Genomic DNA, 124,261 nt, shown 5'->3' with positions numbered 1-124,261 from the left:
TTCAGTGTTCGCAAATTCAGATCCAACAATTCAAGTTAAAACAATTTGAATGGTCAAATTCAGATCCCCGCCAGATACTTGACATTCAAGAACTAGGAGACAGCAAGCCATCTCGGCTTATGGAGAAAATGCTAAATCTGCTAGGGGGGGAAGATCCCCGGATTTTATTCACGGAGATTTTCCTGCGTCACTTACCTTCCCGGGTCCAGACGGCGCTGGCCAACACGCCTGTCACGGAGCCCCGTGCCTTGGCTGATGAAGCGGATAGTTTTTTCCTGGCTACACAACAGCCCGGGGCAGAGACGTTAGCTGCGATGCTCAGTGGCCCATCTGCACGCAAGAGAGCATGGCGGGGGCCGGACACGGCAGTTTCGAGCCGGCGTGGAGACACCGGAGAGTACTTTTACCACGTACGTTTCGGGACAATGGCTAATAAATGCATCGCTCCGTGCAGCTACAAACCCCCGGGAAACGGAGGGGCCGGCGCTCAGTAGTGGCCCTGAGCGTTGGCGGCAAGGGCAGGCTCCTCTTCGTCAGCGACAGCGTTTCGGGGGGCCTGTTTCTGTGTGACACGGGCGCTCAACGGAGCGTGGTTCCCGCGTTGAGTGAAGACATCACCCGTGGTGGGCACGGACCGCGGTGTTTGTGCATCGGAGGAGAGTATTTCAGCTGGGATTTTGTGACAGCGGACATTTCTTTTCCCCTCCTCGGAGCGGATTTTTTGTGTGCTCATGGACTCTTAGTGGACGTTAAGAATAGGCGTTTGGTTGATGCCTTAACGTTTTCTTCCCTTGTGTGCACACTTGGCAGCGCAGCGTACGACGGGCTGTCGGGCTCGCTGTCGGGGGCAGACACGTTTCTCAGACTGTTGGCCGCCCACCTTCTCTGCGCTTACCACTAAGCATGGCGTGGAGCACCACGTCACTACCGAGGGGCCTCCTGTCTACGCCAGGGCCCGGCGGTTGAACCCTTCTAAGCTGGCTGTGGCGAGGGCGGAGTTCGCAACCATGGAGCGCCTGGGCATTGTCCGCCGCTCCGACAGTCCTTGAGCTTCCCCCCTGCACGTCGTCCCCAAACTGAACGACGGGTTCCGCCCGTGCGGGGATTACCGTCAACTCAACGACGCCACTACGCCTGACCGCTATCCAGTGCCGCACATTCAGGACTTTTCGGCGCATCTGGCCGGTACGGGGGTGTTCTCCAAGGTGGACCTGGTGCGTGGATACCACGAGGTGCCCACGCACCCCCTGGACATTCCCAAGACAGCAGTGATAGCACCTTTTGGACTTTTTGAGTTCCTGCGGATGCCTTTTGGGCTCAAGAATGCCGCTCAGACGTTCCAGCGCCTGATGGATTCGGTGCTGCGGGACCTGTCGTTTGTGTTTGTCTACCTCAACGACATACTCGTCGCCAGCGCTTCAGTGCAGGAGCACCTGTCCCACCTCCGAGCCCTTTTCACGCGGCTCAACGAACACGGATTAATCATCAATCCTGCAAAGTGCCAGTTCGGGGTGTCTGACATTGATTTCCTGGGGCACAGCATCACCAAGGGCGGTGCGACACCTCTGCCAGCGAAGGTGGAGGCTGTTGCGGCTTTTCCTTGCCCGATCACAGCCCGGTCGCTCCGTGAGTTTCTGGGGATGGTGACCTTCTACCACCGTTTTATCGCCTGGGGCGCACACATCATGCGGCCGCTATATGAAGCGTTGAAAGGCAAGATCCCCGTCCAGGTGATCGACTGGACAGCAGAGGCGGACGTCGCTTTTGCTGAGGTCAAGACCGCGTTGGCTCAGGTGGCTTTGCTGGCACACCCATCATCTACGGCTCCCATCTCCATCACCACGGACGTGTCAGACTACGCGGTCGGCACAGTGCACGAGCAGTGGGTGGAGGGCGCTTGGCAGCCGTTCACCTTTTTCAGCCGCCAGCTGACGCCCAGAAAACGCAGGTACAGCGCATTTGACCGAGAGCTCCTCTGACTTTATTTGGCCGTGCGACACTTCCGTTTCATGCTGGAAGCTTGGTGGCCGCGAAGTTCATCTGGCATGGGCTGAAAAAGGACGTGAGGACTTGGGCTGGTGAGTGCGTGGCTTGTCAGCGCGCCAAGGTGCACCGCCACACGAAGGCCCCTTTGGAGCGTTTCCTGGTGCCTGAGAGGAGGTTTGACCACGTTAACATCGACCTGGTTGGTCCATTGCCCTCCTCTCAGGGTTTTTCCTACCTCCTCACCATGGTGGACAGGACGACCCGTTGGCCGGATGCGGTCCCGCTCGTTTCGACGTCGGCCGCAGACGTTGCCCGGGCCTTCATTGCAACGTGGGTGTGTCGTTTTGGCACCCCGTCGGACATTTCCTCAGACAGGGGCTCTCAGTTCACTTCCGAACTCTGGAACGCCGCGGCAGGCGGTTTGGGGGTTAAGCTGCACAGGACTACCGCTTACCACCCTCAGGCTAACGGCCTCTGCGAGCGCTTCCATCGCTCCATGAAGGCGGCCCTCAAGGCGGCCCTCAAGGCCGGACTTACGGACAGTAACTGGCTCGACAAGCTACCCTGGGTGATGCTGGGCCTGAGGACCGCACCTAAGGAAGATCTGCAGTGCTCTACAGTAGGGCTGGGCGATATGGTCTCTAAATGATATCGCGATATTTACTGACTATATCGCGATTTACGATATATATATATTTTTTAATTTAACCCCCTGATGTTTACAGTCACGCCAGTATGATGATTCTAGTAGTCCCTGCAACATATGTCTGCATTAAAAAAAATCGACTAATAATGAAGAAAATTAACACATTTGTTGCAATAGTAATTTATGCACTAACTACATTACTACTTGTACTACAACATTTGAATCATCAGTTCTTCCTCATTTTCTTCAATTGTTCATATTTGGTTTATGAAAATAATGATATTGTGGTCATTGTTCAAAAATGTCTGCTATTATTATGAGTAGTATTATTATTATTAGTAGTATAATGCGCTTTCTGTCTTCCTGTCATTATCAGGAATTAGACATGTAATGGCTATGTATTAGATTAGATTATAACCTTCATTCTCCTAAACTGCTGGGACATTTCCCTAAAGCCAATACCTTTTATATTTTGTACTCTTCACTTACTTGTCAGCATAGGTCGGCATTGATGTACAGAGCCGACAGAAGACATTGTTTATATTGGCATCATATTGAGAGGTGCAGTGACGCGTCCTAAACCAGGAAGGAAGCTGCTGGTTCCCTCGACAAAAAAGCAATGGAATTTCTCCACAGGGTTTTGGAAAATAGCTGGAAATAAGGTCTGTGGAAAACAAACCTGTTTGATAAATGCACGTTTTTTTCAGCCGGATAATCTCCACATGTCTACCCTACTTTTATAATTTTCGAATCATAAATCTAATCGATAGATTATAAAAGGGTTTTAGGACGCGTCGCTGCACCACTAGAAGCCAACTCCATCGATCAAGCTGGCTGAAACTTTCTCTCCCTCTTCTTCTCATGCTCCCTGTCACTCTCCTTTAACTCCTCCGGTGACTTTATTTTATTTGAAGATAGTTTTTTGCCCGGCGCTCATGGGCAAACGGGAGCCTGCTCGCGTTGGCTCTGCAGCAGCTGCTGCGGAGCCAGCGCGAGCAGGCTCCCGTTTGCTTTTCACCCAACAACGACAACCGCCTCACGAAACGCTATGTTGTAGCGTTAATAAACGAAACAATTTAACAAAATTGCTTGTCAAAGTACCTATACCACTGGACAATTTTATTTTTTTTAAGCAATATTTTTAGTGGCCCGAGCGGGCAAGTGGAAAGTACGTTATGCTGGCCCGGGGTGTCTAAATAGTGCTTCCGAGCCAGCGGGCCATTTATAATGTCGAGCCCTGCTCTCTGTCACTGTGCATGTGTGTAATGTTTGTGTGCAAGTTAGACGGGGCCTGCGTGTGTGCCTGCGTGTGTGACTGTGTCTATGAGGGAGAAAGGAAAGCTCATTTTGGCCGCGGCGGGAAATTGATTTGACAACATAATACTCGATGTTCACGATGTGGTCATTTACGACATCGCATGGAGTGCAATCCACGATGTATCGTGTAAACTCGATATATCGCCCAGCCCTACTCTACAGTGGAGATGGTCTACGGGCAGCCGCTGAGAGTTCCAGGGGATTTCCTCCCGAATGCATCAGCTCCCTGATCTGCCACGGCCCAGCGGGTTTTCCTGAGAGACGCAGCGGAGGCTTTCGCTCCGGTTACGACTTCGCAGCACGGTGCGCCAGGGTCCCAAGTTCCCGCGGAGCTACGCTCGGCTGGGCAAGTCTTCATACGGCACGACGCACACAGAGGCCCCCTGCAGCCCCCTTACGATGGACCTTTCCGGGTCTTGGAGCACGGTGACAAGCACCTGGTGGTCGACATGGGCGGCAAGGCTGAGCACGTCTCGATTGACCGGGTGAAGGCTTCTCATTTGGACGTGGACCGGCCGGTGGTGCTGGCTCGACCGCCGAGACGGGGCCGCCCTCCAGCTTTGATTCCTGTTAGGGGGTGTGGACCTGTTGTTCCGATCCTTCCTCTGATGGGGGCCGCACAGGCGGAAGTCGCTGTGCCGGCTCCGGTGCGCAGGACTCGTGGGGGTAGGCGTGTGGTTCCTCCCCGCCATACAGATTTTGTTTACTTGTGAAATCTGGGGGGGCTTGTGTGTGGTGACACCATATTGTGGACCATAATTCACCTTGCTTGTTGTGTTGCTACACGGACCCTTTAGTGGGAACACCTGTAGCATTAGCTATTCAGTCCTGCTAGCTTGTCATGCAGAGCAGACGTGTATTACCTTCTGGATGTTAACCTATAATAAAGAGTGGAACTCCATTCTAAACACACCGCCTCTGACTCCCTTTCCTCCGCACCACAATACCAAAAGGCTTCTGTGTGAGGTTGGTAAAATAAGGTCATCCTCGTACGTTAGATAGTTAGTTTGCTAGTTAGGTTACTGTATGCATTGTTAAGGTTAATTTAAATTCACTATATGCACTAAATATAGCAATAGCATAAAATAGACTAGCTAACGTCAACGTATTGTTGAAGAGAGGCTTTGTGTATATTAAATTAACCTCACAATAAAATGTGTGTATATTTAAAATAGGGATGTCACATTTCAAGATGGTCCAGAAATAACGCTCACTTAGATATTATAATATGGTTTGTTGAACTGGAGTTATTTATTGCAGCCTATCTGACGAATGAACTTAGACATTGTTGTTTTTATTAATATTATTACCAATGCTTACTTTTCATTTTATTATCATCACACTTGAGAAACAGACTAATTGTGGCTGTAGAACGGTACATGTAACTTAATGCCTGCATTTAAGGACGATGAAAAGCGTAGTCTATGCTTCAGTGACAAGGAAATTATTTGTTTAAATATTAGATATGACGTTATCTGTGACTTCAGTGAAAATTAAGCTTATCCATTGCATTGCATTTGTTAAATAGGTGTGTGTCTTACCCTTACCTGTTTGATACATATGAATATGGCATATGAAAACAAATTAATTTGACTGACTCATGAAAACTCTTCCAAAGTAACAGTAAAATAAAAAAGGACCTACACAATAATACACACTCAAACGCAAATTTGCATTTTGCCCTCCAAATATTTTGTATGGGGTTGAGATCTGGAGACTGGCTAGGCCACTCCAGGACCTTGAAATGCTTCTTACGAAGCCACTCCTTCGTTGCCCGGGCGGTGTGTTTGGGATCATTGTCATGCTGAAAGACCCAGCCACGTTTCTTCTTCAATGCCCTTGCTGATGGAAGGAGGTTGTCTCACGATACATGACCCCATTCATTCTTTCCTTTACACGGATCAGTCGTCCTGGTCCCTTTGCAGAAAAACAACCCCAAAGCATGATGTTTCCACCCCCATGTTTCACAGTAGGTATGGTGTTCTTTGGATGCAACTCGGCATTCTTTCTCCTCCAAACACGTCTAGTTGAGTTTTTACCAAAAAGTTATATTTTGGTTTCATCTGACCATATGACATTCTCCCAATCCTCTTCTGGATCATCTAAATGCTCTCTAGCAAACTTCACGTCTGGCACTGCAGGATTTGAGTCCCTGGCGGCGTAGTGTGTTATTGATGGTAGCCTTTGTTACTTTGGTCCCAGCTCTCTGCAGGTCATTGACTAGGTCCCCCCGTGTGGTTCTGGGATTTTTGCTCACCGTTCTTGTGATCATTTTGACCCCACGGGGTGAGATCTTGCGTGGAGCCCCAGATCGAGGGAGATTATCAGTGGTCTTGTATGTCTTCCATTTTCTAATAATTGCTCCCACAGTTGATTTCTTCACAACAAGCTGCTTAACTATTGCAGATTCAGTCTTCCCAGCCTGGTGCAGGTCTACAATTTTGTTTCTGGTGTCATTTGACAGCTCTTTGGTCTTGGCCATAGTGGAGTTTGGAGTGTGACTGTTTGAGGTTTTGGACAGGTGTCTTTTATACTGATAACGAGTTCAAACAGGTGCCATTAATACAGTTAACAAGTGGAGGACAGAGGAGGCTTTTAAAGAAGAAGTTACAGGTCTGTGAGAGCCAGAAATCTTGTTTGTTTGTAGGTGACCAAATAATTATTTCCACCATCATTTGCAAATAAATTCTTTAAAAATCAGACAATGTGATTTTCTGGAGTTTTTTTCCCCCTCATTTTGTCTCTTATAGTTGAGGTATACCTAGGATGAAAATTAAAGGCCTCTCTCATCTTTTTAAGTGGGAGAACTTGCACAATTGGTCCATCCATCCATCAATCTTCTCCCGCTTATCCGTGGTCGGGTCACGGAGGTAGCAGTTCGAGCAGAGAGCCCCGAACTTTCTTTTCCCTGGCCACATCAACCAGCTCTGACTGGGGGATCCCAAGGCGCTCCCAGGCCAGCGAAGAGATATAATCCCTCCACCTGGTCCTAGGTCTACCCCTTGGTGTCTTCCCAGCTGGATGTGCCTGGAACACCTCCCTAGGGAGGCGCCCAGGTGGCATCCTAACTAGGTGCCCGAACCACCTCAACTGGCTCCTTTCGACGCGAAGGAGGAGCGGTTCAACTCCGAGTCCCTCCCGGATGACCAAACTTCTCACCTTATCCCTAAGGGAGACACCAGCCACCCTGCGGAGAAAACCCATCTCGGCCGCTTGTACCCGCGATCTCGTTCTTTCGGTCATGATCCATCCTTCATGACCATAGGTGAGGGTAGGAACGAAAATGGCCCGGTAGACAGAGAGCTTTGCCTTCTGGCTCAGTGCCCTTTTCGTCACAACGGTGCGGTAAATCGACTGCAGTACCGCTCCCGCTGCTCCGATTCTCCGACCCATCTCACGCTCCATTGCTCCCTCACTCCAGAACAAGACCCCGAGATACTTGAACTCCTTCACTTGGGGTAAGGACTCATTCTCTATTTGGAGTGGACAGTCCATCGGTTTCATGCTGAGAACCATGGCCTCAGATTTGGAGGTGCTGATCCTCATCCCAGCCGCTTCACACTCGGTTGCGAACCGATCCAGTGAGTGCTGAAGGTCACAGACCGATGAAGCCATCAGAACCACATCATCTGCAAAAAGCAGTGGTGCAATCCTTAGTCAACCGAACTGCAGAACCCCTCCCCCACAACTACGCCTCGAAATCCGATCCATGTATATTACAAACAGGATTGGTGACAAAGCGCAGCCTTGGCGGAGGCCAACCCTCACCTGAAATGGGTCCGACTTACTGCCGAGGACCCGGACACAGTTCCCGCTTTTGGAGTACAGAGATTGGATGGCCCTGAGTAGAGACCCCCTCACCCCATACTCCCGCAGCACCTCCCACAGTGACTCCCTGGGAACCCGGTCATACGACTTCTCCAAGTCTACAAAACACATGTAGACTGGATAAGCGTACTCCCAGGCCCCCTCCAGGATCCTTGCAAGAGTAAAAAGCTGATCCGTCGTTCCACGACCAGGACGGAATCCGCATTGTTCCTCCTCAATCTGAGGTTCGACAATCGGCCTGACCCTCCTTTCTAGTACCTTAGAGTAAACTTTCCCGGGGAGGCTGAGTAGTGTGATGCCTCTGTAATTGGCACAAACCATCTGATCCCCCCTTTTTTGCACAATTGGTGGCTGACTAAATAGTTGTTGGCCCGACTGTATATAAGGCATATTTATACTTCTTATTTTTCAAAATACCAAACAGATCATGCATTTTAGCCATTCCTCATTTCGCTCAATTTAACACTGTCTTTGCATGGGCTGATTCTGTGAGAACAGCACCATCTACAGGCCTGGCATATGTACTACAGCGTCTCCAGCGCTTTCGAAAGGCAATGTCCGTGGCTGTCTCCTCCTGATTGGTGGAGTTGGCCCAATAGCCGTAGCGCCACTTCTGTGACGTCACAGAAGTGTTCAAATCTGGATCAGTCTGCATCAGATCCGTTGCAGCCCCTTTTTAAGAGATTTGGGTATGGAGGAAAATAGAGAGGGTTGTGTTTTCTGACACTTGGTGAGTTCCCTGGAAAACCGGGGACACATGTTCATGTATAAAAGATGCATTTTGCATGATAGGTCACCTTTAAAGTAATTATTACTCACAAATCACTGCAGTGGAGCAACAATGTTTTTACATCGCATGGCTTTTTTATAATTCATAAAACAGAGCATCAGTACACATGTGTTCAAAGTTCTGTCTTTATTTTGTCTTATAGTATTTGTTTAATATAAAGATCTGTTTATGTTGAAAAGCCTAAGGAAAGTAAAGTATATATTAAAAACATAGTTCTCAAATATTAAGTCAATGCTTAAGCAGAGAATGAACATTCATACGGAACATTTTCATGTTGTCCAATACACATTTTTTTCTGAGGAGATACTCAATAGCCCATCTAGTGGCTGACTTTGGACTTCCCTGAACTTATCATATTGTGTGGATGTTTGTATACTTGTTTTGTGGTATTATAACTCCCTGTCCTATGTTTGCAACATGTATCAAATGCTGAGAGCGGGACAGTGTACATTTGGAAATGTGCTGCAATGGTGTGGCTAATACACCAAGCTCATTTGTTTTACTAAGTACCTGTGTTCACAACTAAATCCATTAATAAGGATAGATAGAGCCCATATTACAGCTGACAATATCCTGTATTTTGCCAGTATTCTGACTTTGACTGTATTCCAATGCGAATAACTATATGGGTTTAAAGAATGTGAAAGACAAAGTAATCACATTTAATTGATCAGTGATAATGTTTATTGTTCTTTTGTGAAAAAAGATCAAGCTCAATACTATGATGTATGCTCTTATTTTGGTAATCTGCTTTATCCACTGCAGATTTTCAAATGTGCACTACAGAAAATGAAGAAAATGTAATCAGTAAATGACTGTTTTGTTATCAGTAATACCTCCCCTCTATCCTATTTTGATACACAATTATCCTGTTCAAAGTCATAAGGAGTTGTGTTATGTCTCAGCTCACATTGGTCGAGAGGCAGAGACCACCCATGACATCTTACAACCTAACATAGGGCTAACACATGCAGACAACCTGCTTTTCTGGACTGTTTGAGTTGTATCCGTAATAAAAATAACCTTTTATAGAAAGAGAAGAATAACAAAGGGAATTAACAGGAAAAAAACAAATCGGTATATATAATATAACACAGGAAGTATAAAGCATTACCCAAAAACGAAAATGTATCATGCCTTTCACCAGTACTAAATCAATCAACCCTGAAACACTGATGTGAAATTAACATATTTCTCACACTATACTGACCTCCATTCGCACATTTACAGACACTCCTGTGGCAGTGTCTTACCATCTGCTCTGGAGAGACAAAGCTGTGATTGATGGACAAGAATCAGCTCTTAAGAAATCACTACTTCACAATTCTAAACAAGATGCACATTTTAATTTGCATTGATCTGTAAATTAGACAATGTTCACATACACACATACAACAATCAAAATGGTTGTTTGCATTCTGTCATCAGTATCTGGGATGACAGTGCTGTCATTTATACTTGCACAGAACCAGCACCGGAAGGCAGAATTAGCTGGTCGGACTCCACTGGTGCTGCTGCTGCCTTGTGCTTTGCGTCATACTGACCCGAAGCAAAGAGACAAGGTGAGAAGTACTTGTCAAGTGCAGCCCCAAAAACGAGTACGATACACATTTTAGAATCAGTCACATCTTCTTCCTCTCACATGGACATTCATCTTCTTCCCCTCACCTGAACATGTGAGAGAAGGACGATGAAGGGCTCAATAGATAGATGAAGGAGTTTACAGATCGATATATGATTTGATGGAGATGGATAGACCTGTTGATGGGGTCATTTGAATCAGCAAACTCTGATTGAAACTGGCCCTCAAGAGGGTAAAAAAATCAACCAGATGGCGTGAACCGAAAATGTAAGTGTTTCAAGTGCCACTGAAAATAAGCCAAAGGTCACAGGAAATCCTCACTTATACTATCAGCGACCCAGAATCCGAATACTTGGATTGATAAGACCCAGAAAAATCGGAAGAACATGTGTCAGACACGTGTGACACTAGGCTCAGTCTTAGTTGTAATCAAAAGATATATGAAAAGGACAGATGAATGATAATAAAACTACATTTTAAAGTGCCGAAATTGCTTCAAAATAAAATAAATGCAATAATGGCACGTGTTTTTCTAAACGACGCACATGTCACTAGCACAGGTCATTAGCATTCCTTCTCCACGTCTACAGTTTATTTACTTATTTATCAGCGGACCTGTAATTCTCTAAAGTCAGTGTACAGGATATTTACCTGTGCAGTTGTATCTGATAATGATTGGTAAAGAGTTATTATGCTCAGTGGCAAGTAAAAACCATTGACTGTAACTAATAAATCATCGTTGATGCTGTAGGTTAGATGGTGTCTGCCTGAAAGACAAAACATAATGACTATCACATGTTCCCCACCTGCTACTCCTCGATTTAAAAGGGCTTTTTATCTGGATTCATGACAATCTTAAAGCGTGTCTCAGATATATAAGGTAGTGCCACAACATGCCAGGGTGAAAACCGGATTTTCGTTATTTGGTTTCATTTTGTCCGTGGGATTTAGTGCACCAGAGGGGTTGATGCATGCCAATACAGCTGCCTACAGTATTGCCATCTTACACATTAAACTATACTGTAATGTAGTACGTGAGGGAATATATTCATTGCCTTATTCAGATGTTTTTAGCCACTTTCAGAGCGAAGTGGGACATAAGATATTGGAACAAACAACACAATATCAAACCAAGTATTGTGTTCAGTACTTCAAACCTGACCTCTGGATGGAGTCATTTATTTCATAATCAGCAAAGTCAGATTGAACTGGCCTTGATGGCAATGGAAGGAAATTGTATGTGTTTTAAGTGACACTGTAAAGAAGCCACAGGTCAACACAGCTCAGCCTCTCTTCACAGTCAGTGAAGCAGAATCAATACGTCTCTGGACTAGGATTGATAATATGAAAGAAAACTATTGTAGGCTCAAAGATGTGAGGAGGGCATGTTGAAACTTAAGTTTGCCTTTTTGACGTCTGAGAGTTAAAGTGTCAGAGAGACGGAATCAGCTCAGTCCTTGGCATTATCAATGCCTCTTTGAGAAGAAAGGCATCCCCGGTATTAGGGTGAGGAACGAGACAGCTACCATATCGTCGCTAACACTACTAGTATCAAATCAAATGAAGTTTTATTTATATAGCATATTTAGTATGACTCAAACAGCATCCTGAAGGCATCAACCAGTGAGTCAAGCAGGATCATCTTGCAAGTTGTTATCAGTGAATACTGATGTGATTGTGTGGTTAAAAAATGAAAAACAGACTTAACAATGATTCCAGTGGTTGATGGTTGGTGACTTGCTTTAAGAGACACAACCGCAGCTTTAACCCATAAGAACCTGGACCAATTTCTGGCTCAATAAAAATTAGTGGGAGCATAACACAGGTTGAATAGAGCACATAGAACACATGTCTAAAAAAAAAATCTAAATTCCACCACCAGATGACAGAGATCTGAAAAGTGACATCAGTGTCACTGCAGTCTTATTTGATTGTTAAATTAAATTATTAAATGTACAGTGTTTTCTGACATTTCTGACATTCCTGAGCACATTCCATTAACTCTGAAGCTTCCAAAGATGTTACCATAGGCATATTATGTATGGTTGGAAAGCTGAGAAGGAATGGAATCCATTTCAGATGACTTAGTCATGGTCAAACCATCTCAGAAAGAGCACAGAGAGAGAAAGGAGTATTTGCATTTCCGATTGCCCCCAAAAGGGCCCGCATGCCATTATTGGCCCCAAAAGTGCCCCCACCAAACATCTCTACACCTAGGCATGCCATATGTTTTTTAACATCTACATTTCCCAAGGAACAATTATATCAAGTCCATTCCCCAAGGTCCATAAGACCTTCCCAGAAGGAGTTATCATCAAATAAAGGTCAAGTGTTGTCGCCAGAGCACCACACCTGCAGCAAGGGACTGATCATTAGTGCTCACCTGACTCACCTGTGTTGATAACGCAATTGCACTCTATTCAAAGACCATGTCCATGTCCCACACTGTCCTCAAGAGACAATACAATATGTATTATATCTATTATATGTAATATGCCATGTATTACTAGTGTAGAACAAGTGCCATTCATTCATTTTTCACACCAGGTGTCTGACATTTCAAACTGGACCAGGTGAGAGGTGGATCTTTGTCTGTTAGGTCAATGTCAATCTTCATTTGTCTAAAATTAATCAGACTGAGAATGTAGCTGACTTTTTATTTTTATCAACATCCAATGCCACTTGAATAATAAAAAAAACAATGTCCGGCTAGAAATTATTTCAGATCAACAGCAGGAAAAGTACAATCTGAACAATAGAAAACATGTTGCCTGGTAGATTTGGAACCATTTGGAACACGTGAAACAGAGTGTCAATAATCACCAGGAATATTTTTAATTCCACAACACCTACATCTCAACAACTTCCCGTTCCTCTTCTCCTCCCAGTCATCCTACACTATCCTTTCCAAGCCTACTGCTGGCTGTTTAGAAATGGTAGCCTTTGAAGCAGTTTCTCTCTTCTGTGAAGCAGAGATGCACGTCGCATTTCTCACACAGGGTGGTGGTTGCATTTGTTTTGCAGACTGTGCAGCGGCCACGCTCGGTAGATTTCACGGGCCAGTGTCCAAAGTGGTCCTTACGGACATCATCAGGAACTCCAACACGGACTCTCTTTCTCGTGGGAGGTGCTGAAGGAGATGGAGTGTTCATGTCAAGTGATGGGCGCCCCCTTCTTGCCTGGATGAGGATGAGGCAAGTTGCCACCTCTGCCTGGAATCTTCTTAGATTCAGTGCTCTCTCACCGATCAGCTTGCAGTCGTTCTTGTAGATCAGCCACGCGTTGACCAGGGCTACCATGAGGGTGTGCCAGAAGAGGTAGATGTACCATCTCCGTGATCTCATGTGGTATTTGTACCGGAGAAGGCATCTATCCATGAGATCCACCCCCCCCATGAAGGTGTTGTACTCTTTGACGACATTAGGCCGGATGACGTCAAGGAATGCCTTCTGGGGTTTGCTCCAGCGCCTAGCTTTGTCTTGTGGTTCCACTGCTGTTTGAGAGGAGATCAAGGTGACAGGTCTGTTGTCATGCCACTTTACTATGGCCATGGACCCCTCTTTCTCCACCCGGCAATCGAAAGATCCTCTGCCTCTCTTGGCAAGACTCTTGTCATCCTCAAGCTGACATCCAGCCAGGCGACTGCTGCGGACTGTTCCTGTAATACATAAAGAATAAGACAAGATGAGTCAAAACTAGAAACAAAGGAGAATGAGACCATAGGTATGTTGTTATTACCTGTGTGTGTGTGTGTGTGTGTGTGTGTGTTTGTGTGTGTGTGCGTGTATGTATGTGTGTGTGTGTGTGTGTTACCTGTGTAGAAGATCTGCCGCTGACGAAGCTCTCGCACCAGTGCGGCTGAAGAGAAGAGGTTGTCGGCGAACACTTTGTAGTTCTGGCCTGATGGAAGAGTTTCACACAACTTGACGACCACATCTCCTCCCATTCCAAGTGTGGTTCTTTTCCCAGTGCCACCTTCATAGACCTGGAAATCACATAGGATTCCGTCGGATGAGCAACGGGCCCAGATCTTGAATCCCCAGGGGTGGGGTTTGCCCTTCACATATTGCCTGATGGGGCAGCGCGTTCCTCTGAACGAGACCATCTGTTCATCGATGGAGTTGTGCTCCATCGGGGTGATCTGGAGACATTGTTTGCGGAACATGTCAAGCCATGGACGGATCTTCCAGCACTTATCCCCTTTTTGCCTGTTGGATGGAGCCTCGTTGTCGGTGAAGTGGAGAGATGTGAGGAGGGTCTGGAAACGGTCGCGTGACATGTTGTCAGCGACCATGCCAATCCTTGTGTCGTTTTCCCAGTAGACACGGTTTCCTGGAAGCTGGCAAAGTCCCATGCGCAGGTACATGCCGATTAGGATTTCCAGCTCCTTTACTGTGGTCTGCACGTTCTTGTGGGTGGCAGAGGTTTGAATGCTGTAGAGGTTGGTTTGCTCCATCATTGCCACAAGCATCTCATCTGTAATGAACCTCCTGAAGTACTGCAGGGGAGTGGGGAGCTCATCTGGAGGTTGGACCCTCTCTCCTTTGAAGGTGTGGTCTGGTGTTTCAAAAGCTTTTTTTCGCCATAAGAATCTTTCTTGGCCAGTAGAACGGTGGGATGCTGCAGTCGGAGGTTCTTCATTAGGAGGTTCTTCTCCCTCTGGTTGAGGTGGTTCCTCTTCCCCTATGTCGCTTTCCGACTCATATGGCTCCTCCTGATAATCAGGATCTAAGACAGGATCATCAAATTCATCCTCATCTTCATCCTCACCACCTAATCCCTCCACCTCACTTTCGTTTCCATCCAGGATTATTTCCAGGATCTTCTGGATGTCCTTGTCTCCATCCCACCTATTTTTCCTGTTCATCTAGAGAAGAAAATATGGAAAATAATCATGACTTTCAGCTGATGTCATCATGTAACGTTGGTAGCACTTTACCCTACAGCACGGTAATTATCATTTCCAGCTGTGAGGTAAAGTGCCACATGACGTTAGTCCTAAACCTGCCATGTTGTAGGTAGCTAGCTAGATAGTAGTATAAGTAACTAGTTATTACTAGTTATAGCTAGCTATATATATATAATATAATAACAATATATTACTGAGTATAATTGAATTAAGTAAACTGATCAGATAATGACAAGTTTTCTAATTGTGACATATAGGTCACAACACTTATTTTTTTTACCAGTTTAGTCTAAATGCCTGCAGTGACGTCTATGTCACACACATATTTACTTGCTCTTTTACCACAGAATAAAAAGTCTAAACAATGATTTATATTCGACAAACAACATGTTATCCAATATTTCAACCATAGGATTTGATGGATCTTACCTTTTATCCTCAGGATGGGCAGAGGGGCAAATTAGCTGGCAGACTGAAGTTAGCTTGTGGAGAAAACAGTCAGGAAAGGTGGCTGCTAATTGAACATGAGGTCATCCCAATGGTCACATGACCTTTCAGAAATGTGACTTGGGTGTCGCTTCAGGACTATATGAGTTGAAATTAAGGGTATACTTGAAGTGACACCCCTGCTACACCCTAAAATTGTGTGTGACATGCGCGTCACCTCAGGTTCTTATGGGTTAAAGGTAATGCCATGTATGTGAGCATGTGCAGGATGCCAGGAGTTTATGTTGTAGAAAATATTGAAGTGTTAGTTCAACAACAATCCTGTAATGTGATTGCTAGTTAATTGTCAAAAAAAGCACAGATGAAGCAATAAAAACACTCAGAGCAGGCAAATATATATCGAGTCTATTGTTTCCGATGAACGTAAAGGAAATCCGTTTTTGTAGGCCCTGTTAACATACAAAAAAGTAAAAACTATTTTTATGAAGTTACAGTACTTTCACGATACAAGTGCTATTTCCAAAGTAACACTCCGTCACTAGTAGTAGGTATTTAAAGACTGCTTCAAGATGATGTTGGATTTTTTATTTTATTTTAACTCAATGTCCATACATGTCTTTTGCTCAAAATAAAAAAATATTTCTTTACAGGCAACATAAGTAAAACCAAACAAAGACACATTACTTTGTATGCCGTGAATCTTAAAGCTTTTGTATTTTTTTAACATGAGAGAAAAGAAGAAGGAACACATCTATAATTTGTTTAGGATATTTGTGACTTATTCATACAACTAGACACACGAGGACCACAATGATGAAAAACAAACCTTAATCCAGGTCTGAGCATCAATACACTCATACCTGGATAATCTGTTAAAGTGAGATAAGGATTAGAAGAAGCTATATTGCCAGGTAATGTTTTTTACTTTCCATTTTAATAAAGGCCAACAGAGAGGTCTTATGCGTTTTGCGCATGTATTACTTTTCATCCGTTACTTGCATGTTTAACAACGTGGTATCTCTTTATAGCACTTGGAGCCTGCCTAGTTTTTCTGTGAAAACGTTCGCCCCCACGTGCAGTTTATAAATGACATGTAGGCTGGTGTCAGTACATGTTTATGATATATTGGAAGGGTTTAGTGCCAAAGTCTCGTGGCATATTAAATATTTCATCTGCCAGAGTGTGGCAAATGAAATACAGATACAGAATGATATAATGGCCAGAAGTTCATAAAAGTATTTCTCAAAATGAAATTGATACTGTGACAGGATGATGAAAAAATAAAAAACATTTGTTGGAAGTGCCACTTCACTTCAGTTTTAAATTAAATGGAGTGAGTTAAGGTAATCCATATTGTTAAACAAAGCACAATTTGTTTTAGTTAGTATTGAACAATTATTGATGAAAAGACAGAAACAGACACTGTTCATTACATTTATCTTAAAGTTAAAGCATATTTGGCACCTTCAAAATCGTACTGAAAGGGAAACTATGATTATAATGATTAGGATATATAAAAAAGTAGTTCACCCCCAAATTTAATTCTATAAAATCATTTCAAACTAATGGTCCATCTTTAATCCAATGTTCAATTACATGATCCCTGTGTTACAAAACACAGGCCCTAGCAGAGGACCAACACTGTATTGCTATCCAAAAGAGTTCCATCCAAAAAAGATACTCAATACTCCACTATATCTTAGGTGCTCATGCTTCCCGTCTCGACTGTCAACGTGGTAAATATTTATGGTACTTGGAGACCATTCTGTCTCCATCTGTGAACACACTCCATCCCACATGCACGTTGTCAGTGACGTGCATGCAGGTGTCAGTTATTGTAGTTGCCAACGCGTGGATTTTTTTACTAACCAACGTGATATGCTACAGATGGTTTCAGCTCTCAACCAGCAGGTAGTCTCGCCATCGCCCACCACCCACTTCCAATGCCAAATGATATACTGCGTAATTCAGGATAGTTGTCATTGCATTATAAGTAATGCAACTCTCCAGATGAGGGGTTGCTACATTTGTCAAATGACAAACCAGATGAATTATGCTGATAATATGTCCATGTGCATAGGTCTTCTACCTTATATAACTAAAAACAGGAGACATTTTGTTTAGTATTCAAGACATTCCCCTTTATGACATGGTTGAACACCTGTTTGGAGAATGCACATGCTCGCCGAATACTGGCCTACTCCACTCTAATTCCTAAATACCGTGCCCTTGGAAATGTTTAGATCGTCTGTGTGCTCAGTGAAAATGTCAGGTTTGCATTGTCTCAATTATTTTTAGAAAGAATGGAAAAGCCCTGAGTATTAACAGGATCATTTAGATCTTTTGAGGTGGGGTTGTGTGAGCTACTTATCCATAGTCAGTGTATTACAAATGGTAGATTGAAGTAGGCACGCAACATGTTTGGAAAATCAAACGGGAGGACAAAAAAAAGCAAAACCCATTAGAATTTGTCCCTCGCCATCAAACAGCCCTTTCCAGCGGGATACTGAAGCCGTCATGTATGTTCCCACCAAAGCCAGAAAATTACTCTGACAAAATGAACAATTTTTACATGCACACACAGCTGGTCTAGCACAGTCTCTTTAGAAAAGTTACAACAGTCGCAAAACAAAAACAATTGATGAAAACATATTTTACTGCTGCACTGCCCACAGCAGTACATTGCTTTGCTCCCGTAATCCTGTTCCAAAACTGGGGGCATGCGTGCTGCAATCTACTGTATTTTTTGAATAATCTTGAATTTTAAGAAACATATCAAGAAAGTATCCAATACTATTAAATTCAACTTGCAACATTTTAAACAAATCAGACCCTTCTTAACTGTCAATGCTGCAAAGTCATACCTCCACTGCATGATTCTATCCCACATTGAATACTGTTTTAAAACTGGTCGTTTGCTTGCGCCACAAACCTGAAACCCATGGAACAGCTGTACAAGAGAGCTATCAAGGTGTTTGACAGAAAGCCTTATTCATACCACAACTGTGCCATCCTTGATAAACACCATTTCTTGAGTTTTGATCATTTTAAGTCTTTTAAAAGTATGTGCTTTTTTTATAAATATTTACACTGGCCCCCCCTCCCTAAGGGGAATTCATCCCCAAAAAAAAACACTGGACGCTGCACTAGGTCAGAAACCAGAGGAGACTGTGAAGTCCATCGTAGACGGACCACTTTTGGTCCCAATGTACTCTCCATTAAAAGGCAGCTCACTCTGGAATAGCCTCCCAACTCAGATATGAGATTGTCCCACTCTCAACTGTCCCACTCTCAATTAACTCAAAGAATGCTTGAGTAACAAACAGACGTGCAATCACCGCTAACACTAGGATGAGTCAAATGCAGAGAAACCATTTTGTTACATACCTGTACTATGTAATGACAATAAAAGTGCAAAAAAAGAAAGAATGCACTTTAATACAGGGGTATCTCCTCTTGCACTTTATTTAGCTCTTGTATCATCTCTTGCACTTTATATGTCGTTGCTGCTATATTGTACTGCCATGTGGTAAATACTTGTGTATGCTGAAGCACCCCCCAGGATAACCATAGCACCCCCTAAGCACCCAAGAAATGTATGTATCTTTTTTTTAATGTGTGAAATTCATAATTTGAAAAATGATTGATTCGAAAATAATATGCTACAGTACAGTACAAGTAGCCTACTTCTGGGTCTCTGTGTTTCATTCAAGCTTTGCTCTGTGTGTGTGTGGCACGAGCCATTTTGTGTGCACAAGCGAGAGAGAGAGCGCCCACCGGTACCGGAGATCGTTGTGGTTAGCATCTGGTGCTAGCTACGCTAACGGATATAAGGAGCTTTTTCAACAACAAGGTGGAGGGAGAACTCTCTCCTGTCAGACTGAAAGTCTCAGATAAAGTAAAGGACTCTCTCAGTGTCTCTCTCTTAGTCTAAGTTATCTCAGTGGGTCTCAAAACAGTTTGTTCACGATTAATGTAAATAAGTATTTCTGAGGCACACGTTTATATGATCATTATATAGAAAAATAAGTAGACAGTAAAACAAGAATACAGTTTAAAAGGAGAGTGATTTGTAAAATATCCATAAAGAAATAGAAAATCTTTTTACAGTTCTGTTTCATATGGGTGTTGATGAGAGATGTATCCATAGATCTCTTAATGTTGCTCTCAAAGTGCACCAGATAGATGCATTTAATTTCAATATTTAAAAAAAAAATCTTCCTGGGGGAGCATGCCCCCGGACCCCCCTAGAGCCTAGAGGATGTTAGGTCCACCCCCCACTTGTAAAAAAAAATAGCACTTTATCCCTGTTATATGCCGTGAGCTGATTATCGAGCCTTCATTGTAACAGTTGCGGATACACTGTGTATGTGCGTGTGGGGAGTGTTGCAGTAGAAAATTCAACAGTAGCGCCCGGGACATTAATGAGAAACGCTAAATGTTTGAGCACCCTCTATGAAACGTCAAGCTACCCCACAGCACCCCCAAAAGAAAAATATCTGGCGCCGCCACTGTGCTCTTGCTCTTTTTGCATATCATGTTTTTTTTTTCTTCTATGTTTATAAATGTCTTTGTTCTTATATGTTATATGTCAGGGACTAAGGATGGAAATTAGCTCAAAGCAAAAAATCCGGCATATTTACACTTCAAGCATTATTTGTCTTAAGTGTTCATTAATGTGCATTGTCCCTATTCAAATAAACGATTAAATGAAAGGGAAAAAAAAAAAATGTAAGAAATAAACTGTCCCTTTGATACGTTGTTCATACAACCCAACAACAAAACCAAAACTATAAATATATTAGTACCACTTTACAATAAGACTACCCTTATAAAGGGTTTACAAATAGTTTGCCATTCATTTAATAATTAGGTTGTGAATACTTTATAAACCATTAATACACTTTTATACGACATGAGATAAACAGGACACCTATGACCGGTTGCTTGCCAAATGGTGAGCCCACATTTATCTGTACTGCTAAGCCTTATATTGGCTACCTAGCTTACTCCGTCTTCTTCATCAGTCAGCATCCTTGGTATCTGTTGTTCACTGAGTTGATTCTCTCTAAGAAGCCAATATAAGGCTTAGTCCTCTTGCCAAATAGTTAGCCTGTGTTGATGTATGAAAACTACGTTAGAACTGGTTTATAAATGGTTCTTAATGATTAATAAAGTGTTTACAACCTAATTCATAACTTCATTATAAATCCTTTATAAGGGTAGTCTTATTGTAAAGTGGTACCAATATATTCATAAATAAAAATGTTGTATGAAAGCTTGGCATCCTTATCTTGGTTGTACATGTCTGTTTCTTGCTCTAGTAAGTTTACATGTGAGGTGAATAACATTTGTTTCCAATGAACTCAATGATATGTAGCCATTTTGTCAGTGATGGATATATTTTTGCTCCTTTGGGAAGGAATCAAGAAATAGCTACACTATATTCAAATATGATTATCTTAAATGGTGCTGTGAAACAATAATAAACTCTTACTACCTTACAAACATAACAATTCACAGATTGAAATAGTGTCCTGCTAGTATACGAGACAAAACCTGTAACATCAGATTGGCCTACTTGTTCTCAAAGTACAGATTTAAGGCAGTCTTGGGAGAGAACATCCGCAGTCATCATTCTGGGCATACATCGCCCTCTGCTGGCATTCAACAGCAAAGACTGAGGAGAATCTGGCTCTCTTGACATACCAAATTGGACAAATGCATACAAGGCCATCTTTTAAAAACACACAACAAATGGTTATTTACTTTCATATATCTTTATTTTCTGAGTTTCATTTAAAATTGTAGGAAAGAAACATGTGACAATACAATAAATACATTTAGTATTTTTCCATTTACAAAGGTCAAGGAAATGAAAGCAGTCCCTGTGTGGCAACATTATTTCACTACTAGGGAACTGCAGGGATCTATACTATTTTGACCCCTCAAGATGTGCAAATCACTCATTTCTATTCCACTATAGCACCATACCCAAGTGACGATGAAACAGACAAACACTTATAACTTTCAATATCCATCAGAAGTAAACATGCTTTCACCAAATCAATTTGAGTGAAAAAAAAAAAATAATTAAGTGAAACATGACCTATATTAATGCAATAATAATAATAATAATAATAATAATAAACTGGTGGCAAGAGGCATAGTCCAATATCAGATCAGGCTAGATTAACTGTCAAGAGCTTTAGAGGTCAGTAGTGACCACAGGAGTAACTCCCTGGATCAGCAAAGTTGGGCCGAGGTCTCTACTCAACATGTCCACTTGGTGGAGGTAGGTACAGTAAAGGCTTGTGTCTGCTGGTGGCCGGGGCAAATACAGGAAACGCACAGCAGGCTTAGGGGCACCGTGTCTTCGTATCAAATTGTTGACAGCACAGATATATTCATCTGTCATCTGAGCAGCATTGTTGGGAAATATTTGGAAAACGTCTTCCTTCTCAACTTCCTCTTGTCTCTCCATCTCCTCGTTCAGCAAAGACTCTGCCAGATTCCCCCCTACTTTTCCTCCTCGTCTCTGCCAGTGTAGCTCCACCACTTGGTCCCACGCCACCATCTGCACCTGAGCTGAAATCCTTAGCTCCTTTAGCATCGACCGGAGCTTCTTCTCCTCCTCTTTCTTCAGACTGCAACCAGCTTCCACACACAAGAAGAGGCGGAGTCGTGCATGCTTCCAGGCACGGGTCTCTTGAAGCACGCAGGCCAGCTGCAGTAAGAACAGTGAGCAGATGTCGACGTAAGCGCGGCTGTCTGGTCGAAGCAGATTCAAAGGCCACACGTCGACAAATGGCCCTGTCATGCGTCGGTGGCTATGAATCTTTTTCCCTGACACCAAGACCTCTCGGTTGAATTGGTTAAAGTTACGAGCCAGAGTCACATTCTTTCCCATTTTGACTGCGTCAGCAATCAGAGACACATATTCCTCTTCCCCAAGGTCTTTTAGGTCGTAGGCACCCCTCACATCAGGGAAGAAGGGAGAGCGTTGCTCGCCGCGGTCTATGGATGGAGTCACTGCATCAAAACCAGTGCCTGTAGACAAGAGCATTTTACCTTGAAGGTCATCTTCAGGGATGCAGTCATCATAAAAACCAAGGACAAGGGTGTTTGGCCTCATTCCGCCTAGAAGCAAACAGACAAATGTATATTTGGATTAGAACTGTTAAGTTTGCATTTTACGCAACTATATTTCAATAATGAAAATAAAACATTGCCATAGAGTTGCAATTGAAACTTGCCTACCAAAGCCTGTGATGAAAAGCAAGTTCTGAACTCCATGTCGGACAGAGTTCGCCAGGGTAAGGTTGACAAAAGCCTTTATGTTGAGATGATCCACTAGAGACAGCCAGGAGTCATAACGGCTCTGCAGAGGATCAGATGGCAACCCATCTGCAGAAACACACACATAATCTCAAAAGTGTGCTTAAAAGAACCATCCTGCATTAATTCTAATGTTGAAACATTTACACAGTGGAGGAAAAAGGCTCCTTAGAGGCTTTAAAAAGCAAAACCCGATCGTAAAGCCTTCAGTAGCTGAGTTTTTAATAATATAAAGTTTGGGTTTCATATGACACATTAACACAAAACTAGTTATGCATCCATCTTCTACCTACACAATTCTTACCAAGTAAACCCAGCTTTACATGTCCTAGTACATAGAGGCCACTCTTCTTCAGGTCATTAATAAAGGTCATGAGACCTGTACAGCTTCGAGGGTTAGCCACCATCAATAACAGCTGGGGCCTCCAGAACTTCACATGGTCCTTACGCACATCCAACATCAACAGGTACTTGCGCACCTGAGGGAATAAAGATGTGATGATGTAGTTATTCATACAAACTTCCATCATATTGTAGTTTCAGTGAGACAATAGCTTGTTTGTGACACCTGGTGGAAGATGAGCGCCTGGCTGATGTAGCCCCAGTTGCTGATAGGACCAAGGTAGTGGATAAGCATCAGCAGCAGCAGCATAAAGGCTATGCTGCCAAATGCATAAATGGCATTGATCAGGAACATCATGACCAGTGAGCCAAGAATGCCCAGCGTGCAGGTATGCCATGTAAAACAACGGAACGAGGGTCTGAAAAACAAAAACAAATATCATGACAGAATGTGGATTGAAAAATACCTTTATTTTGGAATCATCCAAAAGAAAACAGAAAGCGTTCAAATATCCTGTACCGTACCTGAAGTTTGGTGCAGAAGCCAATTCAAGAGCCAAACAGGCCAGGTTCACAGCAGCATAGACCAACAAGAAGAAGATGGTTACAATACTAGCAATGGTGTTCAATTGACCAGCGAACAGCACCACCTAGTGGAATAAATAAGAAACAACAGTTTGGCTTACAGATCTTATCAATATGTTTTATATCTTGTGCTGCTCTGATCTCATTCAGGTTACAGCTACACATTTTAAACATTCACAAATACAATTTGCAATATTGTAGCAACCAAAAGTATGTAAACCCAGAACAATGTATACAAACAATACATCACTCAAAACCCACCTGTTCAACACTGCATTCAACAACTGACCCCCCCCCCCCCCCATTTTCTTTTCTTTTTTTTTTTATGTCAAAGCGTCTTTGAGTTTCTAGAAAAGCGCTATACAAGTCTCATGTATTATTATTATTACAAGTCCCACAATCTAGACTGCATGAACCACCCTGTGAAACAGCCTAACTGTTTTTCATAAAAAGCTATACTATGCAAGCCCATCAACTCCAAGAATCAACAAATCTTGCTATCCTTGCTAGGTCATATGCTTATAAGAAGTGGCATGGTAGTGAAATGAAGAGTTCACTTACTAGTTTAGCTGGAAAGTACCCTGCTCAGTCTCCCTGGGCACACCTTTCAAGCTTCATTTGACAATTGGTCAACCAATCCGAAGCGGAGTAAATAATGTTTTGCACCAAAAGATGAAGGGGCAGTAGATCCGAATCTGACAGTGATCCATCAGATTGGCAGCTGCTAATTTATTTGCCTCAATTCCAGCTTTACTGATCCTTTTAACTCCACACAGGGCATCACTGCATTTTCTAAACGTTACTGAAATCAACACCTGTATATTTATATAGCTTTAATAATATTTGACTGCCCTTTATTGTTCTTCTCTAGTTATTAATAATGGTTCGTGGATGGCTTTGTGTGTATTTGTAAAAAAACTCAGTTTGGAGAGTTGCTAAAAAGTAATTTTACAAGCAAATATGTGAACGAAGTCACTAAACTAACATGCAAAGAATTATGGTGGAACAGGAAGGGGGATAGAGTATAGCAATGTCAGCTTTAGTAGAGCTCAAGGAGAGTCACTCTCAATGTTATGCACAGAGGAAAACTGTCCCCACTCCTCACACATTCCTAGCTTACCTGTACAAGCAGCCAGGACACAAGCACAGAGAACCAGGGGTTCCCACTCAGAGAGGTTTTCCTAACCAGGGCCAGGAAACCACCTGTAGAAATGTAAAGCATTATCATAAGAAATAGTCACTGTTATTGCTTCTGAATCAGATAAACAACTGAGTCACACTGCACTCGCCCGTACGCCCAACACACAATGATAGGATTTTTGTTCTGCTTCTTCAGAGAAAAGGCAAGACTGGAAGCCATCTGTTGTCAAACGATGCTTTCCAGATGAACATGCCTCCACTTGAGAAACAAGACATGATGAAATTAATAACAAGTGTCAAGTTCTCACATTTTACATGGGAGGCCTCTTTCAACAGATGGCTGATTATTAAAACGTTGACTCAGCTTTATAAAAGACCAGCTGGAGTTTGATATGCTTTTGTATGCTATGAATCAACTATTTAGCCCTGATCTTAACCAAAACAAGCAGGAGAAGCAGTTTAAATCTTCTCACTACAGAAAAAGTCGAGGCCAAATTAGCTGAATCCCCAATCTGCAAATAACTCGGCAGCAGAGTAATGCAGCAATAACCTCACCAAACAGGTTGTCTTTGGAGAGGGCATACAGGATCCTGGAGGCCCCTATCAGGTTACTCATGGCAGCAGAAATGGTGGAGGAGTAAATCCCAATTGTCACCAGTGGTGGCCATATATTGATGTCTCCCAGGAAATTGTAGTCTTTTTGGAGAAGGTTACTAAGGACAATAGAAAGATGTTAAAAAATAGACCACATTATCAAACTTAATGTGTTAATAAAGCCAGATAATTTTTAAGCATTGACATTAACCGATTTAAGTGACTACAGGGTTCTGATATTTTTTTTTTTATATAAATCAATAGCATTCAACGGAGCACTGCTTAATGTGTTTGACCGTGTGAGTGTGTTTTACCGTTCACAGGACCCCGCAACCAGCAGACTCAGCACATTGTATGTAATGAAAGTTGTAAGAACAGCAGCAAGCGTTCCTCTTGGGATGGCATAGCTGGGGTTTTTCAGGTCACCTGGAAATCAGATAACAAAAGTTGATTATTAAAAACAGACTGTAATCTATTAAAGCTATAATCTGCTATACATCTGTCAAGTACTGTGTCTTCGATTGGGGGTTGGATCCACCAATTTCACACAGTTCTAGACCTGCTTTAACTCATTTTTAAAGGCTTTTCTCCAAGAGGTTGCAGAACAATTTGGTCTACATTTATTATTGATGTGAAATGTACTTTACTAAATCCTTTTCCATCAAAGAATGTATTTATTGAGGTTGTTTGAAAGCCATCTTACCTGACATGTTGGATCCTGCCATGATCCCAGTGCAGCCATTGAACATGACTGCAAACACTTTGGCAAAACTCATCATGGCACCAGTGGTGTAGTCTACTGTGTAATTGGCTAGAAGGAGTGATAGGAGGCCGGATTAGTTATAAAAGTAAAGGCTCACTTAGACAAACTAAAAGGGATTTCTGGCATGCTACATACATTGTTTGCTTCTTCTGCTTAAATAAAACCAAAGTCCTCGATTAACATATTAAAGCTAACGTAATCAAAAGGCTGTGTTTCCTTCAAAACAGGTCCAATATTCTTTAAATAGATTTAAGATGATGAGGGCATAAACAATTCTAAGTTAATACATCTAACAATATGAAACAACACTTACGCAATAGATTGCCCTCAAAGGTGTGGCGCCGGAAGCCAGTATAATTTGCGGTTCTCGTGCTGGTACCGTTCAGCCCAGAATTCCCTGGCAACATCACCACAATGGGCCCCACAATGATAAAATTGATGAAGATAGTAGTCAACACTACGACGAATATGATGACGATAACAAAGGTGGCTTTGGCATAGATGTGGGCTCCCACCTGTATGGACAGGCCAGTTGGATTTAAGAGTTAGCGATCAATCTTGCCTTGATGACAATTACATTTAAAAAATGTCATTACTTGTGGCCAATGGAGAAATTTAACAGTTTTCAAAACTCTGCTAAAAGTTTTTTTAAGATAAACATTTGTAAGTGTTGAATTAAATCATCAAAACATATTGTGAAAATTACAAACAACAAAGCATCTAAAAAAGTTTTGTATAAGCATGTGCAGTAAAAATAATAATAATGAAGTCTCACCAAGCAGACAATGAAACAAATGAAAAGCAAGGCAGTGCCGTACAGCAGAGACCACCAGTATCCTGAGGGCAACACCTGGAGACCTGCGACAACTGCAGAACCCTCTGAGGGACGGCAAAACAGGGTTTATTATTGGTATATCAACACACTCATGCCAAGATGTCACACCATGCCCTAACATACTTTACCTTCTGGGATGCCAAAAGTAGACATGATAGCCTCAACCAGACCCAAAACATAGAGAGCACTGCCGCACACATTGGCAAAGAAAAACATGATCCCAATGCTGCCACCAAACTCTGGACCAAGGGCTCGGCTGATCATATCTGGGGATCCAAGTTAAGGGATTCTTTGTGGAAAAAACTATGATTTTACACAATATGTTAGGTTGACAGACATTAGGGCTGAACGATTAATCGATTTTAAATCGAAATTTGAAATGATGCGATTATCAAATCGCAATAGCCTGCGATTGATACGCACCTTCCTAGCCGGAGATATGGCCGCATTTTACAATAAACTTCCGTTGGGTCGCTTAAAAACAAATATCACAAATCGAATCGCAATATCTGTCAGAAAAATCGCAATTAGATTATTACCCCAAATCGTGCAGCCCTAATAGACATGGTTACAGATCAACCACCTGACAGATTTAGACCAAACGCAAGCCTGTACCATACAGTTGTGGATAAATCAAAACCTAGGAAGAAATGAAAAGCAGGAACTTTTTTTTTTCCTTAATCCATTAGACAGGCTTAATAAACAGCAGACACCCGAGTGAGGCTTTTAAACTGCAGCACAAGTCTCTCTGGGCAGCAAAGGATACAGTAGGCTCCTCCAGCATCTAAAGCCCCATTCGTGGAGATGGCACAGACGGAAAGCACTGTCATTGTGATAATTAGGTAGGCCACTAGGAACATCACAATGGACTGATAGACCCCTGCTTGACCCACAACAAATCCTACAAGAGGTAGGAGGAAATAGGATTAGTAATGTAGACCAATGTTCAACTTTAGGCCTGAAGCGTTACGGCCCGTCCACACACAGGCATGAAAAAAATCTTTCAAAGTTTCGCCCATTCACTTGAATGGGGTGACGTAGAAGAGTTTTAATCTTCGCCGAACTGCATTGTGGGGAGCGGAGCGTGGCTTTGCAAGCATCGTGAGCATCAAAAGTTGAGCAATGTTCAACTTTTGATGCTTCCGATGCTTGCGAAGCTGGCATCAGCCAATCAAATCCCGTTTATGCAAATCCCGCCAATGCAAGCGCTAGCCAATCAAACCGCGTGTACTGTATGCAGATACGCTGCGGTCTTTTCCATATTAAAATGGAGGATAAATTAATCATCGCTGTAGGAAATGTCCCAGTCCTTACGACTGCTCTCTGTTCACCTACCGGGACCTAAACCGGAGGAACAAGGCATGGAGGGAGGTGGCAGAGACAGTTGGTGAAATTGGTAGGTTTTCACCTGTTTGGGGAGTTTATATCCAGTTTACTTCGTTTTAACATTGAATGGACAGGCTTTGTATGCCGGGGGCGGGCGGGAGATTCCTGGGAGATTCCTGATTGGTTGTTGTTGGGCGCGTGAAATCGCCAAGCTTCAGACACGCCCAGCATCAAGATTTTTTTCATGCCTGTCACTCAGAGTCCTGCATCGGGTCGGGTATCCGCGGGTACCCGACGGGTGACCCGCAAAAAAGGTGATTTGCGGGTGGTATTTTTTCAAACGCTTTTTTCCGGGTTCGCTTCTGGGTAAAACAAAGATGATGCGGGTCCGGTTGCGGGTGTTGCATAATAAATATATTTAAACAATAATCATTTAGTTTAATGTTTAAATCCTCAGACCTCTCCTCCGCGGGACCGAGCATAATCATAACCTCTGCAGTGAATCTATCTGCTGCTGAGCGCACCACATTCTGAATGGCTGAGGTGAAGCTCTCTAGCGGAGAATACAGCATTTTCAATAACTCTTCCTCAAGAGCGAAATCCAACGTCTGGGAGGCTTTTGGTGTCATCCTAGATGGAGAAGATAAACAACATCCCAGGCTTTTTGAGCCAAATATGCAACTGCGTGTGTTAATAATTGCACGTTGTCACTGCTTATATGCGGGTTCGGGTCGGGTTGCGGATCTTGTGCCAGCGGGTCGGGTTGCGGAACTAATTGGCAATATGTGCGGGTAGCGGGGCGGGTTCGGTATTGCACGTCACGGGTGCGGGGCGGGAGCGGGTCTTGAAAATCAGACCCGTGCAGGACTCTGCTGTCACTACAGGCATGAAAAAATCTTGAAGCTGGGCGTGTCTGAAGCTTGGCGATTTTTTGCGAGCAACCAATCACATGAATCTCCCGCCCCCGACATACAAAGCAATAGCAATGTTAAAACGAAGTAAACTGGATATAAACTCTCCAAACAGGCGAAAAAACGATCAGTTTCACCCACTGTCTCTGCCACCTCCCTCCATGCCTGGTTCCTCCGGTTTGTATCCCGGTAAATAGTTCCGGTCGTAAAGAACCGGCTGATTTGCTACCGTAATATCTCGTTTGGAATATGAGGAAATGAACTGCGGTCTGGCTCTCCCAGCTTGCACGCGGTTTGATTGGCTGAGCTTGCACTGGCGGGATTTGCATAAACGGAATTTGATTGGCTGATGCCAAGCATCGAGCCTCAAAAGTTGAACATTGTTCAACTTTTGATGCCGATAGATGCTCGTGATGCTTGCAAAGCCATGCCATGCTCCCCACAATGCAGTTCGGCGAAGATTCAAAATCTTCTACGTCACCCCATTCAAGTGAATGGGCGAAGCGTTGAAAGCATTTTTTGATGCCTGTAGTGTAGACGTACCGTCAGCTTGCAAAGCCATGCCATGCTCCCCACAATGCAGTTCGGCGAAGATTAAAAATCTTCTACGTCACCCCATTCAAGTGAATGGTCGAAGCGTTGAAAGCATTTTTTGATGCCTGTAGTGTAGACGTACCGTGTGTGTGGACGGGCCGTTCTGTTTGCAAAGTTACATGCAAGATCATTTTACAGATTGAATTTGTTTAAAGTAATTTAATCATATTACATTATTCCACCTGTGTCTAGTGATGGAATTAAGAGTAAATTACTTAAGGTTCTTGGGAATTTGGACAATTCATTGGACCAAACCAAACAAGCAAGCTGAAGTTGTTACCATGGGTGCTGGGAAACTTTGATTAGTATTTTTCACATTTTAGCTAAACATTAAATATATCATTGAAAAAAGACAACGGATACATGAATATGTAGCTAAGAAAATAATGGATTATAATACAACGATGACACATATGCAAGTGATATTATTTGCATTTTATCTGGACTTAAATGTAGTTATGGTAGTGATTTTCGAGGCTTGCAGCCACTACTAAAATGGATACAATTTCCTTGTAAGCCTCCACCACCTGACTATTAAAAAAGAGAACACACCATACCGCCAGCCAATTTAGCCGGGAGGAACCTTTTTCAAACTATTCGTTCATTTATACATTTGTTCAGTCTAACACGGAATGTTTGGGAAATTAACAATCAAACCAAAGTTTAACATTTATTTGCACTCTGTTACTCACCAATTCGCAGAAATACAACGACGCTAAACATGGACAGTAGCGTTGGTATGACCACGCCAAACACCACTCCGAGCTTCCGGTCGCCCGTCTCCTTGGCCCATAGACCATGCCATAGACGGCCTTTACCCGCCTTGGCCTTGCTACGGTCGGGGACATTTTTCGGCTCCGGGCTGGTGCTTCCGCTGGTAAGTCGGTAATGTAGAAGAGGAGTCTTTTCCGACATGGTAGATAAGTTAGTAGTAATTACCGATACATTCAGCTCGCTGGTTTCAACTGAACAGCACAGTTTCAACCGGCTCTTGCTAGCTATGGTGACATTTTCCAAAGTTCGAATCAGCAGTTAGCTAACTTAGTCGAGGAACCGTCATAAACCTCCACCGACCCTCATCACCTTCTGCAAGTAATGAGGTAGGGTGTGCTCATGATCAGACGACACCGCCTCCTGTAATGGGCTCATCCAATCAGTTCTAGTTTCTCCTTAATTAATCCACCGGTTACTTTGTTTAGCATTTAGCTAGCCCAAACACCCTAGCCTACCTACATAACTAGCTTTTGCAGTTTCCTGCCTGAAAGACTGGAACAACTTTCTTTTGAATGTGTAACTACACTGTCATCTTAACGTAGTTCCAAACAGCTCTGTTGCGTTGTCTTTGTGGATTCAAACATTGCATTGATTGAATCTAATTCCTATGCATGAGTACTTATTATGCAGATCGGCCCATTTCAGAATAATATATTATTTTCTTTATAATTTAATGACTTTGTATGTGTACTTTGTGAATGCTGATTCAGGTGTAACTAAAGTCTTATTTAATCTTATTACATTTCACATTATTAATCCATCCAAATCTGCTAAGTAATTTAATGTATTAAATTGGGGTAGTAGTAAAAAATAGCAATAGCAACAATAGGAAATACTCAAGTTAAGTACAAGTCCCTTTAAAATGGTCTTATGTGCAGTACTTGTGTAAATGTATTTAGTTACTTAACACCACTGCTAACTACCTAACCAGCTAACTAACTAACTAAGCACAAAATAAATACAATAATTATTCCATAAATGGCTGTATAAAATCATAGTTTATTGCATATTATATTGTTTTGACAAACATCAACTAAATAATGTCCTCTTAAAATGACAAATCTGGATATACATATACAAATTCACTGAGGCACACAAGATACATTTCCTAAATTAAAATATGAAATACATAGAAAAAGGCACAAATCTACAGCAAATCAATAAACTTTAAAATAAAAAATGTAAACAGAGATATCTAAAAGTGCAATGAGAATAAACAGTTGCTCTCTAAACCAGGAACACTTGACCAGTCGGCATAAGTCCCCAGTAAGTGAACTCTATTTTTCAAATTAAGCAAATGTGCAAGGACTTGCAGTATTTGGATATAAAACAATGTGAAATAAAACTATTTGCAACTGGATGGTTTGTACGTTTTCCTCAGCTTTGCAAACCTTGCCACCACTAAAGATCACAACAAATCTGAAAAATAAAATGAATCCAAATCAGGTTGACTTTTTGCAGATTGTAGGCTTGTCATAGTTCCATTGGCTGAGAACAAACTTTAAAGCATCCATAGTTTAGTAGATTCATTAAAAAGAACTGCCTTTCTGTTATACATTCATTTGTCCATGATACTTTAATTGCGCTTAACGACCAGCAGAAAAGGATGTATTTCTTCTTTATCCTCTTAAAAAGTTATACATTATATAAATAAAGCAAACTTTTCACCTATACAACATTTGAGATCTACAACAAAGTGCATAAACATGTGGAACAGGGAAAGGAGAATATCCGGATCTTTCTGACAGTTTTGCTCTGTTGGATTGTCATTCTTCTTTTATCGCCCTGGGGGGAGCAGTTTGAAGAACATTAGGTCCACTTTATTTGTTCATATATTAATTGGAATTGCATCTGTCTTCCAGGTTAATGACAAACCGCTCTAGTTTGCCTGAGATTAGTTGGTTGTAGTTCAACAGGACTGTGCTCAGACTCTGGGTGCTTCGAGGAACACATGACAGTCCTGGACTCACTGCTGGCCCCTGCTGGTCCAAACAGAAAAGATCATTGTTATAACAAAACCGAACATGAACAAAAGAGAAAGAGGCCATCCGTGTTGCACTGTGTCTCACTGGGAAAGTATGCACTGCTATCTTCTTCTTGTCCTGAGGAAGGAAGGCTTGGGGTCACTAAACATAACATCATCACTCCCAGGGCACATAGTATCTAGTAAGTCACAGATTTATGAGAAACCAGGATATTTCCACACCAGAGGAAACTGATAATGGCTCTAAATCAGTGAGAGAGAACTCCATCAACACGTTTTCACTCACTTTGTTTGAATGTTCTTGCCAGATTCTGTCTGATATCAGGCAACATGTGATCATCAACACACTGATGCATTTATTTGTCTTTCTTTTTGTGTGAGTTGTAGACCGAGTTAACTTTGATTTGGTGATTTACAGGCAAAAAGGCATCCAGATGCAAAAAGTAAAAGTTTCCAAGAAGCTTTTTATTGTCTACATGGTGTACAACTTGATTTTCTAAATTGTGGAATAGATATTTAAATTATTATATGTATCCACAACATTCAGACATTTTCCAGCTAAATCAATAGTAGTTTTAACCTCCACATGTCTACTAATCTCCAACAAATCACCAAATCATTGCTTGTAATCTTATTTGCATGCAGTTTGTCACTGTGACTGCCACCTACACTCAGCTGAAGGTGTGTGAGAATGAGCTGGTAGTTGTTGATGTTGTTCTCCAGTCTCTGCAGAAGTGAAGCAGCACATCCCGGCTGGCTTTGGGCTTTGAACACCTTCACACTTTCAACAAGAAGCTTCAAGGATGCAACGATGTCTCCTCTCTTCTCCTGGTCCTGAGGTAACAAATACATACAGAAATATGTTTTAGAGGACATTACCAAGACAATCGTATTTTTAAAGATAAGTCAATTCTCATTAAACCAATAGTAAGCAAGCAAGAAAAGCATTGTTTTGAGGATTTTGGTCTCAACTATGTGCCAACATACTGATATGTTTTCCCAAGATGCTACGTGAAGCTCGGTACAGGGTAGCTGAACCGGGGTGGAGAGCGTTGTCGAGCCATAACATTCACTCTGCAAGGAAGGGAGACATGTAGGAGACAATTGATAGACAACTTGGACTAGGGAGAGACAGGCTGATGGGAGACATGGGGGAGAAAAGCAGAGAAATGTTGGTAAAATGTATCTGTGACAGTCATATCCTCACCAGTGCACTCTCCAGCTCTGCCACAATGTTAATAGCCCGCCTGGCACCTTTATTACACACAAATTCTATGGGCTTTGTCCCAGCATCCCGCAGTTCAGAGGCTACCATAAAGAGCAGCAGGAGTCCTAGGCAAACACAAACACACACTAAGCTAAGGTGCCACAAGTCAGCTTGTACATAGCATAAAAATCTTTGTAAATCAAACCTTTCAGACTCACTGCTTAACGCCATGCCCTGCTTGGCCACTCCCGATGAATCCACATTTGTTCCATTAAGAAATATGCCAGGTGGATAATTCCCTGTGTCCTCTGTAGAGAAGCTGTGTGTTCTTTTGGTCTTCTCCCCACTTGATATCCCACCTTCTCATTCAGCAGTGGGAAGTGCAAGCGTTATCTGGAGAGCAGGATGTGCTTCAACTTTCCTGCTGCGCAACATAACAAAATGTTACAGACTGAAAATGGCTTTCATTGATATTAGCGGGACTATTTTGCTTCTCGTTTGGCCAGGGTTGGCTTTCCGAGCGTTGAGTGGGCTGCACTGCTGACTAAAAGGTTAATGATTTATTATTGTGAAAGACTCCATTTGCAAAGCTAACATCAAAATCCCATCACTACTGCTGGAGACTATTTACATTCTGGCACAATTTGCTCCGGCCAATAGAGGTAGCAGCTCAGGTTCAGAATCAGATCATTCACAAAATTGGAGGAAGCTACACAGCCCGCAGTGGGAGGCCTTTTTTTCTTCATTATAGGTGTTTTATACAGATGTGTAGCTTGTTGGTTGTGTTTTAACTGTGTGTGTAATACAAGTTAGGCCCACTTGGAAAATAGTAGTATAGTTATCTAAGGTATAAGTATACCAGATGGACAGATTTTTTTCACGTTATAATTTTATTTTGTAACTTATTTTGTTGTTATTCCACTTAGATGTTCTCCAAGTGGAATATAAGTGCTCCATGTATTCTTACAGGCTTGTGTTCTTTGCATGGGGGACAAGGTGAAATAACTGACTGAGTGATTACCCTTCAAAGGATCGTTTAACAGCCACACTTGCTGCATTTATCACCCAGGAGAAGAATTGAACAAGCGGTCTTCACCCGGATAAACATCCCTCCCTCGGTTTGTAATGCCTTAAGGGCGCAGCTGGAAGAGGCGACAGGCTCCATTTCAACTGACATGTGGGGGGTTGAGGAGGTATATTAGCTGTCAACGACATGGATAAGAGAAAACATGAGGCAATGCACCATCCATCTTCATTTCAGACACACTGTTCAACACCATCACCCCTGCCCAGCCTGGACATTGACTGAGCCCCTGATCATTTCTATTTTGGCCAAGACGTTTATTTGTGTCATAATTAAGACGCATGCTCTCTAATATTAAACCCCAAGAGTGTGTGTGCTTGTGTGTGCTGTCACATACAAAAAGAGAGAGGAGGAGAAGCAGAAAGGAAGAGAGAAGAGAGCTTCAACACTTTCATGCTTTGCGTTCCCCCCTCCAAGCCTCCTGCTATCTCTGCCGACAAACCCCACTGCCGTTAATTAAGACGAATGCGCGCCGCGGCTCCGCAGACAATGACCGGAGCACATGGATTTCTGCACACGAGGATCAAACTGCGGGCCATGGCACTGACGGTACCAGCATTGCATCACGGACACGACACCCGGTACCCCGCTGCCCCCTCCCACCTCAAGTGGAACAGATGAGTAGACTGTAGCGTCTTTTCAGAGTTTATTTGCCTCACAATCCCATTCAGCCGCGCTCTCATACGGCTAGATCTTGTCGCTCCTGGTCTCCAAAACAGCCAGCAGCTGCCTGCTCCGCTGTGCGCTGTTTTGGAGGCGCAAAACCGGTAATTACGCGCCGTGTTGACAAGTTTGGTGCGGTGCTGCATGGTTTGCGCATTAGCGACTGGCCAGTTTGTGGAATCTACCGAGATTTTTCTCCGGTGGAGTGAAGTGTGATTTCCCCGGGAACCATTTGGAGACCTTCGTTGCCTGATCACAACATCCATTAGTGTGCTCACTTCAACCTGTAGCTGTGTGCCCTTTAATTTCAGTTTGTATTCCGTCAAGGCACAATGGAGGGACACAGCTGACGGTTTTGAATCCGTAGCCCGAGGAGAAGAGAAGAAAAAGGAGGAGGAAAACAGGGGAAACCGTAAGTATGTTTCCTCTCTCTTTTTCTCTTCAAAGTGAATAATGCATTTGTGTCTCCAGAACTTTGTTCATATCTAGCTCAAGGGCAAATGGTAATTGAAGGTCTGATTGTGTTATGGTGTATTTGCTGCTGTCCTGAGGTCATTTTGTGAGTTTTTTTCTGTCAGGTGATGCCAACATGAATGACATTTGAAAAACTTGCCATTCAAAACAGAAAGGGACACAGGTGGTTGTATGTTGCCACCAATGACTAATTTCATTTTAATTCTGGAGAAGTATTGCAGTAAAATATATGAGAAAATTCATACATTCATTCCTTTTGCAGCCGTGTTTTTCTTTTACTGTTACTTTCAGGCCATGATGAAATCAAATAAATAATGGAAGTTAACACATTTTCTGAGACTTTACCTCTGACCAACAACCAAGACCTAGCTCTCTCTACAATGACACACAATTAATTTACATCTAACTATACCAATCCATCACCTATTTTAACGACAACTATTAATTATTCAAACAATTTTTAATAAGGCCTGGTAAATGGAAGTGACTATTTTCTCATGCACTGTCATCGTTGCATGGATGTTTATTTATTTACAGAAGGACCATTGATCTTTTTGTTCACTATGATACAGACCTGGGGTTATGTGTTTCTTGCTTTTGTATTTTTTTACCAAACCTCCATGCAAAGGTAGGTTTATATTTCTAAAGAGTCCTGTAGAGATGTGGGTCAGTGTGCTGCTGCTCGGGGCAGCAGATCACCTAGTTATTCGCTGCCGGGGCCACTACCCCTTCCTGTCTGTCTGTGCCTGCCAGCTCCCTGATAAAATGAAGTCAGTGACACTCTTTACCCCCAGTTATGAGGGGGGGAAATAATATGAGGACAAGGTGCATACAAACCTGAAGTGCATGAATAGTGAAATGTTTGAATTATGTATTTGTCAGTGTTGGCTTTTGGGTGAAATCCCTCCCATCACTCAGCGGTCTCGGAGGCCTTCGTTCATTCAGGTGCATGCCGACCAGGGTTTTGAACTAGTTGCCTTGCCAACAGCCAATCATTCACAGGGTTGTGTGGGACCGTTTTATCTGTCAGCCAGTCACAAGCAATGACTCCCAGAAGAGTTAAGTCTTTTAACCTGTACAGGATCAGAGAGTTTGATATTCAAATGAAAGCCGGCCTGAGACCAGTCGAATGGTTTCATGTTATGCCATCCATTTGAAACTTGAATGCATTAGTGACCTGCTGCTTTGGTTGTACAATTTAAAAACAATTTTCAGAGTAAGTATTGGTAACAAAGTATATTTGTTGGAGTCTGAGAAAGTTCTGAACTCCTAAAATGTTTAGTGTCCTGTATTTCTCATCCAGCTGAGGGCACATTGGCAAACATGAGGGATGTTTGGCTCTTGGAAAAGCAGCAGCAGTGAATCCTTGGAGCGATCAGGTGTAAGTCTCTCTTGGCACATCTTCAGTAATAGATTTCGCAGCCAATGAGTAGCACCTCCGAAAAGCTTTTTTTTTTATGAAAGCCCAGAGAGATTAGCTCAGAGTATTGAAATACATGTGGCATCTATGAAAAGGAAGTGATCTGAGAATATAGCAAACCTTCATGTGGGAGCTTTCAATGTTGAATACATGTTCTCTGAGGTGATTCTGCAAGCTCACACACAGACACTGAAGTCCCTTTTCACACATGTAGTCTATCCCTGAAATGTTTATGGAAATGTCCTGAATGGGGTAATATATTACCTTTTATTATATCCATAAAATGGAATCGTTTAGAAGACTATACTCATTCTTTATTTTATAATATACCAATTTGAAAATCTACTTGAATACTACTGAGCATTTTAAACTCAAATAATATAAATGCAAAACCGATTTGATTATTTGGACATTTATAATATAACTCCAATATAGCAGACTCCAAAGGCTTTTGTTTTTATTATTCTTCCTTTCTTGCCCTACATGTTGTTACTTGATGTACAATATGTTGTATTTTTATATTATATTTATAATTAATAATAATATTCATATTATGAACTATGTCTCTGTTGAGCTTTATGGCTATTGGCACAAATGTTGCATTACCGCCATCTACTGGACTGTCCCTTGTCCCATCTATTCCAGCATTGCCATGTCCTGTGTGAAAGGTGCAAAACAAAGATGTTCCTGAATACAGTGCATTTGTGAACACCAAAAATCACTGGTTCCTTTAAAGGTTGTTCTTGTAATGTACAGAGGAAGTAGTTGTGAAAGAGGCTTAACACTCCAGACAGTTGTATGGCATGTAGCGTTAACAGGGAGTGTTGTGGCCCATGAGCATGACACATCAATGCAAAATACTTCTTATGGGGCTGTTAGGTCGCCAAGAAGACCACCAAGTGTCCCCACTTGAACATGAGGCAATCTTTAAATTCCGACATGAAGCTCATTCTCATTCTGTTGATTCTACAGGTTTGTGCACTACCGATGGATGACCACCACCAATTTTGTTCTGAGACTCTGCATTTTTAATATATAGCTTGCAAAAGGAGGTAAATTAATACATTTAGTTGCATTATGTGATTTATAAGACACATCAAATGTAGGGAGCTTGGCCCAATGGGAACCAAAAGTCAGTATTTATTGTCTTCTGCTGCATTGACACAGATCAATCTTTATTTGTCTTCATGAGACCCATGTCTGTATGCAAGAGGGAGGCCAACAACTAAAACATACTTTAATGGATTGGGATTCGAAAAGATTATCTGAAATACAGAATTATAAACTGATTTGCAAAAATGGTACCACTCTCCTTGAAACTACTGAGGCAGCATGCCAGTAAGGTGAGGTAATGGCTACTTATAAATACACTAATGGATGCTCAGAAACACTTCTTTATTCGCTTGCTAACGCGATTTTATTGATGTTGTAGATGTCTTTTGACATTGACAAAGCCATGCATCCTCCTGTAAAAGCATCACCCTTGTGAATTACTCATCACACTCAATCACAATCAATCCAGTGATGACTCAAAAAGACATTTGAAAATACCACGCAAAAAACATCATAGCCTACCCTTCACATCATAATTAAACACATCTGCACAAACACACAACTACTAAACTCCAGTTACTCCAGAGAGAGACAGCAGCACAGATAGTCGAGGAGGAGGCGGTGTTTAGCAGTCAAACCGCACCAGCGCTGCTGCGAGGCGCCAGCTACTGAGATACAGCCTGCTCTCATCTGGCACGCGCACACACACACACACAAATAAACACACACACACACATCTCGGTAGCGGCGGCGCTTTCCATCATGCAGGAGGTCTGATAATAAGAAACCTGTTACACGCCGCTCGTGTGATGGCAGGCAGTCGCGCCGGGTCGCACACTAATTAGCGCGCGCTCGTGGCTCCCGGGAGTTTCGGATTGGGTGACTTTAATGAGGACATTGCGGCAATGGTGAAGGACAAGGCCGAAAACCGGACGCTTCAGTATCAGCAAACTTTGGTGAGTTTCGGATGAGGTCATAGTATATGATGCTTTCAGTCATCTGTCAGTCATGTATCGCTGTCATGGAGGCCGGTTTGGCCGCAGGATGGAGGCTCAGCTGCTGCTTGCTCAACTGTGTCCTGTTCGAGGGAAAGGATAGCTTTTTATGGAATATTCCAATAAGATATATCAGAATAGCTTTGTCTTTGTTGGCAGATTTTGTTCCCTTTGTGTATGTTTCACTGCAGCTGCTTTTCATTATTTTACCTTGATCCACAGGTGTTGCATCAATCTTTGCCACTGCCCCCCTTTATAATTCAATTTAGACTTAACCAAGTCAGAACCATTTGCTATCCTCAAAAGAAAAAAAAGCATACAGTAGGCTACCTGGCTATCTTATGTCAGGCCTAACGGGTCATTATTAATATGTGAAAGTCACTGAAATATGAGATTAGAGCTTTACTCTGCTTACTAAGCTCTAATGTATTTTGCTCACGTCCTGTGTCGTCCTTATCTCCTACATTTATCCTGCAGATCTTGTCCCTTCTCATGCCCCCTCATGTATTCTTCTATCAGCTTCCCCTCAGCCCTTCCTGCTTTTTAAAATCGACCCTTTCTACTTATGAACTAAAAGTGGAGTGTTTCTGAATATTAATTGCTTCATGCACCAGTTTTCCCCACTTATGTCCTGGCTGACAATTATACCCTGGAGCACTCCACGCAGGGATATGTATATTCAGATGAAGGGACAGACATACAGGATGGCAGTGAGGCAAATCAGTAGATTAAAGTGTCCTTCCACCCTGATTTGTGAGTCTGACAGTTATCTCTCATCTTCCTTCCTCAGTTTGTGTATTTTCACATGTGCAAAATCTGTTAGTATGTTTTTGTGTTACAGAGGTATTTGTTTGGCTTTCTGTTTGTGTGAAGATCAATGCTGTGCTGTATGTCTCAGTGCAAAAATCAATAGTTGATGTAAAATGGCAGTCGTCTCTGAAGATTGGAAGTGGAACGTGTCATCTGCCCCATCCCTTTCCTTTGACCAGCACTCAGATCAATGGCTTTATCATTCACTCCTTGCATACCAGTCCATTCCCCCCTAAAATAAATGTGTGTTTCTGCACATGCAAGCAATTGTGCTGCTTGTGCCTCAATACTTTCTAAGTGTAAAGCTGCAGCAATATTCATCAAATACCTTTTCCCCCTGGTAAAACAAAGCATCTGGGTTTTCAGATAAATATTAACCACACATTTAAATAGGGAAGGCTCACACAGAGTTTAAGCCTGTGTAGCTGCAGTCTCAAATTGGATTTTGATGTTGACAAAAGGATCCTCTGTCTTCTATTGTTTGCCATCAGCAAGATTTAGAGGAATTTTAGTGGTGGTTTGAATTTCTTGCAACAACTGGAGCTGTGTGGCAGGACTAAGCAGAGGACATGATGCAGATAGAGAAAAATAGAGATGCATCTGATATCATTTCATATCATTCACAGCTACTGTACTAAAAATGGCCATTTCCCTCCAGTATTTAAACTTTTCTGGTTTTCACATTTTATTGGATTTGCTGCTAATTGCCTGTCATGTTTACCAAAACAAGAAACAAAAAGATCTAGTTGTTTTATGGCTGGAGTTGGTGCTGGAGTTTTACAGTCAGTGAGCATTGCTGCGAAAATCCATTAAGATAAAATATGGTGGGAAATTATAAACATATCAAATAAATTAGATGAACGGCTGAATAATAGATTTAATTACATTGCAAACGACCGTGGTTACATTTCCCTTTGTGCAACATCAACACAAAGAAATCAATTATTTCATATGTAAATGATATCCATTCATAAATTGTGAAAAGCAGCACTCATGCTGTTCAGTATTTTCTGCCTCTGCACCAAACACATTTTTTAAAAAGCATCCCCACTAGCCTCACTGAACTCATTATCCAAAGGCAATAGTAAAACGGAGAATAAACTGGCTATTTATAACCATTCAGATAGTCATGATTTAATCAGTGTGTAGGAAGCCTTTTCAGGCAGCTAGCTGTTTTTCTCATTCCTGTGTGGAGATGCAGAGACTGACAGTTGGAAAGCAGCCAGGGTTTGGTGCATGGGTCACTGACTTCTACAACTGCTGTCAGGTGCAGTGTCTGCTGGGACAGAAGGCAGTAACTGTGGTTTCATCGCCGGGCATGTCGTGGGATGGAGGGATAGAGCAGTGAAGAAGACACAGACCAGAGATTGAATTAAAAAGAGACAGACGATGTTGAAGTGCTGTAGCCTTCCAACTGAAATATTTTCAAAAGATTTGTTCAGAGGTGTGGGAGGTCTCCATGTGTCATTCAGAAGCGTGGGCTTGTTTGCTTCATAGGTCTTGCATGTGGGTTTGTGTAGGTGTATACCTGCCTACATGTACGTGGAAATAAGTGGTTATGGTGAGTCTCTGTTGGAGCAGATGTTAGGGACGCCATGTTTATGTCCTAGCAGCGGGAGGCTTGAGGATACAACTACTGCAGGAATCAAAGTCATGATATACCTGAAGAGGAAAGCCTCCAACCCACACCTCGCGTCCCCCCATCCCCCCACTCCTCGCCACAGGGCACTGCAGCACCGGGGAAAACATACACAGCACACAAGCTGCCGGCCTTTCTGAATGTATGTTTTTTGAGCAATCTGCTGCACTGACTTTCATGAGTCACTGCCTTTGTATCTCATTCCATATGTTCATAAATATTTAAAGTCACAATACTTGTAAGATTTGTAGCAGTCTCACTGGGCAAGGTATCGTTTGTATTCCCCTGCGACACATTTTGTTTAATATGGATGCAATTCCATACACAGTATTAAGACTGTACATGTCTACATTATTGCACTGTGCCGCACAGACACAGATTGTCTCCTGAAGAGCAGTGAGAAAGCACTTTGTCCAAAAAAAACTGGACTGTGAGATCTGTTGCCTCGCTCTTCTCTTTTGCATTGTTTGGTGGAAAGTGTCACAGACCAGTTGGGTTGGTATAAATAAGCATGCTGTTTGAAGTTCACTTCCATCACTTAGGAGGATTTCTGTTTCTTGTAATTAAATGTTGTTAACATAAATCTCATCAGCATTTAGTGCAGTTACAATGTGAAGCTTTATCAAGAAAACTCTGACATTGTGAAAAGGATTTGACTGTCACACACATCCTGTTGTATCTCAGCATCTTTCTTTTCCTCTCTCACTCTCATACTCACACTCACATAATAGCGCTGTCTCTGAAGGGGGGTCTAGTTCTTCAGAGTCAGCACTCTGTCGGTTTCTCCCACACAGAGGCTGGCTTGAGTCCATTTCAGTTCCTGTCACTTCCGAGTAGTGCTGTTACCTGCGCGTCACTGAACGGCCAACTGCAGAGACTGCAGACAGACAAAATCCATCTTAATTTATTTCACTGTTAAAATAGACCCTGCTCATTGTACTGTCGCGTATCAAATAACTAACTGCCAAGATACAATATACCTGTGCCCTCTGTTATAAAACCCCTCAGAGGATGTAGGGCCCAATTAATTGTATAATAAACATTTGTTAATAACCCACATTGAATAGCTTTTTGAAATAAACTGCGCTTGAAGAAATATTGAGATCTTGAGAAAAAACTATTGAAGTATTATTTTAAAATATGACTTATGCAGAATAGCCCTATTATGCCCTTGTTAGGTATAATGAAGTAAAACATGATTTCTTTCTGAGGAACATAATATAGGTGACGCAGCAGGTAGATCAGGACCAAATAACCGCAGCGTTTGTGGTTTGATGTCGAGGTGACCTTGAGTCTTGCATGATCAAGGTCTTGATAATTTCTCCTGATGGAAGGTGCTGCCATCGCTGTTTGAGGGGTTTTGTGAGTAAAAGCAATGTACCGTATATTCAAATGTATTGAAGTATGCGAATTAAAAAGTAGCATACAATAGATATACTGTACTACCTCCAAATGTTACCGCATTAGAAACGTACATTCTTAAAATGTAGATACCACCACGGGGAGACTTTCAGGCTGTCTTCCCTGTTCTGACTCCCGGTAACGCTCTTTTTAAACCTGTTGCAAATGTAATCTCTGTAGATGAGTGTCATGATTTACACAAAACAGCCTGTACCCCCCTTCAAGTTGTGTTCTGACAAGAATTCACTCGCTCAGCTTGATCCTTCAGTCTCTCTGACATCACCCCCCTCCCTCCAAACACTCCCTCATCTTTGTGCTGCTTTCTAATGATATAATCAGAGTGTGTTTTGGTGTATTTTCACTTGTCTCGGTGCACAGGGTTTGCTCGACAGCATCGAGGGTTTTCATGTTCATTTCACTGTCAATTTGTGTGTGTGTGTGTATGAGCTCTGACTAATGGCTAACTACTCTAAAAGCAGACGCATGTACCTATATTACCGTAATGCAAATGTACACTGCGGGATGAGTCAAACTTGTCACTTCCTCCTCAAATTCAATTTCCAATATTTTCTCTGTAGGCTGCCTGGCTCAGAGTAACCCGAGTGCTTTAGTGCTCCTGGTATTCCCCTGGTCACATTAATACACACACTCAGCACATGTTTAAGTAATCACACCACCACAAGAGTATGTTGGAGTTTAAGAGTCTGAAACATCCATTTTTCCCTCCGCTGTGATAGCTCCCTTTACTTAGACACAGTACAAAAAAGGAAGGACAAGCAGAAAGGAGGAGAGATTTGATGCTCAAACCCTAATCATTAGACTGTCAAATATTTGTCCTTGCCGTCTCCTATCAACGAATACATTATTCTGCAGAAATGGCTGCATGATAACGAACTTTGTTTTACCTCATCTTGTGCAAGGCTGTCAGTCACATGATCTGACTGAGAAAAGTGACAAAATGGTAGATGTAGCAGTAAAGTGGGGGGTCTGACGCAGAAGACATTTGGTGGACATGTGGTGGGCTCTCTGTTTAACTGTACAGTTTTCATCTGGCAGATGAACTTTGGATCCGTGACTCTTTAGATAAAAGAGAAACTAGTCAAAGTTAGCCTTAAGCTTGAAGCCCTTCCGTTGAGGAAACACTGATATTTAATGTGGAACTGCTTAGTTTTTTTTTTCTTGCCAGGGTTTGTTTTGGAGAGAAGGAAACCTATTTGAATCATTTGGTTCAAGGTTAAAAAAAAAACCCTGAACAATTAAAAATAATATAATCCTCATCAAAGAATCTGACTGCAATGACAAACTCCCATGGTCCGCTTTGCAGTCTTTTGCCTTGTGGCACAAAAGTACATTTTGTTAGTAAAAAAGTTTTTACATCTTCTGATTTGTTACTAGGTGGCAACTATGAGAATTATTGTTTAAATTAGATATTTAAATGAGAATTATGGCATGAGCAATGTTTGATTGATTGACAGGTGACTCAGCCATAATAGCTCCTGCTTCTCCACTCAAGCTTCTGTTTTTGTCTAAGTTTGACATTTCTAGATCTTCTTTCCAGTTTAATTTGTTAGATTATTGCGAGTTGGATTTGTCTTCCATCGTTTTACTCGAATTCATTTGTGGTGAGACATGTCTTCCCATGTGAAACTATTTCACACTGGAACAGTCCTCTCTGTGGGCGTCATAGTCTATGACAAACCAGTCAATAGCAACCTGTGGGAGGCAGTAGGAGCTGAACGGGTGTAGAGGGTTGTGATGTGGGAGGTAAACTGACTAATGTAGATACAGAAGTTGGTCACGTGGGAGGTGAACTGGTTACAGATAACAGCTCATTTAACCAACAGGGTCCCACCTGCTGCTCTCCCAGGGGGCCATGCTCCAGATGGCCAGTGATTGCTTTCACGCAGGCCAAAGAAAGAATCACAGGCCTGGTTTGTGTGGGTGTTTGTCTGGTGCTGGTGGTGGGTTTTTGTGTGTCTATACTGTACGTGTGGGCAAAGGAAAAATGTGCTTGCCAACACACAAGATTCAATAAGAAAGTTGAAAGTCATTGTAGCTTTGAATAGATTTTAATTTAACAAATGTAGCAGATTGACAAGATCTTTAGAAATTGACAGATGTGGGACACAATTAATTTTGGATGAAGAAAGTGCCCTGAAAGCCATCATAATTTCTGGGTTTTCAGATTTAGCTTTTAGTCCTTTTTTCTTACTATGTGCAACATTTGTTTTTGTAAATCCATTGAGCATCACTGGTTTGCATCTGGCTGCAGGACATGTTCCCCTTGTTTTCAGTCTGCATCTCAACTGTTTTCCAGTAAAGGCAAGACGCCAAAAATAAGAGTATGAATTATAAAATGACATTGCGAATTTGAATGCCCTTCTGAGTCTTATAAATGATCCTGACCGCTTTGCTGTGAAGGTTGTGTTGTCTTTTCTTAAGCCTTAAAAACTGAATTACTAAGTTTCATTACATTAAAACCAGCTGTAACAGCTAAGGGTAACATTCACCTTGTGATGCAAACAGTGCTCTTGGAGAGACCCATGGTAGAAACTAACAGAAATCTTGTCACCACGCATCACAACTGTATTGAATCTTAAACGTGTGTAGTTGAGATCAAATTGAAGGCAGTTTTCAGTGCGACTTTAAGACCTGTGTCTGACCCCTATGCAGACAAAAGTTCAAAAATTGTCATTGGAATCTGCAAATTATTTGATACCCCTTTCATGTGTGCAAGATAGTGGATGAGATTTCGATTTTCAAAGAAAAAAAAAAAGTGTATTTAGTCAAACGCGAGACTCGTTTGGCCCAACATGCAAACTGCTCTACAGAAACACGTTGGTTTTCATTGACAGCCGTTTTAAACCAGTGGCAAAACATTTCACTCAACGTAGGTTTATGCATTTTCCACAGAGCAGGAGTTAGAGTTTGTCAGCTGGAACCTTGGCCGAGTCCTTTGGGATGATACATTTTACAGGATGGCGTGCTGCTCTCTGATGATGTATAGCAGTGTTTTGCTTAAATGCTTCCCCAGCAGGTTTGAGGCTAAAGTAGATGAGCATCCCTGACAGCGCGGTCTTCTCTCTGCTAGTCAGAGTGAACCTGTACGGCTGCGCTGCTTTCCCTCTGCACCTCCTGTGCATGCGAGCAAAAAGTCTGGAGTCGTGATGCCCATCTCAATGAGAGGAGGGGGTGGACGGGTTTGAGTGGGACAAAGGGAGGTGGTGCATAGAGCAGTGGAGGAGAGATGTTGCAAGTTGTAGCATAAAGAGAAACCTAGAGGGACTGTTATCAAAAAATAAAGAATAGAAGGAGAGAACAGGAAGGAGCAGCGAGCCTGCAGGAGTCGTGATTCTCATACTAATGTTGCCAGCTTGAAATATCAATGTTTCAGTAGGAAATTAAACATTTGAGGCCTGTTCGTACCACCAGTGCTGCAAATCTGGCATTTCTAATTCTCTAGCGTCACTTCAAGAATAATTTTCCATGTCTTACATTATACTAGATTCACATTTCAGTTAATTTTAGACTTGCAGCTAAGTATCAAGTCGTAATGCTAGCTTGTGATTTCTCAGCACAAAGCGAGAGATTGGATTACGTGCTCGGCTACACTGCCTCTGCACAAATCCACCTCAGCAGAAAATGTATAGCGAGTGACCTTCAAAAAAGACAACAGTTGTAATTGTGAGCTTTTAACAAACTTTATTAAAAGAGGAATTCACACTTTGCTTCCGGTGGCTTTTCATCTCCTGGTGTTGGGAGCAGATGGCCTCTGCTCAGTCAGGATCACCTCTCCACTTGAGACTAGAGTTTTCTGAATTGAAGGAACTTTCCCCACCGCAGATACAGCTCTTCCTGCAAGAGATGGAAAGTGAATCAGTAACTTTAGATTTGCCTTCATTTTGAACTTATCGTCTTTATACAAGTACCCAATTAAAGCAGTTTATTTCCCCCCCCGCCCCTCTCATTTAAAAGTGTATATTCTCAGTGTTGATTTTACTTGTTAAAAAAAGGCCAGTAGTTTGGCAATTTGCTGTAGCTTGAAGTAAATACAGAACTGAATGACATTGAAGTTACGCTACATTGTCACATTTAAATGACCATTAAAAAAACAGATAGTTGCAGACATTTTGCAGTTGATGCTTACGTTGCCGATGGCATGGCTGTTGACAGGAGTTAGTGCTGCTGGGATAACATACAGCCGTTGTACAATGGAGGAACACCTGGAAACGTTTAAGTTGCACATTTAGTGACGGGAACTACAAATTGAGTACGACTCTAGAGACCGTTATTATGCCATTAAAAAAAACAAAAAAATGTACCATCTCTTTGTGAGTAGAAAAGTTGTTGTGATCCACAAACGTGAACATTTGAACGATGAAACGTTTGTGGTGCGTAGGGTAAGGCAGCCCAGAGGAGCCATCGACAGGCACCACTTTGGTCAAGTAACGGTCATCATAGTAGGGACACCTGGTGCAGAGAATATTGATTTTTAAAAACGGAATGCACAGTCAATTTGTCAAAAATGTACACCATTTTAGATTTCCCCACATACCCATCAACCAGGAGGTCCCACTGTGGAAAGCTTTGGGGGTTGGGGGTGGAAGTGGCCCAGCAGTGCTCCAAGTTCAGGACGATGTTTGGGTCAGAGCGCTCCAGGATGCTCACCTCAACATAGACAGGTTCCCTCAGCACTTTGGTGAGTGGGTAGTCTGCTGGACCGTAGAAGGAGGTATATGCTACGGCCTCTGCAAGCAAAATATACCAGTGTTACTATACGTACAAAATGTGTACATGTGTCATTTTAAAGCTTTTGTGCCGCTCACCTTCAACACATCCCTTCGAGTAACACTGGCCGTTGCCCAGTTGTAACACCACTCTGAGGGGTCCTGCAGCAGCGACCGACACAGGTGGAGGAACACTATTTATCTCCATGACGATAGCTTCCACCGATGTGCCAGAATACTTGCACTGAAACAATAACCTGTGCGGAGCGAGGAGAGGATTTTACATCTCAGGAAACCTCAATGGGCCACATAAGCCAATAAGGGAGATTGATTTTACTCAAACTCACTCAAAATGGCTGTCTCTGGTTATCGATCCTCTGGGTCCAATTCCCACCTCGTATGAGGAAGACATGTGATTCTCGTACACCACGAAACCCTCTTCCTCCTGCAGGAGGAAAAAACATTTGTGTTCAAATGGGGAAATTGATCGACAAAAGTAATTGAAAAAAAGAAAAGTTCATTTGTCATTTATGAAGGGAAAAAAAGCAGGCCTTCTGTTTCAGGCTTCACAATGTGAAATGGCCGACTTCTCAAGTTCTACCAGGGAAAGTCATGCTTTATCAATTTAAAGTGTATAGCTTAAAGATTTCTCAATTACAGGCTTTAACTTGTGTTAAACTAAAGCAAAGGGGACACCCACCTTGAAAATAGTGCCACATGCGGTCACAGGAAACTGAAAGATGGCAAAAGCAGAGGTAACGCCGACAGGATTACAGGAGGGGTCATTTGTTTCCAGCAGGCTGACTGACTCCACATCTATGCTGGGCACAGTGGCATCTTGAGACACAACCACCACAAACTGGCCATCCCTGGTACACTGCACAATCACTGGGTGAGAAGAAAAAGAAAATGGAGGAATTTCTCAGCAGCAGACATTTGACACTGAAATGAAGCATTCATTTGAGAGGCACTAGAAATGAAGAGCACATACCTGCTTTCCCGTAGTAGCATTGCCTGCTTTCAAAGCAGCAGTTTATGTTCTCACATTGCTCAGCAGTGATATCGGCAGTTCCACACTGGATTTTGTTAGCATGCTCCACCTGGCATTTATCAAAGGGAGCTTCAGGTGGAGGTACCTTCTGCTGTTGCTCCGGCCACTGAGGAGGAAGAGCAGGTTGGTTTTTCTGCAGGGGTTGCATCCAGGGACTCTGGGCAAACGCATCACAGGCAAAAACAACCACCAAACCAAACAGACAATTGAAAAGCTCCATTATGGTATAAGTCAATGCACCAAAGCTGCAACAATGTCACCCATGGCTCGGACGCAGGCTTTATACATGATCGATTAGGTTTCCTTTGCTGAGAACTCCGCCTTTCATCGTTAGGAGTCAATTGTGTGGCAGCCCTGCAGAGTTAATGAGCTGAGAGCTGACAGGTGGAGCTTATTGTCTGCTCGGCTGTCTGAGAAGAAGTTGAGTCAGAGCTGGGTGGGTTTTGCAGGAAAGCTGCAGGCAGTGAAACATGTGACACCTGTTTACTCTCAGTTCGAACTTCACTGTTTTTACACAAGCTGACTCTCTTCACTGTGCCCAAAACACTTTTTTATGACATTCCTTTCACTGCCTCCCACTTGCACCACATGTAGCTATAAAAGCTGTCTTTTTCTATCTTTCATGCACACAGATGTATGGGCGGTACACCCAGGAGCTCGGTGTGTATGCCAAGGAGGAAGCGGCCCGCCTACGGGATGGAGCTGTGCGGGATGGCGGAGGAGTGCGGAGGAACACCAGCGTTCGCAGTCGTGCTGCTGATCTGCTGGAGTATGAGAAAGACCCCTGCGCAAAGTGCCATAGTAAGTGATCCTGCATCAAGCCCCACGTCTCTTCTTCAGAGTGAGAGTGCAGGGATAACGTGTACAGGAATTGTCCATGTTGTGAAGGTCAGACCAATGCAAGTGTTTGATGCTTATATAAAAAGTAAAGCAGGTTTGATTGTGTGTGAGAGATTGTGGTACTCCAGCATGTTTGAAAGTTGTGTGAAAACATTGATTTCTTACAGCAGTACAGCAGAAGGGCTACCTGACACAGAAAAGCAGGAGAGGATGTGAGCAAGAGTAAATGGGACTGATGTGAGCAATGACCTCCAGCCAACGTGTGTGTGTGTGTGTGTGTGTGTGTGTGTGTGTGTGTGTGTGTGTGTGTGTGTGTGTGTGTGTGTGTGTGTGTGTGTGTGTGTGTGTGTGTGTGTGTGTGTGTGTGTGTGTGTGTGTGTGTGTGTGTGTGTGTGTGTGTGTGTGTGTGTGTGTGTGTGTGTGTGTGTGTTACCAGAAGAGACTTCCACTTGAGATGGATGGGCTCCACATTAAAGGATTGATGGAGTGTGTGTTTTCACCCTCAAAATATGCTTATTTGTATATGTTTTTCATTAACCCTGTTTATGCAAGGTACTTAAATATTGAGGATTTATTTGCACGTCAATAGAAAAGCAATGTATTTCTTAAAGGGTCAGTTTACATAAATTGAAACGTTATGAGTACGCTCTGCGGTAGATTAATCCCCATAATGAGCGATTCACTCTGACGCTGCTGGCTAGAAACAAGGAAGCTGTTTAAAAATAAATACTAAGATGCTGTGAGCTCCATGTGAATTACTCTACCTGAATTCATGTGGACCTAATGAAATACAAACAGAATTACATTACAATAAATTATTATTAAAACTAGACTTATTTCATATTTGTATTTCATTAAAAACTGAAAAAAACCCTGGATTTACTAATGTTATTATATATATATATATATATATATATATATATATATATATATGTATGTTTAAGCAGTACCTCCTAATGGCTAATTCAGCATACTCTTCATGATGTCAAAATTGCCAAACTGTAAACTAAAATAATCTAACACAAGTTTCAGCCCACAGTGTAGCACTTTGAATGGTGTGGACATTACACGCCATGTTTACATCCACTAAATCAGGGGTGGGGAACCTTTTTCCTCTCAAGGGCCACTTCAATTTTTACAACATCCTTCGGGGGCCGTACAAATTATTGAACTCAACGTCTGCTTAAAAAACTCAAATCAAAGCCCATTCATTTCGCCTTTCTTTCATGCTGTGCAAAGAAAAAGCAACGTCTTAATCCAGATATTTGACCATGACCCGCGCATTCATGCACAGAAAGATATGGACACAAGATGTGTGCAAATGTATTTAGTTTCATATCCATGTGGACATTTTTTTTAAATGTTGAAGTTAAAAGCATCAATCTGGTGCACTTTGAGAGCAACATGAAGAGATCTATGAATACATCTCTCAACACCCATATGAAACAGAACTATAAGCAGATTTTTTTCTTTATGGATATTTTACAAATCACTCCCCTTTTTAAACTGTATTGTTGTTTATTAATAACAACTTTTTTTTACTTTCATATTAGTATTGTATACCGGTTTACTTTATTCTCTTGTTTTTCTATAACTATAATGATCATATAAAGATGTGCCTTTACCTCACTGGTTGGAGAAAAAGCTTCTTATATTCGTTAGCATAGCTAGCTAACCAGATGCTAATAACAACAAAGTTATTGACTGTATGATCAGTATGACAGATGAACAGATCGCCACTGGGTTTTCAACTAAAGACACAGCCACGCAAAAACTGCGGCATGTGTACGGCTCCTTATGGGTACTGCAATTTGTGAAGTCCCGGCCCGGAACCGCGTTCTGGTGCTCTCCGTTAGAACTACACTCCTGTCAGACGAGACATATACCACGTGATGACACGTTAGGCTCGTGTTGTGTTCAAGGACCCTGAACTTGGCCGGGAAAAACAAGCTTGTTTAATTATTTTGCGGTCTAGATTTGTTGAATTTTTTTTCTTTGTTGCGTGTGTTTATAAATTACCTCGAGGGCCATACCAAATGGTCTCGCGGGCCGTATACGGCACGGAGGCCGGAGGTTCCCCACCCTTGCACTAAATGATGGGAAATATAGTTGTAGGCTTTAGTGTAGGACTTTTAACAAATATTTTATAAACTAATAAATAAAACATCAATTCTTTGTTCCACTGCCTGGTTTTTTTTAACAAAAAAATCAACACATGGTCTAAAAACAGCATAATCTCAGTACAAGTGAGAAAAGGAACATAAGAGAAAGGCAGTTTTGTTGTTGTTGTTGTTTTACGTCTTCGCAAAAGTGAGCAGTGTGGCAGTTATCCAGGATCTGTTTCATCCTCTCTGCCCTTGTGACTAGTGATCTGATTAAAGCTCGATACATTGCACCATAGGTGAGAGCTTCACTATATCAGCCTAGCCTCGCTCGCTGGCTGTAATGGGAGCCATTTAAAACAATCACTCTCAGATCAGGAGCCAGCCAGAGTGATTTGTGTGTTCTCGCTGTCTGTGTGCTCGTAGATCAAGCTGTGGTGGTTATTTTTAGACCTGACTTCAGGCTGGACGGGTACTGCTGTTTACTTGTTAAGTAACATAACCTTTCAGATTTTGGTGGATGTGGGAGTTTTGAGTGTTTTCCTCTCATGTATCTGTGTGGGATCATCATCTCTGTGGGTGATGTACTACAAGTGTGTGCCTCTGTGCAGATCAGTAGCTCCGGCCTACACATGCAGCCAAGGGCTCCGTTACCGGCGATTGAGAGCTAAAAACATGTACTGTGTTTATTTGGACTCATAGAGTGAGCCTTCTGGGAGTTTATAGCTGGCTTTTTACTCAGATCTACTCCAAGCACCATTATGTATTATGTCACTCAGCGACTTTGCACCTTTTGAATATGCTGCTTGATAGGTGGAAAGTCTCCTGTATTTTTAGTATGTTTTATGATTACAGCTATTTTCAGTGAGGTGATGTGATTCACTAGCAGAGGTGGAGAAAATATCTGCCGCTGGGTGATTTTGGTGTGTGTGTGTGTGTGTGTGTGTGTGTGTGTGTGTGTGTGTGTGTGTGTGTGTGTGTGTGTGTGTGTGTGTGTGTGTGTGTGTGTGTGTGTGTGTGTGTGTGTGTGTGTGTGTGTGTGTGTGTGTGTGTGTGTGTGTGTGTGTGTGTGTGTGTGTGTGTGTGGGGTTATGTGTGTGTGTGTGTGGGGTTATGTGTGTGAGCAACAGAAATGTCAGATACTGTATGTTGCATTTATTGATTTAGTTTGATATGTGTGTCTTCACTTGCAGAGAGAAGCAATCAGTTATGGGAAGGTGAATTTCCCCAGTTGTGTGCACATGGGAATGTCCAATGAACTGTGAAATACAAATGATAGATCCAGTGAAGAACATGGCAGTGTAATCTGCACAGATAGATTTTTCTTTTTTGTTTCTCTCTGACATACTAGATGAGTGTGTCAACTGTGTGATGGGTTTTTCTGCGCATGAGTGCGTTTGTATGCGTTGGTTCTCTGTGGGAAACTTTACCTCCAGCAGGTGGCCTTGCTGGCGGGCAGCTGGCTTGTTTTGCACACAGTTGTGCCTCACCTCCTGTCCTCAGGAGACTCAGTATCCCCCGTGACCTGAATCCTGTACTGGAAAAACAGCTGCAATGTCTTTTTTCATATATTATCATGCAGGAGCAATGCCAATCAAACATAACATAAATATGTGTGAGACATGAAGTTGTAGGACTACTTTTATTTCAATAATGAGAAGCAAATTGTACAAGCAGTATAGTTTCAAATTCGACTTGAATGATTGAAGAACATTGGTTTGGCTTCACAGAAAATACTAACAGTAAAAATAAGATTCAACTCATTGATGGTTTTGGTCTTTTTCAAGAAAAATATTCTATAATATTGCCAACCAATATTCTTGTCCCACGCTTTTTTTGTATTTTCTTTTTCCCTTTTTTTTTGGGTCACCATCAAATATGTAGCTTTTTCGGATTCTTCTCTATTGCAAAAGTTTCTTCATGATGCTGCTATATGATTGCCAAACACAATTAAAAAAAAAAAAAAAATATCTGGACTTTTTCAGCTTTTTTTGATGAAATGGATCTGATTACTGTGTTAGTGGCACATTTAAAGCGTCTCTTGGGATGAGCACATCTATAAATACTTTGAGTGTTGAACGGAATTCCAGGCTTTGGCAGTGTCCGCAGACAGAAAAGAGGAAATTAGTCCACTGGTGCTTCTTTTAGCCGACCTAGCTCAGAGTTATAGATTCAAATGGAGTGATAGATTTATATCCGTAACACAGTCGTGTTTTTTGTCTCCTTATTCTTTATATTTGAGGTGGATGACAATTCAATACATAATAGCGTTTGTGGTTTGTTATTATTCTTCCACGGCTCACCCGCACAGATTACATCTCCCTGTCCACTCCACTCATTGTCTCTATAATACACCATTCATTCTGAATTTCATCTGAAACTGGATCATTTGTTCACGCCACCTGAGAGTTATTGTTTGTTTTCCCATTTCTTTGTCAGAAGATTGAACAATGATTCAATCTTGTCGTCACTTTTATTTCCACAAGGTTAGGTCAATGTTATGGTATTTTCTCATTTATCGCCCTCAAGAATATAGTTCAGGAAACTTCACCTTATTGAAATGGAATAGACATTCAGACAAATCTCTCCATAGTTTGGGACCAAAATATGTTCTTGAATGCATTTGACCACATGCATCTGGTAGTGTCTCTGCTAAACACGAACAAGCAGCATGTAGATACCATGCATCACAGAGCTTAAGGTGATTTTTAAGATAACATACCTGGAAAAATAACAAAACAAAAGTGATAAACATCCTAAAATATTTAATTCCACAAGTTCTATTTAAAATTGAGAGACCATTTAAAGATAAAATGACCACACACTATTCCAGTTGATTAAATGCCAGTCAATTATACACCGGTATACAAATATATTGCTTGTGTCGGCCCATAATGAATATTGCCTATACTGGAGATATTAAATGGAGAGCTATCAATACTCATCTTACACTATGTTTTACACAGCCTTTAAACTAATCATAACTTTCTTTTCAATTTTATTTTTCACATTTCTTCTAAATTGATTTGTATCTTTTAATTTGGGTTTCAAAATGTATTTTCCTTTTGAATATACTTGGATGTTCTAGCCTTGGCTGCAATCCAATCCCTTCCGTCACTACAGATTTCTTCATTTCTTTTACTTCCCCTCTGACACACTTTCAGTTTCACACCCACGACTATCTTTCTCTAGTCTTCACACTTTAAAGAATAATCTCATAGCTTTAACTTTCCTTCTGTATCCTTGTGTCTCTGTGCCCTCAGTGTGTGCGTCTCGTTGCCAGAAGTTCCTGATCTCACGGGTGGGGGAGGACTGGATCTTTCTCATTCTGCTGGGGCTGCTCATGGCTCTGGTCAGCTGGGTCATGGACTACGCCATCGCTTTCTGCCAAGAAGGTAGGAGAGACGGAGGGAAAAAGCAACAAGATGAATAGATGGACAGTGAATAAAAGGCTGTTCCTACAAAGGCTGCAAAGTATTAATCTATGAGATGTGGTGTGAAGGCAGAACATATTAATACAAGTTGCCTGGCCTTCACTAGCAAAGTTATATTGATCTTGAGCCAGCTAACAAAGTGGATTTCATCAATATTGAAAGGGTCAATAAAGGGGATTTTTGCGGCCACATACTGTAGCATCAATGTTACCTCAATGTCACTTTAATTAATCCACCAGGTGCCGAGGTCCAAACTAATTTCACTATGAAGAAACGTGTTGAGTGCAAAAAACGGAAATCCTCTGAAATGCATTACCTTTAATAAAAGACTGCACTCCTATACAGATCACTTTTTTATGTTTCAAATCGAAATTTGAGTCCCTTTTTCTCACATGATAAAATATCTGTAATATTATTTAAAAATGTGTAAATAACAAAAAAAACACTCCATTAAGCCACAATTGTGTATAGCATAACCATTGTACTACACTATTAAACTATATAATACTTAAATCTATCAGAATCAGAAATACCTTTATTAGTCCCACGGAGGGGAAATGTGCGTAGTTACAGCAGGAAAAAGAGCCACAGACAGCTTAATGTTACATAATTATGTTAAATATGTGACATGCATTAAAAAAAAAAGTACTAAGTTATGATAATACAAAAATATAATAAAAAAATATAATAAAAAAATAAAATAAAAAGTTACATAATTAAAAAAAATACACATCCTGTAACAGTTCTTAGAATTTAGCAGCCGGGTATATATTGCACAGTTATTAACAGCATCTATACATTTTGCACATATTGCACATAGGTGGTTGGTATTTAACAGCAGCAAGTTAATAATTTACAAAATACCGTACACACACCTTGTAACAGTTCTAATGATTTAGCAGCCAGGTATATATATTACACAGTTATTAACGGCATTTATATATTGCACATAGTTTGTTGGTATTTAGCAGCAAGGGGTGATATAGTCTGTCTTGTGGTGTTTGTGGGGGGGGGGGGAGGTCAGCTAGGGGCTGTGCTGGTAGTATAGTACCATAAGTATCTCCAACTTAACCAGTGAGAATGGTAAAAAATGTGTGCGGACTATTTTACCAGTTACTCAAGGGCCAAGTCTTTAAATGTCCCGTTGGGTCTGTCCTTAACCCAAAGATATTCAGTCAAATAAAGTATATACCGGTGTATATATACAGTATATATGAGAAAAACTGATAGCAGAATTTTTCAAAAAGTGGTTGAATCAACCGAACACTACAGCTCAAATACAGGACTTAATTTTTTTGTACTTTTTAATCAAATGTCTTGAGTTTCTTTCCTACGCTGCACTGGCCAATGCAAGAGTGATGACTTTTAATTCATTCACTTGAGAAAAGCTCAGACATTTTATTAAAAAGTACAAAAACGACAATGAAAACGTTCCCATTACACGTTAAAGTCCTGAAATAGAGCTGCAATGTCTTTTAAGTTTGAAAATGTTTGTCATATTGGAGAAAAAAAGCATTTCACCTATATATATATATATATATATATATATATATATATATATACAGGACTGTCTCAGAAAATTAGAATATTGTGATAAAGTTCTTTATTTTCTGTAATGCAATTAAAAAAACAAAAATGTCATACATTCTGGATTCATTACAAATCAACTGAAATATTGCAAGCCTTTTATTATTTTAATATTGCTGATTATGGCATACAGCTTAAGAAAACTCAGATATCCTATCTCTAAATATTAGAATATCATGAAAAAGTATACTAGTAGGGTGTTCAACGAATCACTTGAATCGTCTAATTAACTCGAAACACCTGCAAGGGTTTCCTGAGCCTTGAAAAACACTCAGCTTGGTTCAGTAAACTAAATCACAAGTATGGGGAAGACTGCTGATCTGACTGCTGTCCAGAGGACCGTCATTGACACCCTCCATCAGGAGGGTAAGACACAAAAAGAAATTTCTCAAAGAGCAAGCTGTTCACAGAGTGCAGTTTCATAGCACATCCACAAAAAGTCTGTTGGAAGGGGGAAATGTGGCAGGAAACGCTGCACAACCAAGAGAGATGACCGCAGCCTTAACAGCATTGTGAAGAAGAGTCACTTCCAGAATTTGGGGGAGCTTCAAAGACAGTGGACTGAAGCTGGAGTCCAGGTATCAAAAGTCACTGTTCACAGACGTGTCCGGGAAATGGGCTACAATAGCCGTATTCCCATGGTCAAGCCACTTCTGAACTCAAGACAACGGAAGAGGCGTCTGACTTGGGCTAAGGAAAAGAAGCACTGGACAGTTGCAGAGTGGTCCAAAGTCCTCTTTTCAGACGAAAGCAAGTTTTGTATTTCATTTGGAAGTCAAGGCGCCAGAGTCTGGAGAAAGGCTGGAGAGGAGCAAAATCCAAGTTGCTTAAAATCTAGTGTGAAGTTCCCACAGTCAGCGATGGTTTGGGGAGCCATGTCAGCTGCTGGTGTTGGTCCACTGTGTTTCATCAAGCCCAGACTAAATGCAGCTGTGTACCAAGAGATTTTAGAGCACTACATGCTTCCGTCTGCTGAAAAGCTCTATGGAGATGAGGAATTCATTTTCCAGCATGATCTGGCACCTGCCCACAGTGCCAAAACCACCAGTAACTGGTGTACTGACCATGGCATTACTGTCCTCGATTGGCCTACAAATTCCCCTGACCTGAACCCCATAGAGAATATGTGGGGTATTGTGAAGAAGAAGCTGAAAGACACCAGACCCAACAATGCTAATGAGCTAAAGGCCGCTATTGAAGCATCCTGGGCATCCATAACACCTCAGCAATGCCACAGGCTGATTGCCTCCATGCCACGCCGCATTGATGCAGTAATCCGTGCAAAAGGATTCCCAACCAAGTACTGAGTGCATTAATGGACATTTTCAAATGTTTGATTGTGTTTTGCTGTTATAAATCTTTTTTTTTTACTTGGTCTGAGGAACTATTCTAATTTTTTGAGATAGGATTTTTGAGTTTTCTTAAGCTGTATGCCATAATCAGCAATATTAAAATAATAAAAGGCTTGCAATATTTCAGTTGATTTGTAATGAATCCAGAATGTATGACATTTTTATTTTTTTAATTGCATTACAGAAAATAAAGAACTTTATCACAATATTCTAATTTTCTGAGACAGTCCTGTATATATATATATATATATAGAATGGCCTCTCCTATTTTTACAATGTTATCAAAGGCTAGGTTTGATGGTAAGAGAGCTGAAAAATGAATAAGGAGGAGGAAAACAAGCTGCTGTACATCAGGTGAAGTCAAACTAATGAATAAGGCAGAAAAGGGAGGTCAAAGAGCGGTACTGAAGGGCAGAGGAACCATGTTAATGTACTCACAGCAGATTAATCTTGATGCATAAGGAAACTGTTTGTTAGGTGGTTTAGTTTTCTGCTTCATTATACTGAGAGGAAGTTATGTGTGTGTGTGTGTGTGTTTGTGTGTGTGCGCAGCACAGAAGTGGATGTATGGGGGACTGGACAGCAACATGCTTCTGCAGTACATCGCCTGGGTCACCTACCCTGTAGTGCTCATCACTTTCTCAGCGGGATTTACACAGATACTGGCCCCTCAGGCTGTGGGTAAGACACACACTTACACACACGTCAACAATTCATGCATAGCTATTCCTATATCTAATTATGTCCACATCTCAGTGTTTGAGTAATGTAATTGGCTCTATAATGCAGCATAAGGTGTCCAAGGACATGTGCTGTAGGTGTCTCAGTGGTAACGTCTGTAAGAAATCCATACGCTAAAACCCTGATGAGATGTGCATACAGAAAACTATATGAATATCAATCAGCTTTCCCCCTCACCCACCCCCCTCGCTCTTCATTTATTCCCCTCATCTCTCTCTGTAATTGCTTTCTTTCAACTCGTCCTCTCTCTCTCCACTCCATCACCCCACCTGGAATCTCTTTCTTTTTGATTCCCCAGGCTCAGGTATTCCTGAGATGAAGACCATACTGAGGGGCGTGGTCCTGAAGGAGTACCTGACGTTCAAGACGTTCGTGGCCAAAGTCATCGGCCTGACCTGTGCTCTTGGCAGTGGGATGCCTCTGGGAAAGGAGGTAGAGGTTTCATCTTCCTCCATCTCTACACATCAGTGTTCTTGGCTGTGCAAATTACACATGACAGATTGCTTGACAGTTTTTGAAGTTTCCCAGTGGGGAGGATTTAATAATCCGGTTTCTTCCAGTATCATTAAAGGAACAGCTGGGAAAATAAAACAGTAATTATTACTGCTGATAACCGTTTGCATTTCCTTCATTTGAGGATTAGAAAGTTTGGATCTTCGTAGACTTTGATCGCGCAAGGTTTTTTTGAATGCCCATGAACTCAAATGTGCCTTAAGTCGTATCCAGTCCACTAACATCCTGATCTCTCTCTCTCTCTCTCTCTCTCCTCTCTCTCAGGGACCCTTCGTTCATGTGGCCAGTCTGTGCGCCGCTCTCCTGAGCAAAGTCATGGCTCCTCTTTTCGGAGGGAGTTATATGGTGAGGACAGTAAACACGGATTTCTCCTCAAATGCATACCTTATTTTAGAGATGTAACCTTTAGGGCCTTCACAGGTTATGCCTCTTACTTGAACATCCACTATCAACTAAATGTACTCTATAAACCATGAATATTTTTGAAATAACATGCCATCAGATTTACAGTAGTTGGTTATGCTCTCTACACTAAAATACATATTGACATTGATTGATATGAACTGTAAACTAGTTAGCAAGTGAGCCAAGGAGTTCAGAAAGGAAACTGAAAGTGACGATTAAGCGTTTGAAACGTCAAACCTCTCTCCAGGTAGTTAGTTTGATTGCTGACCAAACTAAGTTAAAGTTTAACAGTTAAATTGCAGGAAACGGTAACCAATATCCACTTATATATAATGACTATGGTTATACTTTTTAAAATACATACATATATATAATTGATGGGCTGTACCTCATACCACTTCCACTTAACCTTGCAACATCTCTCCAGACTTTATGAGTATCTAGTTCCCAGTAACTTGCCTTATATACTCTGAGTCCTGATTTTTTTTTTTTAAAGAGTGAAGCTGCAAAAAAAAAAAGAATTGAATCTAAAAAATGACTATGATGTTTTACTTGACTTTCTGCCGTTCCCCAGGACACACTCTCACCTCCACTCACTTGCGACCATACCCTGGACTTCTGTCTATTTCTACAGAGGACAGTGTGCTGTGCTTCTCCCACATGTACCAGCGTCACCATGAGTACGGAGGAAGATAGACTGCAGAGATGTGGAGGAAGAAAAACTCAGCCCAGTTAGAAAGACTGATATAGTCCAGGGGTCAACTGTGCAGCCATTAAACATAATCAGTCTGGGGAAATGTTAACTCAGTTCACTGCTGAATCCAGACTGTTTGCTGAAGCTCATCCGCCCGCTTGTTTGATTTTGTGTGGTTTGGATAATAAGCTGGATGTCTTCCAGGAGCAGAAAATCAAAGGTAACCTCCACACTCGCACAGATCACACTCACACATATTTCTTTCTCTTTTTCCCTCACCTTTACTGCTAAAGGAAGAGCCCTTTGAGGGAAGCAAGGTATGAAATGCACCAGTCGGATAGTTCCTTTATTGCCAATTTCATCAACATTAATAATCCATGCTGTCCATTTCAGAAGAAGAGGAGAGATTGATGCTTTTCCATTTTGTCTGCGCTGTTTGATTTTGTTCAGTGAACCATCACAGCGAGGCATCGATCTGTGCCGTCTTTGCTTCTATACAAACATCTCATGGTTTCGTCACTCCATCCTGGGTTTTTCCCATTATGGCCCCCCATATCCCATCACTCATATATGTCATCTCGTTGAGTGTGGAAAGATACAGCTTTGGTTTTATAATAAAAAGTGTTGAATTTTTGAACAGTTGGTGGCTTTTCATGACAAATGCACCTGTTGTGTGTTTGTGGCATTTGCACTCACATGTACCTTGTTGGGATTCGTGTGTGTGTACCTGTGTGTGCGTCTGACTCCTGTCGGGCAGAACGGGCTGAGGAACACGGAGATGCTGTCGGCTGCCTGTGCAGTGGGAGTGGGCTGCTGCTTCGCTGCTCCGATTGGAGGTAGGACTATCCTGCCAGCAGTAGAGCAATTTCCAATCTTTGGTCAATCTGTCTGTCTAACTGTATCTCGGAACTCTTTGGCTTGATTGACATTCAATGTTGCATGGGTATTCAGGTCAAATTAGCTGTCACTGTTTCAGGTTAACCTTTTTGTTAGGCCATGATCCATGAAATGTAGATAATACCTTTTTTAACTGGCTCTTATTGTTAATATTTGTTTAACTTCTTGTTTTCTGGGTTTTGTATTATTACATTTTTAGTGGGAACAAGTTTTACTTTTCTAGGATTTTTGAAAACTTGAAAAAAGGAAGGAAGAAATGTAGATAAAACATATTTGCTTTGGTTATCTGTGACCTTCAGAGGATACGTGATGACAAAGGAGTAGCTATCACCAACCTATGATGGATCATGGAAATGTAGATATAACATTTACGCAGCGGCCTATTTAACCATTTCTTTTATAAAGTCTGAATGTTGTTTTATGTCGTTTGTTTGTTTGTTTGGTGCAGGGGTGCTGTTCAGCATTGAGGTCACTTCCACGTTTTTTGCTGTGAGGAACTACTGGAGGGGCTTCTTTGCTGCCACCTTCAGCGCCTTCATATTCAGAGTGCTGGCAGTGTGGAACCAGGAGGAAGGTTAGGGACACATTTTTTTTACCACATGTTTGTTATTTGTCTGGATGCCATAGTTACGGAAAAATAGAAAAAAAGTTAATCCCTTGAGAAAAAAATATTAAACCTGTTTTTCTGAATCAGTGAGTTAAAGGTGGGGTAGGTACGTTTGGAGAAACCAGCTTGAGTGCGCTAGAATTGGAAAATCTGCCACTTCCTTACAGAGCCCCTCCTCCAACACACACGAACGCGCACATGACCAATGAGGGCACGAGATAAGTTTGTGCACAGATGGAAGGCTGACAGGCAGGTAGGCCATCCAGTTACTTTAGCCGGGCCGGCTCAGATGATTGGTCGTGCTTTTTACAGTACTACGGCTTCCACAGATTACATTTTTTTAATGGATTTTTTGTCAAAGCACTTCAGATATTCATTGCTATCGGGATATTAAGAGCATTCCATGGAATATAACAAAAAGTGTATCTCGAGCCGGTTTCTCAAAATTATCTACCCCACCTTTAATCATTTTATAATCTTGAGAAAAGCAATAATTTTCTCTTTTTATGAACAGTTTTTCCTAAATGAACAAGCTACCAAGGGAAGAAATAATAATTATCTTGTTAATTAAAAATAACAGCTTACCTTTTTTCATGGATTTGCCTCAGCAAATAAAATAAATGAGATCTGGTAAAAATGATAAAGAATATTATTTGAACGTTTTGAGTTTTATCATACTTTACACACACACATAGATTTCAGCATCATAAGATAATGTGATTCTGTATTTGTAAAAATAAATGATAATTGGTCTCCAAAACCAATTTAAATGTTACTATCTACATCTGTAACAAATGGTTAAATTGCTGTGCAGCCTACAACAGTGTTCTTTCCTTCAGAGACCATCACTGCTCTCTTTAAGACCCGTTTCCGTCTTGACTTCCCGTTTGACCTTCAGGAGCTGCCGGCGTTCGCCATCCTCGGGTGAGTCTTTTCCCTGGACTGACGCCACAATAGACCTGATCCCAGAGCAGTTACTGTTACTGAGGAGATCTGAGCCCTCAGTCCCTCTGTAGTCTCCTCATAGGCACATTCACATTTCTACTGCAGGCTCAAGGTTGATTTGTAGTCAAAGAACGAAGCATGAAATTAACTTTTTACTCTGCTGATTACAATAAGTGACTGTATCATCATGACGTGCCAAATTGGATTTGTTTGATGTGAAAAAACCTATTAAATGGAAAAAAACAAAGATTGGCTCCTCTCAAAGGAAGTGATTTTAAGCTTTCTTTTTATGTCATTGCAAAAATTCACAATAACATTTCAGTAATTATATTTGAGGTTTTTCTCAAAATGGCAAAAAAACTGAATCTGAATAAAGAGCCCTTCTGTCCGCAGCCCCTCCCACTGATGAGCACGGGCATATAAACACGCTAGTTACTAGTCTTTCAATTCAAGCACCATCTCGATTATCATTGTGATCTGAATGCGCTCATATAGCGAGAATTATATGAGTTCCCGTCATATTTTCCTTTTAGACTTAAATACACTGACATATTTTGATTTGAGGCCCCAGCTACAATATTGGCAAAGTGTTTCAGATCTAGAGACAAATGATGCTAATATTAAATAGCATTTAAAATGAGCAATCTGCAGTCATGAGCTTCTATTAGCAACATTGATATTGTAAGGCTTTCCTTTGGATAAGTATGTCTCTCTTTTTTTCTAAGGTTGCTTTTGAAGTTTGGGCAGTTTTTGCTTTTCTGCAGGATATTGTGCTGCTGAATCAGGCCTTCACCACCTGTAGGGACATGCATGTTCATTTATAGAACAGCCAATAGGAACACACTCTCTGTAAAATGACCTGAGATTGACCAAAGTCTTCCATCAGGGACTAGATTTTCTAAAGCTTTAAAACGCCCAAAGGGGTTTCAAACGTTTTTTTTTCCGACCTGTTGAATATGCTGAAAAGGTCACTATGAAATGTTTTGCCCAATGATGCCAAAAATAAACTGCCTGCCTCATCGTTAACCATGCAGGAACATTGCTTTTCAGTGGCAGTGTGATTGCTTTTCAGTGCAGCTGGTTTTGTTTTGTCCTGGGATGCTTTTTCTGCTTCTCCTTCAAACAGGTGTGTCTTTGTGTGTCTGCAGGATTGCCTGTGGTTTTGGCGGCGCTCTCTTTGTCTACCTGAACCGGCTGATTGTGGAGTGCATGAGGAAGCAGAAGACTATTAACAAGTTCTTGCTGAGGAAGTGAGTAGCTGATTCTGACTGACACAGAATATTAAACACTTATGTAGATTGGCATTTTATGAAATGCACTTATTTGTCTTATTGCCGAGAGATGAGATGATTGATACTCCTCAGACATGAGAGTGGGAATGATCATTTTCTCTTACTTTAGGCAAGACGGGGGATATGCATATATCTCAAAGTATTGAATAAGTCCTTAATAAAAATAAGTGCTTATCCATAGTCGGTGTAATGCACCCAAATAACTCCTGTTAAATATATTCATGGGAAATGTAGGTTAAGTCTTTATATAAATTGTTTCAGTTTTACACATCACAGAGAGCTATTTACGCCTCACCACCACCACACATAAATCAAGCAAGCACATACAGTGTGACAGGCGCCCCCATTAATGACCCCGCAGTCCCTCTCTCCCTGTCAGGCGCCTGGTGTATCCCGCCCTCGTCACCCTGCTAATCTCCACTCTCACGTTCCCTCCAGGCTTCGGGCAGTTCATGGCGGGACAGGTGAGAAAGTACTTTCACGCTCTTATGACAGCATTGAAGCCTGCTGACTGTTGTGAGATGTTTGATGGTAATTCTGAGTGAATAGAAAGCTGGTGCTTCTCCTATAAAATAGCATGAGCTGTTCAATAGCTGCCATGGTACCTAATATGGATTGGTATAAAGAAAGCAACATTAAAACAGTTAACAAATGTTCAGTGTCATAGAGTTACACATAACTTGCTTGATGCAGCACTGCAGTATTGTGGATAAAAGAAAGAAATACGCCTCTTTTTCAGATAAGCTGGCTGCAGACACATTGTGCTGCCACTGGACATATCTGACAATTGAAACAACAAAGTGAAACGTAGTTTGAGCTTTTCTTAAAGTTGCAAAGCAAACCACTTTTGGGCTGATATTGCCTGTACGCTCCACTATCATTGTGCATAACAAGCCATTTCAATTCACTTTGATCCTTTCAGACTGTCAAAAGAAAGAAACCTCTGCTTGTGAGGAGGGAGAACAACCTTTATTTGTCCTGTGCAGTGACGCTCATTCATTGAAACAGTCTTGACAAAAAGACAAGCTTTTGCACTGCCATCAAAAAAGGTGTAATTGTTTCTAGAATATTTGAAACATGAGGAGTTGTATATCCAAAATCACAAGTTCAAATTGAGTGTCTTTGCACCGCACAGATAACAGAAAAGATTAAATTCCATTCAATGTTCCTTATTTCACAAAGGTATTGTTGAAGATATCATTAAGGGAGTCTGAGATTAATTAAAAACAAACAATGAAACATTTATATGACATCCACCAGCTGTACCGCGTACTGCATTTCTGGCTGCAGGGATCTCATGAAGATGTAGATCCAAAGCTGACCTTTTAATTCTCCTGTAAGTCTGTCTTCTATATAATCACGTTCAGATAACCTTTCCATCTCGTGTCGACCCTTCAGCTCACGCAGCACGAGTCTCTGGTCGCTCTGTTTGACAACCGTACGTGGTGCCGGCAGGGCGTGGCCGAGGAGTTTGATTACCACCACAACGGCTGGAAACATCCGCAGGTCAACGTCTTCATCACACTCGTCCTCTTCATCGTTATGAAGGTAGGCCTTTGACATATGTATAGAAACGGTTTAGGATTTGATTCCTTTTTACTTATTGTCACACACACTTGTCTCTCTGTCTCAGTTCTGGATGTCGGCTGTGGCCACCACCATGCCGGTTCCATGCGGGGCCTTCATGCCAGTGTTTCTTATCGGTGAGTAAATTATTCAGTGTTTTCTAACGAATCTACTGCATTGGTAACAACCTCCTTTATCGGAGGTTTACAAAGCACTGAAAGGTTTAGGGCCAAAATACATGAACAGTATAATATGTATTCCTACTTTATAAAACATCCTGACCTCTTAAGTAGTCTAGGACAAGTTTGCTTTCTGTCCCGGGGTGAAATCTCAACATGGAGAAGCAGCATTTGGTTTTTATTCACCATATATATATATATATGGAACAAACTGCTCCAAATATGTTCTTTTAAGTTAAGACTATTTGTGATGGCCTTGTATTGACTCAAATAATTGATTGCTTTCACTTCAATGTAACTTTTATTCTTGTATTCTATACCTGTCTTGATTGTGTTTGAATGTCCTTTTGTTACGTAATTACATTGCACTTTTGATAAAGCCACAATCTTGCCTTTTTAAATAACTTCTCTCTTTGTGCAACGAGCAGGTGCAGGATTTGGCAGACTTGTTGGAGAGGTCATGGCAACCATGTTTCCTGATGGCATACATGCTGATGGCAGCGTGTATCCCATAGTTCCCGGCGGTTATGCTGTAGTTGGTGAGTTATGTTATTGTTTTACAAACTGTACCTTCATTCATTTTGTTTCTAATTTGTCTTCATAATAATCTTTCCAAGCCACTTCTCTTGTCTTCTTTGTGATTGAAATTGTCCCCACTGCGAAGCTGCAACCATTCGTATCACTTCATGCCAGCTTATAGAATAAGATTGATGAAAACTGATTCCACTTAAGTTGAACACTACATTTGTTCCAAAGTAAAATAGAAAATCGTTTGATACAAAACTGCCACGGTCCTGGCTCACTGGTTAGTGTGACAGGGTGGCGCTAAATGTTATGAATTAGAACGACATCCTGCAGAAAATCTGGTTTGGATTTGCTGTCATGAAGCATTCCTTCTCTGATTATTAAAACACAGATACATTGCACATTTAGCACCAGATATTAAACTGTTGGGAAAATACTGAATGTATTTGATAACAAAGGCCCAACTGTAGCTGTGTACGTAACAGGATGTATGATTACATAGAAGAGCATCAGGACACACTGTTTTAGCCATATGATAGCTATGTGATTATCATGATGATTCAGCCTCCATGGAGATAGACATATGACAAGAATGATCATTTCTGACGTGGGCCGTGAGCTAATCTAAAACTAAACATTGTATACTGCTTTGTACCGGTATCCCTGCATCTTGTGACTGTAACACCCTCTCTTGTATATAAGCATCTATGTGATGACTACTTCCATTCTTGCAAGGATAATAAATACATGTAACCTGATATTGAAGCTCAAGCCGGTGACGAGTGATATTTTTCTAACATAATCTGTTTACTCTTTTATTCATGTTTACAAAGATTCCTCATCACACACACAAGACAGACATTTTTCTTCTATGATTCCCCCCCACACAGGTGCTGCAGCGCTGTCTGGAGCCGTCACCCACACGGTGTCCACGGCGGTCATCGTGTTTGAGCTGACGGGTCAGATCTCTCATATTCTGCCTGTGATGATCGCTGTGATCCTGGCCAACGCCGTGGCCCAGTCGCTCCAACCATCGCTGTACGACTCCATCATCCGCATCAAGAAACTCCCTTATCTCCCTGAACTCGGAATGGGGCATCAAGAGTGAGTGCTTGTCATTACCCGCCTGTTTGTTTTTCAATAAAACCACCAGATGAAGTTATATTTAGTTATTATCAGTGTGATTCTGTGCTCTCATCTGTTTCGTATCTCTTCTCTCACCTTTCATTTCCTTCCCCTCTTGAATCAACACCTCTCGATTCCCTTTTCTCATGTTTCAGGAAGTATAATATCCGTGTGGAGGACATTATGGTCAGGGATGTGCGTTACATCACTCTGAACTCTTGCTACCGGGACCTGCAGGAGATGCTGCTGACTGGTCAGCTCAAGACTCTGGCACTGGTTGAGTCCAGGGGTAAGTGCATGGCAAACAAAATCAATCTTAACAAATCTCAGCATGCAACATTATAATACTACAGAAAAATGTCAATACAAAATGACAATGAGACACTGAACTGTCTGTTCCAGGAAAACTCTAAGCAAACACTTGGTAAATGACTGTTTTTTTATGCAACAACCATTCAGGTGTGAGACCTGGCCTTTTCAGGATGAATTGCTCAATTGTTATTCAGCTGAAATGAGTTCACCCCTTTTTTATATGTAACCCACTCAAATAATACAGTGAGTTTTTCACCCTGTAATAAACAGCAGCTAGATTATTTAAATCGTTTTACAAAATAAATGATCATTTCAATCATACTGTACACTCAGCCATCCTATAGTCTAATTAAATAATCCTGCGATAAATCTTCATGACGGTTGTGCCTTGTTTCTCCCCCCATTGATATAAATGAGTTTAGAAACATTTACTTAATATAAACACATCGGAATACAACAGCATCACAAATGTAACTAGAGAATGCAATTCCTGAAGAAATTGCTAGTGGGAATATGCTGAAAAAACTGACACTAAACTGCTATGCTGAAATGTAATGTGTAAGAAGAAAGTGAAGAATTTAGATTGAAATGAAATGTGTAAGAAGAAAGTGAAGAATTTAGATTGAAATCATACATGAACACTGGGGGCTTGATTGTGTGATAAGAGAAGAAAAGAAAGTAAAAAGGCTTGGAAAAGCAGCAGAATATTTGAACTGCAAACTTGTGAACTAACTTGATGGCGAATGATCTGTCGCCATGGCAACGACATTTGATGACACCCCATAATACGCTTAGATGCGTTGATGGCTGCATCGTTACCAAACCTGTGAAGTTTTGGGGCGTTTGGAGCAGTTTCACTGAAGTTATGAGAAAACCGTGTGGGATGGAAACGGCATATGGTGATATTTCATATTTGGCGTAGAGCTGTTGAGGCATTGACCGGTGATATACAAGTGAAGATTGGGGGACGATTGGACCGTGTCCATTGGACTAACAGCGACATCGTGTTTCATGGCAGTGGGCTGTCCCCATGGCAACGGCATTTGATGACACTCCATAATACGCTTAGATGCGTTGATGGCTGTATCCTACCAAACCTGTGAAGTTTTAGGCCGTTTGAAGCATTTTCACTGAAGTTATGAGAAAACCGTGTTTCATGGTGAGCATTGTGTTGCCATGGCAACGGCATTTGAACTTCACGGCTGGACTGTTACGGAGCGTCCACACAGCAGCGTGCGTTGACGCTTGGCGGTGGGCGTGTCTGAAGCTTGGGGAGTCAACGCGAGCAACACGACCAACAACCAATCACATGAATCTCCCGCCCCCGACATACAAAGCAAAAAACATTCCATGCTAGCTATATATACTGTCTATGCCTGCTAGCTGTCCATTCAATGTTTAAGCAAGGTACACTGGATATAAACTCCCCAAACAGGCGAAAACCTACCAGTTTCACCCACTATCTCTGCCACCTCCCTCCATGCCTGGCTCCTCCGGTTTGTATCCCGGTAGATGAACAGAGACTGATCATACAGCACCGGGTGATTCACTACCGCAATGATTATTTTCTCCTCCATTTTATGGAACATAGAAATGACCTGCGGTATGGCTCTCGCAGCATACACGCGGTTTGATTGACTAGCAGTTGTACTGGCAGATTTTCATAAACGTGATTTGATTGGCTGACGCTTCCGTCGAAGCTTCAAAAGTTGAACATGGTTCAACTTTTGACGCGAGCAACGCGTAGCTACGCTCCCCACAATGCAGTTCGGCGAAGCGTGACGTCACCCCATTCCAAGTGAATGGGCAGAAGTGTTGAAGCTTCAACGCACGCCGCTGTGTGGACGGGCCGTTACGGCTCCTACACACGGCGGCGTGAGTTGTCGCTTGCCGGCGGTGGGGGGCTGAAACGCGACCAACAACCAATCACATGAATCTCCCGCCCCAGACACACAAGCACGCGGTTTGATTGGCTAGAGCTTGTACTGGCATATGATTGGATTGGCTGACGCCTCTGTCGAGGCGGCAAAAGTAGAACATTGCTCTACTTTTGCAGCGAGCACCGCGAGAGAAGCTGAAGATGAAGGCAAAATGAGGCATGGCTAAAATGCATGATCTGTTTGGTATTTTGAAAAATAAAACTTATAAATATACCTTTTTATAGGTATGGCCCTACAATATATTATTCAAATATAGCATGATAGGTCCCCTTTAATGTTGTTAATTATTTTGTATTGTGATGCTTTGGCAACATTGTTTAATTTAACTTTCATGCCAATAAAGCCCCTTTGAATTTGAGAGAGAGAGACGCTGTCAGTTGGATTGATGACATCATCGTGTTCCATTGCACAGGTGTTTATAGTTGAGCTAACGAGGTGCCTAGACTTCAAAGGCTTCATTGTTCTGAATGAGAGATGAACCTCTTACATGTGAATGTTTTATGGAAGAACGATAACAGATATCTGTGAAATTTCAAAACGTGAAGCATGTCAAGGAAGTTGAGTATCTTAAGTGTACATTTTATGTACTTTCGGGTTAATAATGTGGCCTTTTTGGCAGTTTGACTAAAGGTGTGCGGCTGCTGCTGTGAGGGAATATCTGCCTGAAATTACAATGGGCTTTAATGGAGACATGTTGAAAGTTTTTGTCACTTCATGCCCTCAAGAGGCACTTTGTTTAATTTTTTTTTGCTTAATTATTTGTCATTTTTCAAGCTACGAGATGTTTTCCTACGTTTATCATGAAAAATTATGTCTCCAGAATGTAGGGTTTGGGAATTATGGCAGTTTAAAAAAAATATATCAAGGCACATTTCAAGATTTCTTACCCTCTAGCTGTGACATCTAGTTAATGTTAAAATGTGAAGAAAACCTCTAAAACAAGGTCTGAACAATGTTTAATATCTCTAAAAGTAAGAATCAGATTTAAAAGTTGTTTTACACGAATAATGTCAGAAAGATGTGTAACATTTTAAAGATGGAATGAGGTTTCTGAGTGAAAGTATGAATGAACAGTTAGCAGTTGAAGTCGCATGAAGATTTGTTGAAGTTGAAGAATTTCTCCATTGACTTCAATGGTTAAAAATGTGATGTATTATGGGATGTATCTCTGGAATTATGAAAGTTATGAATGAGAAAAGTAATAGCCATCGATTCCCGACCGAGCTGAACGTTTTGATGTTCGAACAGAGTTTCTGCAATGTTCAATGCGGGAGGAGAAGAGGGCCAAAATAACCCGGCGGAATAATACAAATGTTGTCCGTAGAAGAACAGTTAGTTGGAATGCTGTTAACAGCATTACATTACGTTACATTGCATTTAGCTGACGCTTTTATCCAAAGCGACTTATAATAAGTACATTCGACCAGGAAGATACAACCTTGAAGAAAACAGAATCATATAAGTACATCAGGTTTCATAGAGCCAAACATTTCAAGTGCTACTCAGTCCTTTATTAGTATATAAGTGCTTTGTTAGTAATTGTCCTGATTTCAATGGGGAGCTCATTCCACCATTTTGAAGCCAGGATAGCAAACCCACGTGTTTTTGCTGATGGGAACTTGGGTCCCCCTCGCAGTGCGGGTGCAGCGAGCTGTTTGGCTGATGCAGAGCGGAGTGCACGTGCTGGGGTGTACGGTTTAACCATGTCCTGGATGTAGGAAGGGCCAGAACCACTCGCAGCATGGTACGCAAGTACCAGTGTCTTGAAGTGGATTCTAGCAGTTACCAGAAGCCAGTGAAGGGAGCGGAGGAGCGGCTTGGTGTGGGAACATTTTGGAAGGTTGAAGACCAGACGAGCCGCTGCATTCTGGATGAGCTGCAGAGGTCGGATGGCACATGCAGGTAGACCAGCCAGGAGGGAGTTGCAGTAGTCTAGGCGTGAGAAGACGAGAGCCTGGACCAGAACCTGCGTCGCTTTCTGGGTCAGCTGGGGACGTATCCTCCTGATGTTGTAAAGCGTGTATCTGCAGCAGCGGGTTGTAGCAGCAATGTCTGCAGTGAAGGACAGTTTGTCATCTAGGATCACACCCAGATTCCTTGCAGTCTGAGTCAGGGAAACAACAGAGGGGCCGATGTTGATTGTTAGGTCAAGAGTGGGACAATCTTTTCCCGGAAGGAAAAGCAGTTCAGTCTTGTCAAGGTTGAGCTTTAGGTAATGAGCAGACATCCACTGAGAGATGTCTGATAGACAAGCAGAGATGCGTACGACGACCTGGGTCTCTGAGCGGGGAAAGGACAGAATTAATTGGGTGTCGTCAGCGTAGCAGTGGTATGAAAAACCATGCGGGCTAATGACAGATCCGAGCGAGTTTGTGTACAAGGAGAAGAGGAGGGGACCAAGAACAGAGCCCTGAGGGACCCCTGTAGTTAATTGACAAGGGTCGGACTCGGACCCTCTCCAAGTTACCCTGTAGGTGCGGTCTTTGAGGTATGAGGTGAGGAGGGAAGGTGCAGAGCCTGAAACTCCAAGTTCCTGGAGAGTGCGAAGGAGGATCTGATGGTTCACCGTGTCGAATGCAGCAGACAGGTCCAGAAGGAAGATGACAGAGGAGAGGGAGTCTGCTTTAGCAGTGTGCAGTTCCTCAGAGACAGCAAGGAGAGCAGTTTCTGTTGAATGACCTGCCTTGAAACCAGACTGGTGCGGATCCAGAAGGTTGTTCTGATGGAGATAACAGGAGAGTTGTTTAAAGACAGCGCGTTCAAGTGTTTTAGACAGGAACGGGAGGAGAGAGACAGGCCTGTAGTTTATAACATCAGACGGGTTGAGAGTGGGTTTCTTTAGGAGAGGGTTTACTCTTGCCTCCTTGAGACTGTTTGAAAAGTGACCAGAAGTTAGAGAAGTGTTGATGAAATGGGTGAGAAACGGTAGAATATCAGGAGCGATAGTCTGAAGGAGGTTTGAGGGGATAGGGTCCAGAGGACAGGTGGTAGGAGGGGCAGAGGTAATGAGGGTAAGAACCTCACTTGGAGAGAGAGGGGAAAAGGAGGTCAGTGTGTGGGTGAAAGGGTCTGGTGACCCAGCGGTGAGTAAAGGTGAGTCAGAAAAAGAAGAGCGAATATCATCAACCTTTTTTTCAAAGTAGTTAACAAAGTCGCTTGACAGAAGGGAGGAGGGGGAAGGGGCTTTGGGGGGGGTCCAAAAGGGTGGAAAAGATTGAAAATATTTTTCTGGAATAGGAAGATTGGATCTTATCTTGAAAGAAAGTGCTTTTTGCCTGAGAGATCGAAGCAGAGAAAGAGGAGAGGAGAGCCTGATAGGTTAGGAAGTCGTCGTGGTGTTTGGATTCCCACCGTTTCCGCTCTGCTGCCTGAAGGATGGTTCTATTAGCACGCAGTGCGTCATTTAGCCAGGGAGCAGGAGGGGACTGACGAGCCTGCCGAGATGTGAGAGGACAGAGAGAGTCCAGAGAGGATGAGAGAGTAGAGAGGAGAGTTTCTGCAGCAGAGTTGGGAGGCAGGAGTTGGAACGAGTCAGAGGAAGGGAGGGCTGAGAGCACCGATGAGGCAAAGGTAGAGGGGGAGAGGGGGAGAGGGAACGGAGGTTACGGCGGACAGGTGCAGGATGAGAAGAGATTAGTTTGTTATGTTTGGAAGGGGGTATAGAGAATGAAATGAAGAAGTGATCGGATGTGTGGAGCTGGTTTACAGAGAGGTTAGAAGTAGTGCAGTTCCTTGAGAATATGAGATCAAGGACATTGCCAGCGTTATGAGTTGGTGGGGATGGAGACAGTGAGAAAGCAAAGGTGGTTAACAGCATTCCCACTAAATAAAGCGGAATCAACATTTCATTTAAAAATATTATGCTTATAAGCTTAAGTTATATTTATGACCGTTTAGAGAGCAGGCAAGCAGAAAGGATCCTCATGCAGACTCAGAGACTGAAGATTTAATGAAGATACTTAAAAAGCAGGAACAGCAGGCAGCTTACAGACAAACAAAACTACTTTCAGCCATCACAAAGGAACAGGGCTGCTATAAACTGTGACTACTTGGGGAAGTAGGATTAGGTGAGCAGGGTTAAAAAGGGACAGGTAATACAAAAACGAAAGACATTAAAATGAAACATAAAAGGGCAGATTATAGAAAGAAACTTCATAAAGTATGATTTATTGCAGGACTGTTGTATTAGTTTCAGTAAAATATTAAGACTATCACTGACTTTGGTTGTAACGTATGCTGACACAACCCCCTTCAAAGCAATTATTCTATGTTCCACTTTTACCTCTGCATAGCCAATTCTATCTCATTTCCTCACATGTTTTCTGTCAACGTTTGTCTGCTCCTTCTCTTTCAGAGTCCATGATCCTGCTGGGCTCCATCGAGCGTCTGCAGCTCCAGTCGCTGCTCTCTGTTCAGCTGGGCCGCCAGCAGAGGCTGGAGTACCTCCGCCAGCTGGCCCAGGACAACGGCACCCAGGATCACCTGTCCAGCCTCACCACCGACAGCACGCCCAGCTCCCCCTGCTCCCACTCCCACATCAACGCCTCCTCCACCACCAGCGCGCGCCAAGCGGTCCGCTTCCTGGTGAGCACCCAACAGGTGTGAGGCGTCCGGGGGCGCCAGGGCAGGGCTGGGGGAAAAGGCTTGGGTTATTAGCAGTAGACATAGAGTGGATCAACCACAGCATGTGTGAAGCATGTAGCAGTAGGTAAAGGCACAGATGGACCTGTTGTGGTAAGTGATTACTGTTAACTGTTTAAAATGCTTTATTTCCACGGTGACATTAACACTTCTCTTCTGTGTCTCTGTCGTCTGTGCCATTACCTGTCCTGTTTTTTTATCTGCATGTGCTCGTGTCTCTCTTTTTTTTGTTTTTTGTTGCCTTATGTGTTTGCCTGTGTGTGTCTGCATGTGCGCCTGTGTCTGGCTTCGTCTGTTAACATTGTGTTCACATAGATCTCCACAGAGGAGTCTGCCTCCTTCAGCCCGGTGGTTTCCAACGCTCAGCTTCCTCTGAAATCTGCCTTGAAAACTGTGTCCGCCATCGGCGACTCAGAGACGCCAAATAGTATGTACTTAACATCGGTGTACACATACATACATACATATACACACACACACACACACATACATACATACATACATACATACATACATACATATACACACACATACATACATACATACATACATACATACATACACATATATATATATATATATATATATATATATATATATATATATATACACACACACATTAAGACATACAGAGTAACAGTGACGTTTGATTCCAGGAACATCAAATAAGCTTTAAAAAAATGTTGTATTTTCTCTCAAGGTTCTCAGACCTTGACCTGTGCTGACCACGATAAGGAGCTAATGGAGGTGAGTTAAAGAGCGGGATACGATATGTGTGGGTGCAAGTATGAATGTGATGCGTATCTTACACGTGGGTGTGGGCTCTCTCTGAGTCCACCATATGCCGCCCTCCTCCTCTTCCTGCTGACGGGCTGGATCCACCCACTGGCAGCAGGGTTTTCCTGTGTGCCATCATCAGTGCAGTTTAGTTGTATAACTTACTGTATAAGGCATTGCATAACACCGTCACTGCCTGTCATTTTGAACATCCAGGATGTTCACAGTTCTTGGTCAAATGAAGGGTATGAAATATGTTTTATGTATTTTCAACCCTTAAACAATATTGATGCTCTGGTGGGTCAATCATTGTTCAATTACAAAGATTTATAGCGGAGATACCGGTACTCGATATGTTACAACTGATTTAACATAATTGGATTTAAGAAAGCAGCCATTCAAACATTCAGTCTTGGTGTTCAACATGTATAACTCGATGTTATGCAGCATGTGGTTCCCAAGCTTTTGCCCGCACATTTTTCCTGACCAGTAAATATATTGACTCATTCATCAATGCCAACTTAAGCGACATAGATTTGTAAGGAAGAATAAATCAGTGCAACACCCTCTGACTTAATGAAGTCTTAACACAGCTAAATGTAATGAAGAACACTGAGAGACTACAGTGGTTATTTGAGATGAATGCTAACATCAACATGCTAATGTTAATATACTGATGTTTAGCATGTTCATCTCATTCCCTAACAAGCAATGAACCTAATAAGTGTTGGAATGTCAATAGTTTTTTCAGGTTTTATTCGTTAAACCACATTATTGGACAAATACAAATGTGAGCCTGTTGATGGATATTGAGGGATGTTAAAGGATCATCAAAGCTGTTGCAGTTTATCCTGAGGAAGACATAAATCTAAAACAGTTGTCGAGGCATTTCATCAGAAAACCAAAAGCTGATTTAACAGTATGTGAAAATGTGCAATGCCATTTTTGTTTCAACATAATAGCTCCTTATGGAGACAACAGAGACAATCACAACGACTTAAAGTCCCAAACAAGAATGCGTGGTGTTCAGACCCCTTTTTTTCTGGCATTGTATAACCCATGTTGTATTAACATTGGGTTTCATTACAGATTGTCTGCCCTTGTCTTCTTCTGTACTGTAATAATTATACCCTTTCAGCAACATTGTGCCCACGTCATGTGACTTCTCCTGGTAGAAGTCAGACGGGGAACCAATGTTGCAGCAGCATAAAGGGGGAAACTGTGAAGCTCTGTTAATGTTGTGTTCATGTCTTCTCCTCGGTCGGAAGAGCCCGGCTGGGCCGGCTCCTCCTGAACAAAGACAACCCAAGCCCAAACGAGTGCGGATCTCCATGGCGGTAAGATTGTCTACCGCCTAGAGACTGTTGCTTAGTAACCGTTGCCTTGCGACACGCACGTAGTGAGTGCTGGGCCAAAATATTTGTGGTGCAACATACAAAGCGTCAGAGTGGCTTTGCAGAGAAGTAGAGAGATGGGGCTGTAAAGGTTTCATAGTCTTTTCAACATCAGTGTAAAACAGGTATCTCATCAGCTTTCTTTGTAACTGCTGTTAATATGCCTTCTGTGTCATTGTTTGTTTGTGTTTAATTTAACGCTGAAGGTGTAATTAATTTTCTGAGAAATGTGTTAACAGTTTGACCCATAAATCAAATCTCAGCGTAAACCTCTGAAACTCTATAAGTGACTAATTAGCGTAGAGCTCTGTATTTCACACACAGCCACAAACAGATCCCCCCTTCAGATTTCCCCCACACATAATCATCATCATCATCATCATCATCATCTTTATTTAAAGAGAATCTTGGTCCATTATTACAAGACATACAACACTCAAATATAAATGTGTTTGTGTTGGTACACTTTGTAGTGTACTTAATGGTGTAACTTTGTGTATATAAACCTTTGTGTGTGTGTCAAACAGGGTAAATGTACATCTTACTTGTCGATTTTTGGACTGTCTTTTAGGACTCCACTGATACGGAAGATGGCATGACTCCATCAGACGTGAGAGCTGCATTTACAGAATACAATACTGTTAAGTTGTGTTTTAGAATAAAAAAAGTTTAGAAGTGTAATTGTTTCATTATCGTTCTCCCTGCAGATAGCTGAGTGGGAGGAGCAGCAGCTCGACAAGCCGGTGGATTTCAAGAACTGCAAGATTGATCCTGCTCCCTTCCAGCTGGTAGAGCAAACATCTCTGCACAAGGTACACTATAAAAAAGACCTACATAACATTGACTTCAACTTATGATATGAATATTAGACAATAAACGGCCTGGAAATGTGCCAACCATGTGTATTTTTTACCACTTTTAGTGGACATGTGTTTAATTACTACAAACTGTGTTAAAGTACTATACAAATGTAGTTCATTGTGGGCTTAATCACCAGACTGATGGGCTATCCTGGTGTTACAGCTTAAAGGACCTGGCACTAAATCTGCAGGTGTTATGAGGTCCATGAACCCCAGTTGAATTCTTTGAAAGGTGCTTTGAATGTACTTAATGACCCTTTAATTATAAAGTAATTCTTAATGGCGTTTTAATGCATTGACTAATGTTGGGATCATTCTGCACAATATCAGCCAAATGACCATCTGGAGGGACACTCACTCATCACTCATTTGTTCTTGAGCGCTTTGCAGTGGTGGAAGAAGTAGTGTAGAAGTAGATTATTCTCATTAAAGTCATTAATTTCTGCCCCTCCACAGACCCACACTATCTTCTCTCTGCTGGGCCTGGACCACGCCTACGTGACCAGCATGGGACGTCTGGTTGGAGTCGTCTCTCTCAAAGAGGTTTACATTTCTTTACTTTAATTTTTCAGGCTTCTGATTGAAACATTTCTTTTTGATATGATTGTTAAAATATATACTTAAAATGATGATCCTATATTTAAAGGTCCCCTATTATGCTCATTTTCAACAATGTATTATAGGTCTCAGATATATTCAAAACATGTCTCTGAAGTGTTTGGCTCGAAATACCCAACAGATCATTGCAGCCAGCATCCCATAATCCCCTCTGTTTCAGCCCTGTTTCAAAAGTGCTGATTCTGTGCCTTTAGATTTAAATGCAAATGAGCTGCCACGCACCTCTGCGAAATATTTGGTTAAAAAGAACGTAATGGTGCTCTAGGAGGAGATTCATGTGATAAGGTGGGGGGGGGGGGTTACCTTGGTTGGTTATTGGCTAATGGTTCCACAACCCAAAAAAACATTATGACATCACAAAGTGGCCACGATCTGATCAGCTCATTTTTCAGACAGGTTTTCATATAAATGGATCAGGACAAAAAGAGAGAGAATCTTTTTTTTTGGTTAGATTTTATGGAAGATGTATGTGGTTTGCACACACGACTGGATAATTCAGACTTTGATTACATTGCATGAGTTGTGTGTTTTTAAGTTTTCCTTTTGTAAAATGTGGCATCGATTGGCTTCAGTTAATGGAGAATTTCCCCTGTTTTATATTATCGCTTGTCTCTCCCCATTCCTTTTTCTTTTTTTATACAATTGATTCACTGCCTTTTTCTGTCACTCTGTATCTCCAGCTGCGTAAGGCCATCGAGGGCTCGGTGACGGTGACCGGAGTGAAGGTGCGCCCCCCTCTGGCCAGTTTCCGTGACAGTGGGAACAGCTCGAATGTATCCGAGGTAACAGAACTACACAAGCTGTGCCTCCGCCACAGGGGGCTCTCGTTGCCACGGGAACCCAACCGTCCAAATGTGCAGAACCAGCCAGACCTTGCGTACAAAGAGATCCCCGTCAACTTCTCGGACCAAACGAACCTGCAGTTTGAGGCGAGCCCCGGAGACGCCTCGAGCCAGTCGTCAGAGCTGGTGCTGCAGGAGAGCCCCTCGTTCACCGAGGACCAATCAGAGTTCACTTTTGACTGCAGCCCCTCCCACACTGAGGAGTCGGAGCTGGCCTGTGACTATGACCTCCCCACACACACTCCTGAGCCGGACCACACGGAGCAGGATCAGGGAAGCCCGTCTCTGAACAAGGACCAATCAGAACCTGAGGGAGAGGTTTGCCCCGCCCACACTAAGGCCCAATCAGAATGACCCGAGGGGATCCTCGCTGCCGCATCATGAATATTTATGTTTCTTACATTCGTAGAGGTCGCTCTCACCTCCCAGTCCAGCCTAGATACCCTGTTTCTAACCTTGTTGTGTGAGCGAGTGAGTGAGAATGAGTACATGTGACATCATTATCATCATGTGTTTCTGTCAAACTGTGCAAATGCTGGTTTTAAAGGATAAAGCTGGTTGTATTCTATATTTTTATAACTCAATGAAATCCCATGAAAACATCAAAACCAATTCAAGCTGGGAAAAGTGATGAGAAAGCTCTAGTAGAACATTTGCGCATGTCGGTGGGTCACGTAGCTGAGGGGCCAATACTGGAGATCAGTGTCAGAGAGTACTACTGTTTATATAAAGAAAAATGATATAAAACCTTCTGTGGCTTCAGAAACCCTTCATGAACTACGATTCAATTGACAAGTGAGATACAGAGAAGTGATATGACCAGACCACTATAGCTCCTCTTCTTTGCTTGCAGCTGCATACGTGGTAATTTAAGCACCAGGTTTTGACAAGGAAGAATAATTAATTGGATAGAAAACAATCTGCTGCATTAATGTTGAACCTTTATTTAGACTGTCCCTCGTGACTGACAATGTTCAAGGAGTGCAATACTCAATCAGTGGAGGAACAAATATCAGTTTTAAGTTGCCTTGAGATTTTGAACCTATCACCTGATGGAATAATAGATGTTAAAATCTCCCTTTTTTTTAACTGAGCATATACCGATGTTAAATTGTGTGTTTTCAAATTCAATTAAACGAGATCAAGAACGACCTTTAAGGGGACCATAATCAAAAGCTTATGCTCATCTAATGATGTCGCTTTTTACGTGACATTAATTTAAACACTTCAGCAAGCTGGGTACTGTAGGCTATATTACTCAAACGTAACTAGTGCATTCGTTGGGCATTTATTTTAGCTCTGTTTTATGGTGGTCTCCAAATACACTAGTTGTATCTTTTCATGGGGTTTATTGACCATGAGAAACATTTAGAATATTGCAAGCTGTATGTTTTGTGTGTGTGTGAGACATTTTGACACTTTCCTTTCCATGCTCAGATCTTGGACTCTTTAACATATTTTGAGTCTTCATGCCAAAAATAAAATCCTGTTATCATGTCTTCAACTACATTACTTAGAGAATAAAAGTCACGCACAAATAATGGAGGGGGAACAATAATAGACAAAGCACAGAAGAACAAATGAGCACACGATGGTATGAATTGAAACTACTACCTATTCACTATCAGTGGACCAATAAACTAGAAAGTGGCTGATAATATTTATACATAAAGGTGTTTGATGATATGCAATAAATATACAGTAATAATGCAGTTAAAGAGGGTTTAATAGCAACAGTGTCATCATTAGTTTGTCAGAACTCCATTGTTTAATTACCACACATAATTTACTAACAAATAATGGTTTCCATGTCACCTCGAAAATCCCCGAATCAGCAGAGATCTACCGTTCAAAGGCAACTTCCAAACAGGGGCGGTTCTAGGGGGGGGGCAACAGGGACCAGTGCCCCCGTAACACTGACCAGGGACCCCCTGTGGCCCCTGGTTACAATATTACGATTGATTGGAACTAAGTCCAATCAGAGTCCTGGATGTAGTGGAGATTAAACTGTTCATTACCTTATATAAAAGCAAATACTGTTTATGTTTTTTAATTAAATTGTCACTTAATGTTACTAAAACAAAAGCTCTGAATGAAAAAAACTACTGAAACAAAGGACTGTAACCTACATTTACTAAAACAAATAATCTTACAAAAACAAATATCAATTACTGTATTGTATGTTTATTTTACACAATTACTTTATACTGCCTTTGTCTTTTTAACCCGCTTGTTATTGTGCCCCTCTCATGAAATAACTGGCCCCAGCTTGGCCCCCCCAGTAAAATTGGTCTCGAACCGCCACTGCTTCCAAAGGTCCGCCAAGCTTAGTAACAGGGCTCCAAAGCGGTGAAGCACATTGTATTTAGCATGAGTATAGTTTACTTCACATGTAGCCTGGTTTGGCTTTAGAGGGGCTGATTTAATAAGGGCAACGTCGACTGTCTGTCACTTATACTGCCTCTACATTTCTGCTTTGTGAATTTAATTGTGTGTTTAACGAGATTCTAGCCCGATAAAGGGACAACACTTAAGCTCAGAGTGAACGGAGGAAAACTGGCTGTATCTTTATGAGAGTAAATGTAATCCAGCCTGGCCTCTGTTGTCGAAAGAGCAAAGAGTGTTTGAGTCCTTGTTAAGACCCTGAAATGGATGCATGTATTTTATTTTCATGCAACAATTTTAAAGCCATATTTCAATCCTGTGATATCATCGCAGCACATGAACTCATTGTTTTTCAGTGTAAACATTGGTTCAACGATTTATAAACGTCTTAACTTTTCGTTTGCATATAGAATGTGACGTAGAGCTCGCCATATAGGATAACGTATAAGGAGTTAAATGTAGAGAGTGTATAAGCAAATTTGCAGCGTATATAGTTAAGCAATAAGTCTGTAGTATCTCCCTTTATATGGCACACTGGCCTGTATATGCTCTGTACATATGGAAATACATGGATGAGATCTACGTACATGATATTGTACATAGGAGAGTTATGCATTTGAAATCCAACAGCCATTGTTATTTTTCAGAGGACATGAAATTGTTTTTGTACATGAGTGAATGACTAAATAAAAAACAAAACACCTTCAGAAGTTGTTTTCATTTGTTGTACATTCAGTTTAGTGAAGGAAAAAAAGACAATCTTCCTTTTTAGAAAAATCATTTATTTATATATTCATGACATTCAGACATTCAGTATCAAACATAGCCCGACCCCACATGACACAGCATGACCCAGAGAAAACGACACTACAAAATATCCATAGAAAACCAATGCAACACATGACTCTCCACAAACAGATGTACAAAACTCCGATTGAACAACAGCTTTACATTCTGGTTGAACTCTCCAATAAATATATATACTGTTTCACGGCAGCGATAAACGGCGGAGCGAGACCAGAACATGAAAGGCTTTGAGGATGAGAGACAGAAGGCAGCGAGTGGAGAGGAGATGATCAGAGGAGGAGGGGAAGAGGAGGATGAGAGAGGTTTACAGTGAAAGCAGAATCGATTTTCTCATCATATCCAGAATCAACACAGACTCAAAGAGACATAAAGATGGACAACACATCACATCAGTTACTCTTTCTTCTCCTCCACTTCCTCCCTTTCTTCCTCTTCGTCGAAGGACGCCACTCCGGATGAGGCGCGGTCGGAGAAGAAGCTTCTCCTGCTGGATTGCCACGCTCGAAACTCGTGAAACACGCTGCCTTCCTCCTCCTCGTCCTCCTCGTCCTCCTCTCCAGGAGACTCGGAGTGAGAGGTGGAGTAGCAGGAGTCGAACCTGCTGCTCCGGGCTCGGGGTCTCCACTCAGGCTTGTTGTGGATGCAGACCTCGTTGCATTGCTCCTGGGAAACAGTGGGCTCCTCCTGACCCTCCACCCTCTCCTCCTCCTCCTCCTCATCCAGGAAGGGGCTCAGGCAGTCGCTGGGTAGAGTGGGAGAGTTGGTCTGGGAGGATTGAGGGTCAGTGTGGGACGCAGTGCTGGAGCACAGGGGGCAGTCAGGGGTCGGAGCCTCAACACCCTCGCCCTCAGGCTGGCTCGGCGCAGCGCTGATTGGACGGTACGCGGCGCCGTCTGAGGGAGGAGCAAAGAGTCAGAACACCTGGAGATGGATGGGAGAGGGGGGAGAGGGGGATGGGAAGATGAAGGCGATTTGTTAGATGATGCAGAAATGAAGATGGAAATGATGAAATGAACAAGATGGAGGAGACTGTGGATACCTGAGCTCTCGTTGGAGGGGGTTTTACTCTGTCCGTTGGTGTGGGAGTCTTCATCATTGGAGTCTTCCTCATCGTCATCTATAGACGCCCAGGCACGCAGCTTAGCCTCTGCGATGGCAAACTGCTCCGCCACTCCTAGCAGAGAAAACAGGTCCAATACATTTATGACAACCTTAAAATAAGGAAATGTTGCATCTTTTAATAGGGTTATTTTCTTTCCTTGGTTTTATTTGAATTTCTAGAAAGGAAAGAAAAAAACGGTTTGTCTTTTGAATCCTGTGACACCCTCAGATTTGTTGTGACTTGTTTAAAAGATGAATGTATTCAATAGAGTGGAGAAAGAAAAATCAGATTTTTTCTGACAGTACAGCCATGTCTATATAAGGAAAGTAAAGAGTGAAACTGCTACCCTGTCAGACTAAGTAAACCAGGGGGGTCAAACTCAAATACACAGTTTGAACTTATTGAAATGAACTTATTGCACATATTCAACCTGGAACTAACAAAGCTTCAATTATTGCCTATAAAAACAACATTAAACATTAAATAATTAGTTGCATTCATTTTGTATGGCTCTATCTGCAGAGTCATTTCTTATCATTGCATTTTTCCATAGGCCAACAAAAGCTTCAAAAGAAAAAACAAACATGCCCTGTTGTCATGAGAAAAAAAGTGCAGAAGGAAACATCCATTGAAACTCAGTGTGCTGCTCTGTGATGCTCGTTCAAGCCAGATACTTGGCATCTCATCTTGGGTGCATAATCATCAATGTTTGGGGTCAGGCTTTGAGCTGAGGAAACCCTCCTCCGCCGTGCAATATACCGGCGGACCAGATCTAATAGTAATTAACAATTATCCTGTGGGCCGAAATTAAATCCACCAAGGGCCTGATTTGGCCCCAGGGCCTTGAGTTTGACACGTGTGACGTAAACATTAGGGCTTTATAATGGGCCCATTATTTGGTTAATAATAGCCTTGTCTAAAAAAAACTGTACTACACAATTTCCCAAAGCCCAAGGTTACATTTAGTTTTACCTGCAGACAGAAATGCATCCAAATATTCAATTTATAATAATATTTTTGATCTTTAAAAAGCCTAAAATAATTACATTTAAGAAGATGATATCTATATTTAAGAGAAAGGTGATCATTGATATTGATCATCAAAAACTCTATGTAGCACATGTAGCCTGGTTTGGCTTTAGAGGGGCTGATTTAATAAGGGCAACGTCGACTGTCTGTCACTTATACTGCCTCTACATTTCTGCTTTGTGAATTTAATTGTGTGTTTAACGAGATTCTAGCCCGATAAAGGGACAACACTTAAGCTCAGAGTGAACGGAGGAAAACTGTCTGTATCTTTATGAGAGTAAATGTAATCCAGCCTGGCCTCTGTTGTCGAAAGAGCAAAGAGTGTTTGAGTCCTTGTTAAGACCCTGAAATGGATGTGTGTATTTTATTTTCATGAAACAATTTTAAAGCCATATTTCAATCCTATGTGATATCATCGCAGCACATTAACTCATTGTTTTTCAGTGTAAACATTGGTTCAACGATTTATAAACGTCTTTTCGTTTGCATATAGAATGTGACGTAGAGCTCGCCATATAGGATAACGTATAAATAATTACATTTAAGAAGATGGTATCTATTTAAGAGCAAGGTGACTTATTGATCATCAAAAACTCTATGTTGATTTTTTTTATACCTAATTATCGACGACTATTCGTTTCAGCTCTTATCACAAGCTTTTTAAAAAGCTTATTTTGGAGCTTTGATCTAAGTGTGAAGAAAAAATACTTAATCATCCGTCACTACCTCTCTCTTTATCCCTCTCTCCCTCCCTTGATGTCGCCGGCGCCACAGAGGATGAGTCACAGTGAAACAGCAGGAGCGGTCATACCGTCGGTGGGCAGTGAAGTGTTCTGGGAGAGAGTCTAATAGGCCACCATCTGCTGCCAATACAAGACATCACCCCAGAGACAGCGTGGTGGGCGGGGCGGACCGCTGACAGGCAGGAGGGTCGGGGGATTAGCCGACTGACAGGAGAGTATACTGGAGCTAAACCGAGCTAAGCAAGAGGAGGCACGTGCCCTAAGGGTCTTCAAAAGTAGCGTGGACATGAAGGGTCAGAAGATTTTAAAATACACTTTTAGTTAATTTAATGGGGGTTAGTTTAAAGTCAGAGCAGCTAATGACCAGGAATGGGGTGGGTGGGGGGGGGGGGCAAATCAAGAAACTATCTCAATAAATGTTTAAAGTTACTTTTTTGTAATTTAATAATGAGTTTTTGTATTGACATTTCCTTTTATGAATTCTTCTTGTGCAAATAAATCTCTGTGAAAGTTTTTAAGTGAATTAACATTTCTTGGTGGATAGTTTTTTTTTTGTGCACATTTGACTGAAAAAAGTAATAGGGATAAAATCAGCCATATTAAAAAGTGGTGGGTCCCCAGCATCCCCAGTGTAAATGACATGCCCACGCAAACAGCGAGTTAAACACTAAAGCTGGATACAACTCTTATCCTTGGTTGAAGGTGGCAGAATGAATACCTGCAGCAAAGCGCGCCTCCTTCTCTCCCTCGCTCAGATGGCAGTAGGAGTTGAAGTGAGCGGCTGGCGGCGGCTCCGCAGGTTTGGGCCAACCTTTCCACTCGATGAGGTGGGCGACCCGGCCCTGAGCCAGGGAGGTGGGCTTGGTCACATGGTCCCTCACTGCCTGAGAGATACCTGAACGCAGAGAGGAGATGTTTTAGTTCTAGACATTCATTCATCAAGTATAAACGGTTGAAATCAAGTAAATACCATTCAAGGAGGATCTGGCAAGTGCTGCAAACTCATGGATGCCGACACTTTTCCTCGAGTCTGCTGGAGATTTTCCTGACTTCGGAATCATTTCACTCTCCTCAGATTTCACCTGGAAAACAGATTAGACGTTTAGCAAAACTCCTTGTTTGACAAGCTGCAAATGAACTTTGTTGGGTCACACCCACCACTAGTCAGTTATTCCAGGATTTCCACAGAACAGTAAATGTTTACCAGGCCAATATTTACACTGTGAGAAAACATCTAAAAGCAAGTCAATGAAAAGCAAAAATTCAAATATGAATCACAAACAAACACGTTTGGGCCTTCATGCCAGAATAAGTGCTCCATCCCAAACAGAGCTTTACAAAAGATACTTTTCCTACCTCTTCTCTCAGTATCTCCCTTGTTTCTCTACTTCTGGGTTTCAGCCTCATTCTGCAGCGTTGGTGCAAAACGCAGCAACCACACAACTGAAAGTCACAGCTCGGGTCTTCTGGTTTAAACCACCAGGCAGACGAGCAAACAGCTATGCCCTACATTTAACTTCAACAGCTGCTAAAGCCACTGTAAGCCGAAAGGAACCTGTTACAATGGTAATGGATGAGAGAGTTGAAGGAAGGCGGACACTCTTCGAGCCACTGGGCTGACATATGGTGTTTGACCGGCTCCGTTAAGCAGCTCCAGCCAGCTGATCCATATTAAAAGTGATATTGCCACCCTACTAACTACTCGGCCGAGAACAAAGACACACATGGCTGCAGGAGGTCGATCTGGTTGCTCGGCTAAATCTGCAGAAGCTGCTGGGAATGTGTCTTATTTTGAAGGGAAGGTGAGTCCAACAACATGTAGCCTGAACAAACCGAGCATGTGCATGACTTGACAGATATCCCTAAGCAGATCATCCCCACAGGAGAGGCTCCTTCCTGCAGTTAATGGCTTACGTTGAAGTCAAAAATCAAATGTGTGTCAGAGGCCCACAGTGGGGGGGCAGTGATGTGACGACCGGGTGACGTTCAACGCTGCAAATCACTCCTGTGAGCTCAGTACATGTGTGACATGCTCCACAGTGATAAACACACAGCAAGACTTTCAGCACCGTGGACATCTTAGAACATGTTGACAGAATAAGACACACTTAAATCAGCTTATTTTTTAGGTCATGTGCCAATTAGCCTCGTTTGTCACCACCTACACACGGTCACACCGCAGTTCCCCTCCATACCTTTTCAGTCTGTGTCTCCTCGAAAAACAAAAAAATATTCACTGTCAAATTGAAATGTTCCTCTCTGAATGTTTAATTTGGATAATTTTACCTAGTCGACAAGGTTGGGAGAAGAAAAGAGCAAAACTATGTTGTATAAGATTGTTTTTTCTCAAAATGATAATGGTCTCGTGGCTGAAGCCGCAGCCCCCCAATGTAGTCCACTGGAGAAACAGGGTAAAAAATGTTTATTTAATGGAGAAAATCACAGCAAGACTACAGCTGAAAACTGAGAAATTTGAAGAAAAATGGTCCCCATTAATACAAGCAACACCAGATCTCTAGCAGCAAATCTTTACTTATTTATTTTTATTTATTTATTTTTCATTTATTTTATTAACTGCACTTGTACTTGTTTCTTCTGGTTGGTAAAGCACTGGCTCTTACTATCATAATGGGTCAGGTATTGTGGGATCATGTTCCCGATGAGGGGGAGTGATAATATCTGTAATATGTTGATAATGTTTGCACAATATAGAAATTGATAACACTAAGAAACTGTATGTCCTTTTGGTGCCCAAGGAGGGTATGTATGATTAATCCTGGTGTACAACAGCTGCAGTTATGTAAGCATCTCCATGTATGTTCTATTGATGTTCTGTATGAAAAATAAATAAAAAGTTCCAAAAAAGAAAAAAGATGTTTTTTTCTCTGTTCGTTGCAATCAGTTAAAGATGCGACAATAAGTTGATTGGCATAAAACATAATAGCAAACTATTTTGAAAACTGATTGTCAGAAAATTGTGTTTCCAGACTCTCAAATATGGATATTTCCTGCTTTTTGGGGTTTGTCTTTTCTTAGAAAATGGGGTTTAGGACTACCAAAACAAGACATTTAGAGACATCACCTTTGACTTGAGAACATTTTCCCAATTTTAAGAGATGTTATAGCCTAGATGAAACAATTAGTGAATCTAGAAAATAATCGGCGTATTCCTCAGGAACTTGTAATATTTATTAGTTTCAGTCCTATAATTAATTATCTTGAGAACACTCAGATTTAGGCTGTGACCCAATTAAGGTGTCTGGACCCCATTATTGGAACCACTTCTGTAAATATATTCACTATTTACAGCCTTGATGACTCGAAAGAAATAAAAGATTAACCAATAATTTAAATGATAAGCAGTCAAACGTTTTGTGACTGCTCCCTTTTATATTTGCTTGTTGTTCTCTTTTTTAACCTGCACGATTTGGCCTCTCTGAAGCATCTATGTGATGTTGCTTTTTAAAAAGACTCCCACTTCATGCTGATTGTCAGCTTATACACATGCTGCTAAATGACATTTATCCTGAAAAACAACAACATGTAGAACGATTTTCAATTGTGATCATGCTGCTTTAAGTCCTTTACACATTCATATTTTGATTATCTTGTAGCCTACCTGCAGAGGCAGACAGCAGTGTGCCTTTCTTTTGACACAAACATGACTAAACATGTCTCACAGGGTGATCGTCAGCCTCTGGTGTGACTTCTCCCTGCAGGACCAACAAGTGGGGTCGACTGCAGCCAAACACCTGCATCTGTATGGATGGAGCCGCAGTGCTGATTTTTTTTCCGGAAATTCAATCAACAGAAGCGACACGCTGACGGCTGAACAACACATCATCGCCATTGACTGCTGCAGGCCTGTAGCCTTCAATTATGGGAACATAACGCACAAGATGCAACAGCAACAGCAGCAGGTCTCCAGGCAACCTCTGAAGTCTGCATCTGCATACCAATGTCTCCAGACCTGCATCGGGTAAACAACCCGGACCCCCCCTGCCCTGAACGCCCCCTTCACTAGCGTTGCTCGGTGTTCTGTAATGATCCTACCTGTAAGTGGGACCGCTCATCATGATAATGCGCTTAATTGTCTCCAATCCGATCAACAGATGACGGATGTCCCCGTGCAGCTCGCTCTGCAGCATCAATGGCTCTCAGGGTGCGGGAACACCATGCTCCTGTCTCCAGCATCAGGTCTCCGGTTCAGACGCACCATTTGTTGCTCGCTATGTGGGTTACTTGGCTGTCCAAATGCCTCCCGATGGTAAGCGTCATCAGCGCGAGGCGGTGTCACATCTATGCCCCCCCGAACTCCTCCCCCCTTCCTCCCCGCAGAGACAGCATCAAGATACAGTCACCTGCAGATTTGGCCCTGGATAGCTCTGCTGCTGGTTTTTGCTTTTCTTATTCTCTCTTTTTAGTTTTTGTTCTGATTTTAGGCTACTTTACCGTACACTTCCGCAGTGGTGAGGTAAACAGACTCTGCAGGGGGCATGCGGGTAATGTGCGGAATCCACTGCAGTCTGATGTCAAGAAAACGCTGGAAATATCTTTTAAAAAATTGTTTTTATAAAAAAACTATTTTACTAGATTAACCCACTTATGTGTATAATATTTGTATCTTATTTTATCAAGTGTCTTATTTTCCATCATTATCACAATGCATTTGTTTTCATGTTCCTGTTATTTCCATTTTGTTATAATAATATAAATATAAGTATGTTTTAGCCTTCTAAGCTTTATTGGTTATTTTTAAAACTTTTTTGTTTTTTTACATTTTGTTGTAATTTTTATTCTGGCAAATATTTTTGGCTCAAAATTAAAGTTAATTTACATTATGAATAATTATAAGATATTTCCCCTTATTACATTTGAATAAAATAAAAATAAATGGACATAACAGAAAAATAATACTAATGCTGACGTTTTTTGACATTTTATTAATATATAAAATATACTGAAGCTACAGTGTATGTATGTGTTTGTTTTCAGACAACAGACTGCATACACTCAGCTGGAAAATGAGGGCTCAGTGGGGGGGTCTACAGCCCATTTTCTCCAAGGTGACCTAGAGGGCTAATGCAGCCATGAAGCAACCTTCAGAGGAACCACTCCAACGTTTCCTCTCCTGAATTACAATTTTCTATATGCAAAAAACGTATTCACAAACAAAACATTTCCAAATCAAAACCTACGATTTCCCTTTTTCACATCTGAATTCAGTTTACTAAACATACTGAAGTATCATTTTCTTAACCTAAGGCTGGTGACTTTTTGCTTATATCTTTAGATGCCCTCCTGTTTTTATAATATTGACTGTCCTGCTATCTTCTACCAGTTATTTTTTATAATATCATGTCATTCAAAAACTCAAACTACATTTGACTATTTAAAGTAAAGAAAGGAAAGGTCAGTTGATTTGGAGTGTCTCTGTACAACCACACACACAAACACAGAAACCAATAAATCCAAGGTATTGGACACGCTTCAGACAGACTCATGCAAAACTCTTCTCAGCAACTTAATAAGTCCTTTATTTGCAATGTTCTGTTACCTCATCTTTCCAGTTTCCGATGCAAAAGAAGCATAATTTCTTAAATAAAGAAAGCAAAAAAAATATTTACAAAATTCCAATACAACTAATAATCAATGGATTATCTAAAGCACCTCTCTGCATCCGGATAACTGCGGTTTCTGTTGGAAAAGGTTACACTGCAATTAAATCAGCAATTCATCGCTTCTGAAAAATAAAACTGAAAAAAGACGTTTTTTATAATTATTATTATATATTTACAGAACGCTCCTGAAATAAGTTTCCACTTGATGTAGAAAAGGCTTTCGGATCATTTCTGTGTTGCTGTTTTTTTTTTTTTACTTTACATATTTTCATCAAGTCAATTATCTGTAGATTTCAAGTTTTAAGGGTGATTGGGTCATTAGTCCTCTACGACAGCTCAGGTTTAAGTATAGAAGAGGTCAAGATGAGAAGTCAGTCAGTGTGGCTCACCACTGGGGATGGGAGAGGATGGCTTAGATGAAGCATTAAGACCCCCCCCCCAGTAGTGAAGGTCAAAGATCAACACCGGTCCTCCATGTTTATGTCCTTTGTAAGTTCATGTCGCGAAACAGGAAGAGAAAATAGACAACCTTTGCTTTAAAAACTCCATCCAACAAATTAAGATTAGTTCATGTACATTTGTCTATCAACGTTTCGTCCACTGTATCATTAATAGAAACACACTTCAGTCATGCTGCACACTCCAGTAAGGGACAAAGACATAAGAGCTGAGTTTGGGTTGAACACACATTATGGCATGACGTTTCAGGGAACCACTACACCACACGCCCTGCTGTTATTCTTAAAGATCAGATGTGAGGCATTAGAATGATCTAGAACCATAAAAAAGCAGCCTGTTGGTTTGTATTATTGTGAGAAAACAGTTCTGTAGTGATGTGAGATACTTCACACCTCGTTAACAAGCAATCCTGCTGCATCAGTTTTCAAGTTTATTTGATGAGGACACTTGCTTTGACAAGCAGGTGGGGGGGATAATGAGGAAGCAAGAGAGGGAAGGTAGAGAGAAATGATTGTTTTCTGAGTCCATCCCTCAAAGAAAAAATAATAAAGATTTGATCCTCATTGAGGATTGATTTGAGTCTGCCTCTATGGCAATAATGTCCATGACTCTCTGCAGCCGCCTGCAGAGCCCCCACGTCGCCAAAGGGGGGCGGCAGCTTTCAGTTCACTCTTTTTATTCTTTGTCAGACTCCTCCTCGGCCTCGCGGAGCCAGGTGAAGAAGGCGGTGACTGATTTTAAGGCCACACCTTTGCCTGTTTGCTCCGCAGGGTCTTTGCTGGTTTCCCATTTGTAGAAGGCCTCCTCTTTGATAACGTCCTCGTCGTACAAGGCGTCAAAGAACATCCGCAGCAGGTCTGCAGAGAGAGCACACAGAGGTCAACCCTGATCTGCCAGTCTTAAGGAAAAGCTGTTTGCTGCAGAGGAAGAAAGCTTACACAAGCCTTCCTGCAGTAAAGAGAACCTCAGGCTGCGTGTGTGAGGCATGTCGGTGTTAATACCACTGTCTGTTAACACCGACTGAGTCTCTTTGCAGTCAAACCTAGACTCTTCCCTCCTATTCATTTCATCCTTTTTAGACATTTTTTAATGATGACCCAAACCGTAATTCTCACTAGAGGTGAAATGATCATACTAGCCATTTCTATTAAAATGCATCAAATACAAATGGCAACAGCCTCATAACCACACCAAAAGATGACGATAAATAACTTCTACATCCAGGAGATGAACATCGTTACTCACTGGCTGGCTGCTCCATGTGCACCATCAGAGCCTGGAGGGCGTAGAGCGCCTGCAGCTCCTTCTGCTCGTCACACAGGTATCTCTGCAGCAGACTGGCCCTCTGGCCGATCTGCTTAGCATCCACCCGGTACGGGGTGTCACCTGGAACAAGGAGAGACAAACTCTCAATTTAATGTTCTTTAGAGGGCTGCACCATGAAATCTACAGTCACTAAACACAGAACAGAGATACATCAGTCATAGTGACACAGTTTCAACATGCTGTGATGAGGAGCCAATCAGTGATGACCACCAGGTAAACGGTTAGGATCCGTTATAGACGAAACACACGGCGTCATTCACACTTACAGATGATGGCAGACTGACACACTGACGTCATCAAAGCTCGTATGAACTGGTTGGAAGTGGTCAGCTGGTCGTCCAAGTTAGCCTAAAGAAGAAGAATGATATCAGTTCAACAGGGAAAACAAAATGACTCGCACAGCTTTTTGAAAGGCATAAAACAAATAGGATATCTAATGTGAAGTAAAACAGGAAGTATGTCCCACCTCCACCCAGTCTCTGACGCGCTGGTTGTTGGCTTTGTCCTGGATGAGTCTCTCCAGCTGTTTGCTGATCTCCTCTCCAGTGAGGAAGTCCTTCTCCTCGTCTTTCTTCTCCTCCGTCTCCTCTCCAATGGTGAACTCCATTTTCTAAATAAAAATGAAAGACAGACAATTGAAGATTCTTGTAAGGGATCAACTTGTAAAAACGTACTTTCTACAGCTCTTAAGTTTACAGTTCACATTTTAAAAAGATACCTAAACATTTTCCAGACTCTTGAAACAAAGGTCGTTTTATCTTATTTGTTAAGATTGCACATTCCCAAAAGGTTACAGCATATACCCAGATGAATCCATGTATATTCTGACTTTGTTTGTTATCTATTCATATTCATTCCAGTTGTTATCATTACTTTTTTATTCTCTTCTAAACGTAAACACCCGAAACACACGAGAGCCTGAGGCTTAGGTGGGCGTGGCATAAGGTCTGCATTTGTTTGAACAATTATCCTTGATGAAATACCTTTATTTAATCATCACATGTAATCCAGACAAGTATAGGCACATTATAGGTCTGATTTCCACAGGATTGTGGAAAGCTATTTCAGTCTACTCTCACGGCTTGAAATACACTCCTGGGAAAACGTCCCTGTGCCTCCTGAAATCTAAACGGGGAGAGGACACAGAATAAATAGTTGCCGGTTTGTTCTACAGACCTGCTCGGTGACAAACTTGTTGATGTCGTCGCCCTCGGGCAGGAACTCACTCCACTTCAGATCCCCCTCTGTCCACATGGCCCCTACCTTCTTAGGGGTCTGATGGGGAAAAAACAAACTTTCAATCCAGTGTGTCCAAACTCACTAATTATTAAGATTAGGAACAACAGGATCTAATGATCTAATGACACATATGTTAAAGTTTACATTCAAAATTAGGGGTCGACCTATTCGACCCCTGGCCGATTATCGGGGTCGATATTCCGCATTTGACCGATTATCGGTATCGGCCTTTTTTTTTTTTAATCAAACTGCCGATAAAACTTTGGCTCTGATGCGGCCGTTTCTCTGGCTGCAGTCACCACTCTCTGTACACGAGCAATGTCCCGCCCACAGCGCTATCTGATAGGCTATTACTGAAGTGTCAATCAACATTGAAGATTTTCCGGGCGGGAGCCAGCCAGAGAGGCGGGACCTTCTCAGATTACAGGCAGGTGCGAAAGAACGCAGACACAGACAGAGGCAAGCAGCAGCGCTGAGCAGCAGAGCCATACATGTTTCGAAGGTAAATCAGTTGAAAGCCGAAGTTGCAAAAACACCAAGATCTTATGATCCAATTCTATCAGTTTCCCAGTTACACAGGGACGCGGGAAGTCAGTCAGAGTTGGGGGTGCGTGCAGCGTCTCGCAGCGGAGTAACTGTGGTGCGGAGGGGGGGGGGGGGGGGGCTGCGAGTGGAGCATCGCAGTTTTTCAGGTTGATATGTGAAGCTCATTAGCTAGCCAACATGTATCTAGCAAATGCTTAGCAACATATTAGAAGTGAGGCTACTAGACTAACGTTAGGTCTACTGCAATAGCCTCACTTTGAACAGTTTGCAAAACATTAGCTAGCACTAGTGCAGGGGTGGCCAACCAGTCAGAGGTTAAGAGCCACATTTTGTCTATGTTACTGCAAAGAGCCACATCAGACACACAGTCACTGATACCACTTGTTTCAGTTTTTTGTTTTCTGGAGACAAGATTTCAACCACGTCACTGATGCATTTTTGTGGCATTAGGATATATATTTTTTAAATCCTCCGATGCAGAGAGAGGAGCTGTGGATTATTGTTATTGATTAATGCATCAGTGTTTCTTAGGGTCAAAAACACTAAACTCACAACTTAAAATGAAAGCGTTTAGTTTATTTAATAAAAGAGCACATGTTCAATGTGAAAAGTGACAGTAGTTATAGATTATTTGCAATTTGGTGCTATATATATATATATATATATATATATTTAAAAAAATAAATATTATATATATATTTTTTTTAAACACCTTGAATTTCAGGGGGGGGCGCAAGGCTCTGTTGGCGCCCCTCCAAGACAATGGTAGGGGAAACACTGGATAATGTTTAATCAACGATAGGTTTCCCCCCCCACCAAAGGTGATTGGTTCTCTGCATCCAGGCATTATTGATTGGCTCTCGGGCCACATCAAAATTAGGCGCGCTGTAATCCTCTCATACTGACACCTGACACCACACATACACACGTAGGGAGATCCGGGACGAAAGTAACACGGGACGAAAGTAACAGAGCGATTTTATCCGAGCCCAAACAACTTTGACCGGCCAAATTACGTTTATCAGCATTCAATACTTAACAGACCTACTAAATATCAGGTTTAACTGTCAGGAGTAGTGTTGTCACGATACCAACATTTTGGTTTCGATACCGATACCAAGTCAAGAATTACGATTCCGATTATTTTTCGATACTTTTCGTAAAAAAAGGGAAACAGCCTTAAATGTAATTAGTGTGCTTTATTTCACACCAGAACCATAACCATAACAATGAGAACAATAAATAAAATAAATGACAAGAATTCGTATTAAATAAAATTAATACATTTCTTACAGACAGGCCTCGTGGTGTCCGTAGGCTTGCCCTCACTGTCGGAGATATAGCTAAAATACATCAACATTTAGCTTCTGGCGTCTTTTTTGTCAACAAGCCGAGGCGCAGCGGCAGTTGCACTCCCACTTGCAGCCATGCTCCTCGTTTTCTCATACTCTGGCAGCTAGCGCGTGCACGAGAGAGGGGAGGGACTTAGAGCGTGCTTGAGAGGGGTGGGACTGCAGGCACGGCTGCAGTGCAGGGAGTGGAAGCAGAGCGATGAACACACACGGCTCTTATTAAAACGGCGCATTCTCACCGGAGTACTTTCCCCCGTCATTCTTAAAGTACTGATACTAATGAAACGGAGGAATAGTAACGTTTTTAACGGCAGGGTATCGTGGTATACCTTTCAAGTACACCGTGCAACACTAGTCAGGAGTCAGTGTCTCTCCCCCAAACTCACACATATACAACTCGATGTGAACTGAAGGGCTGCATGAAACTAGGCAAAGAGCCACATGCGGCTCAAGAGCCGCGGGTTGGCCACCCCTGCACTAGTGTTTTTCAGTTGCTAGCAGCTTATTGGGATTTTATGCTAGATAGACCGGCATTGTTTTTGATATAATAAATTAAGCATTATTGTTAGTTGGCTTCTTGTCTCTCTCTAACTCATTGCAGATGGCTGCACTAAAGAAAAGGGCACAGAGAGGAAACCAGTTGTGAGATGTGTAAAAGTTCATTGAACATAATATATGCTTAAATGCATTTCAAAGAAGTTGTGTTGGAGTTTGTGTTATTCTACATTTTGACACAAAGATTTTCTGATTTTACTGCAAATGTTTATCGGTTCCAAATATCGGTTATCGGTCTCCTTGATTACTAATAATCGGTATCTGCCTTGAAAAAGCCATATCGGTCGATCCCGATTCAAAATGTTCAATACTGATGTGAGACGTACCATTTCTTTGCAGAGCAGCTTGAGGATCTGTATCAGCAGAACGCCGGCCTGGCCCTGAGGCACCAGAGGCTTAGAGATCTCCCTGAACACACCACACACAAACACAGTTATGTGTTTGATTTGGACTTCACTTATATTTAGTTGTCTTTTTACTACCAATTTCAGGGATAGCAGTAACACTCAAGGCAAACAAGTATGTGGATTTGTGTGAGTAGATTGAAGTGAAAAAGGGTGAATGATAGACGAGAGTTTAATTGAGAAGCTGACAAAACAAGTGCTGTGACTGTATCAGAGTTTGTCTTTTTTACTGAATGTGTAAAATGTGATTGTCAGATTGCCTTAGAGATGTTACCAAACATCCCTATTTATTTGAAAAAAAAAGGTTGATGACTTTTTATAGGATATTCAACATTTCAACCAACGTTTTATACCAAGATAAAAAAATGTTGACTTATTTGATTGAATTATTTTTTGCTGCAACCCACCTGAAGAGCTGTCCCATAGGGATGCCTCCCTCATGGAGCACGGGGGTGATGAGTTCAGCCAGGTAGAGCCAGATGTGAGGTATATCTATGGCCATGTCTTCAGCAATCTCCAGGGTCTCTTCTAACCTGCAGTCCCCAAAACAACACAGCATTTAGTCTCACTTCAAACACATTCTCATCGGTCAAAGAGTATCAACATCTTTTTCCATGCTCACCCTTTGTAGTACTGCTCCGTGGGCAGTGCGCCGGCCTTTATGAGTTGCTGCAGCAACATGCCCATGTGCTGTCGAGCGATGGTGCTGCGCTCCAGCGTCGACTCCACGCCGCTCCGCACGAACACGTAGAGCAGCGAGGAACAGCCGAGTTCAGTCACGCACTGCAACGCCTCCTGCAGCAGCAAAACAAGACACAAGAGGTTGGCCATTGGAAGCGGTTTGAACACCAAGCATTGGCTGATTGTAAGGGCACATTGAGGTCAAATCCATTTCGGTGCATGCCAGTTCGCACGGCCTCATGTTCGTACCTTCAAGTCATTAATGTGGAGGTATTCTTCGATGATGGCGTTCGACTTCTTCTGCAACGCATCTTCACTCAAGGCAGGTTTTGAAATAGTAGGAGGAGGAGTGGGTGCGCTCTCACGCTTAACTGCAGAGATAAAAGAAACAGTAAGGGTCAAATATTATTCCAATCATTGTTTATGTAGCTATCCCTAAAGGACGTCTGTCTATCATATCTATTTCAAATCTTCACTTTTGCTGACTGGGTTGTTCACCTGGGAGCTCTTTGCTTGGGGCCCGGTCTTCACTTCCTCGATCCCGACTGCCTCGATCCCGACTGCCGCGATCCCGACTGCCGCGATCCTGACTACCCTGATCCCGACTGCCGCGATCCTGACTACCCCGATCCCGACTGCCGCGATCCTGACTGCCCCGATCCCGACTGCCGCGATCCTGACTACCCCGATCCCGACTGCCGCGATCCCGACTTCCTCGGTCCCGGTCGTCAGTCATGCTGGCGACGCGCCGCACCGCCTCAGTGGCGGCCCGCAGGTCTCCGGTCCTCCCGCCTCGCTCCTGAGACTCTCTGCTGAAGCTCCTCTTGCTGATTTGGTTGCGACTGCTGCTGTCGTCACGACCCCCCCGTCCCTCGCTGTGATCCGATCGTTCAAAGCGATCCCCGCCGCGCTCACGGCTCGAGCTTGACCTAAAAAGGTTGAAAGTGACAGGGCAAACAGGTCAACATTACTCATGAAGTGTTCAGAAACTCTCTGAATAAACAATGACAGTTACTCTGGTGGAAAGTGAAGGATCTAAAAAAGACAAAAGAAAAAAGTACAGCTCGTTTGATGAGACAATATCTGCAGCAGTTAATACCTCTGAGGAGCTCTGCGATCAGAGTCCGTGGCAGACGGCGCGGTGCCAGACTGCTGCAGCGCTGAGAAGCGGTTGACGGTGCTGGTAGATTGACGACCAGGCTCTAAAAGTGTTAAAGGACAGATTAACACTCAGCCACTTCAAAAAAAGCCTGAAACCACCCTGTGTTTTTAAAGTTGGTGTTTTACCCGGCTCTCCGATGGCTGGTTTGGCTCCGGTTCCTCCACTGCTACCTTTGCCCCAGCTGCCCCACGTGCCTTTCCCCCCTGGAGCCAGCAGCTGATTGTTGAAGTCCAGAGAACCAGGCTGAAGGTCAAAGCAACATTTCAATTAACAAACCATTCAAATGCTAGTCTTAAAAGATCAGGTTTTATCTGAACACAGCTTCATTCAAAAAGGTTGTAATTGAGAAAAATAACTGTAAAAAGAATCGGGGCAATTCCTTACGTTGCATGCAAAAAACACTCGAGGCCTCAAACACTATGTTGGAATTACTGACAGGTGACAAGGCGTTGAGTTTAAGTGAAAACCTGAAACGGGGATTTCAGAGACGAACGTTTTATGACAAATACCTTAAAAAGGTTTATTTTGTTAAAGAAAACTATGACTAAAGATGCTTGTTGACCTCGACTAAAACGAGGCGATGACGAGTTGGCACTGACGTCAAAACTGTAACAATATTGACATGTCTTATGGTAAAAAAAACAAGTGACTTAATTGTAGTTTAGAAAATAAAATCAAGCAAAATCCTTATTTCATTTGACAAGAATAAAGGAGACAAAGCAGAAGCTTCATGGCCTCTGCTGTGTCGCCATTTCAGGTTGCTCATATCAGTCAGCATGACTCAGAGTAAATGAGTTAAAGCTACAGGGCAACGACACGGCGTGGGAGAAAGAAATGACGCAATATTTTGACTAGACTTACTTGACATTATAATATAAAAAAACGAAAAAGGACTCAAATGTCAACCATTTTGAGTTCAACTTCACAAATAAAACCAAGATATGATCAAAACAAGGATATTTGACAAGACTGACTAAAAAAATGCAAACTAACACCTGGACGTTACCTTGGTGATCTTGCTGAGGCGGCTGGTGTCGATGGGTCTGTTCTTGGAGATGGGCACCGTGTTCCAGCCCTCGTCCTGAGGCTGGCTGGTCCCGCGGCCCGCCTGTGGGTGAGAGCCTCGGCCCCCCATGTTCCCTCCCATGTCCCTTCTGCCTCCACCACCTCCACCACCTCCTCCTCCTCCTCCTCCTCCACCCCCTCCTCCTCCTCCTCTGGACATAATCTGCTGGACTTTCATCATTTCCTTTTGCTCCTCCAGCTCTGCCTCCTTGTGGATCTGGTCGATGGTTTTCGGCCCCTGGTCTCCTCTACGCGGCACCCAGTTACTCTGTAGACGTTATAAAAAAGTCCCATCATTTTCGGACATTCTTGGTTCTAATGAGACTTACGGGCCCGTCTACACTACAGGCATCAAAAAATCTTGAAGCTGGGCGTGTCTGAAGCTTGGCGATTTTTTGCGAGCAACGCGACCAACAACCAATCACATGAATCTCCCGCCCCCGACTTACAAAGCAATAGCAATGTTAAAACGAAGTAAACTGGATATAAACTCTCCAAACAGGCGAAAACCTACCAGTTTCACCCACTGTCTATGCCACCTCCCTCCATGCCTGGTTCCTCCGGTTTGTATCCCGGTAAATAGTTCTGGTCGTAAAGAACCGGGTGATTTGCTACCGTAATATCTCGTTTGGAATATGAGGAAATGAACTGCGGTCTGGCTCTCCCAGCTTGCACGCGGTTTGATTGGCTAGCGCTTGCACTGGCGGGATTTGCATAAACGGGATTTGATTGGCTGATGCCAATCATCGAGCCTTATTGTTCAACTTTTGATGCCGATAGATGCTCGTGATGCTTGCAAAGCCATGCTCCCCACAATGCAGTTCGGCGAAGATTAAAAATCTTCTACGTCACCCCATTCAAGTGAATGGGCGAAGCGTTGAAAGCATTTTTCGATGCCTGTAGTGTAGACGGGCCGTCAGAAGTCTTATGAGACTCCCCCTAGATTACTTTTATTGCAATATCCCGCTATGGAAGAATGAATATTTACCCTTCGGAGGTCCAAGACGTCTTGTAACATGAAGCGGATTCTGGATGAAGTCTTCTTCTCTTTGATGATCTTGTCAATCTGGGCGAAATACTGATCCATGCGAGGCTAAGAGGGAAAAACAGATTTTTGAAAATGTTATATTTATATAGTTTCCTCAGTTCCTCGAACCCATCACTAACAATCGGTGGCACATTAAAATGCCGGGGCCGCTGAATGTGTAAACGTTTGTGCTTTTCTTACCTTGGCCTTCTCAAAGTCCAGGTCTTTGCCGATGGTGGAGAACAGCCTGCAGAGACACTCCAGAGACTCTTCATCATGATTCTTCAGCAGTTTCACTACGCAGTCGTGCATGATGGCCTCCGTCAGCATCTTCAGCTTGAAGAGCTCTCCGATGAACTTGATGTTACCCATTGAGCGGCGGCGGGCCTGGTCTCTGTCGTTCTGCAGCGCCACTCTCAGGCGCTCTTGCTCCTCTCCCTGGAGCAGAAACAAATGGAAACTTTACTCAGTAATATGATCAGTTGAGTCCGATTAAACAACGAAGACATGTGTTGGTTGTGACCCGTCTCGTTAAAAGATCACATGTCTTACTTCTTTGGCAACCTCCATTTCTTTTTGCTTCCTCTCAAAGATTTCATCGTCGTCCTGGTCCTTCTCAAACTCTTTCTGGCAGCGGTTGAGCAGCAGTTTGCGGAAGTTCACTAAAACTCCTGGTTTGTCTGTGGCAGGGACTTTCAACTGAGGGAGAAACACATTTTTAGTATTCACTTTACTAATTGATAATAATATGGATGTAAAAAAAGAGAAAAAGGGCATTGTTTTACGTGTCAACATTGGAGGAAATTATAATATCTTCAAAAAAATCCCTCGACTTACCCCCATAAGGCAGCGGCACATGTTGGCGTAGGCCACAGAGAAGTTGGGTTCTGAGATGGCCTTCTCAAAGATGAGGTCAATGGTTCCTTTCAGCCTCTCCTCGGTGTCTATCGTCAGATCCTGCACTTGTTTCATCAGCTCCTGGAACTTCTGAGGGGTGAGCTTGTTGAGGATACTACGCAGACGCTTGAACAGCTCGGCAGTCTTCGCCTGTTCGGGGTCGTCGTCTTCGGCCACCTCTTCGGTGTGGCTCTGAGTGGACTTCTTCACCCCGGGTTTCCAGGCCTTCTCAGCCTTGTTGAGCTGTATGTCTTCCCCGAGGGACAAGCTGGTGAAGATTTTCCTGGTGTCTTTCCTCGGACCCTGCTGGGAGCGCCGTGGCCCGACGTGGCCCGACCCGCCATGGCCCGGCCCGCCCGGTGGCTAAAAGGAGGGGTGGGAAAAGTTAGAAAACAAACCTTTGTCAACACATATCCATGGGATTTTGAAGAGTCCATTTCACTCACTGGGCCTCGGGGTCCCCCCGTCGATCTGCTTCCGAGGTTCCCCAAATAAGAGGGGGTAAAATCCGGACCGACATTCATCATGCGAGCTGGGTCAGGAGGCCGCATCGGAGTCTTGTTTGCCTGAAGTTAAAGATAAATGTTAATGTTTAAAGAACTGGAGGACTGCTTCATTTCTCAACGCTTTTTTTCCCCCTCGAATATTCACTTATTTCTCAAAATGATGTACAAAAGTCCCTTACCTTTTCCAGGACCACGTCACTGATGGTGGGCAGGTTGTCAGGTTTGTTCATACTGGCGGTGATGAACTGGAAGCCCAGGAGGAACTCCCGGTCGTACCGCTTCTTGTCTTCTGGGTCTATCGGCTTCCATTGTTCTGAGAGAGATGGGAGAAACATTGTATATATGAATCAACTGTTATAACACAATTATAAATGCATTTGACTGTGCCCCCCTTTCTTTTTTTGTATTGCCAATTCTAGAGCATGTTGGCCACAGCATACCTTCTTTGTACTGGTATTTCGCCTCAGTTGGCTCAGCCTTTGCTTTAGGTTTATCGCTCTGCTTGTCTTCCTTCTCCTCCCAGGTTTCATCCACAACTTCAGCAGGAGGCGCGGGCGGAGCAACAGGTGCCGGGTCGGCCTGAGCGGACGAGGGTTCGGGAGCAGGCTTGGCTTCTTGCTCCTGCGACAAACACAAACACCAAGAGATGAGGACGTGTTATGATAACCAAGTTACTTGATGCAGAATTTAATGTTATAAAATGTCCTCAAAAATATTGTTGATACTTCTGAAATTGCGGAGACACTTGAACACTGTGTCCTTTTGTTAATATCTTTCATGTGGTCATCCGGACTGACACTCACCTCTGTGAAGGCGTCCAGGAGGTCTCCGATGGCCTCCTTCTTGTTGAGCTCCTTCATGTTCTTCCTCTTCTTTGGCACGGACGTTGCAGCTTTAAGAAAAGGAGGCAGTGTTGATATTAAAAATCTACCACAGACACAAACACCAAAAATACATGTGAGCCAGAATAAACTCCACCCTACCTTGCATAGTAGATTCCTCTGTAGGGCAGCTTAAAGCGGCAGGAGGGGCATCTTCAATAGTCTCCTTACTCTCCTCCTCTTTCTTCTCCTCCTCCTCCTTTTCTTCCTCCTCCTGGGCAGGCATTGCCGTTTTAGCCACAGGTGTGGATTCCTGAGATTGCGACGCTTCAGGCTTGTCAAGGGGTGTAGTGTCTGTTAATGTCACATCATCAGCGAGTTCCTCAGCGTCCTGAGGAAGACCGTTGGAGAGGAGAGGCTCTGCTGCCTCAGCCGGTGTGGGCTCAGGCTCAGAGCTCGGGGCGACGCTCTGAGTCTGAGAAGCAGCAGGTTCAGAGCTCGGGGCGACGCTCTGAGTCTGAGCAGCAGCAGGTTCAGAGCTCGGGGCGACGCCCTGAGTCTGAGCAGCAGCAGCAGCAGCAGGTTCAGAGCTCGGGGCGACGCCCTGAGTCTGAGCAGCAGCAGCAGCAGCAGGTTCAGAGCTCGGGGCGACGCTCTGAGTCTGAGCAGCAGCAGGTTCAGAGCTCGGGGCGACGCCCTGAGTCTGAGCAGCAGCAGCAGGTTCAGAGCTCGGGGCGACGGCCCGAGTCTGAGCAGCAGCAGCAGGTTCAGAGCTCGGGGCGACGCCCTGAGTCTGAGCAGCAGCAGCAGGTTCCTCTGCAGAGGAAGGAGGTGGAGAGACCTCTGTTTCTGTCTTTGTAGCCGTCTCTTCTTCAGCTTCTTTTTCGGGGGTAACTGTTGCAGCAAGCTCAACGGCAGGCTCAAACTTAGCGCTGGCCACCTGCTCTTCTTTCTCAGATTTCTTCACCTCCTCCATTTTGTTTTCTTCCTTTTCTAGTACCTTCTCAGCAGGAGCTGGGGCAGCCTGTGGTTCTTCCTTCCTGACAGGCGCCTCTTTTGCTGCTAATGATGCTGAAGGGCTGACGGGAGCGTCTACCGTGTCACTTACTTTAGCATCAACTGGGTTTTCGGCCTCAGGAGGAGTAGTAGTAGGCTCTGCTGCTGCTGCTGCAGGGCGGGGGGAGGGAGACGGCAGGTCCTTTTTCAATGGGGGCGGCACCTCAGCGGCGGCTGCAGGGGCTACAGATTGTGCGGCTAACTCAGCAGGCGGTGTCATCTGGTCATCCGATTCCTGTTGGTCTTCCTCCACAGGCTCTGATTCTGCTGTGGCAGGAGGTGGGGGGGTTTCAGCGCTCACAGGAGGCTCAGTGTTGTCATCTGAGCAGCAAAATATACAGAATAGTCACAATCTGGAAAATGTGGAAGACAGCCATCTTGTATTCGTTATGTAAACCAAAACTGAGGAACTGTACTCACCTATTCTAGTCACTGTAGTGGCTGGCTGTGTAACTTCTCCGTTTGTCTGTGCAGGACTCGATTCTGCTGTGGAAGCCTGCAGTCACAAAACAGTAATGAGGGTTTAAATCTCTGATAAATGAAATGGAAACACAGATTGCAACGTATTTATGAATTACATCCATGCCTTTCATAAGTAATTGTGATGAAATCATTTGTGGCCGTTTCAAAGAAGTGATTATTAAGCGTTATGGTCATTTTAAAGACTGCCGTGTGTACTGTGTATTGTATAGTGTTCAAAAAAAATTCATTGGGGATTAGATAAGAAAAACAAAACCTTAATCCCAGATTAACAGAGCCATGACTCGTTAGTTTTCAAGACATAGAATACAACAACAAAAAACATACTTTTTATGACTATATCTGCCTGTTTCAGATCAGAGTTCAAATGAGTCCATAAAGACAGTCTTCTCAAAATGTCTCCTCACCTGTGGGGGGGTCGGTGTGGTGGTGGATCTTCCACCCGACATGATCTCCTCTGTGATATCACGCCCGCCCTGGTTGGGGTCTCGTATCCTTATCTATAAAAAGGCAGGATACATATTGGTTAGATTTCTAACATGTAGCCAACATCAAAGCCCAGCCAGTGTGTAACAATGCTGTCGCTACTGATCCATGGCAGCCCCCCATCATGGTGAACACTATTGTCATTTACAGGTAAAAGGGAAAGTTCCACATTGGACAGACAATACACTTTTTTGTCCATTCAAATTTTTTTTTTTGACCTCAGACAAGAGGCGCGCTGCCCTTTTGTTGAGACACACTACCGGTTTGCGTTCCCTCTTTGGTGGCCCTTGTGGCGGTGCCGGTGGTTGCTGAGGAGGCGGGGCTTGTTGCTGTTGCTGGGCGGGGTTTATCATGACAGGTGCCGGCTGGACAGCTGGGGAGTACTGCGGCTGCGCTGGATAGTATGCTCCTGCTGTAACAGGTAAACCAAACAATAAAGAGTATTAATGAAAAGGAAACCATCCCAAAAGTGTCAGACGCAGCTCCAATCCTGAGTCACAAGAGTTTATTTTCCTGTAGTCTTGAAAAAAAAAAGTATTTGCAGTCAACTTTCTGACACTGTTAACCTCATTCCATATTTGGAACTTTAAACAGAGAAAACACATCTTGCATCCTGTAGGAAAGAAAACAGGAATCCACAGAGTCTATAAGAGTTGTTCAAGGTCAAAGCAAAAAAAATAACTTTGACATATTATGTATAGATATAGGCTTATCTACAGGCTAATTTATGTGTTGTGAAATCAATTGACGCTGCCATTACTCAAAACCCTGGTTGTTAAAAGCTTGCCCGTGTGAAGTTTAAGGTGCAAACGCACTAGAGTGAAATTGGTTATGACACGCCATTGAAGTAATGACCTTCACATCCAGACTGAAGGTCAGACAGAAGCAGGATGTTAAAGTGCTGTACAGTGAAGGAAAAGAGCCAACATGACTAGCTCATGAATGTTTAAACAATGAACTTGATTGTTGTACATTTCGGTCCAGCTAGCAAGAAACCTGCTTATTAGCAAGGGTTAGTGGGTTTTTTATTCAGCAGATATTGAAGGATATTGTTAGAGAGAATTATATCAGCACTGCTCACAAAGTGTGGTTTGTAGATTAAAGTATTTGAAGTATAACCTTTATATAATTGTCAGCGGAATTGTTCATTTCACCCCGATTTAACCCCAACGTCACTGACAGTGTGCATTTAGGTGTATTTGCTGGTGGTATGATCACCGGTGAATGTTTTCTTATGTATGCAACCTTTACTCTGTATCCCATTCAAACGCAAACATTCGTGTTAGAATAAAGAAAAGTCAAACACATTTAAAACACGACCAGAGACAGGAAGGGCCACAGAGATTGTTGCCACTAAAGCCTGCTGAACAACACACAAGCACACACACACTACTCACCAGGGTAGCGCTGGGAGGTGAGAGGAGCACCGTGGAGAGAGAGACGGACGTTCTCTCGCCCGACCCCTCTCCCCCCACCACCCCGCCTCTCCCTCGCAGCAAGAGAGGGCTCTGAACCAACGCAGCAAACGAGAGGAAGGGAGTGAGGGACGGGAGGAAAGAAGGAGAGAGGGCAGGAAGAGACAGATGCAGAATGAGTTAATGAGAGGATCCAGAGGAAGCAGGGTGTTAAAAAGGTCCCATGAAATGAACAAAGCCTTTAACGTGTTCCTAACTTGTGTTGCTGTCTGTATCTTATTGATTTATTCTTTCTGTCAAAAAAATTCTTAAATCAAATCATAATTTTCTCTTCCTGGAAAGTTTTATAATGTGTAAGCAAACTAATGTGAGGTTTAAGTTGTAACAAGCCAATTCCTCACAGTTTTCTTTAAAAATAAGATGCTTCAGCAGTAACACAAGATGTGTGTTTGGGGGGATTTAAAAGAAAATGGTTTCATGTGCAGCATTTGCAGCAATACTTAAATATTTGCTTGCATCAGGTAGTCTTTGTCCTGAATGCTTTCAGTAATATTTAGTCTTTACATGAAAACCATCCCCCCAACAGCATTTCTATTTAGACATGCATCCAGAAAAAGGACACAATTATTGTCTCAAAGCCATTTCATGGAACCTGTAAGGCAGTGTCAGGTGAGACTGCAGATAGAGAGCACACAGGCCAAAGCAGAATCAAGCCAGACAACATGCAACTGGCACTTCCCCACACACAGCTGTGTTTCACTCACAGAGACATTAAACACACCGACCAGCCAAGCAAAACCACCACACACACCCGGCGATACCATATGGGCGAAGAGGCGCGCAAATATATACAGACTTAAACTACATGCTGGAGTTACATGTGTTTGTCTGCTGTTAAAGATTTTAACTGACAATTGTCCATGTTTATAGTTGTGCTTGGTTGTTCTTGTTGTTCTTGTCCAAAACCCCTTACCATAAGCAGGGTATTCAGCAGGGCTAGTTCCCGGGTAGAAGCCTGCTGTACCGGCGTTCACTGGATACTGCTGAGTTGGAGGCATATATGGGGCCCGGTACTGCAGAGAAACAATAAAAGAGACAGAATTGAAAACATCATATTTAATTATTATGCGTCATCTCCACAGAAATGCACTGTATTAACCCAAAAAGAGAAGTCTTTTTTTTTTAACATCTGTCTTTGGAAGATAAGAAACTAACATTTGTGCAGATTGTCCCAATTTCTTTTGAAACGCAGCTTATACTCTTTTTGCCTACACGTCACATGCTCACACACTTCAGTCAGGCTTTTTGAAGCAGAAAGACTGATTTTCTCTGGCTGTTGATGTTTCAGTCTTTTTAAGTTTACCATTTGACAAACTGTGGCACTCGTAATTCTTTGCTGCTTGACAATCTGTCTCTTGAATGGAAAATTACTTTGAACTCAATTTCCTATGCCAAAAATTCTTTTTTTCCATGGCAGTAGGTTTAACAGGGCTTCCTTACACTCATTTAGTAGGAGCAGGTAATCCCCTACGATCCTAAGAGAACCTTTACGGTTGTTGACACTTAAATGTCTTAGACGTTCACCCCAATTATTCAAATTGTATTTCTTCATGAGAAAAATACTTCAACTTTGGAGCCAGAACAGCAATGTGGTGCGCACAGTAGGCGTGTACATGTACATTTCATGATGAGATTATTATCCCAGTAATCAATAAGATATACTTAATATCATGTCGGCAGGTTGTTGGGTAGACTGGTTATAAGCATGTACTTTGCTAATAAAGTAAACCAACCTGTCCAGGGGGGATGAAGTATCCCTGAGGGGAGCCAGCAAAAGACAGCTGCTGCTGGGAAATCATCATCATCTGGGAGTTGGGCGGGTAGACGTGAGTGGGTCCGACAGGTCGGGGGCCACTACTCGTCTGCAGCCTTGGAGCACTCGCGGCCATTGCTGGTCGGTTCTGATAGTAACTCTAGAAAACAAATGAGGGAATTTAAAAACAGAACGATGAAGAGTATGTCAGAAGCACAAGCCAACCTGATGCTCCATGTGCTTATTTAGTGTCTTAGCTATTGTGGTCCTAACTCACGTGTTATGAACACACACACAAGCACAACACACAATCGTTGTGCTTGTGTATGTGTTCAGTCACAGACCTAAACTCAGCTGGAAGCACTCACTGCCAATATGTGCAGCACGTTCAGGTCTTGAGTTACAGAGTCTAATTTGAATCACACCGAGTGCTGAATCTCATAACTCATTGCTGTACTGAAGTCAGCCCGAGTTAAGAGGGGGGTAGACAGACAAAGGGAAAAGTTGTTACCTGTAATGCTCTGTATCCCCCCTTCAGCCGCGCAACATGAGCAGAGTGCAAGAGAGGGAGTGAGATTTAAGTGAAAATGAGGACAAGAGACAATGTGAAAGGTTAAGATTACAAGCCGTAAGAATGAAGAGAAAGAGAGGCGGCAACAAAATATTTTATCAGCCATGAACAGTAAGCTCAAACGATGAAATGCAACTGTGTTCAAGTCTGCAGAGAAGTGCGATCCACTCGAGTTCTTTGGTCCCAGCTCGAGTGGTTAAAGAATCACTTTACAGCAGGGGTGTCAAACTCAATTTCATCTCGGGCCACATTAGCATCATGGGCCATCAAAGGGCCAGTTTTATATATAAGACTATATCAAAATACATATATACATTTTTAATATATATAAAATAATGTATTATATTACATTATTGCCTCTGCATTGGATTATTATCGGATAGGGTAATAACTTCATAATTAACTACGTCTGAAAGCAGAAGTCTGGGGCAAACAATTGCAAGTCTCTTCAGTGAGAATGTCACAAAATGATTTAAAAAGAAAAGCCACATTCTGGAAAAAAAGAAATGACATTTTGAAAAGAAGTAACATTTTGAAAAAAAGGCAAATTCTGAGAAAAATAAGGCACATTTTAGATGCATTGTGGGACATGTAGTTTATGGGCAACGTGCTTCTGTAAAGCGGCATGTACCCGTATAATAAACATATTACATTCTTTGCAAGCTCTTGTGGGGCCACAGGAAATGAAGTCACGGGCCGGATTTGGCCCCCGGGCCTTGAGTTTGACACCCCTGCTTTACAGGTTGCAGGCGCATGTGTGCACTGAAGCAATAGGCGCGTTCACACCAAGTACTTTTCCCACAAAGGTTCCTGAGAACTACGATTTAGTTGCGTTCACACCAAAAAGTCCCAGGAACTAAATTAGTTCTAGAGAACCTTTTTTACCCCCTTTTCAGTCCCTGCTAGAGAGCAGGGACTTTCGTGGGAGAAAAAGGTTCCTGTGTCTGATTGGCTGGGCGGAATGCAAACCACGCCCCGTCAAACTCCCAAAAACGTTTGTGAAGCCGCCATTTTATTATCCTCGCATTGCATTATTAGCATTAGCCCAGCGCAGAAACGCAGAGAGACTAACTTATAACAACACAAAATAAAACATGGGAGCGGTGGAGATGAGGAGGTGTCGGCGTTCTGGCCGTTTACTCGGAAGGCTTCAGTAGAAGCTGCTGGGAGTCCCAGCAGCTTCTAATGAAGCCAGTCCCTAACTCCGGGGACTTCCGGCCAGGGATTTTGGGCGGCAGTATATGCCGTGAAGTTGTTTGCGGCCTGCCAGTAAACCCAAAGCAGAAGAAGAAGTGACGTCAGCGGCTTCATTTGCCTAATCCACCCCCAGTAACTAATTTCCGGTGTGAACGCGATCTGTACTTAGTTCATGAGAACTAAAGAGTTCTCAGGAACCTTTGTGGGAAAAGTACTTGGTGTGAACGCGCCTAAAGTGAAAATGCTGCAGAACAGGTACTACAACTAATTATCTTTAATACAAAATGTTAGGGTGCATGATGGATAAACAATAAATAAGGACTTGTTGATATCTAATAAACATTTTTGACCTGGCCAACAACTATTTCCTATAGAGAAATATGCATTTTTAAAATTAGATTTGGAGTTAAATGCAACTGGACCTCAGGAAAAGTTATTTCATCTAATAAAACAGTAAAGCTTATATATTCTCCAATATGTGGAGCTGAAAGCATGCATTACACCAAGGAGATTGGGGATGTAAGGAAAAGTGCAGGGTGTTAGTACCTGTTGGTGTAAAGTACGGGGGCCTGCAGCAAACTGGGAGGACAGCAGAAGAGAGGAAAGAAGTCAAGATTGACATTCAGGGAGAAACATGGCAAAAGGCCAAAACACACACAGAGACTTAGCCAAAGCCTTATAGCAGAAGAAGCCGTGTCAGAAGTCTTAGTGAAAGAGTAGAAGAGGGAGGGTTCCCATACAAGGCAAGTTATCACATACTTAAGCCACTGAAATCTAAAACTTTAGCAGTAGGAAAAACACTGATGTGAACAATACCTGTCTTGGTTGCGGTGCAGAGTTCATTTGTTGAGGTGGGGGGGTGGCAAAGACAAGAGAAGGGGGTTGTCCAGGACCGTAGGCGGCCTTGAGAGGAGAGAATACAGGAACAATTATGTTAACTATCTTTAATATACAAAAAACAGCAACTAGTATTAAACAAAGTCAGTGGCTCTTACCTGTGTCAATCCAGGGGAAGGGGAAGGGTTTGGGACGGAGGTGGGTCCCGCTATAGGCTGTGGTGGTTTGTTCATTTCACGTTCTTTTGTGGTTCTGCATTAGGGTGGCTTTGTGTGGCCAGCCTTATAGAAAAATATTGGAAAAATAAACGATTAGGCATTAGCACAGAACAAGCATCAAGAGAAAATGACTTTGATTTCAAAGTGGATCTCTACATATGATAACTAGTCATACAGGTTAGACATAACTCACTACTGTATGAAGACATGAACCCTTAATGTGGCATCATCTTACCAAGCAGGGAGGGTGTGTTCTGTGGGTTTGACTATGATAACGCCACCACCTCCCACAATGTAGGTTACTTGCATATTTTATGGCTCATGCTTGCAGTCTTATGAGCACATGAGTTAACTTCATCTGTGTATTTATTGCTCAAATCAGATATTGATCGACTCATGTCCTTGTTGTAATGTCTACCCAAGTCTGTCGGTTGTTCAAATATAAATTAGGGGACTATGACTGTCAAGCAGCAAAAACAAAATGGGGATTATGTCTTATGGTTGGGAGATCTACTTACAGTACATACCTGCCTGGGACCAAATCAATTGGACTGGTCATGTTTTGAGGGAATTTAAGAAAATGGATACCTCAGGTCAAAGAATGTTTGCTGTGTTAACATTGGTTGTAATGCCCCCTGGGTGTGCTAGCTGCATGTGCAAATATCGTTCAGTCAATACCCGTTTAAAATAAATGACTACAGTCTCTCATCAAGAAAAACGACCATTGAATAGGAGCAAAGACAAAATGGAATAATAAAATATGGTGAATACTACAAGCAGACGTGTCATCCACCTGCTGGCACAGGAACTGTCGTTAGCCGCTAGCTAATGCCATGCTTCTTTTTAGACAGGGCATCCATGCACAAAGCTACCATATGGTTCTGTCAGCAGATATGGCCAACATACTTATAAATAGCTATTTAATGTGACAGGTAGTTAAGGGAACGCTTCCGATTTTCTCTTAGCGAAGTTACAGGATAAAAATATGTTTTACTGGCCTGCTAACCAGGCAGCATTCCCGGCCGAGGCAGGTTAAATCGTTAGCCGGCCAGCATTACGTGTCCCACTGTCAGACATTTCGATACGTGGCTGGCCGATATGTCCACATTTAACCTTAAACTACAGAGTTCAGTTTGATCATCTTTCTGTGGAAAAGGACAATATGTTGACAAATCAAAACTGGAGCACTGCAGATAAGCCGGTACTAGCCAACATTTTGCAACTCTTGACACCGATTGGTTACAGTTAAGCTAATGTTGGTTAGCGATGTAGCCCAGCCCTGTCCTACGAAGTGTATTTAATTACAGGCCCTGCGAGCTCCTCCAGTAAAATTAAACAGTCAACCTGACATTAAACTTGAGCTAGTGCTAAGCTAACAAGACAAATAACGGTAAGCTTTCAGTCACACCGGTACAATGTAGGCGTTAGATGTGAAACTATGTGGAAAACCGTCTTAAAACCATGACACGATGAAGGGCTAACTAGCGTCACCTCAGAGAGCCGTCGGTGATAACGGTTAACAGATGAAGATTAGCCACGAGCGAGACACCCTGGCTGTCATTTCAGCTAATGTTAGCTAAGCAACTGTAAATAATACCTCCAGACTGAGTACCAACCGTTAAACTAACCTCAAACGATTCAGATACATTTAGTTTGATCCCTTATCGTATTCTTGGCAAGATTAGCAGGCTAGCTGTGTCAGTGAGAGGACTGACAGCCGGCAGGGCCTGTTCAACCTACTAGCATTAGCATAGCTAGCCTGTGTGCCTTTGACAAAAATGAAGCCAGGCTTGTACTTCAAGATAGCAACACCAACTTGAGTTTTATTCTTACCAGCAATCAATAGTGAATATGTAGTTAGATGGGAACTCGGGGAATCAGCCTTTGATCAGTCTTCTGTTAATGAAAGTAGTGGTGTTGTAGTTTCCTTGTCCTTTACTCCAAAAGAAAAGTGATGCCCTTCTTGGCTATGGACTTAGCGAGCTAGCTTAGCTGACCGGCAGATGGGGTGAGTGCTACTACTGTCACCTCGGTTTAAATCCCCGGGCGTGCAAAAGTGACAGTGCTCAAAATCAAATAATATAGTACTTTGGGAGTACTATTGACAACTCCGATGGCCCCGAAAAAAGCCTCTGGACTGGAGGTCCATGATCAGGGCGTCGATGGTGACGGATTGCCGGTTAGGTATGTACACAACTGTCGCATCAGGAGGCTCAGAGCGAGGCCATAATGCGATGTTTCTGTCTATGGAGCCGGTGCGCCTCACAGTCGCATGGGCAACTTCCGGGAAAAATTAATTCTGAGGCCGTTTCCTTGGTCATGTGATACAGGAGCTCCGATCAATTGTTCAATGCCTCACAAAAATGTGATAATCGAGGTTGAATTATTCCGACAGTATATTTAAGTAGTAGGAAATTCCTTCTAAATAACTTCATTCCACGTGTTAATTTAAAAGTATAAGCATCATAATATACTGAACGTACCAAAAGCATGCAAAATGACCAATGTCTGACTATTATTTTGTTCTACTTATTATAATTAGCATGCATTTGAGTTTTCCTCAAGTTACTGTTGTATAAGTAAATGTTAAAGTATAAACACAGAAGCAGTTTAGGGTGTAATGTCTGGCTGTTGTGTCCTTGGGCAAGACACTTCACCCTAAATTGCTCCTGTGGGTACTCTGGGTCAACAGTATTGATGTATTACATAACTGATGTAATAATGTAAAGCACGTTGAACACTTGTAAAAGCCCTAAAATAAATGCAATGAGTTATTATTATTTATAAAGTAACATAAAATGGAAATTCTAATTTATTTACTATGTTTTTCCCATACTGTTATTGAATAACATGAGTGCTTAAGCATGTCCTTTTTATAGTTAAGTATGATTTAGCCAATGAAATGCCCCATTATGAAAATGTTGTATTCTCATTTTTACCTGTGGCCTATGGAAAGGGGATCATTTTCATTATAACTACTTAAATGATTAACTGATCTTACAATTATTTTCTTAATGAATCGCTTATTATTTTTCAATATAAAATAGTAACTTTCTTGGAGCTCAATGTTAGCCTTCATATTTAATTCACTGTGTGGTTCCCACAGACAGTAAATTACTCACATATTTTAAGTTAACCATCACCTTTTTTGAAAAACACCAACTTCCCATGTTCAAGAAGCTGGAACAATTTTCAGTCTAGTTAAAAATGACTGAAATGCTTATTAAAACTTGGATCAATAGCCCATGTGCTACCTTTCCTGTCTATCTCTTGTTGTACCAAAATGAAGGCAAAAAGACCCAAAAACATTTGTGATAAAACATTTTCAGCAGATGTGTTTAAGAATGTGCTCCACTTAAACATAATATTACCTGAAATAATGAATGCCCATTATAGCCTGCATGGACAAGATCATTTGTAGAGGGGCCCTGTGTCCAAATTTAAAAGTTGCATATTTCATTAAGTCAATTTGAGTTGGACTAAACTACCACAAACAGCAGGTCAATAAGGACTCAAAGTTCCTGTTTACCACAGGGCCTCATTGTGTGCTTATTTGGCCAGGCAAACAGCTCCAGTCAATGAAATTGTGTTTGTCTATTTCCTAAGTTGATAAAAATGATCCAGATGTCTCATGTCTGGAACCTCCCTCAGTGAAATAGCATTTTCTGTCAGTCGACGACAGCATTTTTTGACATTTTGATGCTTTTCAGAGTCCCCCCAAAAGCACTCAAGCAGAACCCCCAATCCAAAAATATGTAAATGTTTCTCTACGTGGAAATGCAGCTGAAGGTGACTTCCCTTTGTTTAATTAGATGATATGTTGTGATTATTTGGTTGGAAGAAATGTTGTGGTGCATCTCTTTTCATAACAATTTACTACTTTTATAATAACCAGTTAGAATGGTAATCAAGTCCATGCACTTTTAAGACCTTTAATACTCCAGCTGTGTTTTACAACGAAGCTTTAAAGTTACAGATTGCCAATAAATCGGTTTATTCCAGACTGTTTCTGGCAAACTAAGCGAATTGAGGGACAAAAAAAAAATTCCCTTTTCACGATACTACTGTGTACTTTTTAATGACACTTAATATGAATGCTTAGACAGGGCATTCATCCAAAAAACAACACACTGTCACCACAAAATAACATTAAAAGGCTTTATTTGAGAAAAGTCAGGCACATTAACATAACATAGTGGATCCAATAACAAAGGTAATGTAACATATGTTACACCAGCATGAAAAAAGCTAGAGGTGGTAGTGATTGTTTACATGAAAGTTGATCTGTAAGTTGTGGTAGTGCAATTATTGGTTATACTTTTAAAACATCGGTCTACAGCAAGATCAGTAAGAAAATACAAAAGGCAATTTGGGGGTTGAGTGTGGGAAGGGAGGTGCCCGTATCAATGAAGGCACCTCTTGGTCCGTGGTTGCCACTAGTTTTTTTGCTGGCAGGGATGGAAAGTGCAAGATTTCTCCAGCTCTGTTGAGGAAAAAGAAATACAAAAACTGACTTGAGTATGCCGATCAGATGCAAATATGTAGTGTGATATGTCTAAGATACAAAAATACAATGTTAAAAGTTATATTTTGTGTCCTGTTTTGACCAACGATATTACTAACCTGGAGTGTTTTCACCGCACTGTCTGAGAGCCTTCATGGCAGTCAAGTACTCTGGTCCCAAAAAGGTTTCATAACTTGTTCCTTTAGGAATCGTCTGGAGACATTTGGTGGAGTCCTTGAAGAGGAGGTTATTCCCTGAGTCTGAATGGAACATCCTGAATGGGGCATCATCACTGACACTGCTACCAAACTTGGCCTGTAAACAAGAACAAAGATTTAGAAACAGACCTATTTACAAAGCCAGCATTAGACCCGGGTTTAGACTTAAAACAATGCTGTTGAAAGTTAGAAAAAAATGCATGTTTTATTCTTGATCTTATACCTCATGACCTAAAAAATCATCACTGACCTGCTGTCCATTAAGGATTTGAACAACCTTGCTGTGGGTCTCCGGACGAGTCACCACAGCGTGGGCGGGCACAGCAGCCAGGTTACACGTGGCGTACTCGGAGATTTCCACACGACCAGCCTGCCCAGGGCAGATCAGCTGGTAGTCATGAGCGATTACTCCTCTAGCCCATTCTGGACCTTTGCCTTTGACAAGAAGAGGTGGAGTTTTAAGTTTTTCCATGTTTTAAGTTTATATAAATAACACATTCATAGCTGAGATTAAGAGAGGTAAGTGTCAGTCTCTCACCATTGCTGTTTTCTGGAACAATTGTGTGTTTGATGAAAGCAACATCCCCTGCACCCTCAACCAAACACCTATAATGAGATGCAAAACATAACAACACAAAGATGAGGTGCTCTGGAATAGAAAGTAAATACCATGGAAATACCTTTATTTGCTTTATTAGACCAGAAGATTGATACCCCTGAATGTTCAGTAAAGGTCTAAAGTCAGGAGGCAGTTAGCTTAGCTTAGCATAAAGAATAACGTCTGGGGAGACAGCTAGCCTGGGTCACTTGAAAAGTAAATACAATTGTATTATTAGCAGCAAAAAAAGTTAATTCATGAATAAAAAATATCTTTAGTTTTTAAGCCATACATAAACAAACGTGTAAAAACTACAGTTTTGGGGTTTAAGGAGGAGTTTGTGCTATTTATTGGCTACCAGCATTGAAACTGCAAAAAAAGTGCTGAGTGGATGAATGTCCACTGTCCTTTGTCCTACCTAAATGCTCCTGCGTAGCCGTAGTACTGCTCTTCAGCACTGGCTTTGCACTTTGACTCATCTCCCACCGATCTTCCACTGCCGACACACTGAGAACAGAAGGGAGAGCTGGGGTTTGATCCGGGGGCACAGCCGCTGCTGAAGAACTTGGCTGAGGAGAGGACGAGACAAAGGGGGCAGGTGTCATACTCAGATGAGGGAAGGAAGCAAATCATGTGTCCTAAAACCTGCATTTCTAGTGCATGATTTTGGAGGAAACGTTATTGTGTTAATTGTGTTCCCTGAGAATGTTTTTTTTTGTCTAGGATCATTTACATATTTTCTAAGTCGTAGGAGGGTGGTCGAAGTGGATGTTGGGAATGCAAAAACACAGAACTTTGAAAACCTAAATTATCTCTGTTTGGTTTCTTTGGTCACATCCATGGTGATGAGCTGTAATTGCTGTTCTTTGGATCTTACATCTCAGAGATCCAAACAGTGTTGTCTGTGTGAAAAATAGTATAAATAGTCTTAGCCTTAACTTAACCAAGCGCTTTGAGTTATCTAAACATACTAAAAACGTACAAAGAAATTATGTTTAGTTCCTACAACTTTGTAAATACTGCGCTTTCAATAAAAAAAAGTATTTATATTATTGATCACAAACATATACTTGGCAGCTTTACGTGTCTTTCGTTAAGTATTTGCACATGGAAGAGCACACGGTCCCTTACTGAAGTCACAGTCTTGAGTCTGACTGTAGATTTGACCCATGGGGATGTTCCAGCCAGCAGTTCTTCCGAGTCCAGTGTGGCAAGACTTGTGGCTCTTCAACGTGTCCCAGGTCAGACCTGAACTCCTCTTTACCACAGCAACAGCATAGTAAGAGGATTTGTCTGCAAGAGAGGGAGTCCGGAAGGACTCGAATTACAAACGTTTTGTGCCAGATAATTTGAAGTTATCGATAATTCAATTTGAAAGATCATCTGCTCTGTAATTTCCTAATAATTTTCACAAAGTTTTATTTAAGAAAATAAAAGGTTTTCACTCTGTACACTTCAAATCAATCAATTACAATTCACGGTTAATCAAGAAAATAAAACAAAAGATAGATGGTGAATAACTTTTACAACAATACATTCATATTTCATTAGAATCTAATGGGGCTTCTCTTTTAAAAACTTGTATTTTTTTATTTGTAGAATCAAACAACAGCTCAATCCAAGAAACTTCTCGAGAGATGATTAGAAATTAGCGTATTAAGTGCAAAGACTAACAGGTATTGTAATATTGTGACATTAAAACCATGTGTTGCTCCTCAAGGCTGTATTTTATCACACACTCCTAATCTTTATGGTTCAAGATGCGTTAAAAGTACCAGGTAAATGTGTGTTATTTTGTTATCAAATATACTTATCAATATTTAAACATTAATTTTACCTCCAGGGTTGCCGCACAAATCTGTGGAGAGAGACAGAGATCCAAATATTATTCATGTGTATCAGTTCAAACACAGGATTGTATGGGATGGTTTCTATGTAGGCCTCATACCTGCATTATACTGCTCCACCATAGCTGGCACCAGGCCACACTTTCCCGCCGTGTACACCTGACCTCCATCCACTGCAATCGCATCAGCATTTCCACTCTACAGAGTAAAATATGTAATCAGAATAAAACACCACTGAATCAAAACTAAATCTCAAGCTATTCCAACATTTTCATCATCAAGAGTCTTACCATAATCATTTTAATGCAGCCTTCAACTGTGGCGCCATTCCGACATTCAATGGTGGCGGCGTCCTCATCCACACTGGCGATGCTCCACTCGTCACACTTTGTGGTCTCAGCGTGGCCCACAGCGCACCATTTAATGGCGGAGGAAGCAGAGCTTGCTGGCTCTGGAAGGTTACGTAAAACAAGAGTCAAATAAGTGTGTTTGAATGATGGTTTGTGTGTTCTGGGAGAGACACGACAGGTGAATAGGGTACAAGGTTTACATGAAATTTCTTCAGTAGATTACTCACATTATATGAGTTTTCTGAAATGTTTAAATGTGCAAAATTATGAGGAATTATCTAATGCTAACTTTTGGTACATTTAGCAATTAAATCTTCAGATGCAAAACAAATGGTAAAATAAACACCTTTATGTTTAATTTGAATGATTTCTATCCACTAGTCTAACAATATAAAGAAGTAAAATAGCCTACATTCTTAAAATTGTTATGTCAATCGTCTCTATGTGTGTTCTATCTGTGTGTTAACAGTACCTTTCGTAATGGAGCGGACAATGCTCACGTATTCAGCACCCAGATACAGGAAGGAGTCTGTGTTTGCAGGCACCCTCACCAGCCTGACTGTTGAGTCCTTGAACATCAGGTTTTTGGAATGTGCATAGGCTTCAGAAGAGAAGAGTTGAAAGTCCTGAAAGGTTTAAAAGTAACATGTTTAAATCAGTCATTTTATGTCCTGATTTACTGTATTTCTCCATCTCCTCACTTATTCAACTTTACTTCTTGATCTTTCTGTAGTACAGATCTTTTGTGTCATACCTGTACTGAGTTGAGGCTATTCCAGATTAAGTCAGCCAGCTGCGGATCCTTGCGGCTGACAACCGCATGAGCCGATACTCTGGCAAGATTGCAGTTCATGTAGTCGTCAATAGGCTTTCTGGAGCCATCCTTGCACAGCAGCTCGTAGTTTGGTTTTTCTGAATCTGAAAGTGTGATACAACAATTATAAATATCACTCTTACAATCAGTCAAAAACAAGAGTCTTACCCTACCCCACCTATCAAGTTCTGTTCATTTTATTGGTCAAATCCCACAAATATAATATCAGTTATGGTAATTATGACCAAGAGTGAGAATCTAAGCTGTGGTTTTAAATCCAAACGTAATTTAGCAGTAAAACAAATTCTCATATGAGTACGTGATTAAAGCTTCATTTAGAAACATTACTGATTACATAATTACAATTTGTAAAAACATATTTTAAACAAATAAGCTTGGCTAACATTAATATATAAGTCAATTATTCAAAAATGAATAGAATAAATTAAAATGTGACACTGACCAGGGACAGTAAGATGCTTCACAAAAGCCACATCTCCACCGCCGTCCTTTAGACACCTGTTACAAATCAATAGGTCCATTAAACAAAAGTGCCCCAGGATGGAGCTGTGATCATATTGAAAGTTCACAGTGTAGAGGAGATACTGACGCGAAGGCTCCCTCGTAGTCGTAGTAAGGCTCGGTGTGGGACTTGGAGCAGTCTCCAGTGCACAGCTCGCACAGTTTGCTGCCAGGGGCTGACCCTGGGGCACAGCTGGCGGAGAAGAACTGGCTCACCGCTGTGTACAAAAAGAGATTTTATAAATACTGTTCTGAGTTCTTTACACGATGGAGCTGCTTCAAATATTATATTATGTTTGTGTTGCCCTAAAATAGTCACATTAAACACATTGGGCATACAAATAATTGTATAAGTAAGCCTATAAAACTATGTTTATTTTTGGAAATATGCTTCTCACTGAGTGTTGTATAAAGATTGATCCTGGTCTCCTAACAATTTTAAAACTGCCTTTTCAGGTACGTTTTGAGAAACAATTACTTTCTCCTGGACAAAGTTTGTTTTGCACAAATGCCTTCGCAAAACCAAATGTTAATGTTCACTTTTCTGATTTCCGTCTATAATTTAAATAACATAACAAATGTACTTTTCTTTTAAAGTCAAACCATAGCATTTACTAAACAGAAGCATGTGGTTTTGTTGCATTTAGTTTGAATGTCCAACATTAACCACATTTGAAAACTGCCACAGTAAACTTGAAGAACTTTACAATAAATGAGGTTGCAGGGATAAAAAATTACACAAATTCCAAAGAAGAAATACTGAGGACATAATTATAGTGACATATTGATTCTGTTTTTTGGATTGTCGTAAGAGTCAGTGTTACTCACCGTCTTCCACAGGGGTGTCTTCAATGCCTGACCATTGAATTAAGTTCATGGACAACAGAGTGCCCACAGGGATGTTCCAGCCTGCAGATTTACCCACACCAGTGTGGCAGGATTTCTTCCCCTTGAGCCCTGTGATGTCAAATGCAGTGCCCTTTTTCACCACAGCAACAGCGTAGTAGCATGTGTCCGAAGCTGGATGAGTGCAGAACAAATGTGAGCAAAAAGTAAAAACACGTATTTAATACATCAGAGAATTTCATCAATAAAGACGGCTGATATGTTTACTTACAGGTACCGTAGTCCTCAGCAATAATGGGAGCCAGGTCGTAGTTGTTCAGTCCAGCGGTGTAGATGTCCCCTCCGTCCAAAGTGATGGCATCTGCCTCACCAGCCTGTTTTAATGCACCATTTATTACCAACCTGCACCAACAGCTCACACACATGTGATCAATGGTTATATTGCATAATTTGTGTGTAACTAAATGCAGTTGTTCAAAAACAGCTTTTCTTATTTTCAACAATACTTACTTGAGAACTTTCATTTAATACATATTAAATAATATGAAAACATATTATATATACAATATATATAAAGTATATATATATATATATATATATTATATTAAAGTACAAAAGTATTGGCATAAAAAAATATGCTTAAAGTACCGAAAGTAAAAGTATTTATTATGCAAATTTTCCCATTCCAGAATAATGTATGATATGTTTTAATTATATTATCAAAGCTGGTAAAGGTGCAACTACTTTTATTTACTTTGTAAGGTTAACTTGTGGATGTTACTCCCTGTGTAACTAAAGTCTTATTTAAGTGTTGTTTAAGTTACTAAATATATTGAATAGATGAAGTGGAGTAAAGGTACACGATTTTAAGTCTGAATTGTAGAGGGGAAGAAGTACAAAGTAAAATATTGAAATACTCAAGTACTTGAGTAAATGTAGGCCTACTTAGTTACTTTACACCACTGGTCGCTCTACTCACCTTAATGGCTATGATGCACTCAATTGTGTTGAGTCTCTTCACGCAGGTGAAAGCAGGAGCTTTGGCTGCGAGGGCGACGCATTTTTCCAGCTCTTTCTCCGACTTTACGCACCATTTCACCTTGTCAGTGGGGACCGCGGACACAGCGGCTGCAAACATAGATACACGGGTAAATAAATACCAATGCAGAATCATTGAGCTTTAGGTAAATCTGTGATTAAACGAGGTACATGAATATGAAATGTTTTTTACCCAGGGATCCGAGCAGCGCCACAAGGAGGAGAGTCTGCATGTTGAGTCTCAGGTCAGAAGAGCGGAGTGTGCGGGAGGCAGCCGGGGATTTTATAGCAAACCTCTGATCGGCTGAAAAAAAATGTGCTCAGGTTTCCTAATGTGTACGTGCTTGGGCGCGTGAGTGTTTGTACTTTAGTTTGCTGCTACGAGAAAACAGAGGGGTTACATTTCCAACATTTCCACATAATGGAAATCCACAGATCCCCCTATTTGTATTGCTATGATGTAACTATTTGAATGTCAACACTTTAATCTGAAAATGTTTAGTGTCTTCATGTCCTTTGGGGCTTATTCCAACTCTATTTGGTCGCCTTTCTAGTTGCCCTTTGAGGAGAAATACATTGACTGATTTTTTGAATAATCAATCGATAAAGACTGGCTTAACCAGGCTTTACAGATTGTAGGTCCTTACATATAAATACATGAGAAAATAAGTAAAGTAATCTAAGTAAAGTGAACTGATTAAGACTGAAAAAATGTATAATTTATCTAATGCAGAACAAAATTAGCGTTATATTTATTTATTAGTATTATAAGCAGTATTGACCAGTGCATGAAGTCAAAATAATCCATTAGAAGTCAAATCCTCATATATCATGTTATTGTTTAATTCTAATAATATCTTAAATGTGTGAGTTGCATTAAACTCCTGTATTGTAAAGGTTAGCTCCACCAAGACCAAAGTTGGTCTTGGTGGAGCTAACCTTTCCAATTGTTTATAATATTGATGACATTTTACCCATGAATAATACTACGCTACGCCAAAAGCATTTTCAGTATTGGGATAGAAGTAGACAGTTGCATGGAAACTATTAAATAACCTCAAAACTAAAACCTAAAAAGACCTCCTAAATTAGTAATGGGCTGTGGGTGTCCTAGCCTCCTGCTTTATGAAGAATAGGACATGTATTGTAAACCTGAATACACTATATTTAAAGTAATTCAGCCAATTCAGGGGACCATGGGACTCACATCAGTTAGCATCAGAAATAAAAAGGCGTTTTTAAAATGACCATTTAAGCTGCAGTGTGACCCACTTACTTTAAGAGTCGTGTTTACAGAGTCAATGTTACACAACACAAGATCGAAGGTTCATGTTGAGCTACACCTACCTTTTTGGTCCTATCTGCCAAATATTGAAAAATCACCCAATAACCTGTTGTATGCCGGGATGGTGAAACTTTAGATGATCCAATACTGGACGAGTGCATAGATTACATTTCCACTCATGGATTTAGGCATATATTCTTTAAACCTTTAGTTTAGATAGATGGATATGTTTGGCATAGTTTTAAGCTATGAAGTGATAGCAAAACACTTGTCCAGCAAAATAGAAATGTTAAAAAACACAACACAGAACGTTTTATACTATAACAAATTAAACTATATTGCATAGTTGAATGTTGATCAGGTGCCCAGATGTGCCTCAAATTGGCCTTTATGGTGAATCATAGGCTATGTAACCCTGACCTGACTGTCACCCTATACCACGACCTGACTAAGTCCTTGTTTCCACCCTCGTCCTCAAGATAAACCTTCTGTCCACACTATTGTATCACATGAGTTAATTTAGGCACGTAGACTGTTAAAAGAGGATATCAAAGGAGTGACTGTAGTGCACATCATACCTGAAAATAGATTCTTGATGTCATGATTTCTCAGATTCCTGTGCAGATTTGGATTCATTTGAAATATAATCAGATACTGAAAATGAAATACAAATAAATAAATAAATAAATCCGTCACGTACTGTAATCCACAAAGCAGTTCTGTCTCAATCAACTGGAGTAATGTGTAAAGTGTAAAACTTCAGGGATGTTGTTTCTTTTATGTATTTTTTATTCAAAAGCCACATGGATGGTGGACATAGCTCCTGTAACAGAAAAGCCACAACTTTGTAAAATATGTGCTCAAGGGGCTATTGTTTAATATAATATACATCATATTTAAATTACACAGGGTAACAGGATTGGTTATTATAAAAGGTATAATCCTTTTCTTTTTTTTCTATAATCCTTGACGATGCATCTGAAACCCATTTTTTTGCAAAATGTGATCTTGGCTAATTATAGTTACTTATTTTTTG

General features: G+C 42.0%; 8 protein-coding genes across 19 annotated transcripts; 1 reads left to right on the top strand and 7 right to left on the bottom strand.

Annotated features, from left to right (window-relative positions):
• Positions 1 to 12,792: 12,792 nt before the first annotated feature.
• LOC307020704 (piggyBac transposable element-derived protein 3-like) lies at positions 12,793 to 15,407 on the bottom strand. Its single transcript, XM_079652235.1, has 2 exons — positions 13,963 to 15,407; positions 12,793 to 13,807 (listed from the first exon to the last, which is right to left on the bottom strand). The coding sequence occupies exons 1-2, from the start codon at positions 15,014 to 15,016 to the stop codon at positions 13,077 to 13,079; spliced, it is 1,785 nt and encodes a 594-aa protein (XP_079508361.1). The 5' UTR covers positions 15,017 to 15,407; the 3' UTR covers positions 12,793 to 13,076.
• Positions 15,408 to 21,266: 5,859 nt separating this feature from the next.
• On the bottom strand, positions 21,267 to 31,072 carry LOC307019288 (solute carrier family 12 member 9-like). Of its 2 annotated transcripts, none has more exons than XM_079650063.1 (14): positions 30,626 to 31,070; positions 27,869 to 28,003; positions 27,231 to 27,368; positions 27,043 to 27,146; positions 26,581 to 26,782; positions 26,208 to 26,315; positions 25,819 to 25,930; positions 25,466 to 25,623; positions 24,891 to 24,973; positions 23,711 to 23,835; positions 23,412 to 23,604; positions 23,148 to 23,322; positions 22,766 to 22,912; positions 21,267 to 22,645 (listed from the first exon to the last, which is right to left on the bottom strand). In XM_079650063.1, exons 1-14 carry the CDS (start codon positions 30,846 to 30,848, stop codon positions 21,714 to 21,716), a joined length of 2,835 nt encoding a protein of 944 aa, XP_079506189.1. In that variant the 5' UTR covers positions 30,849 to 31,070; the 3' UTR covers positions 21,267 to 21,713. The 2 variants fall into 2 exon arrangements, with proteins under 2 accessions (XP_079506189.1, XP_079506190.1); XM_079650064.1 differs by having other exon boundaries at positions 22,463 to 22,645; positions 22,762 to 22,912; positions 30,626 to 31,072.
• A 614-nt stretch (positions 31,073 to 31,686) lies between these two features.
• Positions 31,687 to 34,395, bottom strand: thpo (thrombopoietin). Of its 2 annotated transcripts, none has more exons than XM_079650076.1 (5): positions 34,117 to 34,395; positions 33,899 to 34,044; positions 33,679 to 33,765; positions 33,361 to 33,525; positions 31,687 to 32,686 (listed from the first exon to the last, which is right to left on the bottom strand). In XM_079650076.1, the coding sequence occupies exons 1-5, from the start codon at positions 34,127 to 34,129 to the stop codon at positions 32,543 to 32,545; spliced, it is 555 nt and encodes a 184-aa protein (XP_079506202.1). In that variant the 5' UTR covers positions 34,130 to 34,395; the 3' UTR covers positions 31,687 to 32,542. The 2 variants fall into 2 exon arrangements, with proteins under 2 accessions (XP_079506202.1, XP_079506203.1); XM_079650077.1 differs by having other exon boundaries at positions 33,899 to 34,023.
• A 900-nt stretch (positions 34,396 to 35,295) lies between these two features.
• Positions 35,296 to 82,872, top strand: clcn2a (chloride channel, voltage-sensitive 2a). 5 transcript variants are annotated; one of them, XM_079650061.1, is made up of 25 exons: positions 35,296 to 36,061; positions 49,848 to 50,016; positions 55,421 to 55,552; positions 59,083 to 59,211; positions 59,570 to 59,703; positions 60,049 to 60,129; positions 61,177 to 61,200; positions 61,641 to 61,719; positions 62,229 to 62,354; positions 63,227 to 63,311; positions 64,481 to 64,582; positions 64,986 to 65,088; positions 66,023 to 66,172; positions 66,258 to 66,327; positions 66,798 to 66,908; positions 67,785 to 67,998; positions 68,175 to 68,308; positions 74,626 to 74,870; positions 75,228 to 75,339; positions 75,613 to 75,659; positions 76,958 to 77,026; positions 77,655 to 77,693; positions 77,791 to 77,895; positions 78,400 to 78,486; positions 79,242 to 82,872. In XM_079650061.1, the coding sequence occupies exons 2-25, from the start codon at positions 49,848 to 49,850 to the stop codon at positions 79,755 to 79,757; spliced, it is 3,063 nt and encodes a 1,020-aa protein (XP_079506187.1). In that variant the 5' UTR covers positions 35,296 to 36,061; the 3' UTR covers positions 79,758 to 82,872. The 5 variants fall into 5 exon arrangements, with proteins under 5 accessions (XP_079506187.1, XP_079506186.1, XP_079506185.1 ...); XM_079650060.1 differs by lacking the exon at positions 35,296 to 36,061 and adding an exon at positions 39,483 to 39,548 and having other exon boundaries at positions 65,004 to 65,088; XM_079650059.1 differs by lacking the exon at positions 35,296 to 36,061 and adding an exon at positions 39,483 to 39,548 and having other exon boundaries at positions 74,626 to 74,855.
• LOC307019291 (zona pellucida sperm-binding protein 4-like) lies at positions 47,120 to 49,479 on the bottom strand. Its single transcript, XM_079650070.1, has 8 exons — positions 49,156 to 49,479; positions 48,865 to 49,052; positions 48,512 to 48,609; positions 48,264 to 48,421; positions 47,993 to 48,185; positions 47,760 to 47,907; positions 47,585 to 47,660; positions 47,120 to 47,292 (listed from the first exon to the last, which is right to left on the bottom strand). The coding sequence occupies exons 1-8, from the start codon at positions 49,433 to 49,435 to the stop codon at positions 47,180 to 47,182; spliced, it is 1,254 nt and encodes a 417-aa protein (XP_079506196.1). The 5' UTR covers positions 49,436 to 49,479; the 3' UTR covers positions 47,120 to 47,179.
• Positions 82,550 to 89,783, bottom strand: fam131aa (family with sequence similarity 131 member Aa). Of its 4 annotated transcripts, none has more exons than XM_079650073.1 (5): positions 89,523 to 89,783; positions 86,440 to 86,551; positions 86,188 to 86,364; positions 83,635 to 83,769; positions 82,550 to 83,488 (listed from the first exon to the last, which is right to left on the bottom strand). In XM_079650073.1, exons 2-5 carry the CDS (start codon positions 86,528 to 86,530, stop codon positions 82,989 to 82,991), a joined length of 903 nt encoding a protein of 300 aa, XP_079506199.1. In that variant the 5' UTR covers positions 86,531 to 86,551; positions 89,523 to 89,783; the 3' UTR covers positions 82,550 to 82,988. The 4 variants fall into 4 exon arrangements, with proteins under 4 accessions (XP_079506199.1, XP_079506197.1, XP_079506200.1 ...); XM_079650071.1 differs by lacking the exon at positions 89,523 to 89,783 and adding an exon at positions 89,089 to 89,443; XM_079650074.1 differs by lacking the exon at positions 89,523 to 89,783 and adding an exon at positions 87,384 to 87,609.
• A 1,199-nt stretch (positions 89,784 to 90,982) lies between these two features.
• eif4g1a (eukaryotic translation initiation factor 4 gamma, 1a) lies at positions 90,983 to 113,482 on the bottom strand. Of its 3 annotated transcripts, none has more exons than XM_079650050.1 (32): positions 113,037 to 113,482; positions 111,144 to 111,266; positions 110,965 to 111,051; positions 110,695 to 110,727; positions 108,892 to 108,912; positions 108,361 to 108,540; positions 107,541 to 107,640; positions 105,371 to 105,564; positions 105,074 to 105,166; positions 104,607 to 104,682; positions 103,293 to 104,507; positions 103,113 to 103,201; positions 102,750 to 102,930; positions 102,489 to 102,622; positions 102,250 to 102,369; positions 101,744 to 102,166; positions 101,459 to 101,605; positions 101,108 to 101,344; positions 100,868 to 100,972; positions 99,821 to 100,147; positions 98,940 to 99,057; positions 98,752 to 98,854; positions 98,151 to 98,581; positions 97,902 to 98,023; positions 97,594 to 97,766; positions 97,379 to 97,504; positions 96,894 to 96,975; positions 94,052 to 94,150; positions 93,342 to 93,485; positions 93,142 to 93,223; positions 92,795 to 92,935; positions 90,983 to 92,406 (listed from the first exon to the last, which is right to left on the bottom strand). In XM_079650050.1, exons 2-32 carry the CDS (start codon positions 111,216 to 111,218, stop codon positions 92,225 to 92,227), a joined length of 5,640 nt encoding a protein of 1,879 aa, XP_079506176.1. In that variant the 5' UTR covers positions 111,219 to 111,266; positions 113,037 to 113,482; the 3' UTR covers positions 90,983 to 92,224. The 3 variants fall into 3 exon arrangements, with proteins under 3 accessions (XP_079506176.1, XP_079506177.1, XP_079506178.1); XM_079650051.1 differs by having other exon boundaries at positions 105,413 to 105,564; XM_079650052.1 differs by lacking the exons at positions 108,892 to 108,912; positions 110,695 to 110,727 and having other exon boundaries at positions 105,413 to 105,564; positions 113,037 to 113,481.
• A 1,865-nt stretch (positions 113,483 to 115,347) lies between these two features.
• On the bottom strand, positions 115,348 to 122,291 carry tfa (transferrin-a). The gene is made up of 17 exons (XM_079651324.1): positions 122,134 to 122,291; positions 121,882 to 122,030; positions 121,174 to 121,276; positions 120,885 to 121,076; positions 120,145 to 120,274; positions 119,998 to 120,053; positions 119,475 to 119,638; positions 119,193 to 119,346; positions 118,661 to 118,821; positions 118,472 to 118,568; positions 118,361 to 118,381; positions 117,655 to 117,816; positions 116,942 to 117,092; positions 116,464 to 116,531; positions 116,176 to 116,360; positions 115,827 to 116,022; positions 115,348 to 115,686 (listed from the first exon to the last, which is right to left on the bottom strand). Exons 1-17 carry the CDS (start codon positions 122,171 to 122,173, stop codon positions 115,640 to 115,642), a joined length of 2,076 nt encoding a protein of 691 aa, XP_079507450.1. The 5' UTR covers positions 122,174 to 122,291; the 3' UTR covers positions 115,348 to 115,639.
• Between the last annotated feature and the right edge of the window lie 1,970 nt (positions 122,292 to 124,261).

Source organism: Notothenia rossii (genome assembly GCF_949606895.1).
Source record: "Notothenia rossii genome assembly, chromosome: 9".
Classification (NCBI taxonomy): domain Eukaryota; kingdom Metazoa; phylum Chordata; class Actinopteri; order Perciformes; family Nototheniidae; genus Notothenia; species Notothenia rossii.
Note: the sequence above shows the minus strand (reverse complement) of the source record. Positions and strands in the feature narration are given on the sequence as shown.

What these genes read in the sequence shown, in the direction of transcription:
- LOC307020704 (XM_079652235.1), bottom strand. Translation starts at nt 15,016, where the DNA reads ATGAACAGGAAAAATAGGTGGGATGGAGACAAGGACATCCAGAAGATC. An exon ending in GCGGCAGATCTTCTACACAG is followed by an intron (nt 13,808 to 13,962) that starts GTAACACACACA and finishes TATGTATTACAG; the next exon opens with GAACAGTCCGCAGCAGTCGC.
- LOC307019288 (XM_079650063.1), bottom strand. Translation starts at nt 30,848, where the DNA reads ATGTCGGAAAAGACTCCTCTTCTACATTACCGACTTACCAGCGGAAGC. An exon ending in CTTTGAGGGCAATCTATTGC is followed by an intron (nt 26,316 to 26,580) that starts GTAAGTGTTGTT and finishes CACTCCTTCTAG; the next exon opens with CCAATTACACAGTAGACTAC. An exon ending in TGTAAAGCTGGGTTTACTTG is followed by an intron (nt 22,913 to 23,147) that starts GTAAGAATTGTG and finishes GTGTTTCTGCAG; the next exon opens with ATGGGTTGCCATCTGATCCT.
- thpo (XM_079650076.1), bottom strand. An exon ending in CATCTTGGGAAAACATATCA is followed by an intron (nt 33,526 to 33,678) that starts GTATGTTGGCAC and finishes TTGTTACCTCAG; the next exon opens with GACCAGGAGAAGAGAGGAGA. An exon ending in TCACACACCTTCAGCTGAGT is followed by an intron (nt 32,687 to 33,360) that starts GTAGGTGGCAGT and finishes TTGGACCAGCAG; the next exon opens with GGGCCAGCAGTGAGTCCAGG.
- clcn2a (XM_079650058.1), top strand. Translation starts at nt 39,498, where the DNA reads ATGGTGAAGGACAAGGCCGAAAACCGGACGCTTCAGTATCAGCAAACT. An exon ending in GGATGCCTCTGGGAAAGGAG is followed by an intron (nt 59,704 to 60,048) that starts GTAGAGGTTTCA and finishes CCTCTCTCTCAG; the next exon opens with GGACCCTTCGTTCATGTGGC. An exon ending in AACAAGTTCTTGCTGAGGAA is followed by an intron (nt 64,583 to 64,985) that starts GTGAGTAGCTGA and finishes ATGACCCCGCAG; the next exon opens with TCCCTCTCTCCCTGTCAGGC.
- LOC307019291 (XM_079650070.1), bottom strand. Translation starts at nt 49,435, where the DNA reads ATGGAGCTTTTCAATTGTCTGTTTGGTTTGGTGGTTGTTTTTGCCTGT. An exon ending in CATGTGGCACTATTTTCAAG is followed by an intron (nt 48,610 to 48,864) that starts GTGGGTGTCCCC and finishes TTCCTCCTGCAG; the next exon opens with GAGGAAGAGGGTTTCGTGGT. An exon ending in TTTCTACTCACAAAGAGATG is followed by an intron (nt 47,661 to 47,759) that starts GTACATTTTTTT and finishes AAACGTTTCCAG; the next exon opens with GTGTTCCTCCATTGTACAAC.
- fam131aa (XM_079650071.1), bottom strand. Translation starts at nt 89,142, where the DNA reads ATGTTTAGTCATGTTTGTGTCAAAAGAAAGGCACACTGCTGTCTGCCT. An exon ending in ACTGCTGTCTGCCTCTGCAG is followed by an intron (nt 86,552 to 89,088) that starts GTAGGCTACAAG and finishes TCTGTTTTCCAG; the next exon opens with GTGAAATCTGAGGAGAGTGA. An exon ending in CCCCTCCAACGAGAGCTCAG is followed by an intron (nt 83,489 to 83,634) that starts GTATCCACAGTC and finishes CTCCTCCCTCAG; the next exon opens with ACGGCGCCGCGTACCGTCCA.
- eif4g1a (XM_079650050.1), bottom strand. Translation starts at nt 111,218, where the DNA reads ATGAACAAACCACCACAGCCTATAGCGGGACCCACCTCCGTCCCAAAC. An exon ending in CTGCACCGCAACCAAGACAG is followed by an intron (nt 110,728 to 110,964) that starts GTATTGTTCACA and finishes CTGTCCTCCCAG; the next exon opens with TTTGCTGCAGGCCCCCGTAC. An exon ending in CGGGGGGACCCCGAGGCCCA is followed by an intron (nt 102,167 to 102,249) that starts GTGAGTGAAATG and finishes CCCTCCTTTTAG; the next exon opens with CCACCGGGCGGGCCGGGCCA.
- tfa (XM_079651324.1), bottom strand. Translation starts at nt 122,173, where the DNA reads ATGCAGACTCTCCTCCTTGTGGCGCTGCTCGGATCCCTGG. An exon ending in GGCGCTGCTCGGATCCCTGG is followed by an intron (nt 122,031 to 122,133) that starts GTAAAAAACATT and finishes CTATGTTTGCAG; the next exon opens with CCGCTGTGTCCGCGGTCCCC. An exon ending in GGCTACGCAGGAGCATTTAG is followed by an intron (nt 116,532 to 116,941) that starts GTAGGACAAAGG and finishes ATCTCATTATAG; the next exon opens with GTGTTTGGTTGAGGGTGCAG.